Source organism: Phyllobates terribilis, unplaced genomic scaffold (genome assembly GCF_046119375.1).
Source record: "Phyllobates terribilis strain yellow unplaced genomic scaffold, ASM4611937v1 Scaffold_2__4_contigs__length_985480577, whole genome shotgun sequence".
Classification (NCBI taxonomy): Eukaryota; Metazoa; Chordata; class Amphibia; order Anura; family Dendrobatidae; genus Phyllobates; species Phyllobates terribilis.
In genome coordinates, this window is record NW_027362762.1 from 708,053,859 (window position 1) to 708,198,037 (window position 144,179).

The following is a 144,179-nucleotide window of genomic DNA, read 5'->3' on the forward strand; positions in this document are numbered from 1 at the left end:
GTGGAAAAATTGTTTCTAAGCAGTCAGGGGCTTAGTTTAATGTTTGTTATGTGGCCCTATCTTTTCTGTGTATGTCTCGCCCCCAGTGGGGCCTTACTGTCTGGGGCAGTATATATGTATATCACGGTGGCTGGCCCAGGGCGGACAGTGCGCCAAAAAGGGAGTTTAATAAAATGAAAATAAAATTTCTTACCTGTGGATTCTGGTAAGAGGTTACCAGCACTGCGACAGTCCACCGAGGCCGATGTTAGGGGCAGCGTTGACGGGACGGCTCCCCACAGGTGGAGTAGGCCTCAGGGCAGTGTAGGATGAATGAATGGTGGGTGCGCTGGGCGTTGTGGTGTGGTGAGGAAAGTTGGCGCCAGTAAAGAAACAGACAGAGGCACTTTGTGCAGTCGTCCAGGGCTTTACTTACAGTTCTTTAAGGCAATCCACATGTGCACTTTACAGGTGAAGGCCTCCCTCATCGCGCTGCGTTCACCAGGCAGGGGTTCAGTCCTCCTTAAAGCAGCTTAGGGGTGCTTGGCAGAACCCCACTTTCAGATGTGCCTAACTTGACCTTCTTCACACTTGGTCCTTCTCACCGTTGCCCTACGCTGCCCACTCTCAGTCCCGCTCGGGTATGCTGAAGTCCTTCTCGTACGTCGGATCCGGGACCAACCTGACCCCCTGGGGTTTCGAATGTGGCAAGCACGATCCCACCTGTCTCCTGGCAGGAGCGGGGCGTACGGGTGCCGTCCTGCACGCGCCGTACCCCCTGGGATCCTTTTTGTAGAATGGAGCCTGTTCCCTGCTCCCCTCCGGGGCCTCTATCCTGGGCTCTAACTTGTGGAGCAGAGCTCTGACTGAGCCTCTGCTCCCAGACAGTACTGAACTGACTGACTGAATGTATGTTCCTACAGACCTAATATGGCTTCCTATTATATACTTACTTTATATGTGCTCCATGTATTAACTTCCTCCACCCACACCCACTACTGGTTCCCCCTACCTTTGGGTTCCCCCCTACTCCAGCCAGGGCCAGGGCTCAGCACAAAACTACATTGCGTCTTGCCCCTCCTGCTGGCCTGGAGCGGTGTAGTGTTGGATGTAGGTGGTTGGGGTTCTGTGCAGCACTCCCATCTTACCTGAGATAAGGGAGACACCACACCTCGGGGTGAGGTGCAGTATGTCTGTGGCGACTGAACCCTCAGGGGCGCCACATTCCCCCCCGGTAAAACACAGCACGTCCTCGGGCTGGAACAAAGCAAACAAAGAATAAACGACATGCAAAATTTTATAAAACATTTCTTCCCTTTATGGGAGGTATACTTCCTTTAAACGTTACATTGTAAAACACTTTTCTCATAACACATCATAAGAGCACTTTTCAATAAAGTTCCTGCACCAGGGTGCAACAGTAGTAGCATGAGGGACCCGCTCCAAACTCTCAACGTAGGCCCTGGGTGTGGCTGCTGGGCATGGACGATCCAGATACTGGACCTCGTCTTCTGCCACGCCAACGGGTTTTTGTTCTGAGGTATATTTGTTTCAAATATAAAACCAGTAGGGTGCACTTTAAGAAGTGCTAACTATGTACAATGTTAACGTCCGGGTACTCACAGTCCTCAGCCTGTGTACCCTGACGGGTAATGGTAGAGAAACACACTATAGAAAACTTCACACTGTGAAAACATTATTTTAAAGTCATCCTGGCAAACTTAGCAAAAAGAAAACAACACAGCACCCGAATGAGTGACTATAAGCAGTTAGTTGTAGTCCCAGTACTAAGCCTAGTACTGGGGACCCGTCCTGGGGTATTCTTGATGCTTCCCTGACCCAGCGGGGTCACGAGGGACTTCCTGCAGGGGTTATCTTTGGTGATACGGTACACCTGCAGGGCATACCAGCCACGTTCACCATGATGCCGGGTGAACTTGACGTGATCCCCCCCCCAGCGTAGAGGTTCTGGTCGAGATGGCCTTCTTCCAACTCGGGCTCCACATCCCTCTTGTTCACAAAAATGTCTGTATTAAATTCAGGGTTGCGAATGAAGCCCCATCCAGCCTGGAGGTTGAATTTTACTATTAGGCCTTCCTCACGGGGGCTGGGGTTGGCTGTCTCCGCCTCATGGGTCTGCGCCTTGGCGGCCTTGTCTCGGGCCTCCAGGCGCTCACTGCGCGCCGCCCGCGCGCGTCGCTCCCTCTCAAGCTGCCGGAGCTCCCGCCGGCAGAACTCCTTCCTCTGCCGGGCGGCAGACTCGGTTTCCTGGGAGAACCCCATCAGGTCCCCCCCCGGTTGTCCCAGCATAACTCTTCTCCGCCGGGGCAGGCAACCGGGGGTGCGGGCATTGGTAGAAGTGGGCAGGGCTGCTGGTCTTCATACCGTGCGGACCAGTCGAAGACCGGCGCACCATAGACCCATGCCAGGGTCAGAGGTGGAGGCGGCGGAAGGGCTTCCAATAGTAGGCCCGCAGCTTCTGCGCCCGGGATCAATGGTTCCGGATAGGCGCTGTATATGTCACTTTCCGGTGCAGCACCTGGGAGCGGCAGTTCCGGGATGGCTTCAGGTGGGTGCCCTTTTGGTTCCGCTCCCGGGGGTGAAAGTTCCGGGCTGCACATTTGTTCCCACCAGGGCACGGCGGTACATGGCGAAGGCGGGGGTAAGAGGCCCAGGAGCAGGTCGGCGTTGGCAGCGCCCGGGGCTGGGGATTCTCTCCTATCTGCTCCTGGACTCCGCACGGCCTCCTGGTCTTCGGCAAGCTCCGCCAGGGCTGGTGCGCGGCTGCTGGCATCCGGTCTGGCTTCCGGCCTCACTTTCTGGCGGGCTGCCAGTTTTCTCAGCAGCTCGCTTTTCCACCGGGCGACCGCTGCCTGCTGGGCTCGCTCGACTTGCTGGCCCAGCTCGAGGATCTCACTCCCGAGGAACTCCACATCCTCTGGGGACATCTTCTCTCCCTCCTGGGTGAGGGGCGTCGCTTGCTGCAACGGTAGGCCTGAGGCGAAGGTTGGGCTTTTGCGTGGTTCCATCTCAGCTGTCTGACCAGACAGGTGGAGACCACCCCCTGTCTCCATTCTTTCTCTCCGCCTCCTTTCTTCTTTTGGGGCCGGTCCAATGGCCACTTGCTGTCGGTCACTCCCCGTGACGGCCCCCCCGCTTTGACAGACACATCTATGCGGACATTCACTGTTGCAAGGGGCAGGGCCTGCTTTCGGCGCCATTCTGGGACCCGGCCCACGATGGGAGGCTCGATTTTGTTGTCTTTTGACATGCAGACAATGGCGCCCGTTCTTCTGGGGTGGGCTCCACATTCAGTGCAGAAAGCACTTCTTCAGGCACACAATACCCGCAGATGGCGGGCTGGTCACGCATCCTGTTCGTGACGCCAAAAGCAAGCTGTCTCGCCCCCAATGGGGCCTTACTGTCTGGGGCAGTATATATATGTATATCACGGTGGCTGGCCCAGGGCGGACAGTGCGCCAAAAAGAAGGTTTAATAAAATGAAAATAAAAGTGCGTGACGCCACCTGGTAAGAGGTTACCAGCGCTGCGACAGTCCACCGAGGCCGATGTTAGGGGCACCGTTGATGGGACGGCTCCCCACAGGTGGAGTAGGCCTCAGGGCAGTGTAGGATGAATGAATGGTGGGTGCGCTGGGCATTGTGGTGCGGTGAGGAAAGTTGGCGCCAGTAAAGAAACAGACAGAAGCACTTCGTGCAGTCGTCCAGGGCTTTACTTACAGTTCTTTAAGGCAATCCACATGTGCGCTTTACAGGTGAAGGCCTCCCTCGTCGCGCTGCGCTCACCGGGCAGGGGTTCAGTCCTCCTTAAAGCAGCTTAGGGGTGCTTGGCAGAACCCCACTTTCAGATGTGCCTAACTTGACCTTCTTCACACTTGGTCCTTCTCACCGTTGCCCTACGCTGCCCACTCTCAGTCCCGCTCGGGTATGCTGAAGTTCTTCTTGTACGTCGGATCCGGGACCAACCTGACCCCCTGGGGTTTCGAATGTGGCAAGCACGATCCCTCCTGTCTCCTGGCAGGAGCGGGGCGTACGGGTGCCGTCCTGCACGTGCCGTACCCCCTGGGATCCTTTTTGTAGAATGGAGCCTGCTCCCTGCTCCCCTCCGGGGCCTCTATCCTGGGCCCTAACTTGTGGAGCAGAGCTCTGACTGAGCCTCTGCTCCCAGACAGTACTGAACTGACTGACTGAATGTATGTTCCTACAGACCTAATATGGCTTCCTATTATATACTTACTGTATATGTGCTCCATGTATTAACTTCCTCCACCCACACCCACTATTGGTTCCCCCTGCCTTTGGGTTCCCCCCTACTCCAGCTATGGCCAGGGCTCAGCAGAAAACTACATTGCGGCTTGCCCCTCCTGCTGGCCTGGAGCGGTGTAGTGTTGGAGGTAGGTGGTTGGGGTTCTGTGCAGCTCTCCCATCTTACCTGAGAGAAAGGAGACACTACACCTCGGGGTGAGGTGCAGTATCTCTGTGGCGACTGAACCCTCAGGGGCGCCACATGTACATCACCGACAGTGCTGTTACTCATATGCTCAATGTCGGACTGGGATGCCAAGGACCCACCAATAACTAACTCTAGGGCCCCACTTTTCAGCTATATGCAAATATGACATTATCCTCAATCACAAATGTATTTAACAATGAACTGGGTAGATTGTTAAATGAATAAGATGCTGCCTTTGTCTGTATTTAGTGATTCAAGTATATTGTGCTAAGTACTGCTCATATCAGAGGGTGGTGCCCCACTCTTGCACAGGAGGATTCTCCTGTTCTCCTGTGGGCCAATCTAAGCCTGCATATGTTAACCACATGGCCCGTTTGATCAAACCTGTCAAGATTAGAATCCAGCAAATTTTTTCAGGGAAATTCAATTTGCATCAAAGTTATACGATACAAATTGAATGTTCCTTTTTGCTCTGTGGTCTCTCCAGACCTCAGAGCATAATAAAAGTAGAATTTAAACAAAAAAAAATGTATTCCTCACCACTTACCTGTCCTGCAGTGGTCCAGTCCTCCCCCGCTCTTTTTTATTTCGCCCTTCTCATCGCATGCATCCTCTTCGGGCTTCTTAACCGATTCCCGACCACCCGCTGTACATAAACGTCGGAGCTGCCTGGGCTCTGTGCAGCGCCGACGTTTAAAAATGGTGGGTGGTCCCGCAGCGCTCAGGACCCCCAGGGTCCTGCAAGCGCTACGGTACCGGTTCAGAGCGATAGCTCTGACATGTGGCATCATGGGGACCTGATTGGATCAGGTCCCCATGATGTTAACCTGTTCCTATCTTCTAGATGCCGCGATCCATAGCGATCGCGGCATTTAAAAGATAGTGACAGCCGGTGGTCGGCGATCGGGACCCCCCACATACCTTATCAGCGGCGGGGATTCCGGTGCTGTGACCTCTGACATCATCGAGACCTGATTGGCTCAGGTCTCGATGATGTCAGCGTCACACCAGCCAATCAGAGAGATCACTAGGGAAGTTTGTTTTAGCAGCAAACTTTCCCGGGCGATCTGGCTGATAAATACATTGTTTCTCCTCCGATCTCAGTGAGAGAGCAGAGGAGAAACAGTGTGACAAGAGCTGTCAGCCTTGCCACTGTAAAAGTGAAAAAAAAAATCAAAAAAGAAAGTAAGGTTAGGGTTAGTCAGTCCTGTCAGATCAGTCAGTCCTGTCAGTCAGTCAGTCCTGTCAGATCAGTCAGTCCTGTCAGTCAGTCCTGTCAGATCAGTCAGTCCTGTCAGTCAGTCAGTCCTGTCAGATCAGTCAGTCCTGTCAGTCAGTCCTGTCAGATCAGTCAGTCCTGTCAGTCAGTCAGTCCAGTCAGATCAGTCAGTCCTGTCAGTCAGTCAGTCCTGTCAGATCAGTCAGTCCTGTCAGTCAGTCAGTCGTGTCAGATCAGTCAGTCCTGTCAGTCAGTCAGTCCTGTCAGATCAGTCAGTCCTGTCAGTCAGTCAGTCCTGTCAGATCAGTCAGTCCTGTCAGTCAGTCAGTCCTGTCAGATCAGTCAGTCCTGTCAGTCAGTCCGGTCAGTCCAGTCCGGTCAGTCCAGTCCGGTCAGTCCAGTTCGGTCCCGTCCATTCAGTCCGGTCCGTTCAGTCCGGTCCATTCAGTCCAGTCAAAAAATATAAAAATAAAATGGCTCGTCAGACTTATACCGCAGAGGAGGTGTATGCCCTGCTGTGTTCTGACACTGATGACAGTGCAGTCTCAGATGGAGATGTGGATTTTGAGGGCTTTAGTAGCGGCGACACTGAGAGCTCAGAAATGAGCAGTGATTCTGCTCCATCCTCAAGCCCAAGGACCAGTACAGCAAATGGGAACACTGCCCAGTACAAGCGCTGTCCCTGCTACTAGTGAATTGGCGCACGCCAGTGTACAAGGGGCTTTGCCACATGATCTAGCATTTCCCAGATGGGAAGCTTCGGATTCGGCTGCTCCATTCAGTCCTGATTTCAACGCCATTCCTGGTATAAATGTGGAGGTGGAAGATTTTGGACCAATTCATTTTTTTAATTTGTTTTTTACAGACAGCTTGCTAGAGCATATTGTCGTGCAAACAAATTTATACGCATCCCAATTCATAAGCCAGAATCCCCGATGTTACTATGCTAGGAGCTTAATTTATGGACACCAACTAATGTCCCAGAAATAAAAAAAATTTTAGGACTTACATTTGCCATGGGGCTTGTTAAAAAACCGAGCATTCGATCCTACTGGTCCAAACACCCTGTTCAAGCCACCCCTGTGTTTACAGTCGTTCTTACTAGGACCCGTTATGAAATGCTCATGCGGTTTTGGCATTTTAACGACAATAGTCAATGCCTGCCCAGAAATGCCCCAGAACTTGACAGGTTATATAAAATTAGACCCATCATTGAAAATTTGTCAGAAAAATTCTTACGGCTCTACACCCCAACACAAAATATTTCTATAGAGTCCCTTGTAAAATTCAAAGGAAGACTGCACCTCAAGCAATTTATCCCATCTAAAAGGGCAAGGTTTGGAATAAAGATCTATAAAATGTGCGAAAGTTCAACCGGATACACATCCGCTTTTCGCATATATTAGGGGAAAGATAGCCAACTAAACCCACCAGGATGCCCTACTTATCTGGGGACATCTGGAAAAATTGTTTGGGAGCTGATAAGTCCATTTATTCAAAAAGGCTACAATCTATATGTGGACAATTAATACACCAGCATACCCCTATTTAAAAGTCTGGTTGAACACAACATCGGGGCTTGTGGGACCATCCGTAAAAACCGTCAGGGGTTTCCACAACCATTGGTCAACCAAAAGTTTCAAAAGGGGCAGTCAGGGGCTGTACGCAACAGAGAGCTGCTTGCCCTGAAATATAGGGATAAGAGGGATATTTTTGTCCTCAGCTCGATCCACACAGATGCCACAAGGGCCACTGTAGAACTAGGATCCACCACTCCGAAGCAAAAACCAGTGTCAGTAATTGACTACAGCAAACACATGGGGGGTGTGGACCTTGCAGACCAGGTTCTACAGCCATACCAGGTATCAAGAAAGTCCTATACCTGGTATAAAAAGTTGGTTATTTATTTGTTTCAGGTGGCCACATACAATTCTTTTGTGCTGTACAAAAAAGCAGGAAATTCAGATCATTTTCTTGATTATCAAGAAAAGGTAATTGAAAATCTTGTTTTTCAAAGTGTTAGCCCCGCTCATCCATTAGGAGGATGTGAAAAGACTCACTGAACGACATTTTATTGCACTTATTCCAGCAACGGAAACAAGAAGGAACCCCCAGAAAAGATGTCGTGTATGTACTAAGAGAGGAATGAGGCGTGATACCCGCTACTATTGCCCACAATGTCCATCATTGCCAGCCTTATGCGTCACTGACTGCTTTAAAATCTTCCACACAGAAACACGTTTTTAAACTGTAAAAATGTATCCCAATTTGTCATTCAAACATTTGGTTCATTTAGTGAATGACACATTCGAGTAGAGCTCACTTAATTTCCAGGGGGGGTTCTCCAGAATCTAAACCTTCCATTGCGTGCTTGTTTCTGGAAATCATCCATTGAGTTAAAATGGTCACTAAACCCATAGATGAATTCCCAGAGGGGTGTCATTTCCAAAATGGGGTCACTTCAGGGGGGATTCTTTAGTTCTGGTACTTAGCGCCTCTGAAAAGTGCCAGAACAGCAGAATCCCCCCTGAAGTGACCCCATATTGGAAATGACACCTCTCTGGGAATTCATCTATGGGTTTAGTGACCATTTACCTATCTACTTATTTTCCCACCACTAGATTAATTTATACAGGGGAGTAGATTGTAAAATTCGGTCACTTGTTGGGGGTTTCCTCTGTTTAGGCACCTCAGGGGCTCTCCAAATGCAACATGGCGTCCGCTATCGATTCCAGTCAAATTTCCATTCCAAAAGTCAAATGGCGCTCCTTACCTTCCGAGCCATGCCATGCGCCCAAACAGTGGCTTTGCACCACATATGGGGTATCAGCGTGCTCAGGAGAAATTGTACAACACATTTTGGGGTCCATTTTTTTCTGGCTGCCCTTGTGAAAATTAAAAATTTGAGGCTAAAATAGCAGTTTTGTGTTAAAAATGTGTTTTTTTATTTTCACACTTCAACATTATAAAATTCTGTGAAGCCCCTGGGGGTTCAAGGTGCTCACCACACATCTAGATAAGTTCCTTGAGGGGTCTAGTTTCCAAAATGGGGTCACTTGTTGGGGTTTTCCTCTGTTTAGGCACCCCAGGGGCTCTCCAAATGCAACATGGCGTCCGCTATCGATTCCAGCCAAATTTCTATTCCAAAAGTCAAATGGAGCTCCTTACCTTCCGAGCCATGCCGTGCGCCCAAACAGTGGTTTTGCACCACATATGGGGTATCAGCGTGCTCAGGAGAAATTGCACAACACATTTTGGGGTCCATTTTTCCTGGCTGCCCTTGTGAAAATTAAAAATTTGAGGTTAAAGTAGCAGTTTTGTGAAAAATAGTTAAATGTTCATTGTTTTCTTCCACATTCCAAAAATTCCTGTGAAGCACCTGAAGGGTTAATAAACTTCTTGAATGTGGTTTTGAGCACCTTGAGGGGTGCAGTTTTTAGAATGGTATCACTTTTGGGTATTTTCTGTCATAAAGGCCTCTCAAAGTCACTTCAAATAAGATGTGGTCCCTAAAAAAATGTTTTTGTAAATTTTGTTGTAGAAATGAGAAATCACTGGTCAACTTTTAACCCTTATAACTTCCTAGCAAAAAAAAATTTTGGTTCCAAAATTGTGCTGATGTGAAGTAGACATGTGGGAAATGTTATTTATTAACTATTTTGTGTGACATATCTCTCTGATTTAAGGGCATAAAAATTCAAAGTTTGAAAATTGCAAAATTTTCAAAATTTTCGCCAAATTTCTGATTTTTTCACAAATAAACGCAAGTGATATCGAAGAAATTTTACCACTATCATGAAGTACAATATGTCACGAAAAAAACATTCTCAGAATCAGGGGAATCCGTTGAAGCGTTCCAGAGTAATTACCTCATAAAGTGACAGTGGTCAGAACTGAAAAAATTGGCCCGGTCACGAAGGCAAAAAAGAGGCTCTGGTGCGAAGTGGTTAACTGTATGCCAGGACTCTTGGTGCCCACTAGGCACTGCACCATCCCTAGAATCAGTCTAGTCATCGATCGGGCTGCACACTTCGTAACATCGTGACATCAAGACGTGTGCCATGACGGCATGGCATACATTGATGTCAGAGGCCTAGTTGATACCAGAAGCCATGGTGTAGATTCAAGTAGGCGCACGAGAATGCTCATGACAGGGGAATTTAAAAAGAAAAGGTGTGAAGGACAAAATGGTAGACTGCGGGAGCAATGGGAAAGGTGGGGTGAGTATTATTTCATTTTTAACCTTTTGCCGGTCTTATACGGATTAGCAAAATGGTGGCTGCAGATGGTGGATTGCAAAAAATCCATATTCTGGAGAATATGAATATTTGTAAAATTCAAGGAGAATTCCCTTTCACTCAAATACATTGACTCATCTTTCCAAACACTCTCCATTCTTTCCTCCACTAATTACTCCTGCATATCTCTATACTCATCTACTTGAATCTTGCTTGCAAGCAGCCAACCAATTAAATGTTACTTCTGCTTCCTTCCAGGGAATTAGGACTTCTTGAGGTGAATTCGCATTGGCATATCTGTTGCAGAAATGTGTCCAAATGTCTATATCCTCACAGTAGATACAACCGCTTTCACATATACAGTATAGAGCTGATTTTCTGCAAAAAAATGTGCATGTGTCAATTCCCCTTTACTGACTCCTGGACCATTATTTATCATGAGTTTGGGGAGTCTGTATTTGCATGAAAGAGGACTGTAAGCCAGCGGTTGGCACTTTGACCTTGCACATAATTTCTGGGTTCAAACCCAACAGGCTTTTCCAATATATGAAAATAAGAAATCTTTAATGTGGCTTGTTAATAACATGTTATGTATATGCCGCATTTTACAGTATGAAATTGTACTCCACATTGTGGTGCACTTTTGTATCTTGTGGTGTAGTGGGTTGATTGGCCGCTGTAAATGGCAGTGACAAAATACCCTGTCCTGTGACTGCCAGCAGGGAGTGGTGCTAGTGTAGGCACAGGGCTAGAAAGAGCCTCAGGATTCACTCACACGAGCATATAAATAATCGGTCCCCTTCTCATCCAGGAGAGTGGGATGATTTTTTCTCACTTGTCGTCCGTGTGCTGTCCGTATACAATACATTTTTTTACTCTGCAGCTATTAATCTTTTACAGAACCATTTACAGTTTCCTATGCTACAGAATTGTAATGTATGCGTAAAAATCAGATGCCATACTGATGGTCTGAATGGCATGCGATTTTTTTCTCACTCCCATTAGAGTTCGGAGTGAATATGTGACGCCTCTTCTCGGAAGCCCCTGTTTACCCTGGGAGATGGGGGACTCGGAGTCGGGTCCTGTGATGGAGAGATGGGGGTGCAGCCGTGGCCCGGGCCCGCTCCATGCCCAGGGCCGTCACATTTAAAAAAGGGTGGTATGGGCTTATCCGGGTTGAGTTGCTGATTACGACTACGCCACCTGTGGTACCTGGTGAAAGGCCACCAGCGCCGCTGCAGTCCGCTGAGGCATGGTGGTATGGCGGCCGTCATTGTTACTACTCCCCACAGGCGGAGCAAGGCCTCAGGGCAGAGAGACAGGATGGAGGGGGTAGTAGTAGAGGAGACCGGGTGCTGCGTAATGCGGTGTAGCGCAGAATAAAGAGTCCGGAGGCCATAGAGGTGAACTTCCAAATCTTTACTCACATAAGGGATGGCAGTAGGAAGGCGACTCCCTGCTCCTCGCGGAGTTCTGCGGTCAACGGGAACGGGGGTCCGACAACCTCCGAGTAAGTCCAGCGTTAAATCAGGACCCCGCACCAGAGTGTTCCTGAACTACAGACCGTATCCTTTCCTGTCTGTGTGGGTAGATAGGCCGGGTCTCCCTCTGAACTCCTCTCAGAAAAAGGGCACGGGTGGCAGCTCTGCTCCTTCCGATACCCGGTGGGATCCTCAGGGCATACCGGGCTTTCCCGACCAGGACATAGAGTAGCAAGGTCGGGTGTCGGGGGCCGGTACCCCTCTTGCAGCCGGACTCCCTCTGAATATATCAGGTGGTGAGGACAGGTGGCGTACACCGCTCTGTCTGCCTCCTCCCTGGGATCCATTTGCTGTGGAGCTACACTCTTAAGCTCCGGGCCTTCTTGGTCATGGTCCTTGACCGGGTTGAGACCTCCATTATCTACAACCTGCCACTCGACCCAAGGCCAAGGTACGAGGGCTGTGTCTCCATCCGCTGCAGGTCCACACAGGATCCATGCTCAGGGAGGGTGATCACAGTACCAAGACAGTCAAAGAACCATCAAAAGGCTAAACTAAAAGGGCCAAGAACCAAAATTGCTCTTTATTAAAGATGAATTATTAAGTGTCACTAAAATGTGAATCCTCCACCTTCACCCACTAAATGGTTCCCCTAACTCTTGGTTCCCCAGTCTCCCTGTAACCAGGAGGGCAGCACATAGTGCATTCTAGCCCCCTCTGGTGGAGAAATGTGGTGTTGGATGTGGAAGTGGAGTCCTGACCATCACACTGTTCTTACCTCAGAGGAGGAACACTACACTCTATTAAAGAAGTGCAGCATCCCCGTGGCGGTCGAACCCTCAGGGGCGCCACAAATACAGCTGAGAAAAATACTTGAACAGCACTGCCTCAGTGAATAACATTGGTCCGAGTGCAATCCGTTTTTTTATCCCATTTATGCGCCTGTGTGAGTGAACCCTGATACACAGTATATATGAGTGGTTTGTTACATACTGTATATCGTTACGGTGATTGGAATACATCTATGTACGGTAAATTCACTATGTGAGAATACAATGCACTAACACTTTAGATTACATTTTTATTGATTAATTGTAATTAATGATTGTTTGATTCTCATATATTCAATAGGTTATATTTGAGAAAGGCTGTGTCTCCCAAAGTGTCACACCAGGTGTATTAAAGAAGGTTCTTTTTTTTACTGAAGTGCTGTCTCTCGTCCTTGAATTTTTGACAAGTGGGAATTTTGGAACAGGTCCCGTTGGGGCTTGACCAGTACTCTTTGCATTCTCCTTGTGCTGCTTTCTCTCTTCATAATGTAGATGTATGTGTTGGGACCACATGAGGTGCATCAGAAGCCTAAAGGCCTGAGGATATAGTAGGCCTTTCTTTGTCCATTGCTGGGTGTCTCAGGGAGCTATAAGCAGAAGTTGGAGTGACTTTTGGGAAGAGCACAGCATAGTGCTGAAGTAGAGACAGTAGCCCCATGCCCAGAGCAGTACCACACAGCAAAACCAGAGCATTGCCATGACAAGTCAGTGAACTGAGGCTGGGTTCACATAGTGTTTTTTCCTACATTCAGTGGACTTTGCTTTGGTGCCAGCCTCCAGTAAGCATAAATGGCCAAAAATGGTGCACACTGTGACTCCATCTGAATCATTATATCTAATGCCACTGAACACAGGAAAAATGTTATGTGAACCCAGACTAACAGTGAGAGTTTTAGAAACTGTGGGAGAATTTACAGCCCTGGGAGAGTGAGTAAGTAGCAAATATTTTTAGATGGGCAGCCCTGTCGGCTCGGCTGAGAAGTGGCCTATTAGTTTCAGTCCTGTGCACTAATGGACCGGTGGAATCAAGTTTGAGAGAGAGGGTCCCATGACTTTCAGGGAGTGCTAGGCCTAAACTTTGGTTGGTAAAGGGCTAGCTGTTAGGATTAGGACACCTGCAAGACTGGAACCATAAATGTACTGTGCCTTCCTTTGTGATTTGCAACCATCAAGCATGTTGTGCCGCTATTGTAAAAACAAAAAGTTATTGCAATGTTGTAGGAATGTGATAGTCCTTGCACACAATAAGACCACAGCAAGTAATACATATAATACTCATATAGAATTGAATCTGTTTATTAATAACTCAATGAAAGCAATCCAGAGAGAAGCAGAATGAATACTTGGCTTTGAACACATTGTATATTTAGAATGATTTTTTTACGCTCAAGCTGTAAACACACACAAAGGACTGAACTGCAAAGTTTTCATTTAGCAGCATGACTTCTTTCACACATCACATAAACTGGTACTTCACAGCTTTTATAGGTCACAATAGAAATAAACCTACAATTAGGAGTGACGGCAGCAGAGAATAAATCAGCAAAGGTCATCATCAGTGCATATGAGAAAGCGGGAAAAGAAGAGGAGCTTACAAGACGTGGAATGAAGTTAGATTTATCAGTGTCGAGGTATAGCATATCTTCTATGTTAGATAAATAGATCTCTATACGGTTTTTAGGACAAAGTGTGCTTATACTATCTCAGAAGTACCCAATATTGTCTTTATATGATAATCTCCTAGTAGAAAATCTGCTGGTAAATGCAATGCAAAACTACCAAGCTCCAAAATAATGTCCTCTAAGTAATCTAAACATGCTCTTCCATTCCAATGATGACCCTATGTATCAGAGACTGAAGCCTTGTGGTCACCAATGAACGCTATTATATCCATAATCTATATAGACGACTAAATAACATGTGAATATATTGCATAAAGTATCTTTAGCTGATACCGAGTATAAGACTATATCAGAACCTAGAGCTACATTCACAGTTCGGCAGGTTGCCTTCGGAATTATTTGTAGAATTATTCATTTTTAGATGTTAATATTATTGCACAGTACTGGAAGTCCTATAATCACAGTTACAGACTGAACAAGCAAGGAAGCTGCTGGATTTCAGCTTAGACCATGGCCCCACGATCAGTATTCGGTCAGTATTTTTTCTCAGGAGTGGGAACCAAAACCAGGAGTGGGTGATAAATACAGAATTGGTGACTTGTTTCTATTATATCTTTTCTCTGATTGTTCCTCACCTGGTTTTGGCTCCCATTCCTGAGAAAAAATACTGATCGAATACTGACCAAATACTGATAGTGGGGCTGTGGCCTTTGAAGCCTGCACAACGGTGAATCCCGGTCCCAATGGGTTATAGAACAGACCTTGGCTGGGTTGAGATGGCCGTACTAAAACAGTACATGAAGCAGATATAACTGGCTCCATGTACAGATCCATGTGTTCATCCGCATAGTGGATGACAATGGGTCAGTTTATGGGTTTATCATTCCGATAAATATACATAGAATATGTACCCATGATATTCTATGTACAAGTTCACATGTCAATTTTTTTTTTCCTGACTGAATGTCTGCAAAAAAACAAACGAGACATGTTCATTTTTTATCCTATTTGAGGATTAAACTTGCCCATTAAAGTGAATGGGTCTATTAAAGAAAACAGATGGCAAGCCGATGCCCTCAGTGTGTCTGCCAATTGCTGTGGGTCTTTTTTAATGTTTGGAAGCTTGTAAATTATTTTTTTTGCAAAAAAAAAAAAACAGATGCCACACTGATGGTAAAAGTAGACATGTACCAAAAAAAATGGATGATCAGGAGGAGCACGGATGAGAAGCAGTCATTATTCTCTAAAACCGAACATTTACATGAGGACTTAGGGTCTGTAGAAGTAAGGCAACATATTTACAAAGTTATTTACTATGTACTAGATTAATATAATGCATAAAAAGTAAAGATTAAGCCAGATTTTTAGAGGTTGAATATCTGAAGCCCAAAAATCAATTCTTATGGTTGATATTTTAGGACAAATTCCCACTGGTGATGCATGAGGTTAGAAGAACATGGCTGCCTTCCTTCAGAAGTAACACCACTTATGTCCAATGACTCTGTCTAGTGCTTTCTGGTATTAAGCATTTCTGTTTGTTGTTTTTTTTGGGGGGCTTTTATGGCATTTCCTAGGGAGATTGGGGATAGGGCAATTGGACATTCAGTATTACAAGATGTGATTGGGCCAGCGCATCCAGGTGTCTCATGTGGGCAATTGTGGCAGCGCAAATGAGCTATCATTCAGGGAGGAAAGGGTGGCACAGTTTAGAGAGGAAAAAAATCCTTCCCAAATGCACTTTCAGCCTGATTTGAATATGTTTTTTAAAGGCAATCTGTCTACAGGTTTTTGCTATTTTATCTGAAAGCAGCATGATGTGGAGGCAGAGAGTCTGATTCCAGGGACATGTCGGCAGCTTGCAATAGTTTGAATACAACTCCTCTATTGCGTTCCAGCATGGAGTCCATAACACGCTATACCATAAGTCTTTTTGGATTCATGGGGGGGCTGAGCATGTGCGTGATGCGCTAATGCCTATTGCACAGCTGTTTTCTATTTTCATGGCAAGGCACTACTCTGACTTATTTAAATGTTGACACGCCCCTTCTAGGATTACCCCTATCCCGGCCACCATCTCTCCCCTTTCTATGTACAAAGAAACTTGATTGGACACACTATATTATTTATACACTGGCCCCCTGAATTAAGACACCCCCCCTCCCCCGGAAGAAGCATATTGCGAAACGGCGTAGGGGTTCAGAGAAGTGAAGCTACACACTTTGGCACATCATGTCCATCATATACTGAAATTTCAGGTAATATACCATTATAGATGATTGCTTGCTTGCATGCTGTTGTGATTGAGGCTGAACTACAACCCCTGGCAAAAATTATGGAATCACCGGGCTCGGAGGATGTTCATTCAGTTGTTTAATGTTGTTGAAAAACAGCAGATCACAGACATGGCACAAAACTAAAGTCATTTCAAATGGCAACTTTAGGGCTTTAAGAAACACTAAAAGAAATCAAGATAAAAAAATGTGGTACTCAGAAAGGGTAATTTTTTTCAGACCAAGCAGAGGGAAAAAATTATGGAATCACTCAATTCTGAGGAAAAAAATATGGAATCATGAAAAACAAACACACAAAAGAACACTCCAATACATCAGTAGTATTTTGTTGCACCACCTTTGGCTTTAATAACAGCTTGCAGTCTCTGAGGCATGGACCTAATGAGTGACAAACAGTACTCGTCATCAATCTGGCTCCAACTTTCTCTGATTGCTGTTGCCAGATAAGCTTTGCAGGTTGGAGTCTTGTCATGGACCATTTTCTTCAACTTCCACCAAAGATTTTCAGATTGAGATCCGGACTGTTTGCAGGCCATGACATTGACCTTATGTGTCTTCTTTCAAGGAATGTTTTCACAGTTTTTGCTCTATGGCAGGATGCATTATCATCTTGAAAAATGATGCCATCATCCCGAAACATCCTTTCAATTGATGGGATAAGAAAACTGTCGAAAATATCAATGTAAATTTGGGCATTTATTGAAGATGTAATGACAGCCATCTCCCCAGTGCCCTTACCTGACATGCAGCCCCATATCATCAATGACTGTGGAAATTTGCATTTCTCTTCATGCAGTCATGTTTATAAATCTCATTGGAACGGCACCAAACAAAAGTTCCAGCATCATCACCTTGCCCAATGCATATTTGCGATTCATCACTGAATGTGACTTTCATCCAGTCATCCACAGTCCATGATTGCTTTTCCTTAGCCCATTGTAACCTTGTTTTTTTCTTTTTAGGTGTTAATGATGGCTTATGTTTAGCTTTTCTGTATGTAAATCCCATTTTATTTAGGCGGTTTCTTACAGTTCGGTCACAGACATTGACTCCAGTTTCCTCCCATTCGTTCCTCATTTGTTTTGTTGCGCATTTCCTGTTTTGGAGACATATTGCTTTAAGTTTCCGGTCTTGACGCTTTGATGTCTTCCTTGGTCTACCAGTATGTTTGCCTTTAACAACCTTCCCATGTTGTTTGTATTTGGTCCAGATTTTAGACACAGCTGACTGTGAACAACCAACATCTTTTGCAACATTGTGTGATGATTTACCTTCTTTTAAGAGTTTGATAATCCTCTCCTTTGTTTCAATTGATATCTCTCCTGTTAGAGCCATGATTCATGTCAGTCCACTTGGTGCAACAGCTCTCCAAGGTGTGATCACTCCTTTTTAGATGCAGACTAAAGAGCAGATCTAATTTGATGCAGGTGTTAGTTTTGGAAATGAAAATTTACAGGGTGATTCCATAATTTTTTCCTCAGAATTGAGTGATTCCATATTTTTTTCCCTCTGCTTGGTCTGAAAAAAATTACCCTTTCTGAGTACCACATTTTTTTTCTTGATTTCTTTTAGTGTTTCTTAAAGCCCTAAAGTTGCCATTTGAAATGACTTAAGTTTTGTGCCATGTCTGTGATCTGCTTTTTTTAAACAACATTAAACAACTGAATGAACATCCTCCGAGCCTGGTGATTCCATAATTTTTGCCAGGGGTTGTATATGCACCCAATTACCTGGCTGTGGATAGACATGTGCATTCAATTGTATGGTTGCTTGACTATATAGGTACTTGGCACTTTATATCATATGTTTTATAGGCTGTTAATAACTAGTAACATACTATATACATAGTAAGTAGTATATAATATATTATATTCGTGTATACGTATATACATATGATATACGTGGTCTATTTAAGCACATTGATACTTTTTTTTTGCTCTCTGCACTGTTAAATCATCTAGTTAGATGTAAATTAATTTTCTGGACTAGATATCTTGTTGCTTTGTCCCATTTTCATTGTGAATTCCACAGGATGCTTGATGGTGTGAGTGGGCATTGATGTAACCTAGCTTCATATATCATCTCTCTTCATTGGAGGTTTTTCGTCCCACCCTGTTTCTTGTATTCCTTTTTAATATTTGCTGTATTTAATAAAACTTACTGTTTTTATCTAGCTAGAGTCTCTGTCATCCTGTAGTATTGATTATGCTCCGTAAGATTATATGTATATTATAGTTTCAATACAATCAGTTTTTTTTATCAGCAGGAGATTATCACTGCTGGACAAGGCGTCATGTGCAGGCCAGTCAGGCTAATCTGTCTAACCCCACCCCCAGCGCTGATTGGCAGGTTGTTGACAATGCACAGTGTACATAGAAAGCTGCCAATCAGTAGTGTGGGCGGGGTTATACAGGGCTCAGCATTCTGAGCACTGTCACATCTACAGCAGAGAAACCAGGGATTCTATCAAAACTACACCAAGCAGCTCAGTAAGTGACACATAGCTGAAATCAGGATCTCAAACCCTACAGCATGCTGCTCTCAAATGGGGTAGCAATAAAACAGAAGACAGATACAATTTCTCATAACTGGATAACGTTTTCTATGATCCCTGTTTAAATGAATTAGTCACAGAAATCTCTGCCACAAATAACATATGTGGACATACCGGACTTCTAGGATGAAAAACCACATTTGAGGCCTCGGTTAAAGGAGTTATCTCCTTTCAGAAAACTTTCCCTATATGCATTCTTTGTTGTCAAATAACTTACCCTCCCTGGGTCCACCATTGCTCCAGTCTCTGTTTGGCTGCAGTGGTAATGTCATGTTAATATCACTGCAGCCAATCATTCAGCTTAGTGAATCTGCTAATGTAGATGGAACGAGCCCCTGAACGGATTGGCTGCAGCGCTGTCAACATGATATCACAGCTACGGCCAAAAAATTAGAGACCAGCCCAGCATCAGAGACACAGCGCTGGACACAGGAGGGTAAATAAAGAACAATTTGTTTTTTTTTTAACTATGCATATAGGGAAATTTACTGAAAAGAGACAACCCCTTTAATAGTTTATCAGTCACAAATAACTTCACCTAAAACACATACACAGTATTACTGTCAGATGAGTTTATGGTAAATATGATTTTCCTATTTACTTTGTAATGAGCAATGTTAAATTCTCCAAAATTAGTCATTGAAAGCTGACTTGGTATAGGAGGTAACGCGATCCTGGCCAGCTTCAAAACAGTGCATACAAGCTTATTAGAGAACCGCTTATACACAGTGTGTATGTTCTGCTGTCTAGCAGCAGTGGTCGGTCTCCAAGGCAACAGGTTGTAAACATGAAAATAGTATTAATAGCTCAAGAATGGCTGAAACTTTTAAAAAGCAGCGAATTGCAACAAAATTGCTTGTATTTAAAAGCAATGACAGTATTAATTTATGAAGATGGGAATGGTCCTTTACGTATCTCAATTTCTCACAAAACAAATGCAATATAATGTCACGACTTAGCATGCTGCAATCCACAGCAGAACCACTGGGGGGCCACATATATACTGTAGCAAATACATCACATGTACATATTGCAACCTAAGACCAAAGGTAAGAAAAGGTGTAGCACCCTGAGGATTCGGCTGCTACAGGGGTATTGCACCTCAACCCAGAGGTGTGATATTCCACTCCCGGGTAAGGATGGAGTGTGGAACTGAGCTCAGAAAGCTGCATGCACTACACACATCCCATTTCCGAGGAGCAGACCAACGGTACTCCCACTTAGAAATGTGCAGGTACGACCGAGTCTGTTCCTGGCTGGAGTGGGAGGGGGGTGGTACATCCCAGTAGTGTAGGGGCAGATAGGGGGAGCAGCCTGGGTAAAGTTAGGAGCTCATTGGGTGCTGGTCACCTGAGCTCACACATAGAGGGAGTATATAAGGTGGGCACCATCTAAGATCAGGGTCAGTCTGTCAGCCTTTTGTCAGAGCAGAGCAGAGGAAGAGAGCAGAGGAGAAGAGCAGCTCCAAGGCCCAGAGAGAGAGAGGAGAGAAAGAGAGACCCAGAGGGGGAAACAAGAAGGAACTCTGAGAACCCACATACAAACCTAGGGTGAAGAGTTGGCAATAGGGTACCGGATCCCAAACTGGTGGGGGCTAAAGCACACCTCAGCCAGAGACCGGAGGCCGTGGGCAGGATCTGCCACGGCCACCCACCACATCCACCCTGAAGGCAAACCACGTGTAGGGTCAGGGAACCTAAGGCCAAGGGTCTCCCAACAGAAGGCCCGAGGGAGCTGGACCTAGGTGGATCCCTGGTGGGGACGGCCAGAAGAAAGGACAAGAAGGAGGGCTCAGGGACACGCTCCGGACTTGCTTGGGGGTTGGCTGAATCCAGGACCTGGTGGACGCAGCACGGCTCGGGTGGTCACTTAAGGCCGGAGTGACCGGAATATCTGCAGTAAGTAAACACCCTGAACTGCACAACCCGACTCTGTCTTTAATTTTCATCTACGCTGCACCACCACAACCCCCATCCTCTGCACCTGACCCCCTGAGGCCATACCCCTCCCGTTGGGGGTTATACTATCTAAAGCTGCACCAACACCATCAGCCTCAGCGGACCCTGCTGCAGCGGCGGCCGTAGTGACCGCAATCCAACGGGTGGCGTAGTCGACATAACGAACTTTGTAACATCTGTAGGACTGCCACATACTCTGAGCTTGACACCCTGGGCACGGACCGGGTCACAGCCACTCGGAGACTACAACCCCCATCTGATCCGGCTCCGGGTATTCCCCTAAAGAATATGGCCCAGGGGGCGCGTCAACTTTGGCGTAGTCGGCAGGATTACGTGCCCGCAACACCCGGGTACTGCGTGCCTGAAGAAAAGAACAAGTTTACCTCAAAAAGAAGTCTCCTGCCGGTTCCGGAGGGTCCCCGCCATCGGACTCCATCACAGGTCGATTCCCGCCGGTTGTCCGCCATTAACAGCTTTTTCCCGCCATCTGCAGAGTTTCCCGCCACTGGGAGACGATTCCCGCCATTTCCAAAGGTTTCCCGCCTTGGAAGAGCGGACGCCATTATGGGCGTGCCAGAGGATGGCAAGAGGCCGCCTCCCATCGTGGGCCAGGACCGAAAATGGCGCCAAAAGTGGAAACCGCCCCCACCAACAGAGACTGTGATGCTAGAGGTGTCTGTCAGCGTGAAAGAACTGCCCCTGGAGCTGACAATCACCAAGTGGCCCCGGGACCGCCCTCGAGGTGGGAGGACTGAGAAGAAGAGAGCAAAGATGGGTGTCGCCTGGAGCAGTCTGGAGAGAGCGCACCCGGAGACAAGAAGCCTAGAGCTGAGTCCAGAAGAAGCTTACCCGGAGATGGAAGAAGAGCAGAGCAGCACCGGCCCGCTGGCCAGGAGCCTGCTGGAGACAATGGAAGGAGAGCAGAGCAGCACCGACCCGTTGGTCAGGAGCCTGCTAGAAGCAACGACCCCACTAGGCTTAGTGGAGGTCCTGGCACAGCTCCCCCGAGATCGGGAGTGTGCACAGACTGCGCTGGAGGGCCTCGCACGGAGGATGGCCCGGGTGCAGCGAGAGACGTTAGCGGAATGGAGCCGAGAGATGGCCCAGCAGACAAGAACCCGTCAGCGGAGCACGCCACCCGAGACGAGGAGACAGACCGCCTCTGAGGATGGCGCAGGAGGACTGAAGGCCGGAGACGGCGCCGAGAAGGGAGCCGAACGAATGGAGGCAGGTAAAGGGGACGTCTCTACCCCAAACCGGGAAACCGCGCACCTGCCCCAGCTCCCCGTCGCAGAGCCCGAAGTATCCCCTGCCGTGCCCGTCGCTGCAACGTCACCGCCGCAGACTAGGCCTCAAACGGAAGCCGCGACCCCTGTGACGTCACACGCCTCGACCCCGAGCGTGACCAAGCAGGAAGTACTACCAGCCTGGTCGCAGGGCCTAGTACCCCCGGGCGCCGCAATACCAACAGCGCCCCCTACCTCCGCGGAGCCACCGGCCTGGTCGCAAGGCCAAGTAGCCCAGGGCGCCGCCGTCCTTACGGTGCCCTTCACTTTCCAGGTGCCCCAGGCCTGGCCGCAAGGCCTGGGCAACCCGGGCGCCACCACCACCGCGCCCATAAAACCAAGAGTGCCGCATCTGGGAGAAGATCTGTTCGCCCAACATACGTGCCCGGATGGGCAGCCCTTTATATGGCCACCGGAGTTTCACCATCCCCGACTCTGGAAAGAGAGACCCTTAGACGAGCCCCTGATTCCGGTTCCAAAGCCCGTAAAAAGGACCTCGCCCCCGCTAGAGGAGGCACAGTTTGAGTGGGACCCCACCGGAGAAGATCTCATGGGGTTCACTCAGGAGACTCGGGCAGCTGCAGCGGAGCGTGCAGAGTGCTGCCGCCAGCAGCTCGAGGTCTTTGAGAGGGAGCGGAGAGAGAGGCGGGTCCGAGAACAACAAGCGCAGATAAGGAGCGCGGAGCAGAAGAGCCGGGCCAGGAGGAGTCCCCGTGCAGCTCATGGTCCCCCTTCCACCGGGACTGTGATCAAGTTCAATATGCAGCACGGGTGGGGTTTCATCCGAGATCACCGCACCCCAGGCGACGTCTTCGTGACCAGGAGAGACGTTGAGTCCCACCTACCGGAGGGACACAGAGGACGTGACCTGTATGTAGGGGACGAGGTCACCTTCACCCGGCACAAGTGTGCCAAAGGACCCTACGCCCTCCATGTGCATCGCCTGACGGAGGAGGAGCTGCGGTGTGAGGAGGAGCAAGAGGACCCGGACGGGTCTGAAGCTAAAGGTAACCACAAAGAAAGAGCAGGAGGACGCCGTCGTTAAGTACAGCAGAGTACAAGCTGTATATAGTTGTCCGTCGGGGCACAGTGAACTGTTGCTAATATAGTCCCCGTTGGGACCAGCGAATTGAACTGTTACCCGTATTTCCCTTAATCCCACTGACCGAGGACTGAGAGCGGTCATCCCTATTCCCATTAGCTGGCCGAGGACTGAGAGCGGCCCTACTACCCCTTTGTATATAGTTGCGCTTCCTAAAGCGCCCCCTACCGGTTTTATAGGAAAACCATTTTTCTAAGAGAAACTGTTGCACTTTTCCCGGGCACACGTTGCACAGTGTCCGGAGGAGGAACCAGAAACAAGAATGTTAATATGAAAAGTTTTATGATGCTGCTAATATATATGTTTTATATGTTTTATTATGTTGTTTATGAAAAAAAAATTGTATGTTTGGATGATGTTTTATATCTTACAGCCCGAGGACGTGCTGTGATTTACCAGGGGGGAATGTAGCACCCTGAGGATTCGGCTGCTACAGGGGTATTGCACCTCAACCCAGAGGTGTGATATTCCACTCCCGGGTAAGGATGGAGTGTGGAACTGAGCTCAGAAAGCTGCATGCACTACACACATCCCATTTCCGAGGAGCAGACCAACGGTACTCCCACTTAGAAATGTGCAGGTACGACCGAGTCTGTTCCTGGCTGGAGTGGGAGGGGGGTGGTACATCCCAGTAGTGTAGGGGCAGATAGGGGGAGCAGCCTGGGTAAAGTTAGGAGCTCGTTGGGTGCTGGTCACCTGAGCTCACACATAGAGGGAGTATATAAGGTGGGCACCATCTAAGATCAGGGTCAGTCTGTCAGCCTTTTGTCAGAGCAGAGCAGAGGAAGAGAGCAGAGGAGAAGAGCAGCTCCAAGGCCCAGAGAGAGAGAGGAGAGAAAGAGAGACCCAGAGGGGGAAACAAGAAGGAACTCTGAGAACCCACATACAAACTTAGGGTGAAGAGTTGGCAATAGGGTACCGGATCCCAAACTGGTGGGGGCTAAAGCACACCTCAGCCAGAGACCGGAGGCCGTGGGCAGGAACTGCCACGGCCACCCACCACATCCACCCTGAAGGCAAACCACGTGTAGGGTCAGGGAACCTAAGGCCAAGGGTCTCCCAACAGAAGGCCCGAGGGAGCTGGACCTAGGTGGATCCCTGGTGGGGACGGCCAGAAGAAAGGACAAGAAGGAGGGCTCAGGGACACGCTCCGGACTTGCTTGGGGGTTGGCTGAATCCAGGACCTGGTGGACGCAGCACGGCTCGGGTGGTCACTTAAGGCCGGAGTGACCGGAATATCTGCAGTAAGTAAACACCCTGAACTGCACAACCCGACTCTGTCTTTAATTTTCATCTACGCTGCACCACCACAACCCCCATCCTCTGCACCTGACCCCCTGAGGCCATACCCCTCCCGTTGGGGGTTATACTATCTAAAGCTGCACCAACACCATCAGCCTCAGCGGACCCTGCTGCAGCGGCGGCCATAGTGACCGCAATCCAACGGGTGGCGTAGTCGACATAACGAACTTTGTAACATCTGTAGGACTGCCACATACTCTGAGCTTGACACCCTGGGCACGGACCGGGTCACAGCCACTCGGAGACTACAACCCCCATCTGATCCGGCTCCGGGTATTCCCCTAAAGAATATGGCCCAGGGGGCGCGTCAAAGGTATATCTGTATGTCCCAAATCTAGCGAGATACTCTTTTGTGACCCACAAAGACCTCCTGTATTGAGCCATATGAAAAATGCGTATTTCTTGTGATTGCTATAATGTGCTGTGCAATTAACAGTCCCATTTTGTAGCTCATACAGTAATTCAAATATTGCTTTGTTATTTATTTCCAATGGACGATAGTTTAAAAGTAGCCGAAATTGAAAGCTGAGCTGCAAGATATTGTTTATGTCCCTTTAAATTTACCATTCTTTAACATAAACGTCTACTTTTAACATCACGCCAATTATAATTCCAAAATTCAGAACAGATACATTTCTTAAAATATCTTTCTAGTTGTCGGAGCTTCTTTTTCTGATACAGACTTTCAAATCCTACGCACAGACATACATTGAAATGACACCATTCTCTCCACTCCTCTATAGGAGCTAGCTGTTTGCTGGTGATGTCACTGAATATTAGTAAACAATAAACTCATATGCTCCATCTAGTGGTGGTTAAAGGTAGCGAGCGTCTTATATTTTGTTTCTATGTGAACATAGGGGGGGTTTGAAGCTCCGCTTCAGAAGAACACAGCTTTGACTGCTATTAACCCCTTCACGACCTTGAGATGTTCTGTTTTTCCTTTTTCATTTTTTGCTCCCATTTTTCGGGTTTTGGGGCTCGATGACAGCTTATTTTTTGTGCGCTGAGCTGATACCATTTTGGGATAGATACGATGTTTTGATCGCCTGTCATTGCATTTTGTTGAATGTTGCGGCAACCAAAAAAACGTAATTCTGGCATTCTAAGTTTTTTTCTCATTACTCCATTTACCGATTGGATTAATTCTTTTTTATATTCTGATAGATCGGGCATTTCTGAACGCAGCGATACCAAATATTTGTATTTTTTTTTCTTTATTATTATTTTATTTTGAATGGAGCAAAGCAGGGGTGATTTGAACTTTTATATTTTTTACGTTTTTTAAACATTTTTTAAACATTTTTTTACACTTTTTACTTCCTTCAATAGACTCCTAAGGAGACTTGAAGCTGTGGTCTTCTGAAAAATCAGATCAGTTGTCATGTGCCTGAAAAGATGTGGGCTCAGTTCCAGAGTCCGCATCAAAGGTAGGGAGGCGACCTATGACGTACCTATACGTCATAGGTCGCAAAGGGGTTAATATAAATTAAGAAATTAAAAATACAGTTCTAGCAAGGAAACTGTATTTTACCTTGACTCAGATAATAATGGGACATCACTGCTCAAAAAAAAAACAGTGTACTTCAATACCTAACTTGCTATAGGTCAATGGCTTCTGTTATCAAGATGTTGTGTGGTGAGTCATAATAACCATTTTTACATCTGTATGTGATCATTATCCCTATTTACAACATTTTCCAGAAAGGATACAGCAGTGAGACTGGAACTAGAGATGAGCGTAACGATCCGCGGTGGATCGACTTTGAATTGAATTTCTTGAAATTGGCAGGTCCCTGCAAATTAGAAAACTCTGCAATTTGATTTGTGAGTATTGGCCCCCCAAAAAATGGCCCACGCCATTTCATACACTGCTAAAGACTCAGGGAGTGGGCTATTGGCATGCACCGTGACCTCGCGGGCTTCCCCATAATGTCCTGCAGTTATCACATCACATGGTCAGGAGGTTATCACAGGCAGTATATAAGATGGGGGCTGGCCAAGCAGAACCATTTTATTCTTATAGAATGTAGGGATAGGAGGTCAGAGCGCATGGCTCTTTCCTCCTAGGGATAGAAAAAGGTCTCGTTCTCTATTTAACGCAAATCAAATTATAGGGGAAAATTTGACAAATTAATTTTTCAAATGATTTACCAAACTCTAACTGGAACTCATTGCACAACAGTCAGACGATACTCAATGGTGACATACGGAGCAATCACCACTGATATTGCACACTGGACCTTCATTACATTAAATAAAGCAATTTTTGGATTGAAATATACCTCTATTACACTGAGATAGGTGAAGTGGTGACATTGATTTCGATTCAGCATGTATGAATATAAATGATATTGTTAGAATAAGCAGGCAAGAAAACAAATGAGACATCAGGAAAAAATTGAACATTTTCTCAGTGAGTTGTTGTAATGCCATGTGTGGAGTATTATGTGTAAGACCCAAATTATAATCCTTTAATATGAAAATTGATACATGAAATCACTATCAACTCTAATACAGTTCATCCCTAGGCTTCATGTTGAGTTTATATAAGATTTGATATCCATCATCCCAAGCATAGATCTGTTTTTCCTTGGGGTTGTATTTCATGCTGGAATGAGATCCATAACGTTTGGGAAAGTAAACAATTGGGACATTTTCACTGGATATGGTGCCACTGACATCAAAGACACACTGAATACGAGAGCGGCTTGGGAGCTTGGTATTATATACTACATATAGAGTGCCGCACACCACAAAAGCACTTTCTGCATTTTCTATTGGGCATGGAGTATCCCATATCTGCTCAATGCCAAGGTTGCCTGGATCTAGTTTGGCCAAGCAAATGTTCTTTTCATTTTCCTTGGTGGCATAGATGACCCAGAGACCTTCTTCATCGGCCACTATGTCTATGTAGTTAAATTTGGACAGTCCATATACTGGTACTTGATCTTCAATGGGCAGAACTGCACTGTCAACCACCGTTCTGGCAGTCAGGTTGAATTTTATAACCTGGAATTCCTCATCTTGCCGTATATAGTACAAATTGCCTCCATAAACAATGTGTCCTGTACCAATCCATGGATAAGGTAGCTTGATTCGAGGGACTTTGCGTGTTGAAGATGTAAGAGTGAATTCCTTCATGCGGGAAAATACAAACACGGTATCATTGCCTGCTCCATCAAAGACATAGACCTTCTCGGAATTTCCAACTGGGTCCTTTGTCCAGAGGCCAGCGGTGCTTCCAAATCGCTTTAGTATTTTCATGGCATTCACTTGAGAAATAGTGTCACTGCAATCTATGTAAGTAAAGAGGTTACAGGAGTAAAAAAAAATGAAAAAAATTAAGCAAAGCTTATAAAGTAACATTAGTCACCAAGAATTCCTGTAAGACCAGATTACACAGAGTGGTTGTAGTCTGCAACCATGGAAGCTCACAGATCTGTATTTGAGCTTTGCAAATAAAGCCATAGGATATTTTAGTCAAAGCAAAATGTTGAATTGCTTCAGTTTTTACATACCGAATGCACCAGAATACGATATATAGAATTAAGAATAAATATTAATTACATTATTGATACTTAAAAAGCACCTGTCATCAGGTGAAAAGCATTCGGCTTTTTTCTTATTTTATTCTGACTCCTCTCGTGAGTATTTTGATTTTTTTTTAATCTGCTATACAGTCCCAGAGATATCGGCATTTTTCATTTAGTGCTATTTTTTTGGTCTTTATAATGGGGAGTGGCTCTAACAATTCCCCGGGGCGTACCGTTAGGCTGCTCTTCATAATTGTACTGTGAGTCGCACCCTCTTAGCTCTAAGTAAAAAAGCCCATATCCCTGGAACCATCTGGCAGATTTAAAAAAAAGGGAACTGAGTAATCAGGGGAGCAGCAAAAATACAATAAGAGCAAAAACTGCCCTCTTTAAAGTAATAAGCTGGCAAAAAAGCGCACTGTCAGTGTGAGTTGTCAGAATACGCAGAGTGCAGAGACCAGTGCCGCCCCCACAAGTGATGTCACTTACGGGGGCGTCGCTGGTCTCTGCAAGTTAGGTGCTCATCTTACAACATGCACAGACAGTGTGCTCTGCTGCTAGCTTGTTACTACTGATTAGAGACAGCGAGAGAGCACAGTGTCATTATGCATATTGCACAGTGTCAGTGCAGGGACTAGTCCAGCCCCTGATATGAAGGTCACTGATGAAGCATCATTTCAGGGACAGGAAAGAGGTATCATCAAAAATGAAGTTGCAAAAAAAAAAAGAAAAGTAGTTAGATAGTGTAGTTAGGGAAAGATAAGGGAACTTTTAATTAAAGTATATAGAAAATAGATCAGATTGGGACTAAGGATGAAAATTAAGTTGTATTTCAGACACCTATTTAAAGATGTGTATTCATTCAGGGAGTTCTTTAAGAATTTGTAGTACGTGAAGTATTCTTTATTTTTATATAACCTTAGGTGCTGCAGAACCTCTTTTGTTTAAAGGAAATCTGTCATGTTGTAAATGGTATCTAATCTGCAGGCAGGATGTTATAAAGCAGGAGGAGGTGAATAGATTGATATACAGTATGTTTTTGAGTAAAAAGTTTCATCAAAAGTGAAATCTCTAGAGATTGTAGCATATGAGTCGATTGGCAGTCCTATTTAGTGATTGACAGTCATCCCTTTATGACTATGCATACAGAGATACAGTAGCTGTCAATCACTAGTGGGATAACCTACTGGACTCAAAGACATAAAAGCAACAGGGATTTCAGTGAATAAAAGTTATGCTGAATCTTTTCCCACAAACCTATATTTCATTCTGCTCAGCATGTCCTTCTCTTTACCATGCTGTCCATAGGACAGATGTACAGCAGTACAGAGTTTTTAGTGACTGACAGATCAATCTAGGATGATATTTCTATAAATGTCAGATTTTGATGTCAATATATAATATTTACCGACAGGTCAATGGAATTTTCCTATTGCAATGCATATTACTGTGATTGCACATTATTTACATAAAACCAAAATATTTTAAGCTACACTTTTTCCTATTGAATTTGAAACAAATTTGAAAAGGAAATTTTACAAAAAAAAAAATGAAATGGGGTTAATGGAACCCACTTACATGACTTCCGGATGGTGGGAGGACTCTGCATCACATCTGTTTCCACATTCTCTGCAACCTCAGCCTTTGGACAACCTATTATAACATGAGAGGTAGGTTCCACTAACCCCTGTGAATTTACAGTACACATGCAGTAATAGCCGTAGGTGAATTCATATAAGTGTACTCTTTCTTTTTACCACATCCAAATAGTACAGCCAGTAAAGCGCACCGGTCAGCAGGATTGTTTCTCAGTAAACTACATACACTGTCAGGTGGGCGACATTACACTGATTAAAATGATACCTTGGTTGATGAAATCCGTCCTGTGGTTCTTGAGTAATATTTACTTTCAGTTTGGAGATAATGATATGCTCATGCTCCGGGGCTGCCTGTGGGGGGCGCTCTATCTGGTGCTCTGCTTACTTATTCATCTGTATGCTCTTATGACAGCTCACTGTGCCTTCATTGACCTGTCTCCTATTTTACATAATGCATCTAGTAGCATGGGGCTAGGTAAAATAGGTAAAATTAGGAATTTGGAAATTAGGAGACTGAATTAAGTATGGTTTATTACCTGGTGAGCATGATGACACTCGATGAGACATACGGTAACTACTATGGTATCCTTGAAGATCGGGTTACATAATCAGCCTGCAGCTATTGCCACTTATTTCAAGGCCATGGTTTCTATGGTAAATATATACAAGGATTGTCCCCAAAATTCTGTCAGTAAAACTCTTACCTGTCAGCTTTTCATATTTTTCCTTCTTCTTCTTTTTCTCAAGGTGAAGCTCGGTCAATTTTTCATCTATTTCTACACAAGATGGAGCTGGATTTTGAGTCTCCAAGTAGTCTACCTCTCTTTCGAGCCTGTCAACACGTACATTTGTGTTTTCCATCTCATTCCTTACTGTATCCCTCTCCTTCTCTATGTTCTCTAGCATCTTTAGGACCTGGTTCTTGAAGTCACGGAGTTCTGAGCTGTATCGACTGCTGTGATCATGCCATTGCGCAATTCTTTCCTAAAGCCATACAAATTATTATTTAGAGCAATAAGGGGATTTTAATCAGTATGTAATCAGTAACAGTAGTTAAAATCTTAATCAAGTAATAAGCATTCATCGAAATATTCAGAATGGTCCAGACATTTTATTTTAGACCTGAACAAAAAGAATTATAGAACATTACAAAGGAAAGACTAGACCGACACTTGCTTACTATATTTTGCAATTCTTAGTGCTTTATTCCTATGCATGCTTAGTTGGAGTTTATGTTTATGGTTTTTGTCCTGGGGGAGAGGTGTGGTGCTTCGAAACGCGTGGACAAAATAAAAACCGCAGAATATTTTAATGTGAATGTAAATCTGAATTGCCTTCATTCACCAGCAGCGCGGATCTTCCACATTTTTTCCTTCTACATTGTCTAGCTTGATCTCTGGACCCATGAACCTGCTGCAGCGGGGTTTGCATGCTTTTCTGGTGTGTGATCACGGCTTAATCTGGTTAGTGTAGCCTATATTTTTTTAATTGTTTTTTGTTAGAACTCTCCTGTTTTTTCTAGTTTGCTGGTCACATGACCATTTTCGCCTATTTAATCCGGCTCCACCCTCCTGGCCTTGCTGAACTTCATTGTATTTACTACTCTTGAGCTAGCTTGGTGCTCTGTTACCGTTCTCTGTTAGTTGTGCTAGGTCTTCGGACCTCTATGTTCTTTGTTGTGTGTTTGTCTTTGACTGCTACAATTTCTGCTAGGAGGTGTCCAACTTTATCCCAGTCCCTAGTTCTTGTAGGGATCCATCCCTTGCATCTATAGGTCCTCGTACAGACTAGCCGAGGACTTTAGTGGGTCTGATCGCAGGATCAGGTTCCCTGTTACATCGTAGGGATCCAGTTTAGTTCTATTGTAGGGACAGATCTCCTGTCTTTCCTTAGTGCTTGTAGCAGATCATAACAGTAAGTCCAGCCCAAAAAATTTCTCTAAGGAAAGACCTCCAGTTTCCATCATGGTCTAGGTTCAAGATTTGGCCCAACGCTTGCAGGGACTCTCTCTGGAGGTGGCCGAGCTCCAACAACACGTGAGTAGCTGTTCTGGAGCACATTTGGTAGAGCCAAAGGTACATCTGCCTGATCTATTTTTTGGTGAACAACAAGATTTTTTTTCTTTCAAAAATGCTTGTTTATTGTATTTTCGTTTAAGACCAGGATCCTCTGGTAATGAATCACAGCGCATAGGGTTCATAATGTCACTTTTGCGCAAGGATCCTCAGGGATGGGCTTTTTCTCTCCAACCTAGTGATCCGTGCTTTAGATCAGTGGATAGTTTTTTTTCTGCTTTGGGTTTGTTGTATGATGATCCTGATCGTGTCTCATCTGCTGAGTCTGAATTGAGACGTTTGAGGCAGGGATCAGGTAATGTGGAAAAGTATTGTTTTCACTTCCGTCGGTGGTCTGCCCAGGTGGGGTGGAACGATTCAGCTTTGAAAAGTTTGTTTCTTGCGGGGCTAGGTGAAAGGGTTAAAGATTTGCTGATTGCTTATCCCACACCTGGAAACTTGCAGGAGGCTATGCAATTAGCTATACGGGTGGACAGGAGACTGCGTGCAAGGGTTAATGAGAGCAAATCCTCTGCTATGTCAGCTCCGAGTCTTGAGAGGGTCTGTGCTGACAAAGGAGAGCCGATGGAGATTGGGGCGATGACACCCCGCTCTCAGGAAAAAGACTGCAGGCTTTCTGAAGGTTTGTGCTTCTATTGTGGAAATTCTGGTCATTTTATTAAGAACTGTGTGCTTCGTATGAACAAAGAAAAAAAAATGGTCAGTTATGCACGTATAGCCTGTTTAAATACAAAGGGAGTATTCCTATCTGCTACTACCGCTGCTCAGGAAGAATTAATTGAATTTCGGGTATTTGTGGATTGTGGTTCTACTCTGAATGTGATTGATGGGGGATTCTTGGAAAAACTTACATTAAAACCTAAACCTTTGTCATCCCCTATTGCTGTGGTTTCTGTTGATGGCTCTCCCTTGAAGAGTGTTACTCAAAAGGTCTGTGAGTTTCCCCTCACTATTAATGGTGTTCATCAAGAGAATTTGGATTTGGTAGTATTGAATAATTTGCCTTCTCCAGTAATATTGGGGTTGCCCTGGTTAAAATTGCATAATCCTGTACTGGATTGGTCTACCAATGAAATTAAGTCCTGGAGCCCTAAATGTTATGTCAAGTGTTGTAACGGACGTATTGCTGCGGTGGAAAAAGGGGAATTACCTGTACCTATTCAGGATTTTTGGAGAGTTTTTTCTGAGGAGGAGTCACAAATTTTGCCTCCCCATAGAGACTATGATTGTACCATTGAATTTGTCCCTGGAGCGACTCTTCCTAAAAGTCGTTTATTTAATCTTACTATTCCTGAGAGAAAGGCTTTGGAGGAATACATACAGACAAGCTTGGCCGCCGGTCACATTAGGCCTTCCAAGTCTCCTGTGGCTGTTGGATTTTTTTTTTGTTAAAAAAAAGAGGGCGGTTTACGTCCTTGTCTGGACTTTCGTGAGATTAATAAAATTACTGTACGCAATCCTTACCCACTGCCATTGATTCCTGATTTGTTTAACCAGTTAGTGGGGGCCAAGTGGTTCTCTAAAATTCATCTCCGGGGGGCATACAATTTGTTGCGCATGAAGGTGGGTGATGAATGGAAGACTGCTTTTAACACTCCTGTGGGTCATTTTGAGAATCTGGTTATGCCTTTTGGTCTTACCAATGCTCCAGCATTTTTTCAGAATCTTATTAATGACATCCTTAGACCTTTGATCGGCAAAAATGTGGTTGTGTATTTGGATGACATTCTGATTTATTCGCCTGATCTGGAGTCTCATTGGCGGAGCGTGCGTGAGGTTTTACAGTTATTAATGGACAATTCGCTTTTTGCTAAGCTAGAGAAATGTGAGTTCGCTGTACAGAGAATTAGTTTTTTGGGTTACATTATCTCCAGTGAAGGTTTTGAGATGGACCCGGTTAAAGTTCAAGCTGTGCAGGAATGGCCTAGGCCTATTGGTTTGAAATCAATACAGAGGTTTTTGGGTTTCGCCAATTATTACAGAAAATTCATAAAAAAATTTTCTATTATTGTCAAACCGCTGACCGATCTCACTAGGAAAGGTGCTAATGCGGTTCAGTGGACTTCTGAGGCCATTGAAGCTTTTGTGTTTCTAAAGGAGAGGTTCACCTCTGCTCCCATCCTTATGCAGCCTGATGTGACTAAGCCGTTTTTGGTTGAGGTTGATGCTTCTTCTGTGGGGGTTGGTGCGGTGTTGTCTCAGGAAAGCAAGGATGGAGTACATCCCTGTGCCTTTTTTTCAAAAAAATTTTCTGAGACTGAACTTAATTACGATATTGGTAATCGGGAATTACTGGCTATTAAACTCGCATTTGAACACTGGCGTCATCTCTTGGAAGGTGCTGAATTTCCCATTCAGGTTTTCACTGATCATAAAAATCTGATCTATCTTGATGCTGCCAAGCGCTTGAATGCCTGTCAGGCTAGGTGGGCACTTTTTTTCTCGCGGTTTAATTTTTCCGTTACTTACATCCAGGGTACCAAGAATGTTAAAGCGGATGCTTTGTCTCGCAGCTTTTCTCCCATGGTCAGTGCTGAGGAGGAGGAGGAGAGCATTTTACAAGAAGGTGTTGTGATTGCTGCTTTGGACTCCGTTTTGGAGGATGAGATTCTTAAAGCTCAGGAGAATGCCCCATCTAACACTCCCCATGGGAGGTTGTTTGTGGCTAGGACCTTTAGGAGAGATTTGTTTGTTGAGTGTCATGAGTCTCGGTTGGCAGGTCATGCAGGAATTTCTGAGACCAAGAGACTTGTGGGTCGCAGTTTTTGGTGGCCTGGATGGCAGAAGGAAGTCATTAAGTGGGTGTGTCAATGTACTGTGTGTGCTAGATCTAAGTCTTCGCATGCTCCTGCTGCGGGGTTGCTTTGCCCTCTGGAGGTTCCTAGTGCACCTTGGACACATCTGGCTATGGACTTTATTACTGACCTTCCCCCCTCTGAAGGTTTCACGGTCATCTGGGTGGTCGTGGACCGTTTTAGCAAGATGTGTCACTTGGTTCCCTTCATCAAACTGCCTTGCGCTAAGACACTCGCTAAGGCCTTTGCCAAGGAAATTGTCAGACTACATGGCGTTCCTACTGACTTTGTTTCTGATAGGGGACCTCAGTTCGTGGCTCGTTTTTGGCGTGCCTTTTGTGACAGGTTGGGAGTTCATTTGTCGTTTTCATCCGGATATCATCCTGAGTCTAATGGCCAGACAGAAAGAAAAAACCAGGATGTTGAGCAGTTCTTGCGTTGCTTTGTGGCAGACAATCAAGAGGGGTGGTCTGAGTTTCTGCCACTTGCTGAATTTGCTCTTAACAACCATACATCCTCTTCTCCTGGGTGTTCGCCTTTTTTTTGTTGTACTGGGAGACATGCGTCTTTTGGGTCATTCTCCAAATTGGTATCGGCTGTGCCGGAGGAGGAGAGTTTTTCTGGTGATTTGGAGAGAGTTTGGATGGATGTGCGTGATAATCTTCAGGAGGCTAACAAAAAATCTAAGAGGTACTTTGATAGGAAACGGCAAGAGGTTTCTTTTGCTATTGGTGACATGGTTTGGTTGTCCTCTAAGAATCTGCGATTGAGGATTCCTTCGAAAAAATTGGGTCCCAAGTTTGTAGGGCCCTTTAAGGTGCTTCAGATAGTTAACCAATCTGCTGTTAGGTTGGAGGCTCCTACCTCCTGGAAGATTAATCCGGTGTTTCATGTTTCTCTGTTGAAAAAAGCTGATGTGTCGGTTGGTGACGCCTCTGCCACTGTTCCTCCGGTGGTGGAGGACGGGGAATATGAAATTTCCCGCATCCTAAATTCTAGACGGTATAGAGGGAGTTTGCAGTATCTCGTCGCTTGGAAGGGTTTCGGACCCGAGGATAACTCATGGGTGAGGGCGGATGATGTTTCTGCTTCCAGACTTGTCAGAGCATTTCACAGGAGGTTTCCTGATAAGCCCGGTCCTAGGGGATCCGGAGGATCCTCTTAGAAGAGGGGGTACTGTTAGAACTCTCCTGTTAGGTTTTTTCTAGTTTGCTGGTCACATGACCATTTTTGCCTATTTAATCCGGCTCCGCCCTCCTGGCCTTGCTGAACTTCATTGTATTTACTACTCTTGAGCTAGCTTGGTGCTCTGTTACCATTCTCTGTTAGTTGTGCTAGGTCTTCGGACCTCTATGTTCTTTGTTGTGTGTTTGTCTTTGACTGCTACAATTTCTGCTAGGAGGTGTCCAACTTTATCCCAGTCCCTAGTTCTTGTAGGGATCCCTTCCTTGCATCTATAGGTCCTCGTACAGACTAGCCGAGGACTTTAGCGGGTCTGATCGCAGGATCAGGTTCCCCGTTACATCGTAGGGATCCAGTTTAGTTCTATTGTAGGGACAGATCTCCTGTCTTTCCTTAGTGCTTGTAGCAGATCATAACAATTTTAAATCGGATGAAGCTCTATTGCGCTTCTATTTACTTCCTTAGCACATTACTATACATTGATGGAGGGTACTGTGGAAGAATTCACTGTGGGGGTATAATACTGTTTCGGGGAAACACTATAGTTGGCAACATACTTTATGGGGGCAATGAAAGGACAATCTAGGGGCTTCAATAGAAGAAAGATGACTTTGTAAGGGCTGAAAAGCTGTGAGATATGCTCTTCTGTGACCCCACTGAATATTAAGGGTTTTTTTTTTGGGGTGGGGGGGCCCAAATAGAACTTCTGCTATGAAGCCCCATGATTTCTATGTATGCCCCTGCTATGTACTGTGGAATGGCTTTGTCTCACCATGTAGAACTGCTTCATTTCATGGCCAGCACATACCACGACTCCTGGCCAGGGGAGATAACACAAGTCACTTAAAATAAGTGAGTATGCAGACGAAACAGCAAGGGCTCACAGCTGCTGATTCTTGCGGTAACACATTTCCCTGACTCTTTTATTACAAGAGTGAGTGTTTCTGCATGTCTCCATCCCTCTGAGCTCATCAGAAATCAAGTCAGTAATGTAGGAGCTCCAGCGGCCGCTGAGCATATATGTCACTGACTTGATTTATGATGGGCTTATGGGACTGGAGACTCTACAAGAATACTCCTGTGAGAAACAGAGAAATGTGTTACCTGAAAAAGTAGTAGCTGTCTTCGTCTTCTGTTATATCTGTATACTCACTTATCATAAGTGACTTATGCTTTCCCCTCTGAACAGGAGCTGTGGTATGTGCAACCATGAACTGGAACAACTCTACATGGTCGGACACAACCATTACACAGTAAATAGCGAGGCACATTTTTAAGAATATCTTAGCCCAAGAATATTTTGGTAACACATTCAATTCTGAGTCAAATTCAAATCTTTGGTGTGCAATCCTTATCTATCCTAAATTGAAAGAGTAAGGGTGCTTTCACACTGCGTTCTGTGTCCCCGTCAGGGCATACTTCCTAAAATTCCCCGCAAAACGGGGTCTGGACGTATGCTCTGACAGGGCCATAGACTGCAATGGTGACAGCAGAGCGAACGTGCGCTCTGCCGTACACTTTTTTCGGGAGTGCACACCTACAGGAGGCAGACACTCAGATGCAGCAGCCCACGTCTGAGTGTCCGCCTCCTGTGGGTGTATACTCCAGAATTTAGTGCACGGCAGAGCGCACGTTCGCTCTGCTGTCACCATTGTGGTCTATGGCCCTGTCAGACCATACGTCCCAACGCCGTTTTGCGGGGAATTTTAGGACGTATGCCCTGACGGGGACACAGAAAGCAGTGTGAAAGCATCCTAATTGATCTTTCACAACGTTAGACATATCACAGTGACATTTTTAATCCATGGAGTTTTGGGTACGGAGAGCTCCAATGATTGCTAAAACTAGGGGGCAGAAGCGTTCAGTTGAGTCTGCTCTCTGAAAATGAAGATGAGTCCACAAACAGCACAGCAGCATGGTGGCTCAGTGGTTAGCACAATAGCCTAGGAATGCTGGTGTCCTCCAAGGAAAGCATCTGCAATGTATTTATATGTTGTTTCCATGTTTGCATGGGTTTCCTCCACACTCTAAAGACATACTGATAGGGAATTTAGACTGTGAGCCACAATGGGGACAGTGATGATGATGTCGGTAAAGTACTGAGCAATTAATGGCGCTAAATAAGTGAGTAAAATAAATAGACTTTCTGGTGAGCTTGTCTTTGGGTGGGGCAGTGCTTAAACAAGAACTTTTGTTTCTTCACTTTAGTGGGGGTCTCACATGCCAAAAGAATTAGGGACAATGCAGTTACACTTTAAGGAAGCAGAAAAGACTATGAAGAAAAGAAAATGTTTAGATCTTTACAATCTTTTCAATGATACTCCTATTTTTTGTGATTGTTTGTAATGTTATTTTTTCTCTTTTTTGATTAAAGTTATGCTCATTTTGCATCCAGAGTTGAAGGTGAGTGACAGATGCTTTAAGAGTTTGTACATGATGATAACCGTAAAACATTTGACTTAGGTTATGTTAACCTAAATACAACTATAATTATGCAGAGAGCTCTTATATATTTGCTTTTCCAGTTCTTTGCTTCAAGAAGAATTATAAAAATAGAGAGTTCTTTTAAATTATTATGTCTGTAATTACTGAGTCTCTCAGAAATCTCAGTTGTACGATTTCGCTCCCTAAAGATGAACCGCTGCTGTGTGGACATTAGCTTTTTGAGGCTTTTTTTTGATTAAGAACATACTGATCTTTGATGTGGCTGCACATATATTTGTTCTTTGAAAATAATTAAAGGGCTTGAAAGGGGAAAAAAAGGTTATTCTCTCAGCCAACAGCAAGAAATACTCAAAGGCACCTATCAAGTATCTCTAAACAATTGTACTCATAGTGGAAATGACAAATAAAATGTAAGATTAAAAAAAATAATAATAAAAAAAAATACATTTTAACTAGTTCAGGACATGTTCAGCTCCTTTAGTGCTTACTATATGCTGTACACACAGCGCTTGTACACCACTATGTATACAGCAATAAGGATGGCAGACACGGTAAAATATCATTCCTGCCTTATATATGGGGAGCTCGGCTGTGTTTAAAAGCTTGTTCCCCTTCTCCCGCATATGGACAATTGTGTGCTGCTGCTCTTCAATGCAGTGACATTTTAGAATGTCACTACAGAGTAGAACATGGACCGCCCGGATGTTTAAAGTCTATGTGTGATCCGCAAGTAATTAAATAAAAAATAATAATTATAAAGGCAGAATATAGCTTTATATATTTACATTTTCCAGGACTTCAATATCATCGCGATAAAATTGTCAGTATGTGAGGAACAATTATATGTACTAAGCTAAGTGTGTTCCTTGGACTGTACACAATATTTTCTGGATTTCGTCCTTCATTGTACCTTGTAAGAATTTATACAGAAATTAATTGAATATTGTTGAACTACTGTCCATTTCTTCATACTGGCATGCATATCAATTTGTATGTAAAATTCACACTCCTAAGTAATTAACTATAGTTACAGAGACCAGTCCCCGGTGATCCGCTTGTAAATACAGTACCTACCCGCTTGTTAATCAGTCATATAGAAACTCTGTGCTTTGTGATTTAATAGAACATATACTACCCTCTCTGTGTTTTAGTATTTTTAGAAAGGATATAGGTCTATAAAAAATGTTAAAGAAGTTGTCAACTACTTTATATGAACCTCCAAATGTATCCCCCATGGCCCAGAAGTGTTTTTGTAAATACCTTGCGGAGCCTTTTCTGCCTCTGAGCGGCGCTATCACTGGCCATTCACGGGCAGCACGTGACCCGTCACTGATGTCACGTCAAGTGAGGCATGACTCAGCGCTGGGGTCCCCGCGGTGGCTGCTGAGTTGTGGTTTCGGTTATTCCCCTGCGTCACACCCAGCATCCACCGCACGTTTTCCCAGTGAATGAGGACAGGGAGAGCGCGCGGTGGATGCCGGGTGTGACGTGCTGGGTAACCCCACCCACAACCCAGCGTCCACCGTGTAACGCAGAAGTGAGAACCCCGGCTGCAGCCGGGGGTCACGTGATGCCCGTGAGCGGCCAGTGATAGCGCCACTCACCGGAAGTAACTGCAACTCAAGGTATTTAGAGAAACACTTATGGGCCCTGGGAGAATGCATTGGGGGATCATATAAAGTAGTGGACAACCCCTTTAACAGAGTAACTGAAAGGAAAAAAAATGGAATAAATGAACCATTTATTATGGGTACAATACTAAAAGCTTCCTATATGCACTATTTGAAGAAAGGACAGGACAGTTTTACCAGTCTATTTCCTAAAATAACAGGGAATGTACATGGAAACATAATGATAGGTATACACAGCCGCAACCTTTGTGTATGGAGGGATATTTTTTTTAACTATGCCTTCTTATATAGTGCCAATATACCCTGCCAAACTGTAAGTGCTCGTTCACACAGCCACATTTTCAGTCCGAGTGCTGTACGTGAAAAAATGGACGGCATCCAGAGCAATTTTATTCAATGGGGCAGTGCACATGAGCAATGTTTTCCACTGACCGAATCAGCGTGTGAAAAAAATTGCAGCACGCAATAGTTTCTTCCATAAATCGGATGAGACTCATCCGTTCAAGTCTACAGGTGCGTAAAAAAAATCCACAGTCTATCGTCTGATTTTTACTGATACAATTATTGCAATTATGTAACATAGGAAACTCTAAATGGTCCTGTAAATGATTAATAGCTGCTGTAAAAAATAAGATTGCATATGGACAGAACACAGATGACACGTGAGAAAAACATCGTCCAACTTTTCTGGATGAAACTCTGAATGATTTTTTATACATCTGTGGGAACCTACCCTAAGGGAACTGTCCCCATTGGGGCTCATAATCTAAATTATCTATTGCAGTGTCGGAAGAAGCCAATGTAACCAGAGGAAACCCATGCAAGCACGGGGAGAACATACAAACTCTTTACAGATGTGGTCCTTAGGGGGATTTGAACCCAGGACCCCAGAACAGGAAATCAACAGTGTTAACCAACCAAACTACTATGCTGCCCCGTACATTAAATCATTAGCATTTGTGTACCCTCAAAAAAGGTTCCCATTTTTTCTTCAAGGGATCTTGGTTTATAGTCAAGCCCAGCACATTGGCTGAAATGTGCTGAATATTTTGCCAAGCTTCTCTGAGCAAGTTGAGATCAATTTATAGTCTGTTAAGGGACAGGACAGGTCTGCTGTGTTCTAGGGAACCCTGGATCAGAAAGACTAATACATACTCAAAATCACCTGTCTTGGGTGAAGATAAGGGCACATTGCCATTTTCTTCAATAAGCCATAATGCATTACTGTACTTGTATATGTTTAACATGGTCTAAAAATGATAGTAGCAGAGTCATCATACTAAAGCAAGAAATATATGAAAACATGGTTATTAAGTAACATGCTGCATATATATTACTAAAAGTTAATTCCATCCATTTGTTCTCCTTTCAAGACCGTATTGTGCTCTGAATTAAGGATGGATGGTGTGGATTTATTTCATATTCATATCATTAAATCATATTTCCATTTACTTGCTGCAGATGAACCCAAAAATCTCACATATAGTGAGAACTTAATCAACTAGAGATGGAATTTAGATGTCGGAAAAGGTTTTTTATTTATTTTTCTCATTATTATCATAATCACCATAACTGTCCTTATGAACACCATATTAATATATCCTTTTGTTAAAGGGATTGTCCAGGCTTAATGAAAAATCCAAAATCATTCTATGTGACTACAGACTGTCAAATTGTGACAGTGTTCGATACGATAATGTCACAATTCCCTTGTACTCCCTGTGTGGGTGGGCGGTCACGTGACCAAACATATGCAATTTCCATACTTGCAGTCATGTGAAGATTAGACTCATCCAGAATCCCTCAATAGAATAGAATTTAGAGAAATGCAGGAGTCTAGTTGGCAAGTGACCGCAAGTAGGAAAATCTCATACAAGTGGTCATGTGACTGTCTGCCAGCACAGAAAATACAAGAGGAATACCTGTTCAAGTGGTTGTCCACATCTAATAAACTTTTAAGCAATGAAACCATAGAGGTGAAAAAAAAATGATACTCACATACCACTTCTCCGAACTGCTGCCGGTGTCTCCGCTAGTCTGTTGGCTTCCCCTTCTGGCTGTCACTAATTTGCTGCAGTGATTCAGATAGGGACACCAGCAGCAGTATAGAACAGTACTGAGGGTCTGGTAGGTGAGCATATTTTTAACTTAAAAAAAAAAAAATTAGCACTGCCATGAGCTTATTTTTAAAAAGTTTAGACGACAGCCCCTTAAAGGTCACCTTTCTGCTATCCCAACCTGCCAGTTTTACCATAGTAACTTCTTGCATTCCCCAATAAATCTCAATTCTGCAGTATATTTTCCAGTAACTCTGTACTATGACAATCCTCTATTATCCCATCCTAGACATGTATGATAAATTCACAAATAGTCATTCACCTTCTCAGTGGGGTGCATTCCTACACAGCACGACGCTGCCAGCACTGATAGGATTTGGAGAATAGGAACATTTACTAAAACAGACAGGTCAGAAGATGACAGGTCCTGTTTACCGATAGCATTGTGCTTCAAAGGAGGAAGCTTGCAAAGACAAAAACATAGAGCCAGCAATCACACTTTGCATACACTGTTTATGGGGCAGCCCTATATCCAGAGCAGCCACCGAAGCTGCATCGCAGCAGGAGATCCTGGGCCAATAAAAAAGGGCTACTGCTCTGGAATAGTAAGCGTAAGAGCAGTCCAGCAGCCGATAGCAAATCTATCAGAGCAGGAAAGGAGAGGTAGCTGAACAGGACATGCATAGATCTCCCAATGCTGCAGATCCTGAAAGGGACTTTGTCAGCACAGAATGACTGTTCAAACAAAGCACTGGCGCTCGTTGCACAATAGCGAGGCCAAACATTTAAGTGCACCTTCCAACTTGCCAGTTTTCCCTCTATCTCCACCTTCCTCTCCCCTCTTTTTAGATTGACAGCTCTGGGTTCATAGAGCCACCAAAGATTAGAGATAGATGGAAACCAAGAAGGTGGAAAAGTACACAATGTTTGACCCTGCCTTGATGCACTGAGCTCCTGTACTTGGTTTGGACAGATCCCCTTTAGGAAGCATACCACAGAACAGGACAGCAGAGAAGAAAATCAAAGGTGATCAGTGGCTGCAAGACAATTGAAAGTGTGGGAGATGCAATGCAAAGACAACTTTACACCTGGTATCGAACTTCTTGTGTTGGGACTGGGGCAGGGAGTCATAGACACCAGAGCTCGTCCTTCAGTTCATATATTGGGGCCGGCATATCAGCTAACATGGGCAACCTAACACTGCTGCATCTCATACAGAAGCGACAAAAGGTCGCCACAACAGTAATGAAGCCCTTACTTTTAAGATATGCAGGACTTCCTGCCTCAAGCAAGAACATGAGTTCCTGACACAAGCAAACATCTGATTGCATCAAGATGTCCCGTGCAGAACAGTTGGCTTCTTGTAGCCTCCTGAGAAATGTTTGACCCATCCCTCAGATTGTCCCAAGGTCAGCCACATCCAGTACTTATCCTCCTGGTTATTTAAGTTCTTGTCCTGGGACAAGAACATTCAGATGTACATGTTTCGCATATGTGTTCTATCCCATTATAATCGACTCTGCTGTTCACATGTCTGTGTTTTTTTGACATCTGTGTGTCCAATTAAAAATCATGAAGACATGTCCATTTTTTTCCGGCAGCACAGATGAAAAGTTCAAATACAAGTATATGGGTCAGTGAAAAACATGGACAGCATGTAATGACCGGAGGTCCGAGAGAGATCCAGTGAGTCACAAACTGAGACAGAGACAGAAATAAACAACACTTTCTTTACTAAAACAGGGATTAGACTAAAATTCAGTATTGCATGAATCAGTCTCGGGTTCTACCTGGGACACTGTCTCTAATAACTACACACAATCAGCAAAATCTGAAATCAATGTGCCAATCTCAAGGTTTCCAGTTTATGTGAATTATACTAAAGATCTGGAACAATTTTACCTAAACACTGTGTCAATCTAGTGTGAGTCAACCTACATATGTGACACATAAACTAAATTGTTTAAAAATACAACATTTATTGAATGAATAGATATAGTAAAATATACATAGAAGAATAAAATGGGGAAAGGATAACACAATGAAAAGGTTACTGGGTAGGACAATAATTATAGTATGATTTTTTACATTACATGATCAATTTCTATATACCAGGCAAGACATACATATGCAACCTGTGTTTAAATAAAGTCCACAATAAAGTGCATAGTGCTAAAGATGGACTCTGTAAATAAGAATAAAAGGTGCTACATCATAAGTTAGTGAACGTGGTATACAGAGATGGAAGGTATAATGATAATGATAGGGGGCTTTGACAAGGATATCCTCGTCAAAGCCCCCTGGCGAAACACGCGTTGGATTTGGCTATCTGGGTCAGTACAAACTTTACTATCATTATACCTTCCATCTCTGTATACCACGTTCACTAACTTATGATGTAGCACCTTTTATTCTTATTTACAGAGTCCATCTTTAGCACTATGCACTTTATTGTGGATTTTATTTAAACACAGGTTGCATATGTATGTCTTGCCTGGTATATAGAAATTGATCATGTAATGTAAAAAATCATACTATAATTATTGTCCTACCCAGTAACCTTTTCATTGTGTTATCCTTTCCCCATTTTATTCTTCTATGTATATTTTACTATATCTATTTATTCAATAAATGTTGTATTTTTAAACAATTTAGTTTATGTGTCACATATGTAGGTTGTTTCAGATATAGACACATTTACACCTGAGTATATTTGAATATAGTCCTTATATATTTGCTTAATCTAGTGTGAGTGTTCTATAGGGACCCCTGAGATGGCACACTGAGTACAATCCTACCACTATTAACAATAACAATGCATGAAACTATACCAATTGCTCTTATACCCCTAGTATAGGGATACCCGGGTATCTTAAAGCTACGTTACCGTTAACCTCAGATGTGGTCTATCACAGGCCTGTGTATCGCGGTGGCTGCAGCTAGTCCCGGAAAACTTTGGCGCAAAATAAAAAGCAACGTTTACAAAAACAGCAAAGGTTCCTTGTCTTGTCGACCGATGCCGAACCCCCACGCCGGGGACTTTAGTCCTGTAGCCTTAGGTTAAGGTCCGAGAAGAACTCTTCACCAGGCTTGTCAGTATCCTCTCAATGTTAATGGCACCGGACCCCTTCTCTCCTCTCGCGGTCACCCACTGTTTTCCAGACCACCGACCACGCGCTCCGTCACAAAGATGATATCCTCAGTCTCTTTCCCTCTCACTCGACACTTGGCTCGTTCAGCACAAAGTCTCTAGTCCACTCAGCATGGACTTCCACAAAACTCCAAAGAGCCACACAGCTTTCCCCAGCTCAGCACTCGTTCTTAAGCAGGGACACAGCTTCACCAGGGCCAGAAGTTAACAACCCCCGCAGGAAAGCTTGTAGTGAGAGAGTCTTGTTGCAGTTGAGTCCTCACATTTCTCAGATTCTCCATCCAGCGTCTCACACAGCAGGCACCCTCAGAACACACAGGGTCTCCCAATTTGCCCCTGCTCTGAGCTCAGCCAGGCAAAACCCACAGGGTCCTAATGCGCTCCTGCTGCTATCACAGTTCACACTCTCACATGCCACCCCACTAGAGGTTGACGTCCTCGACACACCTCCCCACTCAAAGTCGTCTTGTGCATAGCGCTGTGGGGGTATACTCGCCGTAGCTCGAGTAGTTCTCCTGAGACCCACCCGAACAGACTCGGTCCCCGAGGGGGCAGAAGTCTCTTCAGTGGTATCATCAGAGGGAGCCAATGAGGCTGCTCCCTCCTGAGGTGTGGCGCCCTGTGCCACATCATCCGGGTCAGGTAACTGACGTGATTCCCTGTTCTCTGAAGGACATACCACATTCTCAACATTCTCTCCACACGGGGACAGATTGATCTCAGGGGGCAAGTATCAGGTGCAGAGGGAGACTCACCATCAAATTCAAGAGCATTAGGAATGCCCACCCCTCGGGACACGACCTGTGGCTCCGTGGGAACAGGGACCGCATCTTCAAACCAGCACCGTTGTAGCATGTTACGATGAAGATTACAGGTTGGTCCCCCTGTCCCCACCGGCTCGACCTCGTAGACTGGAATCTCAGGGCTCACCCGTTTTTTTACCAGGTATGGAGTCGCCTCCCATCGTTCACTCAGCTTTCCGGACCGTCGTTTAATTCTCACCAACAATCTATCCCCCGGGGAGAAAGGCTCGACTTGCACGGGACGCGCGTCCCTATGGGTCACCTGACTGAGTCGATCACCCACCACCTAATGCACCACCCTTAATCGCCGCCGGTGTTCTTGAACCCATTCTGATGCGGTCCAAGGGGGATTGGAGGAGGGACCTGGCATGCTCAAATCCTTAATGTCCCGCCCTGGCCTCCCGAACATCAACATGTGTGGTGAGTAGCCAGTAGTGCTGTGCATTCTATTATTGTAGGCCCACATCAATTCGGGGAGATACTCTGGCCAGCATACCTGCTGTTTACCCTCCAACATCCTCAACATCTGCAACAGAGTCCAATTAAAGTGCTCACAAGCTCTGTTACCTTGGGGATGGTAAGGTGTCGTTCTCGACATTGCGATACCATACAGCTGGTACAGCTCTTTCATTAATGCCTCCTGGACACATACCCCTTGGTCCTAGTGTATTCTTTGCGGACATCCAAACACCTGGATGAAATGTCGACACATGGTCTCAGCCGCTGACTCCGCCGTCTGATCTCTTGTCGGCACTGCTACAGCATACTTGGTGAAGTGGTCTGTCATTACCACGCAATAGGAATACCCAGTCGTTGAGTTTCCTATCGAGACATAGTCAATCATGAGCAGCTCTAAGGGAGTGGAAGTCTTAATAGATTGCGTGGGCGCCCGCTGCTCAGGGCTCTTACTGAGCCCACAGACTCGACACTGCCGACACGCCTTTGTCACCATCCCTCCCAATTCAGGACAATAGAGGACTCACTGTAGCCACTGGAGTGTCTTTTCACTTCCAAAGTGGGACCCTTTCTCATGCGCCTCACGAGCAACCACCGGACCCATCCCCATAGGGATTACTAGGTGGTACCGGTGCTGCAGCTCAGATAGCAGGTACACCTTACGGTACAAGAGGCCCTGTTCCACACACAACTTATCCCACTGTGGCAGTAGTTTCATTCCTTCCGCTGACAGCTGGGCCTTGTCCTTTGCACGTGACCAGACCCTTTTTTGTACCCAATTGCGCACTAGTGCAATGTCTGGGCAATCATTCTGGTCTTTCGCCCAATCCGAGGGTGTTTTTTCCAGAACACCCGGCATCCCTGACGCCACCCCACTTGAATGTACCACACTTCAGAAGATAGGTACCTGCCCCAAGTCAGGGGTTTCAGTGTCCTCAAGCTGGTCATCAACATTTTCCCCCAAGGACCCAAGGGGCACCCTTGAGAGTGCATCCGTATTTCCGAGTTCCCGTCCAGAGCGAAACTTAATTCGATAGTTAAACTTAGCAAGGCGAGCGACCTACCGCTGATCCAACGCTCCCAGTTTTGCGTTTTCTAGTTGAGCCAGAGGGTTATTATCAGTCATGAATAGCATCTCAGCTCCTGTTAAATACTCGGCAAAGCGTTCTGTCATCACCCACAACAGGGCCAGTAGCTCTAGGCGAAACGAGCTGTAGTTAGCTGGGTTGCATTCAGTGTCTCTTAAAGACCTGCTGCCATAGGCGATTACTCGCTCCTGACCATCCTGCACTTGTGCTAGTACTGCCCCCAGCCCATGCAGACTGCCATCGGTGTATAACAGGAAAGTGGAATCAAACCGGGCATACGCCAACAACGGAGCGCTCGTTAGGGCGTCCTTCACCTCCTCAAATGCCTTTTCCTGCAGGGGTCCTCATGGGATGGGGCGATTTTGGGGGCCCTGTGCCATCCCTCTTGAAAGGTCATTCAGGGGACTCACTATTTGTGAAAACTTAGGTACAAATCGCCGATAGTACCCCGCTAAACCCAAGAAGGCCCGAACCTCTCGCAGGGTACGGGGAGGTGGCCACTCCTGCACGACCATGACCTTACTGGTCGCGGGCAGCACCCCGTTCGGAGTGACCACGTGGCCTAAATACTCAATCTGACTCTGGACGTACCATCACCATCCGCCTAGTGTCGCCCTCTAGTGCATTTAATGCCAGCTCTGCTCGTAACGCGGGGGCCAGATTACACATCCGCAGAACACTCAAGACCCTCTCAGCCCAATCCTGCAATGCCATGTTATGCCCGTCGTATTTCGGAATGTGCTGGAGTAAAGCTCCTACCGGCACATATCCTCCCAAAGTCGCTGCGGCTGCCAGGGGTTCCGCAACCAGTGAAGGGGCTGCTGGTGCGGCAGAGTCATTTCTTCCCTCGCCTCCGTCCATGAAAAGCGCTGGATCCTGCCGACTAGTCCAAAAATGTAATGACCGGAGGTCCGAGAGAGATCCAGTGAGTCACAAACTGAGACAGAGACAAAAATAAACAAAACTTTCTTTACTAAAACAGGGATTAGACTAAAATTCAGCATTGCATGAAACAGTCTCAGGTTCTACCTGGGACACTGTCTCTACTAACTACACACAATCAGCAAAAGCTGAAATCAATGTGCCAATCTCAAGGTTTCCAGTTTATGTGAATTATACTAATGATCTAAAACAATTTTACCTAAACACTGTGTCAGTCTAGTGTGGGTGTTCTATAGGGACCCCTGAGATGGCACACTTAGTACAATCCTACCACTATTAACAATAACAATGCATGAAACTATACCAATTGCTCTTATACCCCTAGTATAGAGATACCAGGGTATCTTAAAGTTACATTACCGTTAACCTCAGATGTGGTCTATCACAGGCCTGTGAATAGCGGTGGCTGCAGCTAGTCCCGGAAAACTTTGGCGCAAAATAAAAAGCAACGTTTACAAAAACAGCAAAGGTTCCTCGTCTTTTCGGCCGATGCCGAGCCCACACGCCGGGGACTTTTGTCCTGTAGCCTCAGGTTAAGGTCCGAGAAGAACTCTTCAACAGGATTGTCAGTATCCTCTCAATGTGAATGGCACCGGACCCCATCTCTCCTCTCGCAGTCACTCACTGTTTTCCAGACCACCAACCACGCGCTCCGTCACAGAGATGATATCCTCAGTCTCTTTCCCTCTCACTCGACACTTGGCTCATTCAGCACAAAGTGTCTAGTCCACTCAGCATGGACTTCCACAAAACTCCAAAGAGCCACACAGCTTTCCCCAGCTCAGCACTCGTTCTTAAGCAGGGACACAGCTTCACCAGGGCCAGAAGTTAACAACCCCCGCAGGAAAGCTTGTAGAGAGAGTCTTGTTGCAGTTCAGTCCTCACAGTTCTCCTCAGTCTCTCCGTCCAGCGTCTCACACAGCAGACACCCTCAGAACACACAGGGTCTCCCGATCTGCCCCTGCTCTGAGCTCAGCCAGGCAAAACCCACAGGGTCCTAATGCTCTCCTGCTGCTATCACGGTTCACACTCTCACAAGCACACAGATGACATACCTGTACAATCCATGTACTGTATGTGTTTAACATTGCAAAGGATAGGAGAAGCTTGTAATTTATTCATTTATCCATACATGAAAATTGCTGACAACAGCAGTACAATGGTTTGTGAACATGAAAAACAAATGTCTGAATGAGGCCTACGCCTATGTATATGCAAAATGCCTCTTTATGCAGAAATACTTCTGTCTATGTGGGAATATGCCTGTGTATGTGGGAATATACCTGTGTATGCAGGAATACGCCTGTGTATGTGGGAATATGCCTCTGTATGTAGGAATATGCCTGTGTACAGTATCTGGGAATATGCCTTTGTATGTGGGAATATGCCTTTGTATGTGGGAATGCACCTGTGTATGTGGGAATATGCCTGTGTATGTGGGAATATGCCTGTGTATGTGGGAATACGCCTGTGTATGTGGGAATATGCCTCTGTATGTGGGAATATGCCTGTGTAAGTGGGAATACACCTGTGTATGTGGGAATACGCCTGTGTATGTGGGAATATGCCTCTATATGTAGGAATATGCCTGTGTACAGTATGTGGGAATATGCCTCAGTATGTGGGAATATGCCTTTGTATGTGGGTATACGCCTGTGTATGTGGGAATATGCCTGTGTATGTGGGAATATGCCTGTGTATGTGGGAATATGCCTCTGTATGTGGGAATATGCCTGTGTATGTGGGAATACGCCTGTGTATGTGGGAATACGCCTGTGTATGTGGGAATATGCCGGTGTATGTGGGAATATGCCTCTGTATGTGGGAATATGCCTCTCTACGTGGGAATATGTATGTGTATGTGGAATATGTCTCAATATGTGGGAATACACCTGTGTATGTAGTAATATGCCTGTGTGTGTGGGAATATGCCTGTGTGTGTGGAAATTTGCCTGTGCGTGTGGGAATATGCCTGTGTATGTGGGAATATGCCTCAATACGTGGGAATATTCCTGTGTGGGGGGGTATATTCCTGTGTGTGGGGGGGGATATGCCTGTGTGTGTGGGAATATGCCTGTATGTGTGTGAATATGCCTGTGTGTGTAGGAACATGCCTGTGTGGGGGGAATATGCCTGTGCATGTGGGAATATGCCTGTGTATGTGGGAATATGCCTGTGTATGTGGGAATATGCCTATGTGTGTGGGAACATGCCTGTGTGTGTGGGAATATGCCTGTGTGTGTGGGAACATGCCTGTGTGTGTGGGAACATGCCTCTGTGTGTGGGGATATGCCTGTTTGTGTGGTAATATGCCTGTGTGTGTGGTAATATGCCTGTGTGTGTGGGAATATGCCTATGTGTGTGGGAATATGCCTGTGTGTGTGGGAATATGCCTGTGTGTGGGGGAATATGCCTGTGTGTGTGGAAATATGTCTGTGTGTGTGGAAATATGCCTTTGTGTGGGAATATGCCGGTGTGTGTTTGGGAATATGCCTGTGTGTGTGGGAATATGCCTGTGTGTGTGGAAATATGCCTTTGTGTGGGAATATGCCTGTGTATGTGGGAATATGCCTCAGTATGTGGGAATACGCCTCAGTATGTGGGAATATGCCTTTGTGTGTGGGAATATGCCTGTATGTGTGGGAATAGGCCTCTGTGTGTGGGAATACGCCTGTGTGTGTGTGGGAATATGCCTGTGTGTGTGGAAATCTGCCTGTGTGTGTGGAAATATGCCTGTGTGTGTGGGAATACGCCTGTGTGTGCAGGAATACGCCTGTGTGTGTGGGAGTACCCTGTGTGTGTGGGAATACACCTGTGTGTGCGGGAATATGTCTCTGTATGTGGGAATATACCTGTGTATGTGGAAATACGTCTGTGTGTGTGGGAATGCATCTGTGTGTGTGGGAATATGCCTGTGTAGGTGGGAATACAATTCTGTATGTGTGAGTACGCTTGTGTATGTGAGAATATACCTGTGAATGTGTGAATACACCTCTGTATGTGTGAATACACTTGAGTATGTGGAAATACGCCTGCATATGTGGGAATACACCTGCGTATGTGGGAATACGCCTGTGTGTGTGGGAATACGCATGTGTAAGTGTGAAAAAGCTGTGTATGTGTGTATACACCTATGTATGTGTGTAAATGCCTGTGTATATGTGGATTTGCCTGTGTATGTGAGAATATGACAGCCCTGAGCTGAGGCAAAGGGAGAAATATGATGGCTGAGGAGAGATCAGCAATCCATTTACTCAAACACTCTGGCATTTCAGATAAAATATACTTAGAAGATGCAGCCAGGAACTACAGTATCACCTGAGATGAGACAAGTCAGGTGCCAGCCGCCGGACGACTTCTTCCAGTGCAGCTCCAGGTGATTCACAGGTCTCTCGCTATGGAAGAGACCAGTCAATCACCTGCACTGGCAATGAGAGAAGCCAGCCAGGGGTGGCACCGGACTATTCTTGACTCTGGTATAGTCCCCAGGCAGTATATTTTTGTGAAACACTCATGCAATATTACATTCTGGCTTGATTCATGCTTCCCATGGTTTGGGCTAGCAAGAGTGAGGTGACAGGTTCCCTTAATGTCTAAAACAGATCCAATTCATAACTGATTCTAATGGAAGCAGAGGTACCCCATTGATTATAATGAGGTGCATCTGGGTTTAGCTGTGTTTCCAGATTTAGAACAGAAATAAAAGAGCATTGTTATTTTTTGTCCTAAAAATGACATACCGTATTTTTCGGACTATAAGACGCACCGGACCATAAGACGCACCTAGGTTTTAGAGGAGGAAAATAAAAAAAATAATAAAAATAAGCAAAAAATGTGTTCATGATGCACTTTTAAGGGGGAGGGGGTCTTCTGCTGACACTGGTATTGGGGTAACATCCCACAATTCTGACAATATCCCCTATCCTGGTATATATGCCCCCCCCCTTCCTTTTATATGTGGTCCCCATCCCCATCCTGATATGCCTGGCATCCCTCCATCCTAGTATGCATGGAACCCATCCATCCTGGTATGCATGGCACCCCTCATCCTTATCCTGGTATGCATGGCACCCCTCATCCCTATCCTGGTATGCATGGCACCCCTCATCCCTGTCCAGGTATGCATGGCACCCCTCATCCCTATCCTGGTATGCATGGCATCCCTATCCTGGTATGCATGGCACCCCTCATCCCTATCCTGGTATGCATGGTACCCCTCATCCCTATCCTGGTATGCATTGCACCCCTGATCCCTATCCTGGTATGCATGGCACCCCTAATCCCTATCCTGGTATGCATGGCACAGCAATCCCCATCCTTGTATGCATGGCACAGCAATCCCCATCCTGGTATGCATGTCACCCCTAATCCCTATTCTGGTATGCATGGCACCCCTAATCCCTATCCTGGTATGCATGGCACCCCTAATCCCTACCCTGGTATGCATGGCACTCCTCATCCTTATCCTGGTATGTATGGCCCCTCATCCTAATCCTGGTATGTATGGCACCCCTCATCCTTATCCTGGTATGTATGGCCCCTCATCCTAATCCTTGTATGTATGGCCCCCTCATCTTTATTCTGTTATGTATGCCCCCCTCAGAGTTATCCTGGTATGTATGGCCCCCTCATCTTTATCCTGTTATGTATGGCCCCCTCAGCATTACCCTGGTATGTATGGTCCCCTCATCCTTACCCTGGAATGTATGGCCCCCTCATCCTTACCCTGGTATGTATGGCTGCCTCATCCTTATCCTAGTATGCATGGTCCCCCTAATCCCCATCAGGCTGCACATAAAAAAAACAAAACACTCATTCTCACCTTTCTTCTTTCTCCTCCAGCGCTGCGTCCTGTCTTCCTGCACTGATCTCACCATGTGAGCCGCGCATGACGTCCCTGCCATGCGCGGCTCACATGGAGAGATCAGCCAGCTGCCGGAGGTCACTGCTCCCCCTGTCGGGACTGTGTGCGCAGGGAGCAGTGACTTCATGCTGCTTAATAGCCGGCACACAGCGTAGCCGCGCTGCGGCTCCTGCTGCTGCCGGGCTGTCGCGTGTGCCCGCTTATTAAAGGGCATGAATATTCACCCCTCTCCGCTCCCATGGGCGTGGAGAGAGGTTGAATATTCATGCCCTTTAACAGCGGGCACAGGCGATTCCGGCAGCAGCAGGAGCCGCGCTGCTGATATACTGTGTGCTGCTATTAAGGAGCATGAATATTCAGTTCTCCCGATGCCCCATGGGCGTAAGAAGAAGTGAATATTAATTTTCTTTAGCAGCGGGGTCAGTGTAGGCTGCAGCAGACGGCTGCTGCCTCCTGTGCCCCGCTCCTTCACCGCTACCGCTCCCCCCACACCCCACATATATATACACCCCCCAACATTCGGACTATAAGACGCACCCCCCCATTTTCCTCCAAAATTTTGGAGAAAAAAGTGCGTCTTATAGTCCGAAAAATACGATATAGTGTAACCCAGACACACCTCACAATAATCAATGTGGCCCCCTTGCTTCCATATGTATCAGTTATGCAACAAATTCATTTTTAGACATTAATTCTATTTGTCTGTTTCTATCAATAGAACAGACAAACAGAATGTCCGAATGCAGGTGAAAACATAGTCTAACTATAATATTACAGTGGTGTGAAAAAGTGTTTACCCCCCCTCCTGATGTTTTATTCTTTTGCATGTTTGTCACACTTAAATGTTTCAGATCACAAAACAAATTTAAATATTGGACAAAGATAATACAAGTAAACATATAATGCAGTATTTAAATGAAGGTCTTTATTATTAAGGGAGGAAGAAATCCAAACCTACAGGGCCGTGTGTTAAAAGTGCCTCCCCCACCCCCACTTAAAACATAAATCAACTATGGTTTATCACATCTTTGGGAACCTGAGTTCAATTTCCCTAGCCACAGACAGGCCTGACTGACACACCTGTTCTCAATCAAGACATCACTTAAATAGGATCTGCCTGACAAAGTGAAGTAGACCAAACGATCCTCAAAAGCTAGACATCATGCTGCGAACCAAAGAAATTCAGGAACAAATGAGAGAAAAAGTAATTGAGATCTATCAGTCTGGAAAAGGTTATAAAGCCATTTCTAAAGCTTTGGGACTCCAGCGAACCACAGTGGGAGCCATTATCCATAAATGGCGAAAACATGGAACAGTGGTGAACCTTCCCAGAAATGGCTGGCCAACCAAATTTACCACAAGAGCACAGTGATGACTCATCCAAGAGGTCAAAAAAGACCCCACAGCAACATCCAAAGAACTGCAGGCCTCACTTGCCTCAGTTAAGGTCAGTGTTCATGACTCCACCATAAGAAAGAGACTGGGCAAAAATGGCATGCATGGCAGAGTTCCAAGACGAAAACCACTGCTGAGCAAAAAGGCTCGTCTCAGTTTTGCCAGAAAACATCTTGATGATCACCAAGACTTTTGGGGGAACACTCTGTGGACTGAAGAAACAAAAGTTTAACTTTTTGGAAGGTGTACAGTGGTGGCCAAAAGTATTGGCACCCCTGCAATTCTGTCAGATAATACTCAGTTTCTTCCTGAAAATGATTGCAATCACAAATTCTTTGATATTATTATCTTCATTTAATTTGTCTTCAATGAAAAAACACAAAAAGAATTGTCCTAAAGCCAAATTGGATATAATTCCACACCAAACCTAAAAAAGGGGGTGGACAAAAGTATTGGCACTGTTTGAAAAATCATGTGATGCTTCTCTAATTCGTGTAATTAACAGCACCTGTAACTTACCTGTGGCACCTAACAGGTGTTGGCAATAACTAAATCACACTTGCAGCCAGTTAACATGGATTAAAGTTCACTCGACCTCTGTCCTGTGTCCTTGTGTGTACCACATTGAGCATGGAGAAAAGAAAGAAGACCAAAGAACTGTCTGAGGACTTGAGAAACCAAATTGTGAGGAAGCATGAGCAATCTCAAGGCTGCAAGTCCATCTCCAAAGACCTGAATGTTCCTGTGTCTTCCGTGCGCAGTGTCAACAAGAAGTTTAAAGCCCATGGCACTGTGGCTAACCTCCCTAGATGTGGACGGAAAAGAAAAATTGACGAGAGATTTCAACGCAAGATTGTGCGGATGGTGGATAAAGAACCTCGACTAACATCCAACCAAGTTTAAGCTGCCCTGCCGTCCGAGGGTACAACAGTGTCAACCCGTACTATCCGTCGGCGTCTGAATGAAAAGGGACTGTATGGTAGGATACCTAGGAAGACCCCACTTCTTACCCCGAGACATAAAAAAGCCAGGCTGGAGTTTGCCAAAACTTACCTGAGAAAGCCTAAAACGTTTTGGAAGAATGTTCTCTGGTCAGATGAGACAAAAGTAGAGCTTTTTGGGAAAAAGCATCAACATAGAGTGTACAAGAAAAAAAAAGAGGCATTCAAAGAAAAGAACACGGTCCCTACAGTCAAACATGGCGGAGGTTCCCTGATGTTTTGGGGTTGCTTTGCTGCCTCTGGCACTGGACTGCTTGACCGTGTGCATGGCATTATGAAGTCTGAAGACTACCAACAAATTTTGCAGCATAATGTAGGGCCCAGTGTGAGAAAGCTGGGTCTCCCTCAGAGGTCATGGGTCTTCCAGCAGGACAATGACCCAAAACACACTTCCAAAAGCACTATAAAATGGTTTGAGAGAAAGCACTGGAGACTTCTAAGGTGGCCAGCAATGAGTCCAGACTTAAATCCCATAGAACACCTGTGGAGAGATCTCAAAATGGCAGTTTGGAGAAGGCACCCTTCAAATATCAGGGACCTGGAGCAGTTTGCCAAAGAAGAATGGTCTACAATTCCAGCAGAGCATTGTAAGAAACTCATTGATTGTTACCGGAAGCGGTTGTTCGAAATTATTTTGGCTAAAGGTTGTGCAACCAAGTATTAGGCTGAGGGTGCCAATACTTTTGTCTGGCCCATTTTTGGAGTTTTGTGTGAAATGATCAATGATTTGATTTTTGCTTCATTCTCTTTTGTGTTTTTTCCTTGCAAGCAAATTAAATGAAGATAATAAGACCAAAGAATTTGTGACTGCAATCATTTTCAGGAAGAAACTGAGTATTATCTGACAGAATTGCAGGGGTGCCAATACTTTTGGTCACCACTGTATGTCCCATTACATCTGGTATAGAAGTTGCACAGCATTTTAGAAAAGGAACATCATACCAACAGTAAAATATTTACATTTGTTTAGTGATCTGAAACATTTAAGTGTAACAAACATGCAAAAGAATAAGAAATCATGAAGGGGGCAAACACTTTTTCACACCACTGTACATCTCGTTTTTGTCAACATGATGCATAATTATTAGTGTTGAGTGAGCATGCTCGACACTGCTCGTTACTCGCCCGAGCATCATGCTACTGGGGATGTTCGGTGAGCACCGAGCATTTCCGGGTTACTCGGGCGGGAGCTCGGGTCTCCGCCCTGCACGTTTGGCGCTCTTTACAGAGCTAATGAACATGCAGGGACTGTAATCCCGCAGCCATGTTGTTTGAGGGCATTACAGTGATTGGCTGGCAGCACAGCATCACCTCGAGTTTTTAAAACCGGGCTCCGCTATCTTGGACACAGTCGCTCCGGATCAGCCAGTGTAGGGTCAGTGCTCCTGAGTTAGGGAGAGATATATAGTGCGAAATAGGTAGTGTAGGGTCTCTAAAGGCTGCCAAATCAAACAAACAGTCCTTCTCAGGACTAATATCCATCCCAGATACCAGGCAGGCAGGCTGTATAGGAGACACAGTGGTTATACCAGCAAATGCTGCATTACAGTCCTGTGTGCTCTTGTTGGTCAAATTGCTAGACTTATCACCCCGGTCTCAGGGGCCAGGAAAAAAAAATTTTTTTTTCATCTAAATCCTGTATTTTTTTTTTCCTCAGTCAGACTGTCCAAATACGCGTCTTATTAACCTTTTGGTATTTACCCCCCCAAAAAAATTGAGTGTGTCTGTGACTGTTCAGACACCAATATATCTGTTTAAAAGAGTCTGGTGTACGCCACATAACTATAACTGTGATTTTGCAGTTCCACAGGTCAAATCTCTGTATTATCCTGCTTTTGGCATTTTTTGCCGTAAAAAAAACCTGTAACAGTGTCTCCCTGACTGGTCAGACACCAATATATCGGTTTAAAAGAGTCTGGTGTATGCCACATAACTATAACTGTGATTTTGCAGTTCCACGGGTCAAATCTCTGTATTATTCTGCTTTTTGCATTTTTTGCCGTAAAAAAAACAGTAATAGTGTCTCCCTGACTGCTCAGACACCAATATATCTGTTTAAAAGAGTCTGGTGTAGGCCAGAAAAATAGAACTGTGGTTTTGCAGTTCCACGGGTCAAATCTCTGTATTATCCTGTTTTTGGCATTTTTTGCCGTAAAAAAAACTGTAATAGTGTCTCCCTGACTGGTCAGACACCAATATATCTGTTTAAAAGAGTCTGGTGTAGGCCAGAAAAATAGAACTGTGGTTTTGTTGTTCCATGGGTCAAATCTCTGTATTATCCTGTTTTTGGCATTTTTTGCCGTAAAAATAAACTGTAATAGTGTCTCCCTGACTGGTCAGACACCAATATATCTGTTTAAAAGAGTCTGGTTTATGCCACATAACTATAACTGTGGTTTTGCAGTTCCATGGGTCAAATCTCTGTATTATCCTGCTTTTGGCATGTTTTGCCGTAAAAAAAACCTGTAACAGTGTCTCCCTGACTGGTCAGACACCAATATATCTGTTTAAAAGAGTCTGGTGTAGGCCAGAAAAATAGAACTGTGGTTTTGCAGTTCCACGGGTCAAATCTCTGTATTATCCTGTTTTTGGCATTTTTTGCCGTAAAAAAAACTGTAATAGTGTCTCCTTGACTGGTCAGACACCAATATATCTGTTTAAAAGAGTCTGGTGTATGCCACATAACTATAACTGTGGTTTTGCAATTCCACGGGTCAAATCTCTGTATTATCCTGCTTTTGGCATTTTTTGCCGTAAAAAAAACTGTAACAGTGTCTCCCTGACTGGTCAGACACCAATATATCGGTTTAAAAGAGTCTGGTGTATGCCACATAACTATAACTGTGATTTTGCAGTTCCACGGGTCAAATCTCTGTATTATCCTGTTTTTGGCATTTTTTGCCGTAAAAAAACTGTAATAGTATCTCCCTGACTGGTCAGACACCAATATATCTGTTTAAAAGAGTCTGGTGTAGGCCAGAAAAATAGAACTGTGGATTTGTTGTTCCATGGGTCAAATCTCTGTATTATCCTGTTTTTGGCATTTTTTGCCGTAAAAATAAACTGTAATAGTGTCTCCCTGACTGGTCAGACACCAATATATCTGTTTAAAAGAGTCTGGTTTATGCCACATAACTATAACTGTGGTTTTGCAGTTCCATGGGTCAAATCTCTGTATTATCCTGCTTTTGGCATGTTTTGCAATAAAAAAAACCTGTAACAGTGTCTCCCTGACTGGTCAAACACCAATATATCTGTTTAAAAGAGTCTGGTGTAGGCCAGAAAAATAGAACTGTGGTTTTGCAGTTCCACGGGTCAAATCTCTGTATTATCCTGTTTTTGGCATTTTTTGCCGTAAAAAAAACTGTAATAGTGTCTCCTTGACTGGTCAGACACCAATATATCTGTTTAAAAGAGTCTGGTGTACGCCACATAACTATAACTGTGGTTTTGCAGTTCCACGGGTCAAATCTCTGTATTATCCTGCTTTTGGCATTTTTTGCCATAAAAAAAAACTGTAATAGTGTCTCCCTGACTGGTCAGACACCAATATATCTGTTTAAAAGAGTCTGGTGTACGCCACATAACTATAACTGTGGTTTTGCAGTTCCACGGGTCAAATCTCTGTATTATCCGCTTTTGGGTCTTTCTTACGTAAAAAAAACTGTTTGAGTGTGTCGCTGACTGTTCAGCCCCAAATATATCTATTTAAAAAACTCTGGTATACGCCAGTAAATTAGAACTGTGGTTTTGCAGTTCCACGGTTCAAATCTCTGTATTATCCAGCTTTTGGCCTGTTTTACGTAAAAAAAACAGTAATAGTCTCTCCCTGTTTGTTCAGTCACAAATATATCTGTTTAAAAGATTCTGGTGTAGGCCAGACAAATAGAACTGTGGTTTTCCTCTTCCACGGTTCTAATCTCCTTTCTATTACCCTTTTTCCATTGTGCGAGTGTAAGCTATTTTACTTCATTTACAATGGGCAAGGCGCGTGGCAAGGGACGTGGAACTGGACGTTCTGGTGATGGTGCGTGTAGAGGACGGGGCCGTGGCCAAGGTGAAAATGTGCCAAAACCAACAGCCACATCTTCTCGCTCCCACTTCTTGACCGACTTACTAGGGAAGCACACTACAACACCAGTATTGCGAACTGATCAGTGTGAACAGGTTATTAATTGGATAGCGGATAATACTTCCAGTTACCTGGGCACCACCACCTCCGGTCTGTCTTCCACACGGTCAAGTTTTAGTAGCCGTGAGTCTCGACCGCATACTCCTTCTCACCCTGATGCTCCTTCCTCCCACCATGCCGAGTGCCGTCAGACAGCAACTGATCCCACACTTGGACACTCTGAAGAGCTGTTCACTGGTCCATTTCCATAGTTGGGCCCCTCGCCTGATACGCTTGAAGTGGTGGAAGAGGAGATCCCATGTAGCGATTCCCAAATATTTGAACAGCCACGGCCACAGGAAGTCGACGCTGACAATTTGTCACAAGAGGTAGATGATGACGAGACACAATTGCCACGAAGTGAGGAGGAGGATCGTGGTGCTCAAGTGGAAGAGGAGGAGGTGGTGGATGATCTAGTAACTGACCCAACGTGGCAGGAGGACACACAGAGCGAGGCCAGCAGCACACAGGGGGAGCGAGGCAGAGTACCCCAACAGGCAGGAAGAAGCAGTGTGGTGGCCGCACACAGAAGGCGGACAACAGTTCCCCGTAACACCAACATGAAGGACGTTGCCAGAACAACCGGTAGGTCTTCCAGAGTCTGGAATTTTTTTAAAGACTCGGCTGATAACCTCAAAAAGGCCATTTGTACCACCTGCCATGCCAGCATCAGCAGGGGTGACAAAACTACCAGCCAGATCACCACCAGCATGATCAGGCACATGGCAGCAAAGCACCCGACTTTGTGGGGTGAACCCCAGGGTCCATGACCAGTGTCAGCGGGTGTCACCACTGCTTCTTCCGCTGTTGTGCGTGTGATAGAACAACCTGTTGTGCGTGCAAGGCAATCCCCTGTCCATACTGCATGCAAAGATGCCCCCTCCTCTCAGTCTTCACTTGTTATGGCAGTTTCTCAAGAAACAGCATCAACATCCACGTCCACGTCCCATCACAAAGTTCAATTGTCCATATCCCAGAGCTTTGAGTGAAAGTGCAAATTCGCAGCCAACGCCCCACAGGCCACAGTCCTAAATTCGCACATTTCACGACTGCTTGCGTTGGAAATGCTGCCTTTTAGGCTGGTGGAGACGGAATCCTTCCGCAACCTTATGGCGGTGGCTGTCCCTCAGTACTCGGTCCCCAGTCAACACTATTTTGCCCGGGGTGCCATCCCCGCACTACACAAGCACGTGTCCCAAAACATCTGCCGTGCCCTCAACAACGCAGTTACTGGGAGAGTCCACCTGACAATGGACACAAGGACAAGTGCTTGTGGCAAGGGATGGTACATCTCCCTGACGGCACACTGGGTAAACATAGTGGAAGCCGGGACCCAGTCGGACCTTGGGACGGAACACATCCTCCCCACACCGAGGATTGCGGGCCCTATGTCAGTCAAAGTTGCCCCCACAGTGTACTCCTCCTGCGCATCATCCTCCTCCTCCTCCTCATGTTCAGCCTCCATCTCAGATATCACCACATCAGTTACAAGCTGGAAGCACTGCAGTATTGCCTCAGCCAAGTGGCAACAGGCTGTGCTGAAACTCATAAGCTTAGGTGATAAACCTCACACTGCTTGTGAGTTGTGGACAGCTGTGAAAGAGCAGGCAGATCTGTGGCTGAGACCGCTGAACCTACATCCAGGCATGGTCGTGTGTGACAATGGCCGTAACCTGGTGGCGGCTCTGAGGCGAGGCAAGATCACACACGTACTATGCCTGGCTCATGTGCTTAACCTCGTGGTTCAGCGGCTTCTTAAATCGTAGCCCGAGTTGCCAGATCTGCTCGTCAAAGTACGCTGCCTGTCAGCTCATTTTCGCAAGTCGGCTACAGCTTCCGCCGCCATTGCTGTGTTGCAGCAGCGTTTGCAGCTTCCAGCACACCGACTGGTGTGTGATGTCCCCACACGTTGGAACTCTACCCTCCACATGTTGCAAAGGATTTGTGAGCAGAAGAGAGCAGTTGTGGAGTACCAGCTGCAACAAGGCCGTCAATATTCAGGTCAGACTCCACACATAAGACCTCAGGAGTGGACCTGGATGTCTGACATATGTACCATCCTGACAAACTTTGAGGAGTCCACCAAGATGGTGAGTGGCGATGACGCCATCATTAACGTCAGCATCCCACTTGTCTGTCTTTTGCAACGCTCTCTGCAGAGAATTAAAGAGGAGGCATTGCAGCCAGAGTATGATTAGATGGATCAAGAACCCGTAATGGTCGAATATACACAGCCCAGCCTCATCTCATCCCAACGTGCATTGGGGGACAATGAGGGAGAGGAGGAGAAGGAGGAGGAGGAGGAAGAAGAGGAGCTGGTATCATGCGCTGTAGACGGTAGTACCTGTACAACTGTCATACAGTCGGTTCAGCGTGGGTGGCCTGAGGACAGGGGGGAGGAGGAGGAGGAGGAGGAGAGCATGGTCAGTCATCATCTTGGTCAGGACACATAAGTCTTGCCCGTTACCAGTCTGGCACGCATGGCTGACTTTATGTTACACTGCCTTAACCGTGACCCTTGCGTTGTCAAAATGTTGGGTGACAGTCATTACTGGTTGGTGACACTTTTAGACCCTTGCTGCAAGGAGAACTTTCACTCTCTTATTCCTGAGGTGGAGAGGTCTACAAAAATGGGGCAGTACCAGAAGGCCCTTGCTGCAGAACTGTTAAAAAAATTCCCATCTGAACACGCTAGGGGCAGAGGTCACAGTTCATTGCCCAACCAAGGCGTACAGGTGAGAGAGACGCAACTCCAATCCAGCAGAGGCTGGGGAACACTGTCAATGTTCTGGGTCAGTTTTCTGAGACCCGCCCAGCTTACAGGCCCTGAGGCGCGGGGTACTCTCACAAGGAGTGGAAAGTTTCAAAAGATGGTGAGGGAGTACCTTGCCAACCGTACCAGCATCCTCCGTGATTCCTCTGTGCCTTTTAATTTTTGGGTATCCAAGCTGGACCCTTGGAATGAACTCGCTCTGTATGCTTTGGAGGTCCTGGCCTGACCTACCGCTAGCGTGTTATCGGAGCGATTTTTTAGTGCCGCTGGGGGAATTATAACAGATAAGCGCACTCGCCTGTCAACTGACAATGCTGACAAGCTGACCCTTATCAAAATGAACAAGGGCTGGATTGGGCCAGACTTCTCATCACCACCAAATGACAGCAGAGTAACATAAAGTCAAATACACTGTGTTATTTTGGGACGTGTATTCCCTTGCTCCGTTTCATACCCACACATGGGTATACGCTTCCTCATTTCAGCTGCATTTTGCTCTTCTCCTTATCCTCAGCCTCCACCACCACTATACCACCAGGGTGACCTTGGTCCATGTTGCCAGCATTGCAAGTTCCTCCGTCCTAATTTTTGGCAGCTTTTGCTTGGAAGGCATAGGCAAAGACTATGGGAGACCCACTCCCCAATAATGGGAATAATGTTTTTAAGATGCTGTACTGCATGGCTCTTGTTTGCCAGCATTGCAAGTTCCTCCGTTCTAATTTTTGGCAGCTTTTGCTTGGAAGGTATAGGCAAAGACTAAGGGAGACCCACTCCCCAATAATGGGAATAATGTTTTTAAGATGCTGTACTGCATGGCTCTTCCAAGGGGCATTTAAACCGTCTTGTTAAGCTACTGCGACCTCCAACACTTTTCCCAGGGGCATTGATATTGTCTTTTTATTCCACTGCGACCTCCACATCTCTTCCAAGGGGCATTAAAACCGTCTTGTTAAGCTACTGCAACCTCCACGTCTCTCCCAAGGGGCATTAAAACCGTCTTGTTAAGCTACTGCCACCTCCACCACTTTTCCCAGGGGTATTGATATTGTCTTTTTATTCCACTGCGACCTCCACGTCTCTTCCAAGGGGCATTAAAACTGTCTTGTTAAGCTACTGTGACCTCCACCACTTTTGCCAGGGACATTGATATTGTCTTTTTATTCCACTGCGACCTCCACGTCTCTCCCAAGGGGCATTAAAACCATCTTGTTAAGCTACTGCGACCTCCACCACTTTTCCCAGGGGCATTGATATTGTCTTTTTATTCCACTGCGACCTCCACGTCTCTTCCAAGTGGCATTAAAACCGTCTTGTTAAGCTACTGCAACCTCCACCACTTTTCCAAGGTGCATTGATATTGTCTTTTTATTCCACTGCGACCTCCACCATTCTTCCAACGGGCATTGCATTTTCTCCTAATTTTAGTCAGCTTTTGCTTTTCAATGCATAGGTGAACACTGAGGGAGACCCACTCCCCAATAATGGGTAGAAGGTTTTTGGTATGCTGTAATCCACGTCTGTTTCAAGGGGCATTGCCGTTCCTCATAATTTTTGGAAAGCCTTCCATTCACTGCTTAGGCCAACAGTGCACAGGAGACCCAGTTGCTATAAATGGAAAAAACGGTTTAGTTAAGGCCATCTGACCTCCACGTCACTTCCAAGGGGCATTGGAGTGCCTCGAAATTTTTTTTAGGCATTGCACTCACTGCATGCCCTATAACTGTGTAGCCGAACCGCTCCTTTTGGTACAGAAACATATCCTACAAGACATGTGTGGTTGACTGGCCTGATATTGATGTGAATGGTCCCTGTTCCTCCTGCTCTTTCTCCTTTGCCACCACCTCATCCATCATTCATCACCTGAAGCTTTGTTTTAACGGGAGTCATAGAACTGGGATTGTAGCAGGAAAACATCCAGCAATGCTCGGAGGAGGTAGGATATGCACCAAAACGCTGACCACCTCAGGCCTAGCCGCTACTACATACATGCACTTGCATTCCAAGAAAACAAAGCAGATGCTAGCTTCTATCATCATCATCATGCTCCTCACCTTGACACTCTCAACTCCCCTGATGGAGAAGCCAGGGCCCACCGGAGGAATCTGTTTCAGTGGTGGGCTCATCCAATTCTGCCCTAAAGCAGGCCAGGCTAAGAAAAATGTGGGGGAAGTTCAGCGGAGAAATAGGGGCGGCTGGGGACCGTTTGTGGACACCCGGCCGCCTCCTGGTGGCTGGGGACCGAGCATGGAAACCCGGCCGCCGGGCGGCTGGGGACTGAGTATGGATACCAGGCCGCTGACGCAGCCATGACATGGTGGCCAGCATCTGCCTCCACATGCCTAAAAGGCCAAATTTCAAGTGCAAGCAAGCTAGCAGTATGGTATTGCAGCCTGGGGGTGGGTGGGTGGCAGGCTGCATACTTGCGCTTGCATTGCAAGGAATGGGGGAGGTACAATTGAACACTGCTCTGGGAGAAGGACTTGCACAGGGATAGTTGCAAGTCTGCATCTTCTGATGCGGCAAGGATCACTTCTGATTGGCACACTTTTAGGCAGTGACCTGGGTGTCAGAGATGCTTCCAGGGGTCTTCCCCTTGCTGTTCCCATGTCTTTTCAGCACTATTTGCATGTGTCACACAGCACATGGCCAGATAAGATTGTAAAATGTTAAAATGACATTTCCCGGTGAATGCATTTGTCACGGTTGAAAGCAATACAAAAGTGCAAAAACGCATAAAAAATGCTACTCGTGAACAGAGCCCAAGGTGTGGAGGAGTATTTTTGTTCTTAGTTATTTATTTTACCATATACACAAGTCTTTACCCTGGAAAGGAAGTTCCTTAACATATTTCACAGGAAAGCACTTTCAGTTTCGTTTTTGAACGTTTTCTTGTGAGCCCGTAAACGTGGCTTAATACCTCTGACCACGTTGTTGACAGCAGTGACCTGGGGGTCAGAAATGCTTCCTGGGGCGATGCCCATGCTGTCCCCATGTCTTTTGAGCACTGTCACTATCGTTTTGGGCACTTTTTAGGCTTTCTACAGACTGCCGGGGGTGCCGCCTCAAAAATGCTCGGGTCTCCCATAGACTAACATTGGGCTCGTTGCTCGGGTCGAGCACCCGAGTATCACGGTGAGCTCGGCCCGAGCTTCAAGCACCCGAACATTTTAGTGCTCGCTCAACACTAATAATTATATAATTTCCAAATTTCCAAGCAACACACTTGTTTTCCCATATGTTGCACATATTTTTGCACTTTAGTTTTGATCTGTTGCCTTATACAACCACTGTGTTAACTGTTACATAGGACTGCAGATACCAACTACTACATTATCTGCACTCATAGAGTTACATAGTTCCGCAGCCAAATTGGTTCAGAGATGAAAATAGTTGAACTTAACTAATTTTGTGGTGCTGAAATTGAAGCTTAAATTTGCTGATTGGCTCTAATTTTCAAGATCCAGGAGATTTACTTATGACACCTTTCATGCAGGCTTATGGAAAAATTGTGTCTTTGTTATTTCATCATGTCATGGACGGGGTTTGTGGAACCACTGTGCAACGGACGGCATAGAGCCTGGAGAGGCGTGACTAAGCAAGCATCAGACTGTTCACTAGAGCCTCTGATGGTGAGGTTAGACTCCCAATGAACACCAGGTGCCATTCCAGGACAGACCAACAGACAGCAGCAGCTGGACCCAGTAGGACAGACTGGATGGTGCAGCAGGCAGAGTTTATATCAGAGTGCAGCAGGCAGAGTTTGTAACAGAGTGCAGCAGGTTGGATCTGTACCAAAGTGCAGCAGGCAGAATCTGCACCAGAGTTCAGCAGCAGGATCTGCACCAGAGTGCAGCAGTCAGGCAGTCAGGCAGCTCTGCACCAGAGTGCAGCAAGGATTGAAACGCAACCTTACACAACTTATACTGCAGAACAGGAAGGTTTCTCAGGCAGCTCCCCAGTGGGGAGGAAGCAATATATCCGTAATGTTCCACAGCCATTGGCTGGGGAGGTAAAAGCAAGGGCACGCGCTGACCCTTTAAGAGGGCGTGCCCTAAGGACTTGGCTGGAGGCCCTGCTGGAAGTAGGCAGAGCATAGGGAAGGGAAGCACCGACCGCAGCGCGGGTGAGTGAAGTGACACGCCGGAGATCCTGCCTGTCAGAGCAGGGATCCGGCGTGGTGCTAACAGTACCCCCCCTTTATGCTCCCTCCTCTTCAGGCCATCGAGGAAGTTCCGGAGGAGAATCGGAGTGTGAATGTTCTCCTTAGGCTCCCAGGATCTCTCTTCGGGACCAAATCCCTTCCAGTCGACAAGGAAGAAGGTCTTGCCTCTCACCTTCTTCATGGCCAAGATGTTCTCAAAAACATCACCTGAAGAGGATGGCACGGGCGTGGTACTGGGATCCTTGAAGAAGGGGCCCAGGATGACTGGCTTCAGCAGAGATATATGAAAAGAATTCAGAATACGTAATGAAGGAGGCAACTTCAGTTAATTGGAGACCTCATTGATCCGCTTCAGCATTTCGAAAGGCCCGATAAAATGAGGAGCCAACTTGTAAGAGGGAACCTTCAGCCAGACTTACCTGGATGAGAGCCATACTTTGTCGCCAAGGCGGAAGCACAGAGGGTCCAGGCGCCTCTTGTCTGCATGTCTCTTCATACGGGAGGAGGAAGCTTCTAGAGTGGCTTTGGTGTCCTCCCACAACTTTACAAAATCCTTGGAGAGGACATCTGTCTCAGTAACATCAGAAGGAACCGTCACTGGGAGGGGAACCTCGGGTTGCCGACCGAACACAATGTAGAAAGGAGACTCTTCCGAGGCTTCACCAACGTGATTGTTGTACGAGAACTCAGCCCAGGGAAGTAATTTCACCCAATCATTGTGGTGTACATTGACAAAGTGTCGCAGGTAGTTGCCCAGGACCTGGTTGACACGGTCCACTTGCCCATTGGACTGAGGGTAATAGGCCGAGGAGAAGTCCAAGACGATATCCAGATGTTTACAGAGAGCTCGCCAGAATCTGGAAGTGAACTGCGAACCTCGATCGGACACAATGTGACGAGGAAATCCGTGAAGGCGGAAAATATGTTTGATGAAGCTGTCAGCCAGTTCAGGAGCAGTCGGAAGAGTCCTTAATGGGGTAAAGTGCGCCATTTTGGAGAAGCGATCCACAACTACCCAGATGACGGTGCAACCCTCGGATACTGGCAAATCTGTAATGAAGTCCATCGCTATGTGCTGCTATGGACCAGATAGCATGGGTAACAGCAGGAGAGAACCGGTAGGAAGTCATCTGGGGACTTTATTGTGGGCACAAATCAGACAGGCAGCCACGTAAGCATAGATCTCCCTCCTCATGGATGGCCACCAGTAGTGGTGAGAAATCAATTTTAGCATCTTCCTTTGACTTGTGTGACAAGCCACCTTGAACGAGTGGCCCCATGACAAAACTCGCTCCTTCTCGGACTTAGCCACAAGGGTTTTTCCTGGGGGAATTTGTGACAGGCTGACTGGAGCGACAGTAACCATCTTGAACGGTTCGATGATAATTTGAGGATCCTCCTCTTGGTCCCCGGACAGAAATGAGTGAGAGAGGGCATCAGCTCCGACATTCTTGTCACCGGACCTGAAATGTAACAAAAAGTTAAAGCGGGCAAAAAAAAAGACCACCTGGCCTGGTGTGGATTATGTCTCTAGGCGGACTGGAGGTACGCCAGGTTCTTATGGTCCGTGTAGATGACCACTGGATAGACTGCGCCCTCCAGCAGGTATCGCCACTCTTCCAAAGCCATCTTAATGGCAAGTAACTCCCAGTCACCGATGGAGTAGTTACACTCTGGAGCGGAGAAGGCCTTAGAGAAGAAACCGCAGGACACTTGGTGACCCGAGGAAGACTTCTGAGTGAGCACAGCTCCAGTCCCTAACGAGGATGCCTCCACCTCTAGGAAGAACTGTTTGTTCAAATCTGGGTGATGCAGAACGGGAGCGGTGGAGAAGGACCGTTTAAGAGAGCTGAAGGCTTCTTCAGCCTCAGAGGACCAGTTCTTTGTATCAGCTCCTTTTCGGGTTATGGCAGAGATAGGAGCGGTCAGAGTGGAGAAGTGATGAATGAATTGTCAATAATAGTTAGGAAAGCCAAGGAATCTCTGTATTGCTTTGATTCCAATGGGCAGCGGCCATTTAAGGATGGAAGAGACTTTCTCAGGATCCATCCCAAGTCTGGTATCTGAGATAATATAACCCAAGAAGGGAAGGGTGGACTGTTCAAAAACGCATTTCTGATACTTGGCGTAGAGTCGATTCTCCCAAAGATGCTGAAGAACTTGCCGAACTGCTCATCTGTGGGAAGCCAGATCCGGGGAAAATACCAAAATATCGTCCAGATACACAACAACGCAGGAATAAATCAGGCCCCGGAAGATATCATTGACGAATTCTTGAAAAACTGCTGGTGCATTACTGAGACCAAAGGGCATCACTCGGTATTCATAATGTTCGTCCCTGGTGTTGAAGGCCGTCTTCCACTCGTCTCCCCGGCGAATGCGGATTAGATTGTAGGTGCCTCTTAAATCTAATTTGGTGAAGATCCTGGCACCCCTTAATCGGTCAAACAACTCAGATATCAGTGGGATAGGGTATTTATTTTTCACTGTGATCTGGTTGAGACCCCCGATAGTCTATACAGGGTCGGAGCGATCCATCTTTTTAACGAAGAAAAACGCGGCCCCAGCAGGAGAGGAGGACTTCTGAATGAACCCCCTGGCCAAATTCTCCTGAATGTAGTCCAACATAGCTTGAGTCTCAGCTGGGGACAGAGGGTAAATTTGGCCTCAAGGGGGTGTAGATCCGGGAATCAAGTCGATAGAGAAGTCATACGGCCTGTGAGGTGGCAAAGTCTCTGCTTCCTTTTTGTCTAATACATCGGCAAAGGACCAATAGGCAGCGATGCTGGAGAAGACGGGTCCTTAGCCGGACGTACTGGAACCAGACAATTCTCATGGCAGGAATGTCCGCAGCGGAGCACCGCTCCAGTCCTCCAGTTCAATACAGGTTAGTGCTGTCGTAGCCATGGTAGGCCTAAGAGAAAGGCATGAGACATGTGGGAAAGAACATAGAAGACTATCTTCTCAGTATGAAGCATCCCAAAATGGACCTCAAGAGGCTCAGTAGCCAGACGAACCTTCTCTCGAAGAGTTCTCCCATCGACAGATGTTATAGCCAGAGGGTTTTGGAGAGGATGAACTGGGATTTGGAAGTGATCCACTACAGTCTGGAGGATAAAATTTCATGCTGCCCCGAAATCCAAATACGCTGTCTCAATAAACTGGGATTCACCGGTTGTCATGGCCACAGTAAGAGTCAGGGGTAGAGAGGTGTCTTTTCCATCTAGGGAGCCCTCTCCTACTGACCCTAGACGCTGTAGTTTTCCGGCTTCTTTGGACAGGCGCGACTGAAGTGGCCCATGTCTCCACAATACAGGCACTGGCCTTTAGCGCGGCGATCCCTCTGACGCTGACTGTTGAGGGCAAAGCGGTCGACCTGCATGGGTTCCGGTGATGCCTTGACGGGAGGGCAGAGGAACAAGCGGTCTTTGAAAGGACGGAGCCAGGCGGCGTGTTCCTCTTTCACGTGCCACCTCACGGGCACGCTCTTGGAAACAAAGGTCTATACGGATGACGAAGGCGATCAGGTCGTCGAAGGTAGTTGGTAGGTCTCGACCAGCTAGCTCATCCTTAATGTTTCCAGAAAGCCCCTCCCAATCGCCACCAAAGCTTCATTATTCCATCCGAGTTCGGATGCCAGAGTACGGAAGCATACCGCATATTGTCCTACAGATGAGTTGGACTGACGTAAATGGAAAAGAGCGGAAGCTGAAGAGGTGGTTCACCTGGGTTCATCGAATACTTTGCGAAAAGCCTCCAAGAATACCATCAATTTGGAGATGATCGGGTCCTCTCTCTCCCATAATGGGTTCAACCACGCCAGGGCCTCACCTCTCCAAGGTGCGACATAAGGAATGCTACCTTTGTTCGGTCCGACGGGAAGTGATGAGGAAGAGGTTCAAAATGTAGCCGGCACTGATTGATGAACCCGCGGCAGAGCTTCAGATTGCCGTCAAAGCGTGGTGGAGCTGCGAGTCTGGGACCTGAAGCTCGAACTAAGCAAACAGACTGAAAAGTTTCCGGAGAAGACACAGCTGCTTGAATGTGAGGAGACTCTGGAGAGATGTATAAGGCCTCCAACTTGGTAGTCACTGACTGCAACTGCATCAACAACTCCTGCATGCTTTTCTGTCAGCAGAGCTCTTGGTACATGGTCTGATCAGGTGGGATCCGGGATCCAGCGGGGTCCATGGCCTGAGCAAACTGTCACGGACGTGGTTTGTGGAGCCACTGTGCCACGGACCGCGGCGAGCCTGGAGGGGCATGACTAAGCGAGCACTGGACTGTTCACTAGAGCCTCTGATGGTGAAGTTAGCCTTGGCTCCCGATGAACACCAGGTGCCACTCCAGGATAGACTAACGGACAGCAGCTGGACCCAGTAGGACAGAGAGGCAGAGTGCACCAGGCAGGATCTGCACTAGAGTGCTGCAGGCAGGATCTGCACCAGAGTGCAGCAGGCAGGATCTGCACCAGAGTGCAGCAGGCTGGATCTACACCAGAGTGCATCAGGCAGGATCTGCACCAGAATGCAGCAGGCAGGATCTGCACAAGAGTGCAGCAGGCAGGCAGTCAGGCAGGCTCTGCACCAGAGTGCAGCAAGGACTGGAACGCAACCTTACACAAATTACACTGCAGAACAGGAAGGTTGCTCAGGCACCTCCCCAGTGTGGAGGAAGCAATATATATGTAATGTCCCACAGCCATTGGCTGGGGAGGTAATAGCAAATGCACGTGCTGACCCTTTAAGAGGGCGAGAGCGCACGTGCGCGTGCCCTAAGGACTTGGCTGGAGGCCCTGCAGGAAGCAGGCAGAGCATGGAGAAGGGAAGCACCGACAGCAGCGTGGGTGAGTGAAGTGACACGCCGGAGACCCTGCCTGTCAGAGCAGGGATCCGACGTGGTGCTAACACATCATCATTATTGGATTGTTAGTAGCTAGTCTTTTACATCATCTATCTAGTCTATTGAGCCTTCGGTATTCTGTCATCTTAGGGTGATCAATCAAAAAACGCCAACTCGGCTCTGATGACGTAATCCTAATTACAGTCATATCACTTACTTTTATAAATGCTCTCTGTGTAATGTATTCAGTAGTGATGAGCGAGGATGCTTGCTTAACCCTTTCGCCGAGCATGCTCGGGTGCTTTCCGAGTATCTTCCGTGATCGTATATTAAGATTGAGTCCGTGCATCTGCATGATTTACAGCTGTAAGACAGCCTGAACACATGTGAGGATTCCCTAAGAAACAGGCAATCTCTGCATGTGTTGAGACTGACTAACAGTCATAAATCATGCAGACGCAGGGACTTGAACTTAATGTACAAGCACGCCGAAGATACTCGGAAAGCAAGAGAGCGTACTCGGCGTAAGGGTTAAATGAGCACGCTCGCTCATCACTAGTATACAGTATTGGGATTTCTTAGCTTAGTTTCTTAGCATATTGACATGTTTCTATATGTTTTTTAGATATGCATTAATGCATTAACAAAGCGGATAGTTTTTGCTACATATGCGGAGAATTCACTTTTGCATCACAAAGGTGAAACTTGAGTATCATGATAAGGAAAGCCTACAACCTGTATTTTGGCTGCAGAATAGGAGATCAGGACAAGACAAGAGTTGGGCTCCACACATATGCAGAAATAAATGTGCATCACATCTTACGCAGTGGTTGCATGGGAAGAGGCAATCTATGCCTTTTGTAGTCCCAGTGATTTGGAGAGAGCCAAGCAATCACACTACCATTTGTTATTTCTGCAGGGAGCTCCCCATTAGGAGGAGGTGTTTCAAGGAAGAACTGGACCTTACATTATCCAAACATTCCATCTGCAATACGCCAAGTACCACATACAGAAGAACTGCTGGTTCCAAACGCACCAGAAACATTTTCATCAAGTCAAGTAAGGAAGAAGAGGGCGTTTGTTGTCATTAAGCATCTTCCTCTCACGACCCAGACTTTCTGCCAGCAAACTCAATTGAATCACACTTTATAACACAAAGTGAACTGAATGATCTTGTTAGAGATTGGGATCTGCCCAAGAGTAAGGCTGAACACTTAGGTTCCAGGCTATAGCAGTGGGAACTCCTAGAGATTAGTGTTGAGCCACCCCCGTAGTGTTCGAGTTCGGTTCGGTTCGTCGAACACCCGTGTGTTCGCCGAACTGTTCGTCGAACTGTTCGTCGAACACCTTCGAACACCGTTAAAACCAATGGCAGGCAAACAAAAACACATAGAAAACACCTTCAAAGGTGTCCAAAAGCTGACAAACTGCTCAGAAGACACAACTAACACATGGAAAAGTGACAAGTACATATAGTCATGCGAAAAGAAAAGAGGTGGAGGAGTAAAAGGAGGGGGAGACACAGATATAGGCATGTCATGCCCTTCTAAAATCCAAAAAGTGAGAAGCCGACACGGCCAGTCCGTTCCTGCCTGTGCCACCTCTGTGTCGCCGGGTTTGTGCCAGAGCCGCGGTGGACCCTGACGGCCAGCCCCCCTATCCCAATACTGGTGCCTGTCCGCCGGTGGGTCGAGGCCCCCCACGGTGGGGGGGGGAGTAACATCTGCAGAAGAAAGACCATCTTCCAGCCAAACTAAGATGTCGACTTCTTTTCGTGGACAATGTGATACGATCCCTTTCTTACGGACACGCCCATCGCTACAAATTCTAGATGAGGCACAAAAACAGCAGGTGCTTCAACAGATATCAAGTGCTCCTTCAAGTGGGCTCTCCATCACCTCAATTTCAACATCACAAATACTCCAGTCCTCAGAGGTGTCACCCCAATCGCACTTGCTTCCTCACAGCTCCCAAGTCTCCAGCTGCCCGTCTGAGTATGGGGTAACACAGATGGCTGAGTCTGCCCAGCTGTTTACTCATACTATAGCCTGGGAAACGGAGGTCTGCTCCAGAGCTTCTGTTAATCCAGATGAGGAAATGATCTGATCCGATGCCCAGAATCTTTATAAGTTGGATCCAGGACCAGATGAAGAAGGTTCTGAGCATAATGTAGACCCTTGTTCCCAAACTGTAACTCCTGTTGGTGGAGACAATGATGAAGACGATGATGAGACTCGAATACCTGATTGGAGCGACAACTTGACTTTTCGGTCAGGGCAGGAAGAGGTTGGCTCTGAGGGCGACGGGTGTGATAACACACAGGGTGATGATGACGAGGTTGGAGATCCCACTTACTGTCAACCCACAGTCAGACAGTCGATGAGGTCAGCAGAGGAGGTGGAGGAGGATGTGACTAGCCCTGGGGATGGGGATGACTCGGTACCCGGGCATTTGCCTGGCCTTGGGGATGTCGCGGTGGTCGGCTCCCTGGCCCGTACCCTGGGGTCTCTCTTTAAAAGGGTGGATAATTGTTAATTTTATAAGAGTTCATGACGCCACCTGTGGTATCTGGTGACAAGCACCAGCGCTGCAGCAGTCCACTGAGGCCGGTGATAAGGCAGCTCGATGGTATAGCTCCCCACAGGTGGAGCTAGGTCTCAGGGCAGCGTATGCAGGGGGAATGCAGGACAGGCGAGACCCAGCTGGGTCAGAGCAAGAACGGGAACGGACACGGTAGTCACTTCAGTACCTTTTACTGGTGGAAATTCAGGCACATCCCGGAGCACTGTAGGGTGAAGGGTGCATATCAGGATCCTCCCCAATGAGCGGGTGTAGGGCCTCCTGTTTCTTGCCTCTGCGTAGTAAGTTTCTGACCTGCCTGGAGCTAGGCCTAACTTTGTCTCTGTCCTGCGCTGGCTGACCTTGTGGTAGGGCCTTCTCTTGGAGTTCACGCTCCCAGTATGCGGGGCCTAAGCGTCTCCTGGCTCTGTTACATATCAGCACCTTAGCGATCCTGGGACTTGTAGTTCTCCAGGGATTCCGGTTATGCCTTACTGGGTCATAGAGATACCGGTAAGCTCGGATCCTGTGTCCGGTAAATGCTTCGGGGTGAGCTGGTTAAGCTCCTCTGCCCCTTATGTACTAACTCGCCACTCGCCTTCGGCCTACTCGGGCCCTCAATAGGCTATACACACTAACGGCAGCTTGCCGCGCTTCACTGATCTTACGGCACCGGCACACCTTAAGCTCTATCTGGGCTCCCTGAATCTAGCAAGCAGGAGCCTCGTGCTCCACTGCTGAACTATTAACTGCGTTCTCTAGACTAGACTGAGCTCCACTGCAGACTGACCTCTCTTAGGCTTCTCTACTGCAGGAACTCTTCAGAGGAACTGAACTGCCTAGCTCCACCTTCCCTATTTATATCCCTAACGGGCTCCCTCTGCTGGTCTGAGGTGGAAGGTGGAGATGTGTGAATGTTTATGGGGGCCTCTTGTGGAGGATTCCATCAATGCACTCTTGTAGGATCTGTGATACCAAGCGCAGCGGGGCATCACAGATGCTATTGACGACGAGGTTAGGTTGCGCCTTCCTGAACAGAGACGGAGTACTGGAAGCACGTCAACAACTGCATCCTCAACCACAACTCTGCCTCTGACCACAAGTCGTAGTGGCTCTTCAGGTCACATGGGCTCTAAGCCTTGCATAGCCTGGGCATTTATTCAGATCGATAAGGATGACCCAACTCGTGTTATCTGTAATATTTGTCAGCAAAAGCTAAGTAGAGGCCAAAAAATACATAGTTTGAGTACTTCATGCATGTACCGTCACATGGATATGAAGCATAAGTTGCAGTGGGAAGCTCACTGTGCTACAATGCGGCCTAGCCGGCTGGGCCAACCACCGTCTGCCCCATCTTGTGCATCCGCAGCCTCTTCATCCTCTGTGACTGGGGGGACAGCAGTCACACATGTTTTTGGACGCAGACCTGCCACCTCTTTACCCGCAACAGCCAGTGTGATTGGCAGGTCATCAGTTCATTGGGAAGTGGAAACACCTGCTAGTGTTGAGCGCTCTCCGACATCGAGAGCACCACCTTTGGATCAAGGCAACCTAACATGTCCGCCTGCATCTTCCTCACAGACCGGTCCCTCAGATGTGGAAAAGTAAAATACCATTTCCTCCTAGCCATGAGAAAGCTAAGAGGTTGAATTTCACCATCTGCAAGCTGTTGGCTACAGAAATGCTGCCTTTCCACCTGGAGGACACAGAGGATTTTCAAGACCTTATGTCCGTCACAGTGCCCCAGTACCAGATGCCCAGTCGGCACTACTTCTCAAAGAAAGGTGTGCCTGCGCTCCACTAGCATGTCGTACACAACATCACCGCTTCTTTGAGAAACTCTGTGTGTGACAGGGTGCACTTCACCACAGACACTTGGACGAGAAGGCATGGACAGGGGCGTTACATGTCACTGACTGGGCACTGGGTAACTATGGTGACAGCAGGACAAGGGGCTGCTGTCCAAGTCTTACCGTCCCCACGAGTTGTGTGTTAATCCTCTTTATCTCGAACTTCCTCCACTGCTTCTGCCTCCTCAACCTCCTCTCGGTCCTCCACCTGCACCCAAAGCCTGTCTGGTAATGCCACCTGCTTTCTAACTGCGCAGAAGGAATCCTGCACACCTCCTTACTATGCTGGCAGCAGGGCTCAATGCATCAGTGTTTACTTTGAAATGTCTGGGAAATGTGAGTCACACAGCTGAGGAGTTTTGGTCAGCTCTGGAGACCCAGTTTCATGAAAGGTTGTCTCCACTGGACCTGCAACCAGGGAAGGCCATGTGCGACAATGCTGCAAACCTGGATGCGGCACTTCGCCGGGGCAATGTCACACACGTGCCTTGTATGGCTCACGTGTTGAACCTGGTTGTCCAGCAATTTTTAGCCCACTATCCCGGACTAGATGGCCTTCTGCAGAGTGCACGGTCGCTGTGTGCTCACTTCCGCCGTTCGCATCCCGCAGTTCAACGACTTACATCTCTACAGAAGTCGTTGGGCCTGCCAGTTCACCGGCTGAAATGCGATGTGCCGACACGGTGGAATTCAACTCTGCACATGTTGCAGCGACTGTGGCAGCACCGACAAGCCCTGGTGCAATACGTTCTGACGTATAGCCTGGGCCAACGAGATCCAGAGGTGGGGCAAATCACGCTGGAGGAGTGGTCTCAGATCAGGGACCTATGCACCCTTCTGCACAGTCTTGAAATGGCGACGAAGATGTTTAGTGCTGACGATGCCATTATCAGCATGACTATTACGGTGATTTACATGCTGGAGCACATGTTAAACAGAATTCGGAGTCAGGTGGTGGGACAAGAGGAGGTGGAGGAAGTAGAGGAGGAGTCGTATGCGGAAGGGATAACATCTCCAAGGTCCAGACGGTTGGCAGCACCAAGGCGGCAGGCATGGGAGGGTGGGGGAGAGGGATTAACCAGGGCGCATGGTAGCAGCCAAACTGTTGAGGAAGGTGCAGGAGCCGAGGAAGAAGTGGAGGACGAACTGGCAATGGGCATGGAAGACTCATCAGATGAGGGAGACCTTGATCACATTTCTGTTGTGCGAGGTTGGAGGGAGAGGGCAGAGGAAGGAAGCATGATTCTTACCTCGCTACCAACACAACAAGGACTTGGTCCTTCTGGATGCTCAAGACACATGAGTGCCTTCTTGCTGCACTACCTGCAACATGACCCCCGGATTGTCAGAATTCGAAGTAATCGCGACTACTGGGTTGCCACACTTTTAGATCCCTGGTACAAAAGTATATTTGCCGAAATAATTCCTGCCATAAAAAGGTATTGACGAATGCAGGAGTATCTGTTGCAGAATCTTACATGTGCTTTTCCACAAAACACCAGTGGTGCACGTAGTGAATCTCACAGTTCTAACTTGCCAACGGTGGGACTCTCGAGTCTTCATCACTCAAACAGTAACAGTAACACAGTATCTGCTGGTAACAGCAATTTTGTGGAATCGTTTCACCACTTTTTTAGACCATCCTTTGCAAGGCCACAGGAGACAAGAAGTCTGACACATAGTCAATGCCTAGAGAGGATGGTACAGGAGAATCTCCAAGTGAACATTGAAGCCATGACTGTGTCACTGGACCCTTGCTCATTTTGGTATTCCAATCTTGAAAAATCGCCGGAGCTCGCCACTCACGCCTTGGAGATCTTGTCATGCCATGCAGCCAGCGTTCTCTCTGAACGTGTGTTCAGCGCTGCTGGTGGTGTGCTGACAGATAAGCGCACGCGGCTGTCCACTGAGAATGTAGACAGACTCACGTTCATAAAGATGATCAAATCATGGATTCGCAAGGACATTTCTACCCCTGTGTCATCCTTGGGAGACTAAAAGCTTGGGGATTTGGTAAAATCACCTCACCAACCGTTTTAAGCAACAGTGGGGCAATTGATGCCACTTAACCCTAGAACGCATGACCATAAAAATCTACACTTTCACATACCTGGGGCCCTTTAGGCCCGTGTGCAAATAACATGGAATAACTCAAACTCAAATGACAAACAACTATATACATGAAGAATACCTAGAGTTTCAAAATTCTAACTAAAGCAATCTTGCAGAAAATAGAAAACAATTAACTGGGCGGGCCTGCAAGGCCACAGGTATGCGTTCTAGGGTTAAGTGGTGTCTGTGCCACAATTTTGGGAGTCCCCTTGCTGTGTCTTACGTGACCGTTGGCATCGTCAATTCCAGGTGGGTTGGGTCGCACCCCCCCCTTTTAACTGTAAGAAACTACATACACTATGGCTTGGGGTAACACAGATGGTTGAGTCTGAAGAGCTGTTTACTCAGAGGTCTGCTCCAAATCTTCAGTGTCTGCTAGTCAGCGTAGAATTTTTAACTGCATCTAGCCTAGGCAATACTTTGGGCGTAGTAGCCCAGCTGCGAAGCAAGCTGCACCGCCTGTGTATCTAATAAGAATTTTTAAATTAATCTAGCCTAGGCAGACTGTGGGGACCCCCAACCAAACCCAGATGCTCAGCCCCCCTACCGCCCCCCTTTCATGGACAACCCAATAATGTAACTCTTACAACTGGATGGGTGAGGATCGGTCACAGCTTTATTAACTCTTTATACTCATTCCATTAGAAAGGCATTTTATTTCTAAAATAATTCAGCTTGTTGCAGCATGCCCTGGGTCCCCACTCCAGCAAGTTGGCCAACAAGTGTAACTCTCCAACATGTCCTTTCTATTTCCAGGCCACGGAGGATCCAGCGTACTCGTATGCAGGACTCTGACCCCCACCCATCACTCTTAACGCTTGTTCCACTCCGTCCTGGAGTCCTGACAGGAATATGTCTAGTCCAGTATCTATTAAGTGAACACCGTCGGGCCGTATGAGGCCTGCTTTATCTCCTTCCAGTTGTCGGTGTCGTATCACTACACCGCCTCTGTCTCTTCTAAATTTTGCCATCCGAATATTTATTACCCGCCTTGTCCATTCGATGGCCGTGATGTCTCGCGCACCTTGCCATACCGCTATCGGCACAATCTCTGACCATACTATAGCTAATTTTGTGAAAAATTCTCTGAAACGCTCAGTGTCTAGTTTCATTATTGCCATTAGTTATGCGCTCTTGTGATGACCTAGGTTGTTTCCCCCGGCCTGTATAACTAAGATGACCGGACCTCTTGCCTCTCTCCCTACCTTGATTACCTCCATTAGTACCTGTGGCCATAGCAGGCCTCTAATACCTCTCCAGTTGAAATATGTGTTCTGAAACTCTAATTTCCTCCCGCCTGGGCGGACTTTCGCCCTTTTTTGTGCCCAATATATATACGAGTGGCCTATCACTCACACTGTTGGCTTAGCGTCACCTGTAAAAGAAACAAACCACGTTAGGATAACAAGTCCGGTCTTATGTATCTCGCCAAACACGTGGATCGCCATCTCCCTATCCTCTGAACTTCCGTTTCTGACAGTCCTGCTCTTGCTGCTTCCGTGGCCGCACCTATGCGGAATGAGTGTGTCCCGTAATCTTTGGGGTGGTTCCCTGCCAATGTTATGCATTTATTAAATATAGCTTGGAACAGGTATCTTGATAATGGCGTTCCATCAATGTGTGATACGAAGAAATTACTTTGTGATCTGATGGTTAGATATGTTTTTACTATTGTTACCCGACTCAGTGTACCGTTTGTGGGTTGTAGAAGTACCCAAGTACCCCTGCCCGCTGGAACCGTTTTCGATTGGTGTATGCGTACACGTATTGCATTATTGGCTATGACTACTTCCTGGTGTAATAAGCGTCCACTGGTGGTAATTTTGGATTGAGGGACTAATTCGCTTATACATAGCGCCCCGAAGAAGGCGATCACAAATGCAGAAGACATTAGTGTTGCTTCAAATTGTGAGTGTCATGTTAATGGTGTTAGGGATAAGATGTGAGAAATCAGTTTTAGTGACACGGGACGGGACGTCTACATTCCTGACTAGGCTGACCCCTTTTCCACCCTTTTATGGATTGTCTGATGATGAATCTTTGTCACATCTCCCCAATTCAGTAGTTGGAAGTGAAATGCTACTCCGGTCAGACACCGCTGCGCTGACGCCCCTGATATGCCCCTCATCATTAGCTGGTGGAGAAATTCTATGGTGACTTGTGATCTGGCTTGTTCACATTGGTCAACCCGTCTGCCTGCTACTAGTCGTGTCCACTATTCCCATGCCTTACCGTATGCTTGCCACGTTGACGGGGCAACTGACGCTCTGATTAATGGCATCAACTATTCGCCACTAGATCCTATAGGGAGGGTGGGCAACTGTTGCCCGATGGGTGGGCGTTGTGGAAGAGCTCTGTGAAAATCTGCCAATTGAATTGTTATAAAGCGTTAGCAGCAGCTTTATACCCCTCAGCATAGTGGCTAGCGCGGACCCATACATTGTGTTTTAGGCACAGGAATACTAGCCTGCGTAGTAGGCCTAGCACTGGGAGAGACGCCCCATATTTCTATTGCTACCACTATTGGGAAAAATTATTTTCAGGGCTAGATGCAGCTAAAAATTATTATTAATTTCAAAGCTGGTGGAGCTTGGTATAGATGGCCTAATACAATGAGTCCCACACACTGCTAGAAGCCCAAATATTTTTTCAGAGGTAGATGCAGATAAAAATTATTTTTAATTTGCAACCTGATGGAGGTCAGTATAGATGGACTAATAGAGAAAGTCCCACACACTGCTAGAAGGCCAAATATTTTTTCAGAGCTAGATGCAGATAAAAATTATATTCAATTTGCAACCTGATGGAGGTCAGTATAGATGGACTAATAGAACAAGTCCCACACACAGCTAGAAGCCCAAATATTTTTTCAGAGGTACTGTAGATGCAGATAAAAATTATTTTTAATTTGCAACCTGATGGAGGTCAGTATAGATGGACTAATACAACAAGTCCCACACACAGCTAGAAGCCCAATATTTTTTCAGAGCTAGATGCAGACAAAAAATTATTTTGAATTTGCAACCTGATGGAGGTCAGTATAGATGGACTAATAGAGAAAGTCCCACACACTGCTAGAAGGCCACATATTTTTTCAGAGGTAGATGCAGAAAAAAATATATTCAGTTTGCAACCTGATGGAGGTCTGTATAGATGGATTAACAGAACAAGTCCCACACACAGCTAGAAGCCCAATATTTTTTCAGAGGTAGATGCAGAAAAAAATATATTCAGTTTGCAACCTGATGGAGGTCAGTATAGATGGACTAATACAACAAGTCCCACACACAGCTAGAAGCCCAATATTTTTTCAGAGGTAGATGCAGAAAAAAATATATTCAGTTTGCAACCTGATGGAGGTCTGTATAGATGGATTAATAGAACAAGTCCCACACACATCTAGAAGCCTAAATATTTTTTCAGAGGTAGATGCAGATAAAAATTATTTTTAATTTGCAACCTGATGGAGGTCAGTATAGATGGACTAATAGAGAAAGTCCCACACACTGCTAGAAGGCCAAATATTTTTTCAGAGCTAGATGCAGATAAAAATTATATTCAATTTGCAACCTGATGGAGGTCAGTATAGATGGACTAATAGAACAAGTCCCACACACAGCTAGAAGCCCAAATATTTTTTCAGAGGTACTGTAGATGCAGATAAAAATTATTTTTAATTTGCAACCTGATGGAGGCAGTATAGATGGACTAATACAACAAGTCCCACACACAGCTAGAAGCCCAATATTTTTTCAGAGCTAGATGCAGACAAAAAATTATTTTGAATTTGCAACCTGATGGAGGTCAGTATAGATGGACTAATAGAGAAAGTCCCACACACTGCTAGAAGGCCAAATATTTTTTCAGAGCTAGATGCAGAAAAAAATGATATTCAGTTTGCAACCTGATGGAGGTCAGTATAGATGGACTAATAGAGAAAGTCCCACACACTGCTAGAAGGCCACATATTTTTTCAGAGGTAGATGCAGAAAAAAATATATTCAGTTTGCAACCTGATGGAGGTCTGTATAGATGGATTAATAGAACAAGTCCCACACACAGCTAGAAGCCCAATATTTTTTCAGAGGTAGATGCAGAAAAAAATATATTCAGTTTGCAACCTGATGGAGGTCAGTATAGATGGACTAATACAACAAGTCCCACACACAGCTAGAAGCCCAATATTTTTTCAGAGGTAGATGCAGAAAAAAATATATTCAGTTTGCAACCTGATGGAGGTCTGTATAGATGGATTAATAGAACAAGTCCCACACACAGCTAGAAGCCCAATATTTTTTCAGAGGTAGATGCAGAAAAAAATATATTCAGTTTGCAACCTGATGGAGGTCTGTATAGATGGATTAATAGAACAAGTCCCACACACAGCTAGAAGCCCAAATATTTTTTCAGAGGTAGATGCAGATAAAAATTATTTTTAATTTGCAACCTGATGGAGGTCAGTATAGATGGACTAATAGAGAAAGTCCCACACACTGCTAGAAGGCCAAATATTTTTTCAGAGCTAGATGCAGATAAAAATTATATTCAATTTGCAACCTGATGGAGGTCAGTATAGATGGACTAATAGAACAAGTCCCACACACAGCTAGAAGCCCAAATATTTTTTCAGAGGTACTGTAGATGCAGATAAAAATTATTTTTAATTTGCAACCTGATGGAGGTCAGTATAGATGGACTAATACAACAAGTCCCACACACAGCTAGAAGCCCAATATTTTTTCAGAGGTAGATGCAGAAAAAAATATATTCAGTTTGCAACCTGATGGAGGTCTGTATAGATGGATTAATAGAACAAGTCCCACACACAGCTAGAAGCCCAATATTTTTTCAGAGGTAGATGCAGAAAAAAATATATTCAGTTTGCAACCTGATGGAGGTCTGTATAGATGGATTAATAGAACAAGTCCCACACACAGCTAGAAGCCCAATATTTTTTCAGAGCTAGATGCAGAAAAAAATTATATTCAATTTGCAACCTGATGGAGGTCAGTATAGATGGACTAATAGAATGATGCTATGCCCAAAAGATTTTACTTCACTAGGTGCAGTAAAAAAATTGGTATTCTATACACAGGTGGTATATCTTGCAACACAGATAGGCTACTCCACTGACTAACACACTCTGCAATAGGCCAAAAAGGATTAGCTTTGCTAGATTCAGCCAAATGCTGTGAAAAAAACTTGCACAGCACTGGCACAGACCTGCCTGGCAAAAACTGATAGGAACTGATGTAACCTAGTCCTGAAAAGGACTCCAATTACAATTAGTCTTTACTCCCACAATTTATCTATTTAAGAGCACAGACCTGCCTGATAAAAGTCATAGGAAATGCTGTAACCTAGTCCTTAAAAGGACTGCAATCACAACTATTCCCTACTCCCAAGCTATCTGTAGATTTGTGCGAAAATTGGCTTGAAATTAACAAGGTATAGCGCACACAGCAACAGCGGTGCCGTCTAACACGCAGCTGCAGCAGTGAGAAAATGGTGGCGACGGGGAAAATGGCTTGGTCTTATAGGGCAAGGACATGTGACATACACTGCCAATGACACATGCCCTTGCTTGTGTGAAAAAAAGCACTTCGCTCCGTGTGTGCGCTGCTGATAGGCTGACGGATTGCACCTCCCCACTGTAAATGCGGGAAAGAGAAAAAAAAATGGAGATCTTCATTATTCCTGCAGAGATCCATCCCCTGCCCATCCCCCCACCCCGCTGTACACTCAAACTGCGTATTAACATTAATTTTCATCATTACTGAGAAAAAATCCAGTTATGATTTTGGTGCACGAACAGTTATCGAACATAACCTCGAACAGCCGAATTTTTCTCAAATTGTTCGTGTTCGCCGAACGGCTCGAACACCGCCCAAAACAGCTCGAATTTGAGATTGGCGAACAGTTCGAGTAGAACAACGCTCATCTCTACTAGAGATGTTCAGATTTCTTTGTTCGGCAACCGTGGTAAAGATCTTGTCCAATACTTCTTCATGGAGTGCGATCTTGTAACATGCGACATCAACAGTTTAATAGAAGCTCTGAAGATAAGTCATAATCCAGAGGAATGGAGGCTCTTCATTGATTCGTCCAAAACAAGCCTAAAAGCCATCTTGCTGCATAATGGCAATGCGCTACCTTCAATTCTAGCTGGTTATGCAGCCCACATGAAAAAACCCTATGACAACATGAAACAGCTATTGAGGTGCCTGAACTATGACTAACATTTGTGGCCACTCTGGTAACTTAAAGGTGATTAGTTACCCTTGTACTGCTGCTTTCTGTGTGAGTGGGATAGTAGTGCAAGAGAATATCACTACAATAAAAGAGACTGGCCTCTCCAACATTCACTTCAGCCAGGGAGTAAAAATGTCCTGCATCCAGCACTTGTTGACCCACATAAGATTTTGTTACCACCATTGTATATCAAGTTGGACCTAGTGAAGAACTTTCTTAAGGCAATGGATAAAAATGCAAAAACATTCAAGTATCTCATTAATAAATTTCCAATGCTGAGTGAAGCAAAGGTCAAGAAAGGAGGACCTCAAATTCGTAAACTTCTTCAAGATGAGGAGTTTCTCTGTTTGTTGCAGGGCAAGGGAAAGGTTGCATGAGTAGCATTCGCATTAGTGGTAATTCATTTTATGGGAAACTCAAGAGCAGATATAACTATGATGAGTTGGTGTTAAATCTCCTGAAAACATATAAGGATCTTGGCTGTAACATGTCCTTAAAGATTCACTTCTTATATTCTCATCTAGCCTTTTTTCCACCAAACTGTGGAGCAATGAGCGGTGAGCATGGTGAGAGATTTCACCAAGATATTATGGCTTTTGGAGAAAAGATATCAAAGTATACATTGATGCTTGCAGAATACTTTTGGATAATTATAAGAGATGATCCAATGCAGGAGTTTAAGAGACAAGTAGATAAGAGTTGTCTCTGAATGAGGACCAAATTGTGTAATGCAATTTCTGTAACTGTTTGTAGTTTACAATAGTGTATGGACATGTATTAGCTATTTGAATTGTTGCTAAGTTTCTGCTAAATAAAAATCAGAAAACTGGCCTAACAATATGTTCTCCATCTTTATATTTGCAAAAATAATAATGTTTCAAAGTACTGAAACTTTTATGCATTAATTATACACAGCAGTAGAAGGAAAACTCTTTGATATCATAGAAACAAGAGCCAACTAAAAATTTTCATTGTCAGATTTGGATTCAGGAGGACAAAATCATTAAGAAATGGCTCATTTCATAACTGAACCTGACAACTTTTGAAAATATGTAGAAGAGTGTTATCGCTGTGTGTTATCTGTGGTGTTGCATAGGACTGCAGATGACATCTAATGTATTATCTGTAATCAGATAGTTATCACTGTGTTATTTGTGGGGTTAGATTTTTTCTCTTGGTAACGGGGTGTCATACGTATGTCAGGTCCTTTCCAATATGACTCCCGATCATATGATCTGTGAGGTCACACAGGTCTTGTAGCTAGTAACGGCTTATTGAATGTCAGCACTTTCTGGGTCAGGTCTGATTTTGTGACTCCCAATCACGTGATCTGTGATGTCACACACGTCCTGCACTTAATGATCATTGGTCAATCAAATGCTGGAAGTTCCAGCCGCATGTCCTTTTCATGTTTCCTCCTTGGTTACTTGCCACATAAATAGCAGCCTCTGGCCCCTGTTTGCTGTATCTGCCCCCTGATGAAGCTATGGTGAGATGTATGTTGGGTGCAAACATCTGAGGTGATGTGGTTTGTTTGAACCAGTCTTATTATGCTCACTACTTCTTATCTTTTGTTCCTGTGTGGTCTCTTATGTGGACTCATCAGGAAGGGCTCATTCATTACATGCTTATGAGGAAGACATAGTCATTTATGCCATAGTATGCAGAATATTATATTTAGCACTCCTTTTGCACTTTGCAGTTACAGTCATAGTTATTATTTCACTTTATTGGATATTTGCATATAGTGTTATATATATTTTTCATTATCAATCCAAAATAACGTTTTATTAATTACTATTACTAAGACTACCTCCATGTACATGTTTTAAATGCTTTTATGTTAATAATAAAGTTATGTCTTTGAATTAATTATGGTATGAGTAGCCTTTCTTTATAGGTTTAATAAAAGTAACTGGGTATGCAACAAAACATATGCCTAGGAGCTGGAGAGCCTGATTTTTTTTCTAATCCTAACAACGCTTTTGTATGCAGAAAGCTTGGCTCTGTTTATCTATCCATGTAGTAAGCACAGTTCTCTTACGGTATCTATGTAGTAAGTAGTGTTGAGCGAACATGCTCGACACTGCTCGGTACTCGCCCGAGCATCTCACTACTCGGGATGTTCGGCGAGCACCGAGAAATTTTCGGGTTACTCGGGCGGGAGCTCGGGTCTCCGCCCTGCATGTTTGGCGCTCTTTACAGAGCCAATGAACATGCAGGGATTGCCAGCCAGTCACTGTAATGCCGCAGCCATGTTGGTTGTGGGCATTACAGTGATTGGCTGGCCGCACAGCGTCACCTCAAGTATTTAAAACCAGGCGCCGCCATCTTGGACACAGTCGCTCCGGATCAGACAGTTTAGGGAGAGTGCTGCTGAGCTAGGGAGAGATTTATACTGCGAAATAGGTAGTGTAGGGTCTCTAAAGCCTGCAAAACCAAACAAACAGTCCTTCTGAGGACTAATATCCATCCCTGATATTAGGCAGGCTGTATAGGAGATGCAGTGGTTATACCAACAAACACTGCATTACAGTCCTGTGTGCTGCTGCTGCTCAAATTGCTAGACATAGCCCCAGGTCTCAGGGGCCAGGAAAAATCCTTTTTTTTTTCATCTAAATCCTCTTTTCTTTTTTTTTTTCCCTCAGTCAGACTGTACAAATACCCGTCTTATTAACCTTTTGGTATTTTTTCCACAAAGAAAAAAAATTGAGTGTGTCTGTGAGTGTTCAGACACAAATATATCTGTTTAAAAGAGTCTGGTTTCGGCCAGATAACTAGAACAGTGGTTTTGCAGTTCCACGGTTCAAATCTCTGTATTATTAACTTTTTTGCCTTTTTTCCATAAAAAAAAACAGTTTGAGTGTCTCGCTGACTGTTCAGACACAAATATATCTATTTTAAAAAGTCTGGTATACGCCAGGAAATTAGAACTGTGGTTTTCCTCTTCCACGGTTCAAATCTGGGTGTTATCCACTTTTTGCCTTTTTTCCATAAAAAAAACAGTTTGAGTGTCTCGGTGACTATTCAGACACAAATATATCTATTTCAAAAAGTCTGGTATATGCCAGGAAATTAGAACTGTGGATTTCCTCTTCCACGGTTCAAATTTGGGTGTTATCCACCTTTTTGCCTTTTTTCCATTAAAAAAAACAGTTTGAGTGTCTCGCTGACTGTTCTGACACAAATATATCTGTTTAAAAGATTCTGGTGTAGGCCAGAGAACTAGAACTGTGGTTTTCCTCTTCCACGGTTCAAATCTGGGTGCAGTCCACCTTTTTGCCTTTTTTACATAAAAAAAGAACAGTTTGAGTGTCTTGCTGACTGTTCAGACACAAATATATCTGTTTAAAAGATTCTGGTGTAGGCCTGAGAACTAGAACTGTGGTTTTCCTCTTCCACGGTTCTAATCTCCTTTCTATTACCCTTTTGCCATTGATAGTGCGAGTGTAAGCTATTTTACTTCATTTACAATGGGCAAGGCGCGTGGCAAGGGACGTGGAACTGGACGTTCTGGTGATGGTGCGTGCAGAGGACGGGGCCGTGGCCAAGGTGAAAATGTGCCACAACCAACAGCCACATCTTCTCACTTCCAGTTCTTGACCGAATTACTAGGGAAGCACACAAAAACACCACTATTGCCAACTGATCAGTGTGAACAGGTTATTAATTGGATAGCAGATAATACTTCCAGTCACCTGGGCACCACCACCTCCGGTCTGTCTTCCACACGGTCAAGTCTTAGTAGCCGTGAGTCTCGACTGCATACTCCTCCTCACCCTGATGCTCCTTCCTCCCACCATGCCAAGTGTCGTCAGACAGCAACTGATCCTACAGTTGGACACTCAGAAGAGCTGTTCACTGGTCCATTTCCATATTTATGCCCCTCGCCTGCTCCAATTCAAGTGGTGGTAGAGGAGATCCCATGTAGCGATGGCCAAATATCTGAACAGCCACGGCCACAGGAAGGCGACGCTGGCAATTTGTCACAAGAGGTGGACGATGACGAGACACAATTGCCACGAAGTGAGGAGGAGGAGGTGGATGATCTAATAACTGACCCAACGTGGCAGGAGGACACGCAGAGCGAGGCCAGCAGCACACGGGGGGGGGAGGCAGAGTACCCCAACAGGCAGGAAGAAGCAGTGTGGTGGCCGCAGACAGAAGGCGGGCAACCGTTCCCCGTAGGTCTTCCAGAGTCTGGAATTTTTTTAAAGACTCTGATGATAACCCCAAAAAGGCCATTTGTACCACCTGCCTGGCCAGCATCAGCAGGGGTGACAAAACTACCAGCCTGACCACCACCAGCATGATCAGGCACATGTCAGCAAAGCACCCAACTTTGTGGGGCGAACCCCAGGGTCCACGTCCAGTGCCAGCGGGTGTAACCACTGCTTCTTCCGCTGTTGTGCGTGTAAGAGAACCCCCTGTTGTGCCTGCAAGGCAATCCCCTGTCCATACTGCATGCAAAGATGCCCCCTCCTCTCAGTCTTCACTTGTTATTGCAGTTTCTCAAGAAACAGCATCAACGTCCACGTCCCACCGCAGCGTTCAATTGTCCATATCCCAGACCTTTGAACGAAAGCGCAAATTCGCAGCCAACGCCCCACAGGCCACCGTCCTAAATTCGCACATTTCACGACTGCTTGCATTGGAAATGCTGCCTTTTAGGCTGTTGGAGAAGGAATCCTTCCGCAACCTTATGGCGGTGGCCGTCCCTCGGTACTCAGTCCCCAGCCGACACTATTTTGCTCGGTGTGCCATCCCCGCACTACACAAGCACGTGTCCCAAAACATCTGCTGTGCCCTCAACAACGCAGTTACTGGGAGAGTCCACCTGACAACGGACACGTGGACAAGTGCTTGCGGCCAGGGACGGTACATCTCCCTGACGGCACATGGGTAAACATAGTGGAAGCCGGGACCCGGTCGGACCTTGGGACGGAACACATCCTCCCCACACCGAGGATTGCAGGCCCTATGTCAGTCAGAGTTGCCCCTACAGTGTACAGCTCCTGCGCATCATCCTCCTCCTCCTCCTCATGTTCAGCCTCCATCTCAGATATCACCACATCAGTTACAAGCTGGAAGCACTGCTGTACTGCCTCAGCCAAGCGGCAACAGGCTGTGCTGAAACTCATAAGCTTAAGTGATAAACCTCACACTGCTTGTGAGTTGTGGACAGCTGTGAAAGAGCAGGCAGATCTGTGGCTGAGACCGCTGAACCTACATCCAGGCATGGTCGTGTGTGACAATGGCCGTAACCTGGTGGCGGCTCTGAGGTGAGGCGAGATCACACACGTACCATGCCTGGCTCATGTGCTTAACCTCGTGGTTCAGCGGTTTCTTAAATCGTACCCCGAGTTGCCAGATCTGCTCATCAAGGTACGCTGCCTGTCAGCTCATTTTCGGAAATCGGCTAAAGCTTCCGCCGCCCTTGCTGTGTTGCAGCAGCCTTTGCATTTGCAGATTCCGGCACACCGACTGGTGTGTGATGTCCCCACACGTTGGAACTCTACCCTCCACATGTTGCAAAGAATTTGTGAGCAGAAGAGACCAGTTGTGGAGTACCAGCTGCAACAAGGCCGTCGATATTCAGGTCAGACTCCACACATAAGACCTCAGGAGTGGACCTGGATGTCTGACATATGTACCATCTTGACAAACTTTGAGGAGTCCACAAAGATGGTGAGTGATGATGACGCCATCATTAGCGTCAGCATCCCACTTGTCTGTCTTTTGCAATGCTCTCTGCAGAGAATTAAAGAGGAGGCATTGCAGCCAGAGTATGATGAGATGGATGAAGAAGCCATAGCGGGCAATTATACACAGCCCAGCCTTATCTCATCCCAACGTGCATTGGGGGACAATGAGGGAGAGGAGGAGGAGGAGGAAGAACAGGAGCTGGTGTCGTGCGCTGTAGACGGTAGTACCTGTACAACTGTCATACCGTTGGTTCAGCATGGGTGACCTGAGGACAGGGGGGAGGAGGAGGAGGAGCGCATGGTCAGTCGTCATCTTGGTGAGGACACGGAAGTCTTGCCCGTTACCAGTCTGGCACGCATGGCTGACTTTATGTTACGCTGCCTTAACTGTGACCCTCGCGTTGTCAAAATGTTGGGTGACAGTCAATACTGGTTGGTAACATTTTTAGACCCCCGCTACAGGGAGAACTTTCACTCTCTTATTCCTGAGGTGGAGAGGTCTACAAAAATGGGGCAGTACCAGAAGGCCCTTGCTGCAGAACTGTTAAAAAAATTCCCATCTGAATACGCTAGTGGCAGAGGTCACAGTTCGTTGACCAACCAAGGTGTACAGGCGAGAGAGACGCAACTCCAATCCAGCAGAGGCAGGGGAACACTGTCAATGTTCCAGGACAGTTTTCTGAGACCCACCCAGCTTACAGGCCCTGAGGCGCGGGGTACTCTCACAAGGAGTGGAAAGTTTCAGGAGATGGTGAGGGAGTACCGTGCCGACCGTACCAGCGTCCTCTGTGATTCCTCTGTGCCTTTTAATTATTGGGTATCCAAGCTGGACACTTGGAATGAACTCGCTCTGTACGCCTTGGAGGTCCTGACCTGCCCTGCCGCTAGGTGTTATCGGAGGGTGTTTTTAGTGCCGCTGGGGGTATTATAACTGATAAGCGCACTCTCCTGTCAACTGACAATGCTGACAAGCTGACCCTTATCAAAATGAACAAGGGCTGGACTGGGCCAGACTTCTCATCACCACCAAATGACAGCAGAGTAACATAAAGTCAAATCCACTGTGTTATTTTGGGAGGTGTATTCCCATGCACCGCTTCACACCCACACATGGGTATACGCTTCCTCATTTCAGCTGTTTTTTGCTCTTCTCCTCATCCTCAGCCTCCACCACCACTATACCAACAGGGTGACCTTGGTCCGTGTTGCCAGCATTGCAAGTTCCTCCGTCCTAATTTTTAGAAGCTTTTGCTTGGAAGGCATAGGCAAAGACTATGGGAGACCGACTCCCCAATAATGGGAATAATGTTTTTAATATGCTGTACTGCATGGCTCTTGTAAGGGGCATTGCAAGTTCCTCCGTCCTAATTTTTGTCAGCTTTTGCTTGGAAGGCATAGGCAAAGACTATGGGAGACCCACTCCCCAATTATGGGAATAATGTTTTTAATATGCTGTAGTGTTGAGCGAGCATGCTCGCCACTGCTCGGTACTCGCCCGAGCATCTCAGTACTCGAGATGTTCGGAGCTCGCCGAGTACTTTCTCTTATGGATGTGCCATTTCTGGGGCGGCTGACGGCTGGTGTTTCTAGCCTGGGAGGGGGCCAATATTCATGGCACTCTTACTGGGCTATTAATATCAACCCCCAGCTGTCTGCCTAGCCTTTGCTAGCTATTAAAATAGGGGGGAAAGCACATCATTTTTTTGGGGGTCCCCCATTTTAATAGTTAGTAAAGGCTAGGTATTCAGCTGGGGGCTGATATTAGTAGCCTGGGAAGCTCCGTGGATATTACCCCCTTCCCAGGCTTCAAACATCTGCCCCAGCCGTCTGCTTAACCTCCGCTAGAGACTAAAATTATGGGGAACCCCATGCCAATTTTTTTTTTAATAAATCCTTTATTTTAACACTAAATGACAAGTACAGTAACCAACATTGTCACTGTACTTATTATATATGTGACTGACATTTTTCTATTAGTGTTGGTACTCGCCCGAGCATCTCACTACTCGGGATGTTCGGCGAGCACCAAGCATTTTCGGGTTACTCGGGCGGGAGCTCGTGTCTCCGCCCTGCATGTTTGGCGCTCTTTGCAGAGCCAATGAACATGCAGGGATTGCCAGCCAGTCACTTTAATGCCGCAGCCATGTTGGTTGTGGGCATTACAGTGATTGGCTGGCCGCACAGCGTCACCACGAGTATTTAAAACTGGGCGCCGCCATCTTGGACATAGTCGCTCCGGATCAGACAGTGTAGGGAGAGTGCTGCTGAGCTAGGGAGAGATTTATACTGCGAAATAGGTAGTGTAGGGACTTTAAAGCCTCCAAAATCAAACAAACAGTCCTTCTGAGGACTAATATCCATCCATGATAGACAAGGACTTGCACGGGGATAGTTGCAAGTCTGCATCTTCTGATGCGGCAGGCAAGGATCACTTCTGATGGGCACAGTTTTAGGCAGTGACCTGGGTGTCAGAGATGCTTCCAGGGGTCTTCCCCATGCTGTTTCCATGTCTTTTCAGCACTGTATGCATGTGTCACACAGCACATGGCCAGATATGGTTGTAAAATGTTAAAATGACATTTCCCGGTGAATGCATTTGTCACGGTTGAAAGCAATACAAAAGTGCAAAAACGCATAAAAAATGCTACTTGTGAACATAGCCCAAGGTGTGGAGGAGTATTTTTGTTCTTGGTTATTTATTTTACCTTATAAACAAGTCTTTACACTGGAAAGGATGTTCCTTAGCATATTTCACAGGAAAACAGTTTCAGTTTTGCTTTTGAACGTTTTATTGTGAGCCCGTAAAAGTTGCTTAATACCTCTGACCACGTTGTTGACAGCAGTGACCTGTGGGTCAGAAATGCTTCCTCGGGCGATCCCCATTCTGTCCCCATGTAATTTGAGCACTGTTACTATCGTTTTGGGCACTTTTTAGGCTTTCTACAGACTACGGGTGCCACCGCAAAAATGTTCGGGTCTCCCATAGACTAACATTGGGCTCGTTACTCGGGTCGAGGACCCGAGTATCACGGTGAGCTCGGCCCGAGCTTCGAGCACCCGAGCATCTTAATGCTCGCTCAACACTAGTAGTAAGTTTTGATCCATTCCTGTATCTATGTGGTAAGCTTTGGTTCCTGTATATATGTAGTAATTTTAGTTCTATTCTCGTATACTGTAGTAAGCCTGGTTTTGGTCTCATATCTATGTAGTAAGCTTGGTTCTGTTTATCTATTCATGTAGTAAGCACAGTTCTATTACGGTATCTATGTAATAAGCTTTGATCCATTCCTGTATCTATGTGGTAAGCTTCTGTTCCTGTATATATGTAGTAAACTTAGTTCTATTCTCATATACTGTAGTAAGCCTGGTTTTGGTCCCATATCTATGTAGTAAGCTTGGTTTTGTTAATTTATCTATGCAAGTAACATTGTAACATAGTTTTTGAGGTTGAAGGAAGACTAAGTCCATCTAGTTCAACCCATAGCCTAACGTGTTGATCCAGAGGAAGGTAAAAAAAAACATGTGGCAAACACTAAGCTCCACATTGGGGAAAAAAATTCCTTCCTGACTCCCTCCATACGGCAATCAGACTAGTTCCCTGGATCAACGCCCTATCAAGTAAGCTTGGTACTGTTGCTTTATCTGTGTATTAACTTTGGTTCTGTTACTGTATCTATGCAGTAAACTTGGTTTTGTTTCCATATCTATGTAGTAAGATTAGTTCTGATATTATATGTGTGGCGCCCCTGAGGGTTCGACCGCCACAGGGATGCTGCACTTCTCTAGTGGAGTGTAGTGTTCCTCCTCTGAGGTAAGGACAGTGTGATGGTCAGGACCCCACCTCCACATCCAACACCACACTTCTCCCACCAGAGGGGGCTAGAATGCACTAGGTGCTGCCCTTCCTGGTGATCGGGAGACAGGGGAATGAAAGAGATAGGGGAACCATTTAGTGGGTGAGGGTGGAGGACTCACATTTTAGTGACACTGTAAAATTCATATTTAATAAAAAGCCATCTTGGTTCTTGGTCCTTGTTAGTCAAGTTTGTTGGCTGTCATCTACTGTGATCTCCCACCCTGAAAGTGGATCCTGTGTGGACCTGCAGCGAATGGAGACACAGCCCTCATACCCCGGCCTTGGGACGAGGGGCAGGTTGCAGACGAGAAATGTCTCAACCCGGTCAAGGACCACGACCAAGAAGGCCCAGAGCGTAAGAGTGTAGCTCCACAGCTAATGGATCCCAGGGAGTTTGCAGACGGAGCGGTATATGCCACCTGTCCTCGCCACCTGATATATTCAGAGGGAGTCCGGCTGCGAGAGGGGTACCCGCCCCCGACACCTGACCTTGCTACTCTGTGTCCTGGTCGGGAAAGCCCGGTAGGCCCTGAGGATCCCACCGGGTAACGGAAAGAGCAGAACCGCCCCCCGTGCCCTTTTTCTGAGAGGAGTTCAGAGGGAGACCCGGCCTATCTACACTCGCACAGACAGGACAGTACTAGGTCTGTAGTTTTAGGAACACTCTGGTGCGGGGTCCTGATTGAATGCTGGACTTACTCGGAGGTTGTCGGACTCCCGTTCCTGGTGACCGCAGAACTCCGCGGGGAGCAGGGAGTCGCCTTCCTTCTGCCATCTCTTATGTGAGTAATGCCTTGGAAGTTCACCCCTATGGCCTCCGGACTCGTTATTCTGCGTCACACCGCACCATGCAGACTTTCAAGACTACTACCCCCGTCATCCTGTCCCTCTGCCCTGAGGCCTTGCTCCGCCTGTGGGTAGTAGTAACAACCACGGCTGCCATAAAATCATGCCTCAGCGGACTGCGGCAGCGCTGGTGTCCGTCACCAGGTGCCACAAGTGGCGTCGTCGTAATCAGCCACTCAACCCGGATAAGCCCGTACCATCCTTTTTAAATTGTGATGGCCCTGAGCACGGAGCGGGTCCGGGCCACGGCTGCACCCCATCTCTCCATCATAGGACCTGACTCCGAATCCCCATCTCCCAGGGTAAATGAAGGGCTTTCGAGTAGAGGCGTCACAAAACTTGGCGTAGTCGGCAGGATTGCGTGCCCACAGCAAAGGAAGGAATTACCCATTGCTACCGGGTACTGTGTGCCTTACACCTGGAACTGTCGTATTCCACTTAAAATGGTGCCCGCCCAAGAAGAACAGGCGACATAGTGCTGTGAAAAGACGGTCTTCAAAACACCTCCCATCGTGGGCTGGGCTCCTACTTGGCGCCAAAAGTGTGGACTGCCCCTTCCATCAGAGACTGTCCGCGGGGTAATGTCCGTCAAAGTGGATGGGCTGAACGAAGGCGGGCCTGTCAACATGCCGCCCAGGAACCGCCCAGAAAGAGGAGGAAGAAGAAAAGCAACAGGGTGCGGCCATAGCAGTCGGAGGTTGGCAATCTTCGGAGGCAGACATGGACGCTTCTGGAGCACAACCTACCGAGCCTTCTGAACCCGATTCAGGCCCTTCACCCGGCAGGGAGCGAGGCGGCAGCGTTCTTACAGCGGGAGATTTGGAGTTTCTCCGCCAGGAAGCCCCGAGACTCGTGCAGAGACAGAAAGAGGCCCAGGAGGCGGCGACGGCTGCGTGGCGGGAAGAAATGTTGCTGCGCATCCGGGCCCGCCACCAAGGCGTTGAAGCCCAAAGAGACACGGTGACAGAGGTCGCGAGCGTCCCAGAGGCGGGTGAGTGTGCAACCCCTGCCCCGGCTGCTGAGCCTACCGTTCCTATACTGGACCTCATGACTGAGTATCTCCTGCCCGGCGCGGTCACCTGGCAGCAGGTCTTTGCTCCGGAGCTGCAAGCGGCAGCTATAGGTGGGGACCTGCGATGCCGCCCTACTCCCAAATCCGAAGCGCCTGAAGCTGCAGAGGCGCCCACCGGCTCCAACCCGGACTGGTCCACGCTTGCAGGGGACCCGCGGCAACCCCTAATGACACCGCTACCTGCACCAACAATCACCTGGCCAGAGGCTGAGGAGTGGGCCTGGGACAACCAGGGGAGGGTCCTGATGGGCTTCCCCCGGGAGACCCGGGCTGAAGCGCAGAGGAGGAGTCAGCGGTGTAGTGAGCAGATACTCCAACTCGCTCGGGAGCAACGCCAAAGGGAGCTCCGCTGCGAGCGCCTCGAAGTACGGGCCAAGGCTGCTAAATCCCGGGCCCGACAGGAAGAGGCAACCTGTCCCAGTCCCCGTGTGGAAGGACAAGTTGTCGGCTTCCACCATCAGGCGGGGTGGGGGTTCATCAGGACTTAGTCCCCAGCACGAGGACGACATGTTTGTCAGCAGGCGGGACGTCAAGCCGCGGTTAAGGAAGGGACACCCTGGCCGGAACCTCTTACCGGGCGATTTACTAACGTACTCTCGCCACCAAGGGGTGCGGGGGTGGTACGCCCTGGATGTCCACAAAGCCTTTTCCCAGGAGGGAACCGGAGATTTAAGCAACCCCAGCGGTTGTAACTTGTTTATAGTTAATATGTTGACATTTATATTTTGATTTATTATCCCAGTTTCTAGAGACATGTGTCCCTGCGGACTTGCAGCAGACAGACTCCTTTCTTGTATATAGTTTGCATCTCTTTAGGTGCTCCATATTGGTTTTATGCAAAACCACGGACATTTCTACCTCAAGACCTCGGAAGGAAAACCTGTCAGGGTGGCTCTCCTGGAGGTCCAACTCGGGATCTTCATGCCCTGCAGCCACCCCAGGGCCCACGTTGAGGTTTTGGGACAGGTCCCTCGCACTTCTGAACTAACTCAGCGTCTTTGCACCTTAACCCGTCTGTCTGCACATGATGTCTCTGGAAAATGCTAGCACTTTCATAATTTTATAATTTTCTACTTTTGTACTTTGATAATGTATTGTTATATTTGCAACGTTTAAGAAGATGTGCCTCCCATATCGGGAAGATAGTTTATGGTTATATAAAAAGAAAATTTCCTGGGTGTTACTCTTTTGCAGCCCGCGGACGTGCTGTGTTTCACCAGGGGGGAATGTGGCGCCCCTGAGGGTTCGACCGCCACAGGGATGCTGCACTTCTCTAGTGGAGTGTAGTGTTCCTCCTCTGAGGTAAGGACAGTGTGATGGTCAGAACCCCACCTCCACATCCAACACCACACTTCTCCCACCAGAGGGGGCTAGAATGCACTAGGTGCTGCCCCTCCTGGTGATCGGGAGACTGGGGAACCAAGAGATAGGGGAACCATTTAGTGGGTGAGGGTGGAGGACTCACATTTTAGTGACACTGTAAAATTCATATTTAATAAAAAGCCATCTTGGTTCTTGGTCCTTGTTAGTCATGTTTGTTGGCTGTCCTCTAGTGTGATCTCCCACCCTGAAAGTGGATCCTGTGTGGACCTGCAGCGGATGGAGACACAGCCCTCACACCCCGGCCTTGGGACGAGGGGCAGGTTGCAGACGAGGAATGTCTCAACCCGGTCAAGGACCACGACCAAGAAGGCCCGGAGCTTAAGAGTGTAGCTCCACAGCAAATGGATCCCAGGGAGGATGCAGACGGAGCAGTATATGCCACCTGTCCTCGCCACCTGATATATTCAGAGGGAGTCCGGCTGCGAGAGGGGTACCAGCCCCCGACACCCGACCTTGCTACTCTATGTCCTGGTCGGGAAAGCCCGGTAGGCCCTGAGGATCCCACCAGGTAACAGAAAGAGCAGAACCGCCACCCCTGGCCTTTTTCTGAGAGGAGTTCAGAGGGAGACCCGGCCTATCTACACATGCACAGACAGGACAGTACAATGTAGTTTTAGGAACACTCTGGTGCGGGGTCCTGATTGAACACTGGACTTACTCGGAGGTTGTCGGACCCCCGTTCCTGGTGACCGCAGAACTCCGTGGGGAGCAGGGAGTCGCCTTCCTTCTGCCATCTCTTATGTGAGTAAAGCCTTGGAAGTTCACCCCTATGGCCTCCGGACTCGTTATTCTGTGTCACACAGCACCATGCAGACTTTCTAGACTACTACCCCCGTCATCCTGTCCCTCTGCCCTGAGGCCTTGCTCCGCCTGTGGGGAGTAGTAACAGCCACGGCTGCCATAACATCATGCCTCAGCGGACTGCGGCAGCGCTGGTGGCCTTCACCAGGTGCCACAGGTGGCGTAGTCGTAATCAGCCACTCAACCCGGATAAGCCCGTACCATCCTTTTTAAATTGTGACGGCCCTGAGCACGGAGCGGGTCCAGGCCACGGCTGCGCCCCATCTCTCCATCATAGGACCCGACTCCGAGTCCCCCATCTCCCAGGGTAAATAAAGGGCTTTCGAGTAGAGGCATCACATATGTATTTAGCAAGCTTGGCTCTTTTACAGTTCTTTGTAGTAGGCCTTGAGTTTTTTTGATCTATTGAGTCGTCTCTAAATTAATTTTTTTTTTTAGTTGGCTATTACTAGATATCTTTTTGGAATGTTGCTATTCCTCATTTGAGATAGATAACTAATGATAAATTATAACGTGTTAATGAAGGCACTGAATTACTTTGCAGCACCTACAACAAATGCAAAATAAATAACAATTCATAATTCTGCTCCTAAGTGATTGAGTTGTTACTAACAGTTTAATAATTTATCTGGTATTACACATGCTTGTGTGATCTCAATATGAAAACCACACCACCAGTTGTCCTTTACTGGTGAAAGGATTTAAATCCATTTTTATTAGGTGGCTTGAAATCTATTTGCTGGTACTTAGCAGAGGTGAACAGGTTTAAGGGGGTTTCCACTCTCTCAAAAGCAGTCCACAAATGCTTATACTTGCAAAAAAAACTGGAGCAGGCCCCCTGCAATCAATACTCAAAGACCATAGGAGCGACGGAGAGCCGGCACTGGACTTGGGGAGGGTGAGTACCTGTTCTATTTGCTATTTTACATGTATAAAAGTATTTGGCAACCACTTTTGTGGAAATGAAAAACTCCTTTAATGATGGGGCACCACTCGTGGGCCACAGTAAGATTATTGTGAAACAAATGTTTCTAATGCTCATTCATGATTTTCTTTAAGAGTAAAAGCACCTTAACAGGAGAAAAGTTTAGTAGCCTTACAATAGGGAGGTAATAGTTAACAGACTACTAAAATTAGTGGTATTGACCCCTCCAATTATTTACACCACCAAACAAATTTTATTTAACAGGAAACAAGTTTTCCTATTTTCTGACATCTAAACATTGGGTGCCTCTTATAGTATGGTGTGTCTTATAGTCCAAAAAAGTATATGTACTGCCATTATGCGCTCCAGCTTCTGGACGGGAAGTCAAGTGAAGGGGAAGTCGATTAAAAAGTTGTAATGGAGCCCTGACTCTTCTAGTTAAGTTCCAGACTACATGGACAAAAGCATGGAGACACCAACACATTACATCTACAGGAGCTTGTATGACATCCTTTTTCTAAATCCATAGTCAGTAATATGGAGTTGATTCTGTCTCTACAACTAAACCAGCTTTCAATCTTCTAGGAATGCTTTCTACAAAATTTTGAAGTTTGTCTGTGGGAATATTTGCTCATTCATCCAGAAGAGCATTTGTGAGGTCAGACACTGATATTGGAACTAGAATTTCAGTTTTATTCATCCCAAAGGTGTTTGATGGTGTGGAGAACACTGGTGTTTGCAAGTTAAGTTCTCCTACACCAAACTCTCCCAACCATGAATTTAAGGACCTTGCAGTGTTCACTGGGTCACAGTCATGCTGGAAAAAATAAAGGACCTTCCCCAAACTGTTCCCACTAAGTTGAAGTAAACAATTGGCTAGAATGTCTTAGTATTGTCACGCTGTCTCTGTGTACTGGAGGTAGGGGGCCTAAGCTGACCCTAAGCTGGGGCCCTGACTAATCCCTCTACCTGGAGGTACTGTTAAAGGTACAGAGGTCCAGGCCGCCAGCGTAACCCCTACCTCCTGAGGATCCCTGCACCTAAGTAATCTAGTCCTGAGAAGGACCCCGATAACAAAAGGGGACAGGTAATAATATGCCAACACTCAGTACTTAGACGAACGAGACAGTACAAGGGTAAAACCAAAACCACCTTGCATACAAAAACTACACAACAACAACAGAGGGAACACCAACGGGAAAGGAGATAAATGATAAAGCGAGGAAGGGAAAAACCACTCCAAATACACTTAGCTCTGAAACTCCAAATACCACGATCCGCTCTGTTAGTCTGCATGAAATGCTTTCACTGACAACTTCCCTAACAGATCAGCAGACATATGAAGGAATCTCACTACTGCAGAATTGATTGCAGCTGGGCAAGGCTGGACCTTGTCTCGCACAGAGAGAGAGAGTTAACTCCCTCACTGCCGAAAAGCACAAAGCACCAAAAACTCAGCTGCGAGAAGTCAGGCTGTGCAATCGTGACGATCTTCGTGGCGACACAACCATGACAGTACCCCCCCTTCTACGAGGGGCCTCCGGACCCTCAGGGCCAGGTTTATCCGGGTGAGTCGTGTGGAAGGCCCGAATTAACCGGTCTGCGTTAATATCTGACGCAGGAACCCACATCCTCTCCTCAGGACCATACCCCTTCCAATGAACCAGGTACTGAAGGGACCGACGATTAAAGCGTGAATCGATGACCTTCGATACTTGGAACTCCAAGTTACCATTGACCACCACTGGAGGCGGAGGTAAAGGTGACGGTATCACCGGCGCCACATACCTCTTAAGCAACGATCTGTGGAACACGTTGTGAATTTTAAACGTAGGGGGGAGATCAAGACGGAATGCCACCGGATTAATTATAGAACTGATCCTGTACGGCCCGATGAACCTGGGACCGAGTTTCCAGGAAGGAACCTTAAGTTTTATATTCTTAGTAGACAACCATACCAGATCGTTCACACTTAGGTCCGGACCAGACACTCTCCTCCTGTCAGCCATACGTTTGTAATGGTTCCCCATAGTACTCAGATTATTCAGTACCCCTCTCCATACAGAAGCGAGTGATGACGAAAATCGTTCCTCCTCAGGAACCCCCGAAGAGCCCCCTCTACTGAAAGTACAAAACTGGGGGTGAAAACCATATGCCCCAAAAAACGGGGACTTACCAGTGGACTCGCTCCGCCTATTATTAAGAGCAAACTCCGCCAGAGGTAAGAAAGAAGCCCAGTCCTCCTGGTTCTCTGACACAAAACACCGGAGATATGTCTCCAAACTCTGGTTCAGACGTTCCGTCTGACCATTGGTCTGGGGATGAAAAGCCGATGAGAACGACAAATGCATCCCCCGCCGAGTACAAAATGCCTTCCAGAACTTGGACACAAACTGAGACCCCCGATCCGACACCACATCGGAGGGTACCCCGTGAAGCCTCACAATCTCCCCAATGAACACCTGCGCAAGATTTTGTTTTAGCATTAGGAAGAGCAGGAAGAGCGATAAAATGTGCCATCTTGCTGAACCTGTCCACTACAACGAGAATGACAGTTTTACCCGAAGACGGCGGGAGGTCCGTAATAAAGTCCATAGACAGATGAGTCCAAGGACGCTCAGGGATCTTCAAAGGTAAGAGGGCCCCAGACGGACGGGTATGTGGGGTCTTAGAGTGCGCACAAACCCCACAGGACGCAACAAAAGTTACCACCTCCTTATGTAAATTAGGCCACCAAAACCGACGCGAGAGGAGATCCACAGTTGCTTTACTCCCTGGGTGTCCTGCTAAAGCTGAGTTATGGTGTGCCTCGATCACCTTTTGTCGTAGCTGATCTGGAACAAACAGTCTCCCTGGAGGTCCAACAGGGGCGTCCCCCTGAGCCTCCAATACCTCCTCCTCAAGCTCAGAGCATACTGCCGACACCACCACCCCCTCTTGAAGGATAGGAACCGGGTCATCCGTATTCCCGGCCCCAGGGAAACTACGAGATAAGGCATCCGCCTTCACATTTTTTGACCCAGGACGAAACGTAACAACAAAATTAAACCTGGTAAAAAACAACGACCACCTGGCTTGTCTGGGATTCAGACATTTTGCGGACTCCAGATAAAGCAGGTTCTTGTGATCGGTGATGACGGTGACCGGATGGACTGCCCCCTCCAAAAAATGGCGCCACTCCTCAAAAGCTAACTTAATGGCCAAGAGTTCCCCATTGCCGACATCGTAATTCCTCTCGGCGGACGACAATTTTTTAGAGAAAAAGGCGCACGGATGCCACTTACCAGGGGACGAACCTTGTGACAACACTGCTCCCACCCCTACCTCGGAAGCGTCTACCTCTACAATGAATGGCTGTGACGCATCAGGTTGAATGAGTATGGGTGCCGAGGCAAAACATTTTTTCAAGGAGGAGAAAGCTTGACAAGCCTTGTCAGACCACCTAGAAAAATCCGTCCCCTTTTTTGTCATGTCAGTGAGAGGTTTAACCATGGACGAGAAATTACGAATGAACTTCCGGTAATAATTAGCAAACCCCAGGAAATGTTGTAGTGCCTTAAGATTCTCAGGCAGATCCCACTCAAGAACTGCCCGCACTTTCCCAGGGTCCATACGAAAACCAGACGCTGAAACCAGGAAACCTAAAAACTGGAGTTCCTGTACAGCGAACACACACTTTTCCCATTTAGCATACAGTTTATTATCCCGCAAGATCTGTAACACCTGCCTAACGTGCTCCTGATGAGACACCAGATCAGGTGAGTAAATTAAGATATCATCCAGATATATGACAACAAACTGTCCAACCAGGCGGCGAAAAATGTCATTAACAAAGTGTTGGAACATCGCCGGGGCATTAGTCAGACCGAATGGCATGACAAGGTTCTCATAATGCCCCTCCGGAGTGTTAAACGCCGTCTTCCACTCATCCCCCTCCTTCATTCTAATCAGATTGTACGCCCCCCTGAGATCCAACTTAGAGAACCATTTGGCGCCCACGATCTGATTAAAGAGATCGGGAATAAGTGGGAGCGGGTACGGATCTCGGACCCTAATCCCATTAAGTTCACGGAAATCCAGGCAAGGACGTAGGCCTCCATCCTTCTTCTTCACAAAGAAGAACCCCGTGGCCACCGGGGAAGATGAAGGTCTAATATGCCCCTTAGCCAGACTTTCAGAAATATAATCCTTCATGGCCTGCCTCTCAGGACCAGAAAGGTTATACAACCTAGATTTAGGTAACTTGGCCTCAGGGAGCAGTTTTACAGAACAGTCATACTCGCGATGAGGAGGTAGTTCCTGACACCCTTTCTCCGAGAATACATCCTCAAAGTCCACCAAAAATGGAGGTAAGACCCTAGGAGTGACAGCACCGACGACCGTATTCATGCAGTTTTTATTACAGAAATTACTCCATTGGCTTATCTCTCTGGATTGCCAATTAATAACCGGGTTATGCTTAGTTAACCAAGGAAGGCCCAACACTATAGGAGTGGGAAGACCCTCCAACACGTAGCAAGACAACAGTTCTTTATGTATCGCCCCCACTTGAAGTTTTACGTTATGCACAACATGCAAAAAACTTCCCTGACCGAGGGGCCTGGCATCGATCGAGAATATGGGGATGGGTTTAGCCAACTCACTCAAATGCATACCTTGAACCCAGGCAAACCGAGTGTCCACCAGATTAGCCCCGGCCCCACTATCTAAAAGAACTGATATCTTCTCAGTTCTCGTACCCACCACCACCTCCGCCGGTACGAGAAACTGAGATGACCCTAGGGACGAAATACCTACTCCCAGATTGCCGTCCACCACACAACCTGGGATTAAAAGTTTTCCGACGACTCTTTACTCTGCAAAGGATGGGATGGACACCCCCCAATAAAATGTCCCTTTCTCCCGCAGAAGAAACACCTTCCAGTCTTGTGGTGTGCCACCGGTCCCCTCCCCCGAAATGATGTCCCTCCTAATTGCATAGGCTCCTCTGGACTCACCAGGGGAACCACCATATGAGGGGACCTTGTACGAGGTGGAGTCATCACAGGGGGTGGAGTTATCCCGCACCTCACCCGAAGCTGTCTGTCAATGCGAATAGCAAGGGCCACAGCGGCTTCCAGTGAAGCGGGAGAGTCATACTGTGCCAGCACATCCTTTAATTTGTCGGATAAACTTTGACAAAACTGGCTCCTAAGAGCCGGGTCATTCCACTGGGTGTCAGTGGCCCACCTACGGAACTCCGAACAGAATTCCTCCGCCGGACGATCTCCCTGCTGGATCCTTCGTAACTTAGATTCAGCAAGGGAGATCCGATCCGGGTCATCATATACAAGACCCAGAGCAGTAAAAAACCTATCCACTGACTGGAGAGCCGGGGAGCCCGGGGGAAGAGAGAACGCCCAAGATTGTGGGTCCCCTTGTAGGAGCGAGATGACAATTCCCACCCTTTGTTCTTCACTCCCCGATGACCGAGGCCGCAGCCGAAAGTACAACTTGCATGCCTCCCGGAAAACAAAAAACTTGTCCCGCCCCCCAGTGAACCTGTCAGGGAGAGCTACTTTAGATTCTGGTCCGGCTTGCTCCTGAGGATACAAAACCTTGGACCTAACGTCCGCCAGCTCCATGGACAAACTCTGCAACTGCCGAGCTAGACCGGCTACTGGATCCATGGTAGCTGGAGAAAATCTAAGTAGTCGGTGAAAATGTCACGCTGTCTCTGTGTACTGGAGGTAGGGGGCCTAAGCTCACCCTAAGCTGGGGCCCTGACTAATCCCTCTACCTGGAGGTACTGTTAAAGGTACAGAGGTCCAGGCCGCCAGCGTAACCCCTACCTCCTGAGGATCCCTGCACCTAAGTAATCTAGTCCTGAGAAGGACCCCGATAACAAAAGGGGACAGGTAATAATATGCCAACACTCAGTACTTAGACGAACGAGACAGTACAAGGGAAAAACCAAAACCACCTTACATACAAAAACTACACAACAACAGAGGGAACACCAACGGGAAAGGGGATAAATGATAAAGCGAGGAAGGGAAAAACCACTCCAAATACACTTAGCTCTGAAACTCCAAATACCACGATCCGCTCTGTTAGTCTGCATGAAATGCTTTCACCGACAACTTCCCTAACAGATCAGCAGACATATGAAGGAATCTCACTACTGCAGAATTGATTACAGCTGGGCGAGGCTGGACCTTGTCTCGCACAGAGAGAGAGAGAGTTAACTCCCTCACTGCCGAAAAGCACAAAGCACCAAAAACTCAGCTGCGAGAAGTCAGGCTGTGCAATCGTGATGATCTTCGTGGCGACACAACCATGACAAGTATGCAGAATTAAGATTTCCCTTTACTGGAATTAAGGAGCCTCAGACATTTGCTGAAAAAAGAACCCTATAACAATTATCAATTCTCCACCAAACTTTCCAGATTGCACAATGCAGTCGAACAGGTAATATCCCTGTGACATTTGCCTAACCCAGACTCCCACTATAGAGAAGTATTATTCATCTCTCTACAGAGCACATTTCTACTGCTCCAGAATCCAGTTCTGGCAAACTTTTCATCACTTCATACAACACTTGTCATTGTGCTTGGTGATGTAAGGCTTGTATGCAGCTGTTAAGAAATGGAAACCCATGCCATGAAGCTCCCAGATCAGAGTTTTTGTACTGACATTAATATCAGAGTAGGCTTGGAGCTTTGCAGTTATTGAGTCAGCAGAGTATTGCCAACTTTTTTGTGCCGCAGCACTTGATGTGGTGACCTCGCTCTGTAACTCTACATAGTCTACCATTACATGAACTGACTTGTTGTGATCGTGGCATCCAATCACAATAGTATACTCAAATTCAAAGAGTTCTTTAGCACTAGCCATTCTTTCACAAATGTTAGTAAAGGGTAAAGGCAGACTGCATGGCTAGGAGCTTGATTTTATAATCTTTTGGCAATGAGACTGAATGAAAAAAACATGAATTCAGTGATTGAGACATGAGTTCATTTGTACATTTGTATGATCTCTGTTTTTTGGGTGCAGCAGTGATGTCATGTCGACAGCGCACATTATCGGGCAAGTCAATCATTGAGCTCAGTGGCTCTGCGGATGTAGATGGCACAAATCAGTTATTAGCTGCAGCGGTGATGTCACTGTTGTTGTGATGTCAAAGTATGAAAGGGTTTGGTGACAACTTTTCTTAAAGTGGAAACCCCTTTAAGCTGCCATTCATCTACACTTAGCTAAAATTTTCTGCACAAAAAATATTCATATGGTTCAAATTTTAAAATCCACAGTGTGTCAATTCCTTGTGCAGAAGCTATTGGCGGATTTTATCCTTTGCAATGCAAAAAAGTGAAATATGTAGCAAAACTCGTAACAGATTTTGTTTTTGATAGGCAGCAGATAACACTGCAGAAGAAATCTGCAGCAAATCATCTACATGTGAACATTCCTTTATACTTGCAAGTTTTTACTCTTTAACTTTTCTAAGAGACGAAACCAAACATACGGATGGTTTGGCCATGGTGCAGGATTTACACATGTGGTATATCAAAGTAATCTGCCTGTTTGTCGGTATGGAAGAAGCATGTGTGGAGAGGTGTGCACAGAGGAGGAATGAGCGATGTGACTTGAAAGACATTTAGGCTATGTGCCCACGTTGCATTTATGAAGCAGAAAATTTCTGCTGCATAAATGCAAGTCCTCTCCCGGAAAAACGCATGCGGAATTCCGCACGCGTTTATCGCGCATTTTTCGCGCGTTTATCACGCGTTTTCCACATGCGGAATTGCCTTGCGTTTTTTATGCATTGGACAAAGGCAATTCCGCTTGCGGAAACGCAAAATTAAATGACATGCTGCGGATTTTTGAACGCGGCATAAACGCTGCGGAAAAATCCGCAGCATGTGCATAGAACTTGCGGAATCCCATTGGGGACCATGGGGTGCGGATATACATGCGTTTTTCAAGCGTTTACGCTGCGGAAATTCCGCAGCATATACGCTTGAAAAATGCTACGTGGGCACACAGCCTGTCATCCTTGACATGTATCTTGTCTCGCAAGAAATGTTCTGCTTCTTCCTTTTTATTAAGAATTGCATTAAAGATACTTGGTTCTAGTTTAATGGTGCAAACAAATGCACTACATTTTTAAGACTTCTTCACAGAGGCTTTATATATACGTACATTGCAACGTCCTCAGATGTGATCCATATGTTTCATGTGTTAGGAAGTTATTTTCCTGTCTCGTATTATTGAGCATTATGGCTTAGTGGCCATCTGCTGGGTTAACTATTTACATAACCAGGGGAAATGTTGCTATTTGGTTTATATTGCAAGAAGTGAATTATTCTCTCTACTAGTGGTCTTCAACCTGTTGCTCTCCAACTGTAGCAGCTGCAAACTAGAACATCTACAATGCTCTTGACGTACTGGAAGTCATAGATGTGAACAGGTTGGAGATGACTGCTCTACACCAACTAAAGTAAATCTGAAACTGCACAAGCTAAACAAAATGAATATATGCAAAAAGTTTAGACATTACTGTTCTGTATACTTTATGAGATATATAAAGCTTCCATTCTGCATAACACGTACTATCATACAATATATATGCAAGACAAAAAAAACACAAACAGTGTCCACTATCTACTGTATGTTAATAATAAACTAATACTTTAAAGATGGTCTCATCTCACTTACCTCTAAAACTCCCATCCTTGATTGCATATACTCCAAAAACGAATTCTGAACTTGAGAGTTAACTACAGTGAGAACAGAAAGAAGAACACAGGCCACAATCCCAGCCATCTTTGGCTTCCCTCTTGGTTGATTTGTAAAGGATTCTTATTCCAACAGACTTTCTCTTACCGATTGTGAAAAGACTTTGGGCACTGTTGTGTTCTCCTGCACGGGTTCCAGCTCACAACTTTGGAATGCTTGGCTACTTTTCCTTGTGGGAGGGATTTCTGACACAGCAAAGCTCCATTCTCCACATGTAATGAGATCCAGATGCAAAACAATTGCCAAATATTCTCAAGAACCCTTTCTTTACTAAGCTGTATTAAAAAAAATGTTTTCCACTATGTGTGCATTATGCACAAGTGCGAAATTAAATCAGCGCAAATTATAAGAAAATATGTACTGAGATACATTACCCTCTTAGAAATGATATCTAAAATAGAACTGCAAAAGTAATTAAAAGGGTTAAGGCTGGGACTACATGGTGACTTTGGCTGTGGCCACCCAGTCTCCTGCGTTGCTCTGCGATGTAACCCATAGTGATCTTTGGCCATGCAACCTGTATTGCGGCCATAGTCACAATGTAGCCCCAGTCTAAAAATGTTCCTAAAATGCCCAATTATATTAGTTTTTTGTGAATATTTTTTTATCTCCCCTTCTTCAATAGAAGCCTGTGAGAAATAATTTAGAAAATGAAAATAAAAGAGTTTGTTTTCATTTATTTTTAATTAGCTAAACTACAAGTACACAATCCTGAATCAATCTCTGTAATTTATCTTCTAATGGGTGCTCTTTAATGTAAAATAGATTTTTGTTTGGTGCCCCTAAATCCCCAATGACACAATATTGGAGCTATAAATTATGGAAACATGAACTACATTGATCTGTATGAATGAAAAATAGTGTGCCCATAATTAAAGTTATATGGAAGACAATTCTGCCTAAACCAAGCTGGGAATATTTGCTGCCATGTTTAGTGCTGTGGGAGTTCTGGCAACACTGAGAGGAAAAGGCATTGTGGCTATTAATTTCAGGCAACTTTCCAATCCGTACTGCAGATGTGAAGTATAGAAAAAAAGGAGGTTTTCAAGAAAAGAAAAAGCTTCTAACTAGAAATATACATAATGTTTAAATGTAAATTTCAAGGCAAGTTATATATAAGCTATTGCTATGAAATAACCACAACACATATGCGGTCGAGATTACACATTAAATTATCATATTTATTCATTTATTCATTCTATATAAAAACTTGGTTACGGTTCTCAAAACTCACTGCTGGTTTTTGGAATTTTTTGGAAACTTTGCAGAAACAGTAAGCTGAAATGAGAGAGTGGGAATTAGTTCAGATAAATATTGGTTCCTGTCCAAATATCACAATTATTGAGAAATAAAGTAATCACTGAGTTTTAAAGCAAACATAATAAGGAGCAGTGTGTATTACTTTAGTAATATTTTTTTTTATCAAAAATGGGAAAAAAGTTTGTCAGACTTTAGTTGAGTCTGCAAGAGCCCATAGCATATTGATTGAATGAACATGAGATTCAAAATAGAGAAATGGACTTAAAATGTAACTGTACTTTCAACAAAAGTTGCATAAATTAATAGTACAGGCGATTATAAGAAACTTTGTAATGTATCTTATCTGAGAAATCAGCGTCTTTCCCCACTTATCAGAAACTTGTCCCCCCCCCTTCTGCCTCCTGAACTCATCCCCTGAGAAAAAAACAGCTCAAGGTGGTCTTGCACAGAGGAGACAGACTGCATATGTCATAAGACATAGCCCATTATCTTCTATGGAGAGGGGAGGGACAGGAGGAGTGAGGAGCAGGAGTGGGAACAGAGGCAGACAGATAAAACATCATGCAGAGTTTAATTAATAATATAATAATAATTTTTATTTTTATAGCGCCAACATATTCCGCAGCACTTTACAATTTTAGGGGGGAGTTATACAAACAATACAGAATAAGCATTTCTCAAATCAAAAGGAGTGAGGGCCCTGCTCGCAAGCTTACAGTGTATGAGGAAATGGGGGAGACACAAAAAGTAAAGTGTACATATATTGTATAATACAGCCTTGATATACTAAATAGGATAAATAATAATACTTGGACTGGTCGTCAGCCAGTATGTATACAGTCCTGACTGAGGCTATTAAGTACATGGATGGTATGAACCTGAAATTGAAGAAGATTTTAATATGGGGGAAAACTGGGACGTACAGATAGTGTGTTTAGGCGATACGCCAGTCTAAAGAAATGGGTTTTTAGGGTCCGCTTGAAACTGTGGGTATTGGGAATTAATCGAACTGTCCTGGGTAGTGCATTCCAAAGAATTGGCACAGCACGTGAGAAATCTTGGAGACGGGAGTGGGAAGTTCGGATTATGGAGGATTTTAGTTTTAAGTCATTGGCAAAACGGAGGGCACGTGCAGAGTGGTAGACTGAGACAAGGGAGGAGATTTAGGGGGGTACTGAAGCATGGAGCGCTTTGTGGGTAAGTGTGATAAGTTTAAATTGAACTCTATATTGGATGGGCAACCAATGCAATGACTGGCACAGGGAAGAGGTATCGGTGTAGCGGTTGGCGAGGAATATGATCCTTGCTGCTGCGTTAAGGACGGATTGGAGAGGGGAGAGTTTAGTAAGAGGGAGACCGATTAGTAGAGAGCTGCAATAGTCGAGACGAGAATGAATAAGAGCTACAGTAAGAGTTTTTGCCGAGTCAAAGGTGAGAAATGTCCTGATTCTTGAGATGTTTTTGAGGCGTAGAAGACATGAACGAGCGAGTGATTTGATGTGAGGAGTGAAGGAAAGATCTGAATCAAAACTGACCCCAAGACAGCGGGCCTGTTGCTGAGGAGTAATGGTTGAGCCACAAATGGAAATTGCAATATTGGGGACAGGTAGGTTAGTGGAGGGAGGATATACGAGTAGTTCAGTTTTTGACAGATTCAGTTTTAGGCAGAGGGAGGACATAATGTTAGACACAGCAGAAAGACAATCACTGGTCTTTTGTAGTAATGCAGGGGTGATGTCCGGAGCAGAAGTGCATAATTGGGTGTCATCAGCATAGAGATAGTACTGAAAACCAAATCTGCTGATTGTTTGTCCAATAGGAGCAGTGTATAAGGAGAAAAGAAGGGGGCATAGGACTGATCCTTGAGGAACCCCGGCAGTAAGGGGAAGGAGAGAGGAGGAGGAGCTGGCAAAAGACACAGAGAAGGAGCGGTCAGAGTGATAGGAGGACAACCAGGAGAGAACAGTGTCCTTGAGGCCAATAGTGCGGAGCATAGTGAAGAGGAGCTGGTGATCCACAGTGTCGAATGCTGCAGAGAGATCCAGGAGAATCAGCAGGGAGTAGTGACCATTAGATTTAGCTGTTAGTAGATCATTAGAGACTTTAGTGAGGGCAGTTTCAGTAGAATGTAAAGAGCGGAAACCAGATTGTAGAGGGTCAAGAAGAGAGCTGTCTGAGAGATAGCGGATTAGACGGGAATGGACCAGGCGTTCCAGGAGTTTAGAGATAAATGGAAGATTGGAAACAGGTCTGTAGTTGGCCGTGCAGTTCTGGTCAAGGGATGGTTTTTTAAGTAATCTAGGTATGCTGGCGTGTTTAAAAGAAGAGGGAAAGATACCATAAGAGAAGGAGAGGTTGAAAATTTTAGTTAGGTGAGTGGTGACAGCTGGAGAAAGGGCCTGAAGGAGATGTGAGGGAATAGGGTCACTGGTGCAGGTAGTGGGGCGAGAAGATGCAAGGAGCCTGATCACTTCATCTTCCGTGACTGGTTCGAAGTCAGAAAGTGAGCAAGATACAATGTGGCGGGGGAGAGCATGCATAACGTTTGGGGATTGGGAGAAAATTTCCTGTCGGATATGGTCAATTTTTTCTTTGAAATAATTGGTCAGATCGTCACCGCTGAGGTCGATGGTCGGGGCCTGTGCTGTTTGATTGAGAAGAGAATGAAAAGTGTCAAAGAGGCGTTTAGCATTATTGGAAACTGAGATGATGAGATTGTTAAAGTTGGTTTGTTTGGAGAGGTGAAGGGCAGAGTTATATGTTTTCAGCATAAATTTATAATGGAGGAAATCTTCGGGCAGATTAGATTTTCTCCTCAGCCGTTCAGCGCACCTGGAGCACCTCTGGAGAAGACGTGTTTGAGTAGTGTGCCAGCGTTGTCGCCGTATATGCTGAATTGTTCTTTGTTAATTAAAAGTGTGTTACCTCACATCAGAACTGACTTAGATCATGACAGCTCAGCTCTGCTGTATAATTCTACCATATTGCTGCAGCTTGTCTCTGAGCTAAAAATTGAATATAGAACAGGCATCCCCCTATCTGTGCTGTGCTGCCTATGGGAGAAATCCCTGCAGCTAATTTCCTTCTTTGAGCAAATAGTGGATTGCAAGTTACAAATAGAGCATGCAGAGGAGAAAACTGGTGAAAATGCAGGATAAAAGTTAAATAATGACCAGAAATAGTGTCAGTCCTCTTTTGGCAATCAAAGGACTGATTATTCCAAATAGTTACTTGGAAGAACAGTTACACTTTCATTTAAACCAGGGGACACAGTGTGTGGCCATGGAACCACATGCAGCCCAAAATGATATTCTGCACAGCTCCAAACTATCAGAACATGTCCTAATAATTCCAAAAGACATGGTTAATGAAGGAACACAGTGCTAGTATTAGATGACAGTTCTATTTTCTCTTCCATGTACTGAGAATAGTCATTAGTATAGATCATAGAAAACAATTTCAAAGTGGATCAACGACTTAGGGTTGTCCCCTTCCAGAAAATCCCAGTCCTCCGGGAGCAGTTTATTAAAAAAAAATAATAAACTGCACTTTACTCACCCTCCCTGAGTCCACAGTTGAGTCTACGCCGCTGCTGATACAGCTCCTCCGTCAGTTGAGACACAGGAGCTGTATTTCTTCAGACTGCAGCTCGTCCTGACACGTGACTGGGACGGGCTGCTGTATGAATCACATTTTATTACATTCTTAGAAAACCCCTTTAAGCAAAATTTATGATCAAATTGAAAGTTATCACATAACATCTCCTATAAACATTAAACAGCTCAGAAAAAAAAACCTGCAAGATGTACGTGATTTATAACCATGTCTCAGTGAAACCATCAAAGCTGTAGGCATGCAACAAATAAAGCCAGGGAATTGACTTGAAAGAAAAAATTCCCCTTTTAGAAGTTTAATGCTTGTGAGTTAAAAGGTAACATGTATTTGTGAAAAAATGGAAATTTGGCGAAAATTGTGAAAATTTTGCAATTTTCAAACTTTGAATTCTTATGCCCTTAAATCAGAGATATACTGTATGTTTCACAAAATAGTCAATAAATAACATTTCCCACATGTCTACTTTACATCAGCACAATTTTTGAAACAAAATTTTTTTTGTTAGGAAGTTATAACGGTTAAAAGTTGACCAGCGATTTCTCATTTTTCCAACAAAATTTACAAAACCATTTTTTTTCGGGACCACATCACATCTGAAGTGACTTTGAGGGGTCTATATGATCGAAAATACCCAAAAGTGACACCTTGCTAAAAACTGCACCCCTCAAGGTACTCAAAACCACATTCAAGAAGTTTATTAACCCTTCAGGTGTTTCACAGGAATTTTTGGAATGTGGAAGAAAACAATGAACACTTAACTTATTTAGGGTATCAGGAAAAAAGGACCCCAAAATTTCTTGTACAATTTCTCCTGAGCATGCCAATACCCCATATGTGGGGAAAAACCACTGTTTGGGCGCACGGTAGGGCTCGGAAGGGATGGAGCACCGTTTGACTTTTTGAATGCAAAATTGGCTGGAATAATTAGCGGACATCATGTTGCTTTTGGAGAGCCCATGATGTGCATAAACAGTGGAAGCCCCTCACAAGTGACACCATTTTGGTAACTAGACTCGTTAAGGAATTTAGATGTGTGGTGAGCACCTCGAATCCACAGGTGCTTCACAGAATTTTACAACGTTGATCTGTTAAAATGAAAAAAAAATATTTTTCCCACAAAAATGTTGTTTTAGCCCCCAATTTTTTCATTTTCTCAAGGATAGCAGGAAAAATGGCCCCCAAAATTTGTTGTGCAATTTCTACTGAGTTAACCGATACCCCATATGTGGTCAAAAACTACTTTTGAGGCACAATGCAAAGCTCGGAAGGGAAGAAGCACCATATTGGAGTTCATATTTTGCTGGACTATTTTAACAGTGCCATGTAACATTGGCAGAGTCCCTAAGATGCCAGAACAGCAAAACTCTCCATAAGTGACCACATTTTACAAACTACATCTCTCAATGAATTCATCTAGGGGTGCAGTGAACATGTTAACACCACATGTGCCTCACAGAATTTTATACTATTGGGCAGCGAAGAAAGAATAATTACACTTTTACCACCAAAGTTCTGTTTTAGCCCCAGATTTTACATTTTCACACTGGGAAATGAGTAAAAATGGCACCAAATTCGGCTGAATGTAGAAATACCCCAAATGTGGCTGTGCAGTGCTGCTTAGCCCCACGGCGAGACTTGGGAGGGACGGAGCGCTATTTGCCTCCTGGAGCACAGATTTTCCTAGAATAGTATGCGGACTCCGTATACAGAGACCTTAGAATAGCAGAATCCCGCATCAAGTGACACTATTTTGGAAGTTATACCCCTTTGGTTATTTATCAACAGGTATGGGTGTTTTCCAGAAAAAAGCAGCAGTGGATGTTGCTGAGTGAAAGTTGCAAACTGCCGTTGTAGTGACCAGTACGTTGTGCCCAGCTTATGGTTCTGGAGACATCCACCCCTAAATTAGGCGGGCTCTCATCGCTACAGAAATACCAAACATGTAGAGCCTTAACGTGGAAGCCCCTATATTTCCATTAACAGATGACAGACCTGAGTGGAGACTTGCTTTTTTTGTGGATTGAGTCAAAGATTTTATTGTGATCCAAAATGTTATGTAAAATGTTCCCATTTATTCGGCGCTCTACGATGAGAACTGATATCGGGGTTTTCATTTAAATCTCTGAGTGACGTAATTCAGATGAAACCCCAAGGGATCCAGCAGCAGAGTTACTCTGGACTCCGTCTGGCCTCTGTTCATCGGTGTAGCTTACAAAACTGTGGCCGACAGCACTTTTATGCACGCCTAATAAAAAGACGGACACCGTGGGATCACAGGCCAGATAGCGTCCACGGTGCCTCCATCTGCCTCATTATAGGGAATCTTCCACCGGGAGCCCTGTCTGAATCACGTATTTCAGAGATTTACACGGAAACCCTGGTATAAGTGCTTAGCGCCAAGTGCAGGATAAATGTGAGCCAAGCCTTACTGTGATCTTTGGGAGGCAGAATGAACAAAACAGCAGCAGGTGAAGAATTTGTTTTGTTTATTTTTTATGCTGTTCCGCATGCGGTATAAGTGATTAGACGACTTTATTCTTCGGTCAGTGCGATTACACTGATGCAAGATTTATGTCAGGTTTTTATGTTTGGCAGCTGTCACATGCTAAAAAAAAGCTTTTTTTTACTAAAACTAGTTTTTGCATCGCCATATTTTGAGAGCTACAATTTTTCCATATTTCGGCCCGACAGAGTATTGTGAGGACTTTTTTTTTGTGGTACGGGTTGACGTTTTTATTGTTACCATTTTTTGAGTGCTTTCTATTTCGATTTTTGGGAGTCAGAATGAACAAAAACCAACAATTCAGGAATTGTTTTTTTGTTGTTGTTGTTCCGCATTTGGTAAAATTGATAAGGCAGCTTTATTCTCCAGATCAGTACGATTACAACGGTACCACATTTATATTGTTTTGTTATGTTTTGGCGCTTTTACATAATAAAAACTATTTTAGAGAAAAAATAATTATTTTTGCATCACTTTATTCTGAGAGCTATAACTTTTTTATTTTTTGGCTGATGAAGCTGTATGGCAACTTCTATTTTGCAGGACAAGATGACATTTTCAGAGGTTTTATTTTTATTCAAATTCGTCTTTTTGATCGTGTTTTATTCCACTTTTTGTTAGGTGGTATGATGATAAAGCATTGTTTTTTGCCTAGTTTTTTATTATTTTTTTAAACATGTTCACTAAAGGGGTTAATTAGTGGGACAGTTTTATAGGTCGGGTTGTTCCGGACATAGCAATAGCAAATATGTGTACCTTTATTGTTTTTGTTTTTTTTCCATAATAAAATTTGTTTATGGGTACAATATATTTTTATTATTTTTTTAGTATTTTATGATTTTTTATAAAAATATTTTTACAACTTTTTTTTACTTTTTTACTTAGTCCAACTATGGGACTTTCACTTTCTGCAGTCTGATCGCTGTTATAAGGCATAACAGTCCAGATCATGCACTACACATGATCTAACTACCTTGCTAGTGCCTGGTGACCCAGATGTCGTCATGACGACATCGGGTCACCATGGCAGCGATCGGGACCCTATGATGATGTCGAGGGGCCCCTGATCCAAGAGCAGAGGGACATCTGTCCCTCTGCTTGCTCGCTAAATACTGCAAATGCAGCGATCACAGTATTTAGGGGGTTAAAGTGCCTGCACTGCATGTTGGGTGTCAGCTGTCAGAATGAGCTGACACCCGGCGGGGATCGTGCGCGCACAGCCCATGTCCGAAAGGGGTTAAATGCCCTCTGAATAAAGATGCCTGTCTATTCTATGCCCTAAATAAACCTCCTTTGGTATATGACCATTATCAGCTAAAACTGCTACACTTTCCGCCCTTTTAAACTGCAGCCTTTACCATGGTTATCCCCTTGCCACGATTTTCCCTTACACTCTCTATATCTCCACACTGTCCTCCGCCAGGCTAATCTCTCTCCATACTGTGCCCACATTTCATGCTGACCCTCTCCATATACATTCCGTGGCCCCTCTTCACACTAAGCCCCCATACTGCCCACTACATTGTCCTCTCCAAACTGTACCACCTCCTCACGCTGTCCCCTTACATGGTATGATGTCCATCACAGCCATCCATGCAGTATATCCACAATAGCCCCCCCAATATACAGTACGATGTCCACCACAGCCCTCTATATACAGTAGAATATACCCCACAGTCTCCCATATAATATAATGACCCCCACAGCCCCTCTTGTAATGTCCCCACAGTCAGTTGCTCTTGTAATGTCCAACCAGTCAGCTCCTCTTGTAATGTCCCCACAGCCTGAACCTTGTAATGTCCCCACAGCCAGCCCCTCAAAATGTACACACAGCCAGCCCCTCATGATGCCTCCCATAGCTAGCTCCTCATAATGTCCCCATAGCCGACCCCTCGTAATGTCCCCCCACATCCAGCCCATCATAATGTCCTCACATCCAGCCCCTCGTAATTAGTGTTGAGCCACCCCCGTAGTGTACGGGTTCGGTTCGGTTCGTCGAACACCGGGATGTTCGAGGAACTGTTCGTCGAACTGTTCGTCGAACACCTTAGAACACCGTCGAACACCGTTAAAACCAATGGCAGGCAAACAAAAACACATAGGAACACATAGAAAACACCTTCAAAGGTGTCCAAAAGCTGACAAACTGCTCAGAAGACGCTTTCTTTAAAAAAGCCGGCCGGCAATTCAGCAGCGGCATACACCGGTACCCGACAATTTAGACATGAAGGAATAGAGCATCACACATAGATTAGATAGATAGAAACATGTCAGTCACATATATATGAAGTACAGTGACAGTGTTGCTTACTGTACTTGTCATTTAGTGTAAAGGATTTATTAAAAAATATAATAGTGTTTTCGTGCACCGTCTCTTTAAAAAAGCCGGCCGGCAATTCAGCAGCGGTAACCGACAATTTATAACAGACAGAATAGAGCTTCACACATAGATTAGATAGATAGAAACATGTCAGTCACATATATATGAAGTACTGTGACAGTGTTGCTTACTGTACTTGTCATTTACTGCAAAGAATTTATTTAAAAAAATAATAGTGTTTTCATGCACCGTCTCTTTAAAAAAGCCGGCTGGCAATTCAGCATCTGTACCCGACAATTTAGAATAGAAGGAATAGAGAATCACACATAGATTAGATAGATAGAAACATGTCAGCCACATATATACGAAGTACAGTGACAGTGTTGCTTACTGTACTTGTCATTTAGTGTAAAGGATTTATTAAAAAATATAATAGTGTTTTCGTGCACCGTCTCTTTAAAAAAGCCGGCCGGCAATTCAGCAGCGGTACCCGACAATTTATAACAGACAGAATAGAGCTTCACACATAGATTAGATAGATAGAAATATGTCAGTCACATATATATGAAGTACTGTGACAGTGTTGCTTACTGTACTTGTCATTTACTGCAAAGGATTTATTAAAAAAAATAATAGTGTTTTCATGCACCGTCTCTTTAAAAAAGCCGGCCGGCAATTCAGCATCTGTACCCGACAATTTATAACAGACAGAATAGAGCTTCACACATAGATTAGATAGATAGAAACATGTCAGTCACATATATAATAAGTACAGTGACAGTGTTGGTTACTGTACTTGTCATTTAGTATTAAAATAAAGGATTTATTATTAAAAAAAATTGGCGTGGGGTTCCCCGTAATTTTAGTCTCTAGCGGAGGTTAAGCAGACAGCTGGGGCAGATGTTTGAAGCCTGGGAAGGGGGTAATACCCACGGAGCTTCCCAGGCTACTAATATCAGCCCCCAGCTGAATACCTAGCCTTTACTAGCTATTAAAATGGAGGACCCACCCAAAAAAATGACGTGGGGTCCCCCCTAATTTAATAGCTAGCAAAGGCTAGGCAGACAGCTGGGGGCTGATATTAATAGCCCAGGAAGGGAGCCATGAATATTGGCCCCCTCCCAGGCTAGAAACACCAGCCCTCAGCCGCCCCAGAAATGGCGCATCCATAGGATGCGCCAATTCTGGCACTTAGCCTCGCTCTTCCACGCTGCCCTGGTGCGGTGGCAGGGGGTAATAGGGTTGGGGTTGATGTCAGCTTATAATGCCAGCTGACATCAAGCCCAGGTTAGTAATGGAGAGGCGTCTATAAGACACCCCCATTACTAACCCCATAGTCAAAGTTAAAAAAAAAACACAAACACCCAGAATAAAGTCCTTTAATTGAAATAAAGACACAATTCTTTATTGTTCTAAATTAAACCATACTTACCATCACGCCCATTCCAGCTGAAGCCAACGATCTCCTGCAATAAAAGAAAAATAATAAAGCAACCTCATCCTTACCTTTCCATGGTTCCCAGGACAGCTCCAGCTCTGCTACATCGAGATGACAGGCTGGACCGCAGCAGAACGCTGCCATCCAGCTTGCCATGCCGCACACACTGAGAAGCGCAGGCATGCTTGCGCTCCTCAGTGTCTGACTGTGACGGCATCCAGATGAGCCGACAATGAACTCGGCTCACCTCATGTACGTCACTGACAGCGTGGGAAAATTCTCCTGCACTCAGCGCTTCAGCGTGAGAATTTTCCCACGCTGTCAGTGACGTGCATGAGGTGAGCCGAGTTCATTGGACATGACCTCGGCTCATCTGGATGCCGACACAGCCAGACACTGAGTAGCGCAAGCATGCCTGCGCTTCTCAGTGTCTGCGGGATGACAGGCTGGATGGCAGCGTTCTGCTGCGGTCCAGCCTGTCATCTCGATGTAGCAGAGCTGAAGCTGTCGTGGGAGCCATGGAAAGGTAAGGATGATGTTGCCTTATTATTTTACTTTTATTGCAGGAGATCATTGGCTTCAGCTGGAATGGGCGTGGCGGTAAGTATGGTTTAATTTAGAACAATAAAGTATTGTGTGTTTATTTCAATTAAAGGACTTTTTTCTGGGTGTTTGTGTTTTTTTTAAATACTTTACTAGAAATTCATGGTGGTCATGTCTAATATTGGCGTGACCCCATGAATTTCGGGCTTAGGGCCAGCTGATAATGCCAAGCTGGCCTTAACCCCTTTATTACCCAGTGAGCCACCGCACCAGGGCCCTGGATGAGTTGGGTACAGCGCCAGAAGATGGCGCTTCTATGAACGCGCCATTTTCCGGGGCGGCTGCGGACTGCAATTTGCAGCGGGTGGGGCCCAGAAAGCTTGGGCCTCCCTGCGCTGCAGATTCCAGCCCCCAGCTGCCTAGTTGTACCTGGCTGGACACAAAAATAGGGCGAAGCTCCACGTATTTTTTTTTTAAATTCATGAAATTCATGGAATAATTAAGAAAAAAAGGGCTTCCCTATATTGTTGTGTCCGGCTAGGTACAAATAGGCAGCTGGTGGTTGGGAGCAGCCCGTTCCTGCCTGCTGTACCTGACTGGACACAAATATAGGGCGAAGCCCCACATCAATTTTTTTTTCATTATTTCATGAATTTCCTGAAATAATTTAAAAAAATTGACGTGGGGCTTCGCCCTATATTTGTGTCCAGTCAGGTACAGCAGGCAGGAACGGGCTGCCCCCAACCACCAGCTGCCTATTTGTACCTGGCCAGACACAACAATATAGGGAAGCCCTTTTTTAAAAAAATTATTTCATGAAATAATTAAAAAAAAATTGACGTGGGGCTTCGCACTATATTTGTGTCCAGCCAGGTACAGCAGGCAGGGACGGGCTGCCCCCAACCACCAGCTGCCTATTTGTACCTGGCCAGACACAACAATATAGGCAAGCCCTTTTTTAAAAAAATGATTTCATGAAATAATTAAAAAAAAAATTGACGTGGGGCTTCGCACTATATTTGTGTCCAGCCAGGTACAGCAGGCAGGGACGGGCTGCCCCCAACCACCAGCTGCCTATTTGTACCTGGTTGGACACAACAATATAGGGAAGCCCTTTTTTTCTTAATTATTCCATGAATTTCATGAAATAATTTAAAAAAAAAATGCGTGGGGCTTCGCCCTATTTTTGTGCCCAGCCAGGTACAACTAGGCAGCTGGGGGCTGGAATCTGCAGCGCAGGGAGGCCCAAGCTTTCTGGACCCCACCCGCTGCATATTGCAGTCCGCAGCCGCCCCGGAAAATGGCGCGTTCATAGAAGCGCCATCTTCTGGCGCTGTACCCAACTCATCCAGGGCCCTGGTGCGGTGGCTCACTGGGTAATAAAGGGGTTAAGGCCAGCTTGGCATTATCAACTGGCCCTAAGCCCGAAATTCATGGGGTCACGCCAATATTAGACATGACCACCATGAATTTCTAGTAAAGTATTTAAAAAAACACAACACCCAGAATAAAGTCCTTTAATTGAAATAAACACACAATTCTTTATTGTTCTAAATTAAACCATACTTACCGTCACGCCCATTCCAGCTGAAGCCAATGTCTTCTGCAATAAAAGTAAAATAATAAAGCAACCTCATCCTTACCTTTCCATGGTTCCCACGACAGCTTCAGCTCTGCTACATCGAGATGACAGGCTGGACCGCAGCAGAACGCTGCCATCCAGCCTGTCATCCCGCGGACACTCAGAAGCACAGGCATGCTTGCGCTCCTCAGTGTCTCGCTGTGACGGCATAAAGATGAGACAAGCTCATGTCCAATGAACTCGGCGCACCTCATGCACGTCACTGACAGCGTGGGAGAATTCTCCTGCACTCAGCACTTCAGCGTGAAAATTCTCCCACGCTGTCAGTGACGTACATGAGGTCAGCTGAGTTCATTGGACATGAATGAGCTCACCTCATGCACGTCACTGACAGCGTGGGAAAATTCTCACGCTGAAGCGCTGAGTGCAGGAGAATTTTCCCACGCTGTCAGTGACGTGCATGAGGTGAGCTCATTCATGTCCAATGATCTCAGCTCACCTCATGCACGTCACTGACAGCGTGGGAAAATTCTCCTGCACTCAGCGCTACAGCGTGAGAATTCTCCCACGCTGTCAGTGACGTGCATGAGGTGAGCTCATTCATGTCCAATGAACTCAGCTGACCTCATGCACGTCACTGACAGCGTGGGAGAATTCTCACGCTGAAGTGCTGAGTGCAGGAGAATTCTCCCACGCTGTCAGTGACGTGCATGAGGTGCGCCGAGTTCATTGGACATGAACTCGTCTCATCTTTATGCCGTCACAGCCAGACACTGCAGAGCGCAAGCATGCCTGCGCTTCTCAGTGTCTGCGGGATGACAGGCTGGATGGCAGCGTTCTGCTGCGGTCCAGCCTGTTATCTCGATGTAGCAGAGCTGAAGCTGTCGTGGGAACCATGGAAAGGTAAGGATGAGGTTGCTTTATTATTTTTCTTTTATTGCAGGAGATCGTTGGCTTCAGCTGGAATGGGCGTGACGGTAAGTATGGTTTAATTTAGAACAATAAAGGAATGTGTCTTTATTTCAATTAAAGGACTTTATTCTGGGTGTTTGTGTTTTCTTTTAACTTTGACTATGGGGTTAGTAATGGGGGTGTCTTATAGACGCCTCTCCATTACTAACCTGGGCTTGATGTCAGCTGGCATTATAAGCTGACATCAACCCCAACCCTATTACCCCCTGCCACCGCACCAGGGCAGCGTGGAAGAGCAAGGCTAAGTGCCAGAATTGGCGCATCCTATGGATGCGCCATTTCTGGGGCGGCTGACGGCTGGTGTTTCTAGCCTGGGAGGGGGCCAATATTCATGGTTCCCTTCCTGGGCTATTAATATCAGCCCCCAGCTGTCTGCCTAGCCTTTGCTAGCTATTAAATTAGGGGGGACCCCACGTCATTTTTTTGGGGGGTCCCCCATTTTAATAGCTAGTAAAGGCTAGGTATTCAGCTGGGGGCTGATATTAGTAGTCTGGGAAGCTCCGTGGGTATTACCCCCTTCCCAGGCTTCAAACATCTGCCCCAGCTGTCTGCTTAACCTCCGCTAGAGACTAAAATTACGGGGAACCCCACGCCAATTTTTTTTAATAATAAATCCTTTATTTTAATACTAAATGACAAGTACAGTAACCAACACTGTCACTGTACTTATTATATATGTGACTGACATGTTTCTATCTATCTAATCTATGTGTGAAGCTCTATTCTGTCTGTTATAAATTGTCGGGTACAGATGCTGAATTGCCGGCCGGCTTTTTTAAAGAGACGGTGCATGAAAACACTATTATTTTTTTTAATAAATCCTTTGCAGTAAATGACAAGTACAGTAAGCAACACTGTCACAGTACTTCATATATATGTGACTGACATGTTTCTATCTATCTAATCTATGTGTGAAGCTCTATTCTGTCTGTTATAAATTGTCGGGTACCGCTGCTGAATTGCCGGCCGGCTTTTTTAAAGAGACGGTGCACGAAAACACTATTATATTTTTTAATAAATCCTTTACACTAAATGACAAGTACAGTAAGCAACACTGTCACTGTACTTCGTATATATGTGGCTGACATGTTTCTATCTATCTAATCTATGTGTGATTCTCTATTCCTTCTATTCTAAATTGTCGGGTACAGATGCTGAATTGCCGGCCGGCTTTTTTAAAGAGACGGTGCATGAAAACACTATTATTTTTTTTGATAAATCCTTTACACTAAATGACAAGTACATTAAGCAACACTGTCACTGTACTTATTATATATGTGACTGACATGTTTCTATCTATCTAATCTATGTGTGATGCTCTATTCTTTCTGTTCTAAATTGTCGGGTACCGGTGTATGCCGCTGCTGAATTGCCGGCTTTTCATGTTTCACTGTGAGCACTGTTCCCATCGATTTGGGCAATCACTGTAATGCCACAACCACCATGGCTGTGGCATTACAGTGAGTGGCAGACAATCCCTGCATGATTGGTGCTCTAAATAGCGCCAGACATGCAGGACACGCTTTTGGTGCACGAACAGTTATCGAACATAACCTCGAACAGCCGAATTTTTTGCAAATCGTTCGGGTTCGTCGAACAACTCGAACACCGCCCAAAACAGCTCGAATTTGAGATTGGCGAACAGTTCTAGTCGAACACCGCTCATCTCTACTCGTAATGTCCCCACATCCAGCCCCTCATGTTTAATATTACTATTGCAGTACTTGTATACCATCGCTGCTGCTTCACCATTAAAACAACAGTCCTTGTCAGTGCTAAATATTTTTTTACCTATTAATACCGGAAAGTTTGCAGGCATACAGTGCTGCTCACCATTATTGGCACCGCTTCATTTTTTCATAGACTGTACAATATTTCAGAAATAAATTGAAATGTACCAAAGTTATATCCTCAAGTTTTTTTAATTAGTGGTCCAAAGTATTACAACAATAAAACATTCTTTTTCTACTTTCATGTTGCAATTTCAAAGAAGAAACAGAATAAACAGCATGTTCAGTACAAAAGGCACCCCTAATTAATACTTGGTTGCACACCCTTTGGCATTGATAACAGCCTCCAAAAGTTTCTTGTAGCCATCTAAAAGCTTCTAGTACTTGTCAGCTGGAATTTTCTCTTACTCTTCATTTGCAGTTTGTTCAAGCTCTTGAATGTTTGCATGGTTCTTTTTTCCTAATGGCAGATTTCAGCTCACCTCAAAGATTTTCAATGTGATTGAGGTCAGGACTCATTGCTGGCCATTTTAAAACAGTCCATTTTTTCTTTTTCAACCATTCCTGTGTATTTTTGGATGCATGTTTTTGGTCATTGTCTTGCTGCAGGACCCATGATCTTCAACTCAAACCAAATTTTCTTACTCTGGGTAGGACATTTCGCTCTAAAATCTCTTGATAATTCTCAGATTACAGGATTCCTGTGATATGGTCAAGGCTTTCAGTACCAGATGCAGCAAAGCAACCCCACAGCATTATGGATCCTCCACCATGTTTAAATGTTGGTAAGGTGTTTTTTTCCTTATAAGCTTCATTGCGCCTTCTGAAAGTAAACTGTTGCTTTGCATTGCCAAAAAATACTCTTTTTGTTTCAGCTGTCCACAGAACATTTCCTCAAAATGATTGTGGCTTGTCAAGGTACTCTTTGGCAAAGATCATTTGTTCCTTATTATTTCTTTTCGTCAGCAATGGTTTCTTCCTTTGCCTTCGCCCATAAAGATCTGCTTGGTTTAGTGTGCTGCATATGGTACTTGTTGAAACCATTACCCCAGGATGTTTGACTTGGTACTTTTTCCACCATTCTCACCAACCTTCGAATACATCTCTTGTTAATTTTCCTCTCTCCCCCATGTCCAGGGAGGTTCTTGATGGTTCCATGCTTGGCAAAATTCATAATAACATTGCGCACTGTTGAAACTGGGATACCAAGGTCTTTGGAGATGGCCTTCTACCCTTTTGAAGTCTTGTGTTTGCTAATAAGACAGCTTCTTTGTCTTCACCATTGTGATAAAGGAACAGGGTCTACCATGTAGGTTTTTGAAAACACTGAAGTCATCATTTTTTTAGGAGATATTCCACATTATGTACTTAAACTTCATAGGTGCCAAAAATGATGAGCAGGGCTGTATATACCAAATTTAAAATGCACAAGGGATGCGGTAAGGGAGGGAAATGTGAAGATGCTCCTGATGGTGCAGAGGCCGTAGGACAGGTAAAACTGTGCCTGCTGTGGTAGCACAACAAACATCCACGAGACCTAGCTTCCCGTCCCACTTTGCAGGGGAGCGCGGGACAGCACTCTTGAAGCTAGAAGAGTGCAGACAGGTAGTTGGTTGGATGGCAGATAATGCTTCCAGTGTGTTTCCCAGCACCACCCTGTCTTCCACACGTTCCAGTCTCACTAAGAGTCTGGACTCCATAATCCTTACCCTGTTATAAATTCACTATAATGGGACAATGAGATATTTGTTCAACGTCTATGATAGCAGTTCATACAAAAAATGACGTAAAAGAACATAATTAAACAAAAAACAGTGTGTGTGTGTGTGTGTGTGGTGCGTACGGCGTATACAGTGTATGTGTGTGTGGTTCGTACGGCATATACAGTGTATGTGTATAGGTGGTGCGTACGGCGTATACAGTGTGTGTGTGGTAGTTCATACAAAAAATGACGTAAAAGAACATAATTAAACAAAAAACTCCATACTTTTATTTAATACACATAAGAAAACATCTATATTAAAAAGTTTGCATAAGTACATAGATGGTGAGCAAAACTGAAGATATAAGAACAAGAGCAATCATATAATAACACGATTGAAATTAGATACTTGAAGCAGATGTAAGTATGGGCATGTAGACCACATGCTCTATCCCAGCCATCAACATATTTCATTCAGATGCTAAGGTGCACAGTGCATATATAAAGAAATCCATTTATCAACTGGGGTACAAATATGAGCATATGGGCCACATGTCCCATCCCAGCCGCTCACATGTAAAGTATCAAAAACTACATTCAGATGCCAAGGTGCACAGTGCATATATAAACAAGTCCATTAAGCATTTGAAAGTAAATAACAATAAGATATAACTCACATATATATTGCTGATCAGTCCAAATATCGTCATCCCTACGCGCGTTTCGGTGCTGTGCCTTCTTCTGGGGGCATATATTGTATCTAAAATGATATCCCTTAAATAACACTGATTGACCAATAAGTGAAGGTGAGACAGGTCACAGCTACTGAAAGTAGCCAACCGCTCACCATGATACATACACAAAAATCACGTGTGTCCCTGTATTGACACTCCCATCCGGAAGTGTAGACAAGTCCCTTCACATCAGAGTCCGCCCCTCAGCTCACGTGATACCAGGCTCTGCCTCCCAGATCACATGAGCAGGGGTTGCTATAGTATATCAGGAATATCAGGACGCTATCCCTTCGCATCGGAGTGCGATTCTCCGCCCCTGAGCTCACGTGATGTCAAGCTCCGCCCACCAGATCACGTGAGCGGGGGTTGCCATAGTGTGTTAGGACGCTGACATCTACCTCTCACCGCACATAAGTAAAGGTCACGCCTACCAAGTCACATGGACGGGAGACACTGTGACATCACACCCAGACCGACGGGGAAAACCCATAGTTGGGGGCATAGCGATATAATACGGTGAGTATATACTATATCCACCTGACCACAGTACAAACGCATGTGAACAAATAATAGAATTAAAGCAATCGACTCTAATATGAGGGGTCGTAGTTGAACCACGACTACTTGACAAGAAAAATGCCTAACTAGCACAATAACAAAGCAATCGCATGAGTGGTAAGTGAAGATAAAAAACAGATCACAAAGTTTAAAGAGCGAAGCAGAAACCCTACATGCATATGACAGTGGGACCCTCCTCTCCACGCAATAGCCGTAACCAGTTATTAGTAAGAGGTTCTTCACATCAATAGTATATCCAATATTACTAAAGAGTTGTAGTTAAATAAAATCAAACATTGTTAAAGAACAACTGTCCATGGGGGCATGGTACCTTTGCCCCGACGGAGAGCCACGATCGATAAACAGGAGTGTATAACGTAGAGAAAAGGGTCCCAAAGTCAAAAACTCAAATAATATACAAACATAAAAGACACATGTACGCAATAACATATACATACAACGAACAATGTATTATGCAATGACAAATGGGTCGCATAAACATTCAAAATTGTAATTGTGGCACCCCAGGGGTCTGGTTTCCACAGTAATAGCAATATTACGTCTGTGAGCAGGTGGGAGGTCTCCTGGGCAGGAATCCTAAGCATGCCACACCTCCTGCCCAGTCCTGGGAGGGGAAGAACTTCCCCTATATAAACTGGGGCTGAGGCAGGGTTAGAGAGAGGAGTTCCAGACAGAGACGGAGTCTGGTCTGGACACGCAGAAACAGGGACAGATAGACATCAGGAGCTCTGTAGGAGCCAAGGAGAAGCGCCAGGGGCTGGAGCTGTGCAGAGCTCGCCCTGGGAGAAGGTACTAAAACCGGACACAGGAGTCCGAGGCTGTGGGGACTAAGATATACCCAGCAGCAGAATCCATCCGGCAGGGGATTCCAGGTCCTCTGGCCATAAAAGCCCGGAGGCTCAGTCACAACGAAGGGACCAGCACCGCCATCCCAGAGCGGAGGCTAACAGGAGGCCCCAGGTCACCAGCCATACGGGTGAGCACCACACGGTATACCCAGGGACGTGGGCTACTTGTAACCGCCGAAAGCAGGGTAGCCAGGAAGGGTACAGACTAACGGGAAGGCCTACAACTCCACCTGGCCAGGGGAACTCCGGCTTACTCGCAGACTAACCAGGCCCCAATTACTAGCCAGTACTCCCGGGGGAATTTGCCTTGTACCATCAGTAAAGGCCCTGAACTGTACCCTCGCGTTTCCGTGCTTCCTTGTCGCACCGTTAGTGCTGGGACATCCACACCATCACTCCCAACATCATCCACATCCGCTGCCCTGAGGCCATACCTCTCCCGTTGGGGGTTATATCAACATTGCTGCACACCTATACCACCGGCCTCAGCGGACTGCCCTGCAGCGGCGGCTTCATAGCCGCATTCAACGGGTGGCGTAGTCGGACACTAATACCATCATACCAATAACTGCCACTTAGTTTGACCACCCTGGGCACGGACCGGGTCACCGCCACACGAAGACTACTACCCCCATCGGATCCGGCTCCGGGTATTCCCCGCGCGCACGCGCGCCGCACTACAGCACTGGCCCAGGGGGCGCGTCATAATTAATACATAAAGTTATAAACATACACATACAAAAATCGTAGCATGCCACATAGTGTGACAGGGATATCAAATACATCCAGCAATCAAGGGAATCTGTTTGTTGTGTAGCTTTTCTTTATCCCAATGAGTCATAGAGTCTCTATGGCATGTCCGTTATAGTCCAAGGAGGTCTTTGTCTAATCAAGGTATATACATCATCCACAACCATCCCTCAATGCGGATAACACACGAACAGGGACACAGGAAGCAGCCATAAACAAGGACAAAAAATATATACTAAGGGAGAAATAAATACGCATTAGAAAACAAAGATTAAAAATGAGGAATTAAAAACATAATTAAAATACCGATACATCAGGCGGATGCAGAGATGGGGGAGAGATAGGAGCAATCACAGGAATGGTGAAAAACTCAGAGATTCATTGAGGCCCTGAGCATGTAGTGTTTGTAGTAGCCAGATCCATCTAAATTCTTTCTGGGCAAGTAGGCGGCTAGAACTACCTCCACGTAATGTACTGTACACATGATCAATACCTTTAACACGGAGGCCTGATGGATCACAAGCATGATATTTTTTGAAGTCTAGGAATTGTTTTCAACAACTCCAAATTGTCCTCGGTAGCTGCTGCCATAATATCACGTACATGTTCCCTCGTTCTGGTCCTTAACATACGTGTGGTCAAACCTATATAGACCAAAGAGCAGGGACATGTAGCGTGATAAATAACATTATGTGTGGTACACGTAATAGAGTGTAGAATAGTGAATTCTTTCCCACTAGATGAGAGGAACTTTTCCGTGTGTTCAATGATTGAACACGAGATACATGAACCACATGGGGTGCAACCCCACGTTTGTCTTTTCTCAGCCAGCCCTATTTCGCCAATTTTCCACTGAGTATTGGGTATAAGGTAACTCCTTACCAAGTGATCTTGGAGACTGAGAGATCGGCGGGCTGTAACCGATGGGTAAGTAGATAGATATTGGCGCAAAGTCTGATCAGCGAGTAGTATGGGACAATGTTTCTTGAACACATCACACATTCTGCACCATTGTGAATGGTACTTTGTCACCATTCTGACACAATTCTCTCGTTTATGGGTTTGGTTGGAATACATTAATTGTTGGCGGTTACTATTCCTAGCACGATAAGAGGCATATTTGATACTTCTTTTACTATATCCACGATCTAAAAATCTGTGTTTCAGCTCCTCCACTCTCCTTTCAAAGTCAACCTCAGTTGAACAAATACGCCTTATGCGGAGGAATTGGCCCACAGGTACAGCGTTAATAGTATGTATTGGGTGGGAAGAAGACGCATGTAGTATAGTATTGACAGCTGTTTCTTTGCGAAATAGATCTGATTGAAGGTATCGCGTTTGATAAGTACATCCAAAAATTCAATTTGATTATAGTCAGATTTTTGAGTGAGTTTAATGTTTAAATCGTTGTAATTCAACATCTGGAAAAACTCATCAAGTTGAACTGAAGTACCTCGCCAGATCAGGAAAATATCATCAATGTACCGGGCCCAAAAAATGACCCGGTCCATTGATGAACCCTGATCCGGCGGGAACAGGTCCCTTTCCCACAGCCCCAGGAACAGGTTGGCGTAGGAAGGCGCGCAGGCCGCGCCCATCGCTGTTCCCTGGAGCTGCAGAAAAAAGGACCCGTTAAAACAAAAAAAGTTTTTAGTAAGTATGAATTCCAGTAATTGGAGAATAAAATTCCTCTCATCAAGTGTGAACTGGGTCATGGAAAGGTAATGTCGAACTGCTCTGAGTCCATCGTCATGATGTATACTAGTGTAAAGAGACTCCACATCACATGTGACGAGGAGCATGTCCTCGTCAATGTGGGTGGAGTCAATTTTCCTAAGAAAGTCTGAAGTGTCACGTAAAAACGATGGAATGGTTTCTACTAAGGGTTTGAGGAACCCGTCCACGTATTTACATGCATTTTCTTTCAGGCCACCAATCCCGGCAAAAATTGGCCTGCTCGGGGGTGTTTTCAAGTTTTTGTGCACCTTCGGTAGTAAGTATAAAGTCATTACTGATACTTCCTTAACCAATAGAGTATCATACACTTTTTTAGTGATGACATTCTTCTCCACCGCTGTCAATAGAATTCGATTTAGTTGTTCTCGATAGGATGTTAATGGATTGTACGTCAATCTCTTATAGCATTGTTGGTTCCTGAGTAGCTTGTAGGCCTCATGCTCTTACATAGAGCGTGGCCAGACCACAATGTTCCCACCCTTGTTGGCAGGCTTAAATATCACATCCTTAAGTGATTTCAAATATTTTAAACATACATGCTCTGGTCCAGAGAGATTGTCATCATAAATAGTAGTCGGTATACTCTCTAAATCTTTGGATACCAGTTGTACAAAGATGTCGACATTCGGGCATGCCGACAAGGGTGGGAATCTCTTGGATTTAGGGCAAATCGATGTTGGAACCTTACCTAATGGGAGTTGGTGTAACATACCTGGCGGTGTCCTTGCATAGTGGTCCATCTCCCACTGTGCAAGAGCGCGCACTTGATCTCCAGTCCAGGGTGTCTCTCTGGCTTCCCTCCATGCTGTCTGTTTGCTTCTGTGTCTGCTGCTTATGGGCGGCGCCCGATCACTTCCTGCTTTTTGTACCTGCTGCAGGCACACCCTTTGTGCGTCCTCAGCCTATTGCTGTCTGTCACCTGGTATTTAAACCAGCTGCCCCATTAACCCATGCCTGAGCATCTTGCCCTGTCAGTTGGCTTTTGTCTCTGACATGCCAGGTCCTGTCTATGTTACCTGTCTTGCAGTATCTGTTCCCATGTCTGTACTGTGTCCTATCTGTGTACCTTAACCTGCAGTCTGTACTCGTTCCTTGCCTGTTCTTTCCGCCTTCCTGGAGGCTGTATTTCCAGGCCAGTCTGAACACGCTCCTTGCCTGTTCGTCCCGCCTCTCTGGGGGCCGTATTCCCAGACCCGCTCCTGTATCCCGCTGCAGTGTCGGTCTCCTCCGTACACTCAGTTCCAGTCTGAACTCTCTCCTATCTTTTACCTGTTTTTTCTCTATGTCGGTTCCTTTCCTTTTTCTGCAGAGTCTGAACTCGTACCTACTCCTGCTCGTTGTCACTGTACTTCCGTTTGTGAGTTTGTGGTCCACTCGCTACTTCTCTGCAAGTACCCTGTGGGTATCTGGTTCTGCCTTTCCCTTCTAGTCTGTTCCGTGTGAACAGAGCCCTGTTCCTTCCGCGTCTGCGGTTTTCGCTTTGCTCTGCTCTGTCCACCGCGTCTGCGGTTTTCGCTTTGCTCAGCTCTGTCCGCCGCGTCTGCGGTTTTCGCTTTGCTCAGCTCTGTCCGCCGCGTCTGCGGTTTTCGCCTTGCTCAGCTCTGTCCGCCGCGTCTGCGGTTTTCGCTTTGCTCAGCTCTGTCCGCCGCGTTTGCGGTTTTCGCTTTGCTCAGCTCTGTCCGCCGCGTCTGCGGTTTTCGCTTTGCTCAGCTCTGTCCACCGCGTCTGCGGTTTTCGCTTTGCTCAGCTCTGTCCACCGCGTCTGCGGTTTTCGCTTTGCTCAGCTCTGTCCACCGCGTCTGCGGTTTTCGCTTTGCTCAGCTCTGTCCACCGCGTCTGCGGTTTTCGCTTTGCTCAGCTCTGTCCACCGCGTCTGCGGTTTTCACTTTGCTCAGCTCTGTCCACCGCGTCTGCGGTTTTCGCTTTGCTCAGCTCTGTCCACCGCGTCTGCGGTTTTCGCTTTGCTCAGCTCTGTCCACCGCGTCTGCGGTTTTCGCTTTGCTCAGCTCTGTCCACCGCGTCTGCGGTTTTCGCTTTGCTCAGCTCTGTCCACCGCATCTGCGGTTTTCGCTTTGCTCAGCTCTGTCTACCGCGTCTGCGGTTTCGAATTTGTCTCCCAGTCTGTACTGGACCCTACCCAGCTTGTGTTCTAGTCTGCCTGTTCCTGTATTCCCCGGTGTGGGTCAACAGCCGTGTCCGGAGTCTGACCTGGAGTAGACCCTGGTTCCTCTGCTCGGTTCCTCCCTGGTGCACTGGCGTCGTATGCCGTCGTGCGACCTTGGTCGGATCGGGCAGATACTTAGTTACGCCCCTCCAGGCACTCTCCGGTTCATGGCACAGTGGAATCACTACATAAACACGCACACGCCAGTCAGTCCGGGCGTGTGCATTACAGCATGCTCAGGCCATGGTTCCCGTTGAGCCCCACGGCCTTCGCTCTCTGAGAAGTTTTCCAGCGAATACATGCATTAAAATAAATAAATAAAATTTTTTTTTTCCCTTTAGCTGAGTTCCAGGCGAATTACGCACCCGTCCAGATGGATCTATCTGCTCTCGTTCCTGCGGATCCGCTACGTTATTATGGGGATCCAAGACAAAGTCGTGCATTTGTGGAGCAATGCATGCTACACTTCAAGTTCTACCCTCTATGTTTTCCCACCGATCGGGTTAAGGTGGCATTCATTATGTCTTACCTGGCGGGTGATGCCTTGGAATGGATCAACCCCCTATATGAAACACAGGATCCGATCCTCCTGGACCTAATGGCCTTCCTGGTGGCCTTTCTAATGGTCTTTGATGATCCTAACCCGGAGGCTCCTGCTGAAGCTTCACTTCCCAATATCCCGGAGCAGCCCCAATGGGTAATGTGTGTGGGTAGCGCAATAGTCCTCCAGCCCAATGAGACTACTGCCCACCCAGAATCCTCACAGGGTGACTACGCTTTCCGGAATACTTCTCCCAACCTCAAGAGGCAGTCCAGACGTGCTAGGCGTAGAGGCAAGCCGTCACGCCAGGGTCTGTCCTCCCTGAGACCTCCTGACCCCAACCTTGAAGTCCCTACTGAAGCTTCATCTCCCTGTATCCCGGAGAAGCCCCAACGGGTAATGTGCGTGGGTAGTGCACCAGTTCTCCTGCCCGAAGAGACTTCTGCCCATCCAGACTCCACACAGGAGAAGTTCCTGCACCCGGCATCAGATGCTTCACCCACTTTAACTGGTGTGCATGTCCAAGGATGCTCCAAAGCTGTGGTTACCTCAGAGTCTGTGCACCTCTACTACCTGGCGGAGGACCCCCTGTTGCCTCCTGAATCCTCCGGGATACCACTCGATGACAAATGGAGAGAGACTTCTCTACACCCAGTACTCGATACTTTGTCCGCTTCGTCCTGTGAGCCTGACAATGGGTACCCCAAAGTGGTAGTTACCTCCGAGTCTCTACACCCCTCCGACCAGGCGGAGGACCTCCAGTTGTCTCCAGAACCCTTCGGGGTGCTACCTGGTAGCGAAAGGACAGAGACTCTCCTATACTCTGTACCTGATACCTCGCTCGCTTCGTCCAGTGAGTCCAACCTAGTGTACTCCGAAGCAGAGGTTACTCCCGAGTCTCTACACCCCTCCGACCAGGCGGAGGACCTCCAGTTGTCTCCAGAACCCTTTGGGGTGCCACCTGGTGGTGAATGGATAGAGACTTTCCTATATCCTGGATCTGATACCTCGCTTGCTTCGTCCAGTGAGTCCGACCTAGTGTACTCTGAAGCAGAGGTTACCCATGAGTCTCTACACCCCTCTGACCAGGCGGAGGACCTCCAGTTGTCTCCAGAACCCTTCGGGGTGCCACCTGGTGGTGAATGGACAGAGACTTTCCAATACTCGGTACCCGATACCTCACCTGCTTCGTCCAGTGAGTCCGACCTAGTGTACTCTGAAGCAGATGTTTTCCCCGAGCCTCTGCACTCTTCTGACCCGGCAGAGGACCTCCAGTTGTTTCCTGACTCCTCCGGGGTACCACCAGATAACAAAGAGACAGTGACTTTTTTTCACCCTGTACCTGATAACCTGTCTATTTCTTCCTGTGAATTTGACAAGATGTACCTCGAACCAGAGGTTATCCCCGAGTCTCTACACCCCTCCGACCAGGCGGAGGACCTCCAGTTGTCTCCTGAACCCTTCGGGGTGCTACCTGATAACGAATGGACAGGTACTCTTCTATATTCGGTACCTGATACCTCGCCCGCTTCATCCAGCGAGTCCGACCTAGTGTACTCCGAAGCAGAGGTTACCCCCGAGTCTCTGCACTATTCCGACCCGGCGGAGGACTCCCAGTTGTTTTCTGAATCCTCCTGGGTACCACCAGATAACAAGGTAACAGGGACTTTTCTACACCTTGTACCTGATACCTCGCCCATTTCATCCTGTGAGTTTGACAAGATGTACCCCGAAGCAGAGGTTACCCCCGAGTCTCTGCACTCCTTCAACCCGGCGGAGGACTTCCAGTTGTCTCTTGAACCCTCTGGGGTGCTACCTGATAATAAGTGGAGAGAGACTTCCCTGTGTGCTGTTCCTGGTACTCCACCTGTTTCGTCTGTTGCTGAGGATGGCTGGATAGGAGGTAGCATCCTAGCTACCCAGATGAGACCAGTTTCTCCAGTGGACAGTGGAAGTGATCTACTTGAAGTAAAGGATTGGCCCTCGAATTCCCTGCGGAACATTCTGGCAGGCCTGAAGAAGAGGGGGCGTAAGGGGGGGGGTACTGTAACATACCTGGCGGCGTCCTTGCATAGTGGTCCATCTCCCACTGTGCAAGAGCGCGCACTTGATCTCCAGTCCAGGGTGTCTCTCTGGCTTCCCTCCATGCTGTCTGTTTGCTTCTGTGTCTGCTGCTTATGGGCGGCGCCCGATCACTTCCTGCTTTTTGTACCTGCTGCAGGCACACCCTTTGTGCGTCCTCAGCCTATTGCTGTCTGTCACCTGGTATTTAAACCAGCTGCCCCATTAACCCATGCCTGAGCATCTTGCCCTGTCAGTTGGCTTTTGTCTCTGACATGCCAGGTCCTGTCTATGTTACCTGTCTTGCAGTATCTGTTCCCATGTCTGTACTGTGTCCTATCTGTGTACCTTAACCTGCAGTCTGTACTCGTTCCTTGCCTGTTCTTTCCGCCTTCCTGGAGGCTGTATTTCCAGGCCAGTCTGAACACGCTCCTTGCCTGTTCGTCCCGCCTCTCTGGGGGCCGTATTCCCAGACCCGCTCCTGTATCCCGCTGCAGTGTCGGTCTCCTCCGTACACTCAGTTCCAGTCTGAACTCTCTCCTATCTTTTACCTGTTTTTTCTCTATGTCGGTTCCTTTCCTTTTTCTGCAGAGTCTGAACTCGTACCTACTCCTGCTCGTTGTCACTGTACTTCCGTTTGTGAGTTTGTGGTCCACTCGCTACTTCTCTGCAAGTACCCTGTGGGTATCTGGTTCTGCCTTTCCCTTCTAGTCTGTTCCGTGTGAACAGAGCCCTGTTCCTTCCGCGTCTGCGGTTTTCGCTTTGCTCTGCTCTGTCCACCGCGTCTGCGGTTTTCGCTTTGCTCAGCTCTGTCCGCCGCGTCTGCGGTTTTCGCTTTGCTCAGCTCTGTCCGCCGCGTCTGCGGTTTTCGCCTTGCTCAGCTCTGTCCGCCGCGTCTGCGGTTTTCGCTTTGCTCAGCTCTGTCCGCCGCGTTTGCGGTTTTCGCTTTGCTCAGCTCTGTCCGCCGCGTCTGCGGTTTTCGCTTTGCTCAGCTCTGTCCACCGCGTCTGCGGTTTTCGCTTTGCTCAGCTCTGTCCACCGCGTCTGCAGTTTTCGCTTTGCTCAGCTCTGTCCACCGCGTCTGCGGTTTTCGCTTTGCTCAGCTCTGTCCACCGCGTCTGCGGTTTTCGCTTTGCTCAGCTCTGTCCACCGCGTCTGCGGTTTTCGCTTTGCTCAGCTCTGTCCACCGCGTCTGCGGTTTTCGCTTTGCTCAGCTCTGTCCACCGCGTCTGCGGTTTTCGCTTTGCTCAGCTCTGTCCACCGCGTCTGCGGTTTTCGCTTTGCTCAGCTCTGTCCACCGCGTCTGCGGTTTTCGCTTTGCTCAGCTCTGTCCACCACGTCTGCGGTTTTCGCTTTGCTCAGCTCTGTCCACTGCGTCTGCGGTTTTCGCTTTGCTCAGCTCTGTCCACCGCGTCTGCGGTTTTCGCTTTGCTCAGCTCTGTCCACCGCGTCTGCGGTTTTCGCTTTGCTCAGCTCTGTCCACCGCGTCTGCGGTTTTCGCTTTGCTCAGCTCTGTCTACCGCGTCTGCGGTTTCGAATTTGTCTCCCAGTCTGTACTGGACCCTACCCAGCTTGTGTTCTAGTCTGCCTGTTCCTGTATTCCCCGGTGTGGGTCAACAGCCGTGTCCGGAGTCTGACCTGGAGTAGACCCTGGTTCCTCTGCTCGGTTCCTCCCTGGTGCACTGGCGTCGTATGCCGTCGTGCGACCTTGGTCGGATCGGGCAGATACTTAGTTACGCCCCTCCAGGCACTCTCCGGTTCATGGCACAGTGGAATCACTACATAAACACGCACACGCCAGTCAGTCCGGGCATGTGCATTACAGTTGGTTGTGTTCAACCGCTAATTCCTCCAATATATTCAATGCCTGTTGCTCTTCAGGGAAAGGGAAATTTTTTTGCACCTCCTCATTATGGAACCACTTCTTAAAAACCAGGTTCCGAGCAAAAATATGTAAATCTCTTAGGGCTGTAAAATGATCAAATTTAGCACTTGGTGAAAAAGTCAGACTCTTAGATAGCAGTTTTAACTCAGTTTGGGAAAACACCTAATTAGATAGATTAATTACCTTTGGGGTTTGTTCATTCTGAGGTCTCTTATTGTTGGCTAGTTTCGGATTCCAATTACGTTTACCATTCTTTCCATGTCTCGTTTTAATTGTATATCCTGAAGTCTGAGATATATCAGAGGGTTCACCTATCGATGAGGATGATGATATGGAAAAAAGATCTTTGGACACGTTTCTGTGCTTGGAACCGTTTCCATTTGTATACTTGGCCAAGTTGGTAGTCCATATTATCCCGACTAAGTTTTTTGGCCTGTATTTCCTTAATCTGGGTTTCCCATTCAACAGACTATTTCTCCATAGTCATATCAAAATCAGCTATGTCTTCACTAGTAGAATTACTTTTAAATTTGGAATAAAGGTCCTCAAGTTCAAATTCAAGATCATTGATAGTCATGCTATTTAATTCAATCAAGAGTTCCATTAATTGATTCGAACCTCGAGAACAGACTTCCTTCCATCTTGATCTAATGGATTCATTCTCAACAGGGAATGATGGAAATACTTGAATTCTTAGCCCACGAGGTATCAATTTCTTTTTAATATAATTTTGTAGAAATGTCCGATTCCACCATATTTTAGTCCTCCTATGTAATAGACGTTTGATTTGGCCTCTGATGGTGCCCATATTTCTCTGATCACCATTCTCTGCAAACCGCTGGCTTACCACCAAAGACTTGCGCCACTTGTACTTGCCAGGCACTATCCCTGGCTTTGAAGTCCATTTAGACCAGTCAATGAAAAATCTGTGAAAATACACAGCAATAGTAGTGAAACAAATTACTTGACCACCAAGGTCACATGTATAAATTCACTATAATGGGACAATGAGATATTTGTTCAATGTCTATGATAGCAGTTCATACAAAAAATGACGTAAAAGAACATAATTAAACAAAAAACTCCATACTTTTATTTAATACACTTAAGAAAACATCTATATTAAAAAGTTTGCATAAGTACATAGATGGTGAGCAAAACTGAAGATATAAGGACAAGAGCAATCATATAATAACACGATTGAAATTAGATACTTGAAGCAGATGCAAGTATGGGCATGTAGACCACATGCTCTATCCCAGCCATCAATATATTTCATTCAGATGCTAAGGTGCACAGTGCATATATAAGTAAATCCATTTAGCAACTGGGGTACAAATATGAGCATATGGGCCACATGTCCCATCCCAGCCGCTCACATATTAAGTATCAAAAACTACATTCAGATGCCAAGGTGCACAGTGCATATATAAACAAGTCCATTAAGCATTTGAAAGTAAATAACAATAAGATATAACTCACATATATATTGCTGATCAGTCCAAATATCATCACCCCTACGCGCGTTTCGGTGCTGTGCCTTCTTCTGGGGCATATAGTGTATCTAAAACGGTATCCCTTAAATAACACTGATTGACCAATAGGTGAAGGTGAGACAGGTCACAGCTACTGAAAGTAGCCAACCGCTCACCATGAACCATACTTTATGTATTAATTACAATTTGAATGTTTATGCGACCCATTTGTCATTGCATAATGCATTGTACGTTGTATGTATATGTTATTTCGTATATGTGTCTTTTATGTTTGTATATTATTTGATTTTTTGACTTTGGGACCCTTTTCTCTACGTTATACACTCCTGTTTATCGATCGTGGCTCTCCGTCGGGGCAAAGGTACCATGCCCCCATGGACAGTTGTTCTTTAACAATGTTTGATTTTATTTAACTACAACTCTTTAGTAATATTGGATATACTATTGATGTGAAGAACCTCTTACTAATAACTGGTTACGGCTATTGCGTGGAGAGGAGGGTCCCACTGTCATATGCATGTAGGGTTTCTGCTTCGCTCTTTAAACTTTGTGATCTGTTTTTTATCTTCACTTACCACTCATGCGATTGCTTTATTATTGTGCTAGTTAGACATTTTTCTTGTCAAGTAGTCGTGGTTCACCTACGACCCCTCATATTAGAGTCGATTGCTTTAATTCTATTCTTTCTTCATATGCGTTTGTACTGTGGTCAGGTGGATATAGTATATACTCACCGTATTATATCGCTATGCCCCCAACTATGGGTTTTCCCCGTCGGTCTGGGTGTGATGTCACAGTGTCTCCCGTCCATGAGACTTGGTAGGCGTGACCTCTACTTATGTGCGGTGAGAGGTAGAAGTCAGCGTCCTGACACATTATGGCAACCCCCGCTCACGTGATCTGGTGGGCGGAGCTTGGCATTACGTGAGCTCAGGGGCGGAGAATCGCACTCCGATGTGAAGGGATAGCGTCCTGATATACTATAGCAACCCCCGCTCATGTGATCTGGGAGGCGGAACCTGGTATCACGTGAGCCGAGGGGCGGACTTGATGTGAAGGGACTTGTCTACACTTCCGGATGGGAGTGTCAATACAGGGACACACGTGATTTTTGTGTATGTATCATGGTGAGCGGTTGGCTACTTTCAGTAGCTGTGACCTGTCTCACCTTCACCTATTGGTCAATCAGTGTTATTTAAGGGATACCATTTTAGATACAATATATGCCCCCAGAAGAAGGCACAGCGCCGAAACGCGCGTGGGGGTGACGATATTTGGATTGATCAGTAATATATGTGTGAGTTATATCTTATTGTTATTTACTTTCAAATGCTTAATGGACTTGTTTATATATGCACTGTGCACCTTGGCATCTGAATGTAGTTTTTGATACTTTACATGTGAGCGGCTGGGATGGGACATGTGGCCCATATGCTCATATTTGTACCCCAGTTGCTAAATGGATTTACTTATATATGCACTGTGCACCTTAGCATCTGAATGAAATATGTTGATGGCTGGGATAGAGCATGTGGTCTACATGCCCATACTTACATCTGCTTCAAGTATCTAATTTCAATCGTGTTATTATATGATTGCTCTTGTTCTTATATCTTCAGTTTTGCTCACCATCTATGTACTTATGCAAACTTTTTAATATAGATGTTTTCTTATGTGTATTAAATAAAAGTATGGAGTTTTTTGTTTAATTATGTTCTTTTACGTCATTTTTTGTATGAACTACCACACACACACTGTATACGCCGTACGCACCACACATACACATACACTGTATATGCCGTACGAACCACACACACGCACACACACACTGTATACGCCGTACGCACCACACACACACACACACTGTATACGCCATGCGCACCACACACACACTGTATATGCCATACGCACCACACACACACACTGTATAAGCTGTACGCACCACATACACACACACTGTATACACCGTACACAACACACACACACTGAATACACCGTACGCACCACTACACACACACACTGTATACGCCGTACGCACCACGCATACACATACACTGTATATGCTGTACGCACCACACACACACTGTATACGCCGTACGCACCACACACACACTCTGTATACGCCATACGCACCACACACACACTGTATACGCCATACGCACCACACACACTGTATAAGCCGTACGCACCACATACACACCACACACACACTGTATACACCGTACGCACCACCACACACACAAACTCTGTATACACCGTACGCACCACACACACACACACACTGTATACGCCGTATGCACCACATACACACACACACTGTATACGCCGTACGTACCACATACACACACACACTGTATACGCCGTACGTACCACACAAACACTATATACGCCGTATGCACCACACACACACACTGTATACGCCGTATGCACCACACACACACACTGTAAACGCTGTACGCACCACACACACTGTATACGCCATACGCACCACCACACACTCTGTATACGCTGTACGCTCTACCACACACAAACTGTATACGCCGTATGCACCACACACACACACACACTCTATATGCCATACGCACCACACACACACTGTATATGACGCGCCCCCTGGGCCGTGCGTGTGTGGGAAAACCCGGAACCGGACCTTTTGTGGATGCTGGGGGTTGTAGTCCTTGCGTGGCGGGGACCCGGTCCATGCCCAGGGCGGTCAAACCAAATGGCAGTTTATATGCTGAATGTCCGACTACGCCACCCGTGGATTGCGGTCAGAGTGAACCGCCGCTGCAGGGCAGACCGCTGAGGCTGGTGTTGTGAGTGCAGCTGAGGGTAGTATAACTCCCCACACGAGAAGTATAGCCTCAGGGCAGTAAATAGGGATGTTGGTGGTGATGGTGCGCGGGAGCAGCAGTAACCACACAGAGTCTGTCATGCAAATCAGGGTCTTTACTGTTGGTGGTATTAAGGGACCCGTCCGGAATACAAGTTAACAATGGAGGCCTGGTCAGTCTGAGAGCAACTGGGAAATCCCGCTGGTCAGGTGGAGTTTGTAGGCCTATCTTGCTGACTTCACTCTTTCTTGGCTATCCCGCTGTAGTGTAGTGGTAGCCCACGTCTCTGAGTGTACCGTGTTGTTCTCACCCGTATGACTGGCGACTCGGGCCTTCCGTACTTCTCACCCCTCCGGGGCAGTAGTGATCCCTTTCATGTGGCTGAGCCTCCGGGCTTCCTTGGGCCAGAGGACTTGAAGTCCCCTGCGTGGTGGTTTTCTGCTGCTGGGCTTATAACCTTCACAGCCTCGGACTCCAATGTCCGGCTCTGTAAGTCTCTAGCCAGGACTAACTCTGCTGGCTCCCCTCCTGGCCTTTTGTTCCTCCTCTGCCTACAGGGACTCCTCAGCCTGCTGCTGACCAGTCCCTATTTGCAACTTGTCTCTCACTTGTCTCTCACTTGTCTCGAACCTGTCTCTCTAACCCTGCCCCAGATCCAGTTTATAAAGGGCAGATTTCTCCCCTCCCTGGACTGAGGCAGGAGGTGCTGCATGCTAATTGTCCCCAACCAGGGAACCTCCCACCTGCTCTCAGACATGACATTGCTGCCACTGTGGCGACCAGACCTGGGGTGCCACATATACACCGTACGCACCATAAACACACTGTATATGCCGTACGCACCACCACACACACACTCTGTATATGCTGTACGCTCCACACACCCACTGTATACACCGTATACACATCAGATGGAGGAGAAAGACAGAGCATGGGGGAGAGACAGCTCAAATGGGACAGCACATGAGGGGAGAACACAGCACACAAGGAGAGAGACAGCAGACAAGGGGGATAGCACATGGGGTAGACAGGTCAAAGAAGAGAGCATAGACGGGCGAAGTCAGCACATGGGGGAAATAGAGAGTGGATAGGTGGGTGAGCACATGGGGGGGGATTCTCAACGCTGCAAAGCCTGCCCCCATCGTGACATTACCGCCCTCCCGATAGCTTCGGGCCTCCATCTAGTATTTTTTTTTTATCCTAAAATGCAAAGGAAATGTGTCCTTTTAACTTTAGGCTTTTTAGAGATCATTTCATCTTCAACTTGCTTAACTGTTCACAATAACAGTAATTTTGACCAGGAGTGCCCAAAATTTACACGCCACTTGTAAGATGGCCGCCGAACAAGTCCTTGCGTGAAGATATGTATCGCTGAGATTGGCAGCTTCAGTGATATAAAACTGGGAAAGCTTCCTCCAGCACACATAGTGCTGAGAGGGTTAATACGGGATATCAGGGCCGTTTTTTTTTGAGCAGTCATAAGAGACGGGTGGGAATGGCTGCTCACATATCCCCACACCAGAGTGTGTATAAAAAGGAGACCGAGTGACTCATTCAGAGTCTTTGGCTGGAGGTGTAGAGACCTCCATCGTGTCTGTGATAAAAGACACTGACTGTGAGCTGGCAAACCCCCTGTACTATATGGACTGTTTATTTTCCTGTTTTGTTACTTTGTGCCAGAGAAGGCTGTGTTTTGTTTCCTTTGAAAGTGCAGTTTATGAAGCCGGAATAAACCTGCCTTGGACATTTTAAAGAGACAGTGTCCTGTGCCTACCTCTAACGTGGCTGAGTGAGTGCAAAACCCTACACACTGTATATCTGAAGGCCATTGACCTTGGAGAATTCTGTGTTCTGTATGAGTCCCCCAACCAAAAGGACTTGCATATGTGGTGAGAATGGTAGGGTTGAGGATTTCCCATAGGACACACCCCCCCGAGAGGTTTTCCCTGGAGAGCCACCAATTTAGGAATTCCTGAGTTCTTTTTGAATTTGTAAGTTTTCTGTACAGGCTAACCTTGATTTTTCCATCTCTTCTAGGATTTTCCACTGAAAATTTTGGAAGTGGAAACGTGCCCAAGTTATCGCTGGAATACAAGAAGTTTAAGGGAATCTGTCAGCAGGTTTTGCTATGTAATCAGAAGACAGCATGCTGTAGGGGTTAAAACACAGATTTCATTATGCTTCTCTTATCAAGCTCCAGGTTTGCTTACAATGATTGTTTTAGCACCAGTAGCTTATCATTGCTGTGACTAGCTGGTGTGAGCAGTGGTCCAACACAACCCCTCCTGTGATAGGCACCTCCAGAGCCTGGTGTGGGTGGGGTTAGCTTTTTCAGCTCTGCTTCATGCTAATTCTAATTGTGTCAGAATGACTGCACCCAGTAAAATAAATGATGCATTGTTGGATTAAAGGGATTGTCCAGTACTTTATATTACCGCTCCAATGTAATCTAAAGTACTGGACAACTTCTTTAAGCTTTTCTTTGCCTACATCAGGCTGCTTTCAGATGAGGTAGGAAAACCTGCTGACAGATTCCCTTTAAGGTTCCTAGTATTCACATGGCCTTCCTCAGGGCGATCAACAGGTTGCTGATTATTTCAGATACAGCTCTGACAACTTTTTGTTCTGGGGTTGTTTTTTATTTTTTTGAGCTTTAGCAGCAATCCCAGGGAATCTAGAACCTTTTTGACTTGGTCTACTGCCCATCTGTAATCTGTTTTTGATTTTGCTACTATTAAAAAATCATCCAGATAGGGGATAAATAGCATATCTTTTTCCCTGATGTGAGCCGACATTTCTGCACTGGGGGCCATTAAGAAGCTGAAGGGGAGGGCCTGGAATTGAAGTTAAGCTTTCCTGAATATTTACTGCCACTCTGAGATATTTGTGATGGGTTTGGAATATTAGCACATGATAATACACGTCCTGGAGGTCCAGAATAACCATAAACACTGCCTTTTTTATTAGTAAGATGATTTCTCGTTCTAGGGCTTGTTGACCTAATATCGAGGACTGATCTTTTGTGACAGAAAACCTTTCTGGGGGAGTTGTGCAAAATTCTAGATTTAACCCTTTCCTTATGGTGCTTAAGATTCACTGACTTAAAGATATATTTTCCCAGGCATGAAGACATTTTTTTTAGTCTTCCACCTACTGTTACAACTCTCCTGTTAGTTTTTTTTTAGTTTGCTGGTCACATGACCATTTTGCCTATTTAATCCGGCTCCGCCCTCCTGGCTTTGCTGGACTTCATTTGTATTTACTACTGTTGAGCTAGCTTGTTGCTCTGTTGCCGTTCTCTGTTAGTTTTGCTTGGTCTTCTGACCCCTATGCCTTTTTGTTGTGTGTTTGTCTTTGACTGCTACTATTTCTGCTAGGAGGTGTCCAACTTTTCCCAGTCCCTAGATCTTGTAGGGATCCCTCCCTCACATCTATAGGTCTGCGT

General features: G+C 46.0%; 1 protein-coding gene across 2 annotated transcripts; it reads right to left on the reverse strand.

Annotated features, from left to right (window-relative positions):
- Positions 1–19,170: 19,170 nt before the first annotated feature.
- OLFML3 (olfactomedin like 3) lies at positions 19,171–107,618 on the reverse strand. 2 transcript variants are annotated; one of them, XM_073667150.1, is made up of 4 exons: positions 107,360–107,618; positions 30,173–30,452; positions 29,449–29,523; positions 19,171–27,633 (listed from the first exon to the last, which is right to left on the reverse strand). In XM_073667150.1, exons 1-4 carry the CDS (start codon positions 107,465–107,467, stop codon positions 26,846–26,848), a joined length of 1,251 nt encoding a protein of 416 aa, XP_073523251.1. In that variant the 5' UTR covers positions 107,468–107,618; the 3' UTR covers positions 19,171–26,845. The 2 variants fall into 2 exon arrangements, with proteins under 2 accessions (XP_073523251.1, XP_073523252.1); XM_073667151.1 differs by lacking the exon at positions 29,449–29,523.
- Between the last annotated feature and the right edge of the window lie 36,561 nt (positions 107,619–144,179).

Bases quoted from the DNA above. Each gene is read 5' to 3' on its own strand.
- OLFML3 (XM_073667150.1), bottom strand. From the start codon at position 107,467: ATGGCTGGGATTGTGGCCTGTGTTCTTCTTTCTGTTCTCACTGTAGTT. The intron at 30,453-107,359 runs GTAAGTGAGATG...GTATGGCTTTAG, and splicing joins CAAGGATGGGAGTTTTAGAG to GAAAGAATTGCGCAATGGCA. The intron at 27,634-29,448 runs GTAAGTGGGTTC...TTACTTACATAG, and splicing joins TCCCACCATCCGGAAGTCAT to ATTGCAGTGACACTATTTCT.